This window comes from Primulina tabacum, chromosome 18 (assembly GCF_025594145.1).
Source record: "Primulina tabacum isolate GXHZ01 chromosome 18, ASM2559414v2, whole genome shotgun sequence".
NCBI lineage: Eukaryota > Viridiplantae > Streptophyta > Magnoliopsida > Lamiales > Gesneriaceae > Primulina > Primulina tabacum.
Window position 1 is genome coordinate 22,933,369 of NC_134567.1, and position 111,770 is coordinate 23,045,138.

At 37.7% G+C, this 111,770-nt stretch overlaps 7 protein-coding genes across 12 annotated transcripts; 3 read left to right on the top strand and 4 right to left on the bottom strand.

The window, feature by feature from the left end:
* Positions 1 to 19,948: 19,948 nt before the first annotated feature.
* LOC142533207 (uncharacterized protein At2g02148) lies at positions 19,949 to 24,297 on the top strand. 2 transcript variants are annotated; one of them, XM_075639887.1, is made up of 8 exons: positions 19,949 to 20,319; positions 20,709 to 20,832; positions 20,929 to 21,273; positions 21,710 to 21,872; positions 22,238 to 22,361; positions 22,436 to 22,486; positions 23,333 to 23,584; positions 24,075 to 24,297. In XM_075639887.1, the coding sequence occupies exons 1-8, from the start codon at positions 20,182 to 20,184 to the stop codon at positions 24,174 to 24,176; spliced, it is 1,299 nt and encodes a 432-aa protein (XP_075496002.1). In that variant the 5' UTR covers positions 19,949 to 20,181; the 3' UTR covers positions 24,177 to 24,297. The 2 variants fall into 2 exon arrangements, with proteins under 2 accessions (XP_075496002.1, XP_075496003.1); XM_075639888.1 differs by lacking the exon at positions 22,436 to 22,486 and having other exon boundaries at positions 19,950 to 20,319.
* A 735-nt stretch (positions 24,298 to 25,032) lies between these two features.
* Positions 25,033 to 28,311, bottom strand: LOC142533417 (NADH dehydrogenase [ubiquinone] 1 beta subcomplex subunit 7). The gene is made up of 2 exons (XM_075640167.1): positions 27,930 to 28,311; positions 25,033 to 25,217 (listed from the first exon to the last, which is right to left on the bottom strand). Exon 1 carries the CDS (start codon positions 28,240 to 28,242, stop codon positions 27,949 to 27,951), a length of 294 nt encoding a protein of 97 aa, XP_075496282.1. The 5' UTR covers positions 28,243 to 28,311; the 3' UTR covers positions 25,033 to 25,217; positions 27,930 to 27,948.
* Positions 28,312 to 48,757: 20,446 nt separating this feature from the next.
* Positions 48,758 to 55,379, top strand: LOC142532533 (protein CHROMATIN REMODELING 19). 3 transcript variants are annotated; one of them, XM_075638810.1, is made up of 12 exons: positions 48,758 to 49,432; positions 49,614 to 49,731; positions 50,117 to 50,157; positions 50,255 to 50,505; positions 50,592 to 50,772; positions 51,710 to 51,895; positions 51,986 to 52,159; positions 52,254 to 52,412; positions 53,437 to 53,514; positions 53,641 to 53,777; positions 54,395 to 54,613; positions 54,749 to 55,379. In XM_075638810.1, the coding sequence occupies exons 1-12, from the start codon at positions 48,899 to 48,901 to the stop codon at positions 54,906 to 54,908; spliced, it is 2,238 nt and encodes a 745-aa protein (XP_075494925.1). In that variant the 5' UTR covers positions 48,758 to 48,898; the 3' UTR covers positions 54,909 to 55,379. The 3 variants fall into 3 exon arrangements, with proteins under 3 accessions (XP_075494925.1, XP_075494926.1, XP_075494927.1); XM_075638811.1 differs by having other exon boundaries at positions 50,117 to 50,143; positions 50,325 to 50,505; XM_075638812.1 differs by lacking the exon at positions 54,749 to 55,379 and having other exon boundaries at positions 54,402 to 54,603.
* Positions 55,080 to 56,655, bottom strand: LOC142532534 (protein C2-DOMAIN ABA-RELATED 7-like). Its single transcript, XM_075638813.1, has 3 exons — positions 56,449 to 56,655; positions 55,715 to 55,810; positions 55,080 to 55,553 (listed from the first exon to the last, which is right to left on the bottom strand). The coding sequence occupies exons 1-3, from the start codon at positions 56,554 to 56,556 to the stop codon at positions 55,239 to 55,241; spliced, it is 519 nt and encodes a 172-aa protein (XP_075494928.1). The 5' UTR covers positions 56,557 to 56,655; the 3' UTR covers positions 55,080 to 55,238.
* Positions 56,656 to 59,706: 3,051 nt separating this feature from the next.
* LOC142532616 (thioredoxin X, chloroplastic) lies at positions 59,707 to 62,716 on the top strand. Its single transcript, XM_075638932.1, has 2 exons — positions 59,707 to 60,100; positions 61,169 to 62,716. The coding sequence occupies exons 1-2, from the start codon at positions 59,765 to 59,767 to the stop codon at positions 61,373 to 61,375; spliced, it is 543 nt and encodes a 180-aa protein (XP_075495047.1). The 5' UTR covers positions 59,707 to 59,764; the 3' UTR covers positions 61,376 to 62,716.
* Positions 62,209 to 64,236, bottom strand: LOC142532615 (sugar transport protein 10-like). The gene is made up of 2 exons (XM_075638931.1): positions 63,879 to 64,236; positions 62,209 to 63,759 (listed from the first exon to the last, which is right to left on the bottom strand). The coding sequence occupies exons 1-2, from the start codon at positions 64,006 to 64,008 to the stop codon at positions 62,342 to 62,344; spliced, it is 1,548 nt and encodes a 515-aa protein (XP_075495046.1). The 5' UTR covers positions 64,009 to 64,236; the 3' UTR covers positions 62,209 to 62,341.
* Positions 64,237 to 98,382: 34,146 nt separating this feature from the next.
* On the bottom strand, positions 98,383 to 111,199 carry LOC142533291 (2-succinylbenzoate--CoA ligase, chloroplastic/peroxisomal-like). 3 transcript variants are annotated; one of them, XM_075640007.1, is made up of 10 exons: positions 110,911 to 111,199; positions 101,999 to 102,071; positions 101,759 to 101,927; positions 101,560 to 101,655; positions 100,797 to 100,894; positions 100,392 to 100,585; positions 100,040 to 100,167; positions 99,235 to 99,614; positions 98,901 to 99,115; positions 98,383 to 98,802 (listed from the first exon to the last, which is right to left on the bottom strand). In XM_075640007.1, the coding sequence occupies exons 1-10, from the start codon at positions 111,108 to 111,110 to the stop codon at positions 98,673 to 98,675; spliced, it is 1,683 nt and encodes a 560-aa protein (XP_075496122.1). In that variant the 5' UTR covers positions 111,111 to 111,199; the 3' UTR covers positions 98,383 to 98,672. The 3 variants fall into 3 exon arrangements, with proteins under 3 accessions (XP_075496122.1, XP_075496123.1, XP_075496124.1); XM_075640008.1 differs by having other exon boundaries at positions 101,877 to 102,071; positions 110,911 to 111,099; XM_075640009.1 differs by lacking the exon at positions 110,911 to 111,199 and having other exon boundaries at positions 101,877 to 101,927.
* Positions 111,200 to 111,770: the final 571 nt, after the last annotated feature.

Genomic DNA, 111,770 nt, shown 5'->3' on the forward strand with positions numbered 1-111,770 from the left:
GAGTTCTGACACCTGGGAGCAAGGTATGTGTTGTCATGTTCTTTATTTCTATACATTGAGGACAATGCATACTTTAAGTTTGGGGGGGTAAAAATTGCTTGTTAGATTTTTCTGAATTTATTTTTTAATTATTGCTCAATAGTTAATTTAGTTTCTATTTACTTTTTGAATTCTATATTTGTTAGGAAAAGTCATGGATAAGTAAAATGTGTGGCCGATGATGAAAATTGAATTGTGGCCCTGAGGTTTATATGTGTTCATGAGAACCTAGGAGTCACAAATATTTTGCACTGTCGTGTTTATTGATACAATTGTTGCTTAGAGACAAGTTGTATGCCTGTGATTCTAAATAGATGAGGGAGATCTGATTCTTGGTAATTCTTGCATGACATTGATTGACACTTTTGCAATCATAGGAATGAGCTAGGCAATTTTTCACAATATCTTTGGGCTTATATTCTTTGCTTACTGTCATTTGTAGCCCTTTGAGCTTCAAGTTAATTGAGATGCTTAAATTTTCTTCGTGCACCTATTTCATCTATCATTTTTATTGAAAATTGCATGTGACTGGTTTGTATGAGTTGACTAATGGATTGACGAAAGTCTAGAACTTGTTTGAACACTTTTCGAGGCGAAATACGGATAATATGTGACATATGAATGATTTAGGCGATCTTTAGATCGCCGTTTTGAGCCTTCGAGCCTACCAAACGAAAATGAAATATCCCTAGTACCCCATTTTGAGCCTACTAAAAAATCAAGTGGTGTATGTCAATGACATACAATTAGCTCCCACTTGTATTTATTCTATTTCCCACAACGACTACCTAATGAAGCTTATATACTTACTGTCTTACCTAATTTTGAGAGAAATAAGTTCATGGGTGTTGTAATGATTCAAATACTCCTTGAAAAGAAAAGAAAAAGTTAAATGTGCTAAAAGGAGTTGTTTAAAAAAAATGTGAATCAAAAGTGGTGAAAAAAGAAAATATATGGGAGACGAAGGATATGAATGAGAAGAAATCAATAAAGTGATGGTGAAATGATAGTGAAAATGATGAAAATTTGATTATTTCTCTCAAATTTTGATTTCCATATCCTTTATTGTAGCCGTGAACCGTGGCCTGACGTTACAAGCTTACAAGACCTATTAACCTTGTCACATTTATCCAATATACTAGTGGAGAAAAGTTGTTCAAATCAAGCCTATGGATACCTAAAAAACATTGTCAACGAGTATAGACTTTAATCACTTGCTTGCAAGCATCTCATTTTGTGATTTCATCTTTGGCATACTTGTGATTGACCATCTTTCGAGCCAAATAATCACCGATAAAGTCCTATGTGATCTGTGAATGCAAATTTATATTTTGATGAAGTGTGAGTTGAACTGAACTGAGGATTTCTTGATTCTGTAAGGCGAATGTGCATTACAACTCTATTTGAGCATTCGATGAGGTAAATAAACATTGACATATCACACACGCACGTGACTCTTGGGAAATCATGAATTACATGACATAAGATAAGTCGGAGGCCAATATCATTTTTCGCATATCCATGACTGTAGTAGTTTGCGTTATTTTTTCCCTTCTTTATTAGCTTTTATTTTATTTTGCTCGGGACTAGCAAAAGTTCAAGTTTGGGGGGTTTGATAAGTGCAAGATTTGCACTTAATTTATATTGGAATCCATTTTGAATTATGCTTGTTTCGAACATGATTATGCGTTTTTGGTTTGTTTTGATTGTCTTTTCAGGAATGGAGAAAAAGAGGACACGAAGCCAAGTGAGCCAAGAAAAGAAGTACACAACCAACCATTATCGGACAGAACCTCGCGTGCAGCAGCGCGAGATCACGCGCAGCCGCGCGCAATGATATGCAAGGTGATTGGCAGAGGTGTGCACGCGGCCGTGCCACATCACGCGCTATCGCGCGCACACAGACGAACCTGAAGACACGTGCAGGCGCGCACGCACCAATACAGGCCAATGACCAGATGCTTACGCGCGGCCGCGCGACTTCATGCGCGACCGCGCGCACACATGCACGGGCCAGTGAGCAGAAGCAGCCACGCAGCCGCGCTAGAACTTGCGCAACCGCACGCGCGGCGTCCAGAAAAGTTATAAAATACGCGCCGATAGGTCAGAAAGGAGGGGGCCGTCTTGGGGAAGAAAGATACGAGAGAAGCTAGCCGCCTTGGAGAAAATCACGAGAAATCAGAGCGCATACACGAGACGAGGATTCAGAGTGCGAAGAACTGCCACAAATACGAAGAACAACGGATCCAGGGACGGAGACGACACTTCGGATTTGTTATCTTTTCCTTCGTTTTTTTTATATATTATACTGTGTGGTGATGTCTAGAACTGAAAATATGTCTTGTCTTCGCTTGGATTTCGTGATGAACTAATTTCCCATTCTAGAGAATGATGTAGCTTTGTGGACACGATGATTTGACGTGGTTATTTTATATGATTGAATTCCATTGCATATTTAATTGTGTTTCTTTGTGTTTATTGCACAGCAATTTACTGGCCATAAATTGTTTGTTGTCTGATTAATTCTACTACTCGGGAGAGGACTAGGATCATAGATCATTAGAACACATCGTTAAATGTTTATAGCGTTCGGAAGGCGTATAACTTTAGCGAGGCTTAGTAAGAACATTGTTTGCATTTATCTATGAAACTTAGATTCTAATTAGGGATAATTGAATCGAAGTTGATAGATACAGTTATTCGTCACTTGGGAAAGGGGGAATAACATAACCTAAGTGTTCTTGGCCATTAAATAATTGGAATTCAGGAATATAAATTCAACTGTGAATATTTATCGTGGAAACTTTGTGAAATCTTTTCTCTAGATATTTTCTCTCATTATTATTTCTCAATTCGGTGATTTAATTAATTCATTGTTTTTTATTTGATTTTTCTAAATAAAGTTAAGACTATTTTAATTACGAGCACTGATATACATTTTTATTCACACTCCTCATGGAATCGATATCTGTACTCTAACCAGTACTAAAACTTGACACTGTACACTTGCGGTAATGAAAACACGCAACAAAGAACCAGTCGATTATGATTAGCGTACAGTACGGTCCCTTCATCTCATATATCCCGATCGAATCTGCAACCATTGGTTCATCGAGGGTTGCATATTAATTCGATAACTATGTGACACATCTTTGAGAATAAATAGTGGCATCGCATGTACAACTAGAGAACTCCTTCTCTAATGTACATTTCATACTCTGGCCAGAGATTCCATGCACTCATTATTTCGTCAGATCACATAGGATATCCACACCCGTAGGTGAGCGGTGAATTCCCGACTACAATGCACTGGCTCCTACATGTGTCGCAACTGTACCCATTCTCGCCACCTGATGACTCTCCTGGAGTCGGTAAACGAGTCAAAGCACAGCCCTAGCATATAGAGCCTCAGTGTTGTCCCGGATCGTAAGGACTAATGGTGTACAATCATAACCATGGACTTATCCCCTCGATGAATGATAACCACTTGGAAAGTCCGAGGGAGGGTTGTTCAGTATAATCATCATATGACTACCCATCTGTATGTTTGGACATCTCTATGCCCTTACCAAGAAACGCAGTACACAACATCACAGATGCTAGTCTCGAGCTCAAGCGACCTTTATCCATGTTTTATGCGGCTGAATCGACTAGGGACGAATTTAGAATATGCAGTGCTTACAAATGAGTTTCAACATCGAATTACGATTCATTTGTATTAAAGCATAATCAAGGACTTTATCTATGCTGATTGCATGGGTATACAGATAAAGTAAAACGAAACCATTAAAAAATAAATTATATTAAAATAAAGATTGTTTATTACACTCGAGTCAATAAATTTCCCAGCCAACAGTTGGCTTACAGGGCATATACTCTAACAGATATGTCTGGAGTAAAGTTTGTTTGTTTGTTTTTTTCAATTTCTTGAGCTGATTTTGCACTTGTCACTCATTGTCTTTGAATAGTTCAAATGCAACTTTACAATGATATCCCAATCTGTGATTTATAATGTACTAATCAATCATTTCAACCAGTGAGCTATTTTCAATCATCCTTCATTTAATTTGCTTCTCTTTATCACTATTACATCCTAATTAATGTATGCATGTCACCCATTTTGATACGATGCATTATTATTTGAGCGCATATGAACCAACTTATGGAAATTTGCCTGATTTTTATGTTCTTTACAATTAAATTGATGGAATGGCCGATTCTGTAGGCCTAAGAGCCAAGCTACTAGGTACAATTATTAAATTCTTGTATTTATATTCCTTCATGGACTCTTTTCCTAGTCCTTTCTCATCTATTCAGGACTATGTCATCCATCATCAATCTAATGAAATTCCGGCCATTAGTTGGCTCGTGTCTCCTTCCTGTTCCGTTTCCAAGTTCAAAAGCCGCTGGCCATGTATTTAAATCGAAGAAAGACAAAAATGCAATGCATAGAGATGAAAGGATAATTTTGCCCGACAAGATCATTTAGTTACGAAAAACCATGACACCAAAGAAGAGCTGGCAAAGACATGAACAAACATAGTATGATTGGCGGTATGATGGCAGGAATTGAAGTGCTTGGATTGAGATCAGCGGTTATTTGACAAACAAACTTCACCTTTCCCTTTACCACATCCAAATTAAATTTTATTGTATTTTTGGGGAATTGATGTAATCTATGATTTGTATTGCAATAGTTTTAAACTTATATTTTGTGATATGTTTTTTTTGGAAGATAGATGCGGTTTTTCCAGTTATCCAACTCTGATTCAATCTTCAATTCTTCCTACTATTTCTTAGGCGATTAGTTTGATGTTAAAAACATGAATTTGTTTTATCATTTTTCCTTCATTAACTAATTCATTTAATCTAGAGGACGACGTGGCTTGGTCGATTTATATTTATGAATTGTTGATTTATATATATGTGAATTTCGTCTTGGTTTATTTATATTTTCTGGGATTTTTGATTTGTATTACTTGTTCAATAATTGGAGTGTCATATTTATTTGAGATCTATAACTAGGGAGAGAGGATGTTGAATAGGACCATAGAAAAATATATCATTGGTGTTTGTCAATGATAATTTAATATAGTGAAAACAAAATGAAATCGCACATCTAGATTTTTATTCTCATTGATTCTAAATAGTTTGTGTGTATAAATACCAATCAACACTCAATTAAATTTTCTAAATAATTCTAATTGTGGTAATTAATATGTTATTAAATTGCACTTCATGTGAGATCGATATTTGTGCTTAATCGAGTACTAAAACTTGATACCGTACAATTGCGGTTAGCAAAATATTGCAACAAAACTTCATAGGACCGAGTGCACCATCATAATGTCATACTTCAATTACTCTATAGCTAGATTGAAAGGATATGTGTCCGCCTTTACAATTTCCACATCATCTTTCCAAATCAATAACAATTGATGCATTGCAGATGAGATACAATGATTAACATATATCCAATATGTAACGAACCGTAATATTTAACTACTTTAAATTTGCGAAAAAATAAAAATTTTCTTAAATAAGTAGAAATTATCAAACTTCGTTAATAAATAATTGCTCGTCTAAAATATTTATAATAAAACAACTACCAACAAGTTGCGATAAGTAAACGTTTAAAATATTGAAAACACCACTCCTTAAAATCATAATAATTGAACATGCATAAAATCTTAAAACATGGGCGGTCCTCGGATTTAGCCTCCCGCTCAGTCCAAGCCAGCTCACTGATCCTCACCCCCTCATCTCCTCAAATGCATCCTCACCTGCATCGATCAAGTCTAGTGAGTCTAAAGACTCAACATGTATAAACTGGGAGTAACGAGTAATACGTAATAAAATCACATACAACTTTAAAATAGAGCGTACGTACTTGAAACTTGAACTTGCATAATTAAAGGCCTGAACGTAACATACTTGAAACTTGTGCATACATACATAAACATAGACGTGCCATCATCATAAGACTTTTCTTAACATGCTTGCATACTTGTACATACTTGAACATTTATAAACTTCATCATTTTGCGTAGAGGCATGTTTCAAAGCAAGTGACTCATACATAAATACGCCTGATCAGACTAAACCACAGTACTGGGTTGACAGGGAAGATCCACTGCCACATACATGAGATCCCCATTCATGCTTTAACGGGTGGATTGGTCCCCGTTCATGCTTTAACGCTTCTCAATCCTGATCTAAACCCGTTCATGCTTTAACGGGGTGGAGAGATCCTCGGCCACGTTCACCGACTTCCAAACCTATTCATAATTTGGTCACGAGACATTTAGCATACCTCAAAAATTTAAAATATTTTCTTTTGCACGTCGAACATACTTACTTGGCGTTGAGGGCTTCGTTGGATCTCGCTTGGGGCCACTGCTGCAACATACTAACATAAGTTCAAACACTTATCTTTCATAGCTTAGACGTAGGTACTCGTTCTCACCACCGAAGTAAATAAATGGCTTATGACATTATAAATTTCTCGGAACTTGACCTCATTTAATAATCGTACTAAGCCATTATATAGAACCCCAAAACAAATCCTATATTTTTACATAAATAAATTTTAACCATCGTACTAAACCATGATAAAGAACCCCAAAGCAAATTCTAAAAAAAAAAAATTTTTTTTTTTAAAGATGGGGGTACACGGACCCCGTGTAGGGGTCCGGGTAGGCACGAAAATTTCGTGTTTTTGAAGAAAAACGGACACGGACTCCGTGTCGGGGTCCGGGAAGGGGCCCGTGTAGCCTCTGGATGTGGAAATTCACTAACTTAATGATTCATTCTTCCAACCCAAGCCTAAGGACCATGAACCAACACCTAAAGACTCATCCTAGGATGTTATTACATTGATTCGAACCCGTACAAACACACCAAACATCCCCAAGCATCGTCAAACAACTTCAATACACAATAACCCGTAATTCGACATCGTTTCGCTTCCTACGACTTATATTACATCCCAAGCCAATCCCGACCCAAACGAACCACAAAATAACTCCTAAACACATCTCACAACATATCTAAATGTAGTAGCACAAGCCCGGCGGTACCCAACGAAGCCTGCAACAAATAACTTCAAGAACATGATGAACATCATTTTCATAAGATCAAAGGTTTGAGCAGTCACATGAAAATAACCATAACTCACTCATTTCTTGTCCGAAAATTACGAATTTTATATCAAATCGAAGGTATCAAAAAGTTCTACGTTTTATATGTTGACAATATTTTCAGAAAACGAACCGAAATTACACAGGAACCGAAATGACAGCAAAACGTCTTTTTGAGATCTAAAATACTTCAGAAATCGATTCAATGCATAATCGCTCAAACTTTGCTCATAATAATTAAACTTTTTCGCATAACATACATCAAAATATCTACTATGACGAGATCGATGCATAAAACGAAAGATTATACATGTCTTTGGTCTTGAAACGTAGGAAATCTCGCAAATCTCGACGATCCGGACACGAGGAAGAAATTTGGAGCTTCTTGCTATTTTCTAATGGTAGAATAGATGGAAATGGAGCTCAAAAACACTTGAGGAGAGAAGGGAAATAAATGAGGGGAAATGGAGGAGAATTGATGGGAATGAATTTTCTTCCGGAGAAGACTTGGACAAAGTCTTGCAATTGGAGGCAAGTGGAATGGATTGAGGGTAATTTAGGAATAATTTAAATATATTGATTAGGTTTAAACTAATTAATCAATATATGGTGTAGTCCAAATAAAATTTAGACTACTCGAGGCTTGAAAACAAATACATAAAATATTTCTAAATTTACAAAATTTGCACCACAATTAAGGGAAAATAAAATATTAATTGTCATAGAATAAAATACTCCATAATTTAAAAATTCCTTTTAAACTTAAATAAATATTTTTTAAAAAATTTAAATAAATGCACGTGTTTTACGTGTACTGATTTTGGGTTCTACAGTTTCTCCCCTACTTAAATAAATTTCGTCCTCGAAATTAAATCTTACCAAACAGTTCCGGATAGCGACTTTTCATATCTGCTTCGGTCTCCCAAGTGGCCTCCTCTACTGATTGATTCAGCCACCGGACTTTGACCAACTTGGTCACTTTGTTCCGAAGTCTCCGCTCTTGTCTGTCTAGAATTTGGACAGGTCTTTCCTCATACGACATATCTGGAGCCAATTGCAACGGCTCAAAACTCAAAACATGCGAAGAATTTGCAATATACTTCCTCAACATCGAAACGTGGAACACATTGTGCACTCCGGCCAAATTCGGCGGTAGGACTACACGATAAGCTAGTGTCCCAACTCTGTCAAGAATTTCAAACGGTCCAATAAATCTCGGACTCAGCTTGCCTCTCTTCCCAAAGCTCATAACACCTTTCATAGGTGCTATCTTTATGAATACGTGGTCTCCCACGGCAAACTCAAGATCTCTCCTCTTCTTGTCAGCATAACTCTTTTGACGACTTTGTGCGGTCTTCAACCTATCTCGGATCTTGACCACCACATCTGCAGTCTGCTGAACAATCTCTGGACCAAGTTCTGATCTCTCACCGACTTCATCCCAATGAATCGGCGATCTGCACTTCCTTCCATACAGTGCTTCATAGGGAGCCATACCTATAGAGGATTGAAAACTGATGTTGTAGGTAAACTCCACTAGAGGTAGCTTTGATTCCCAATTCCCATGGAAATCTATCACACAGGCTCGTAATAGATCTTCCAATATCTGAATCACTCGCTCAGACTGGCCATCTGTCTGAGGATGGAATGCAGTACTGAATAGCAACTTCGTCCCCATGGCTGCGTGTAAACTCTTCCAAAAGGACGAGGTGAATCTCGGGTCCCTGTCAGACACAATAGAAACTGGAATCCCATGCAAACGAACTATCTCCCGGATATAGAGCTCTGCATACTGAGTCATGGAGAAAGTTTTCTTTACCGATAAGAAATGTGCTGACTTAGTTAGTCGATCCACTATAACCCAAATGGCATTAGATCCTTTGACTGACCTCGGCAAACCAACCATGAAATCCATGGTGATATTCTCCCATTTCCACTCGGGAATAGGAAGTGGCTTAAGCATCTCTGTTGGCCTCTGATGCTCTGCCTTCACCTGTTGACAAGTGAGACATTCAGACACAAATCGGCGGATGTCTCGCTTCATACCTGGCCACCAATAAAGCATCTGCAAATCCTTGTACATCTTGGTACCTCCTGGATTGATGGAATACGGAGATGTATGTGCCTCTGACAAAATATCTTCTCTGATCGAATCAACACTAGGCACCCACATTCTCCCTCTGTATCTCACAATATCATCAGACACTGTGTAAAGTACACTGCCCTTGGTCTCATCCTTCAGTCTCCATTTCTGTAATTGCTCATCTGAAGACTGTCCTTTACGGATTCGGTCCAGCAAAGAAGATTGGAATGTCAGATTAGACATCTTGAGAGCTCTGTCCTTAAGATAAACTTCTAAGCCAAACCTCTGAATCTCTGACTGAAGAATTCTCTGCACTGACAGCTGTGCTAAGATTGCTACCTTTCTGCTCAAAGCATCTGCCACAACATTAGCTTTCCCTGGATGGTAGCTAATTTCACAATCGTAGTCTTTTACCAATTCCAACCACTGTCTTTGTCTCATATTAAGATCTTTCTGCGTGAAGAAATACTTGAGACTCTTGTGATCAGTGAATATCTGGCATTTCTCGCCGTACAAATAATGTCTCCAAATCTTCAACGCAAAGACCACGGCAGCTAACTCTAGATCTTGAGTCGGATAATTCTTTTCATGCACTTTTAACTGTCTAGAAGCATAAGCTATAACCCGACCATGTTGCATCAAAATTGCGTCTAATCCGAGCTTAGATTCATCGGTGTATAACACAAAATTGCCTTGCCCTGATGGCATGGCTAAAACTGACGCCGAAATAAGAGCTTGCTTCAAGGTATCGAAGCTCTTCTGACACTCTTCACTCCATACGAATTTGGCATTCTTCTTGGTCAATGAGGTGAGTGGCACTGCTATCGAAGAAAAATCCTTGAATAAACTTTCTGTAGTAACCTGCTAAGCCTAGGAAACTGCGGATCTCTGATGCATTTTTCGGCTCAACCCAATCCTTAACGGCTTCCACCTTTGCTGGATCCACCTCAATACCACTGCTAGATACTATATGACCCAAAAATGCTATTTTCTCCAACCAGAATTCACACTTACTGAATTTTGCATACAACTTGTGGGTCTGCAAAACCTGCAACACTGTTCTCAAATGCTGACTGTGCTCCTCATGGCTCTTTGAGTATATAAGAATGTCGTCAATGAACACTATGACGAACTAATCTAAGTAGGGTTGAAATACTCGATTCATGAGGTCCATAAAAATTGCTGGAGCATTCGTCAGTCCGAACGTCATCACTAAGAACTCGTAATGCCCATATCTGGTTCTGAAGGCTATCATATGAACATCTGCATCTTTCACCTTCAGCTGGTGATACCCCGATCGAAGATCTATCTTAGAGAACAATGTAGCTCCCTCCAACTGATCGAACAAGTCCTCGATCCTTGGAAGTGGGTATTTATTCTTGATTGTTACCTTGTTCAGTTCTCGGTAATCGATACACAGCCTCATGCTCTCATCCTTCTTCTTTACGAAGAGTACTGGTGCGCCCCATGGTGAGAAACTAGGGCGGATGAATTTTTTGTCTAGGAGCTCCTGAATCTGCTGCTTGAGCTCTAACATCTCTGCTGGAGCTAAACGATATGGTGCCTTAGAGATTGGCACGGTTCCTGGCAAAAGATCAATGGCGAACTCCACCTCTCTCTCTGGTGAAAGGCCTGTGACGTCATCTGGAAAGACGTCTGGAAATTCTCTGACTACTGGTACATCAGATAATGACGGAGTGGTTACGTCAGGTACAGAAACAATGCTGACCAAGAAAGCCTGACAACCCTTGTGCATAAGTCTTCGCACCTGCATGCAAGAAATCATGCGAGGGAAAGTCTTCCATCTAGCTGGCTCAAAGAGAAACTGCTCCATGCCCAACGGTCTTACCAACACTGACCTCTTCTGGAAATCAATAAGAACTCTGTTCTTCGTCAGCCAATCCATTCCCAAAATAATATCAAACTCTGGCATTGGCAGCACAATCAAATCGACATACACTAGGTGGCCCTGCAGTTCCAGATCGATGTCTCTGACCACGCTAGTAGCTGTTAATTCTTCCCCTGATGGGACTGTCACTGTATAGCTCACATCGAGTCCAATAGACTTGACGTCTAGATGATCAGCGAACGTCTCCGAAATAAAAGAGTGGGTGGCCCCTGAATCTATCAAGGCCTTTGTGGCTACTCTATTTATGAAAATATTTCCTGAGAGACGTTGGTACAACACAAAAACTTATATCCCAAAAATTCTAATCTTAACCTCAAGCACAGTAGAAAATCTATACCCAAGTCAACCAAAATACTACTAGCACACTAATAATCCAAAAAAAATCAAATTCAAAACATGAATGGCAAAACTAATACTGTGCTGAATTAAATAAGATATCAGTCAACAAGGTCGTGTCTGGGTTCGCCTCATGAGCATGCATGGCGAACACCCTTCCCTGAGTCACCCTTCCCTGGGTCGACTGCATCCACTGTGGGCAGTCCTTCAACATGTGGTCACTGGCTCCACATTTAAAGCATTTGCCCGATCCCCACAAACACTGTCCCGGATGTTGGCGATTACACTTCGGGCACACCGGGAAATTACCAGGCCTTTGAGGAGCCTTCTGCTGAGGGATAAGACCCTTGCCCTTCGGAGGTCCCTGAAATGGCCTCTTCCCCTGCTGTCCTTGGAAAGGTCTCTTAAACTGGGGTCGCTGCTGTTGCTGCTATTGAGGTGCCTGATAGGGCCTCTTGCCATGTCTATCATTCTCGATGTCTTTTTGGTCCTGCTCTGCCGCCAAGGCTCTAGATACGGCCGTAGTATAGGAAGGCGGACCAGCAACCCTCACATCACGGCGCAAGATCGGCCGTAACCCATCAATAAAATGCCTCAGCTTCTCATGGGCATCATTTGCAATTAATGGCACGAGTGACACCCCCTCTCGAACTTCCTCACAAACTCTGATACGCTGTTGTCTCCCTGTCGTAGCGTCATGAACTCCCTAGTCAGTCTGGATCGTACTTCATCAGTGAAGTACTTGGAGTAGAAAACTTTTTTGAACCCATTCCACGTCAGTGTTTGCAAGTTCACTGACACTGATGCACTTTCCCACCAAAGTCTGGCGTCTCCTGAAAGAAGAAATGTGGCACACCTAACTCTGTCTGCATCCTGCAGCTCCATGAAATCAAAAATCATCTCGATAGATTTAATCCATCCCTCAGCTACCATCGGGTCAGTAGTCCCCGAGAACTCTTTAGGATCCATCCTCCTAAACCTTTCATAAACTGCCTCTGGTTTGGGCCTCGTCTCTGTGTCCACTGCAGCATTGTTCCCCGCGAACTGTGCGAAGAACTGAGTCATACCTGCAAGAATCTGTGCCTGCATATCTGGCGGTGGGCGAGGAGGAGTGGCCCTCTCCCCATCACAAGCCTCTCTGTCCTCATCCCTTGTTCCACGGGCAACCAAACGTCTAGGAGGCATAGCGTTCTAAAATTTACCCAACACATAACCCAGCATACAATAACCTAATATCAGTATCGTAGGATGCACGAAATTTAAACTTAAAACATGTACATGCTGAAATCGTGACTTGATGCTTACTACATAAAAAAATTTAAAACTTTAAAACTTACAGACTTGAGGTGTGACTTCGTGAGGTTCTCGCAACTGGCAGAAGACATAACCCTTTACAAGAACACCGCTCTGATACCAACTGTAACGAACCGTACTATTTAACTACTTTAAATTTGCAGAAAAATAAAAATTTTCTTAAATAAGTAGAAATTATCAAACTTCGTTAATAAATAATTGCTCGTCTAAAATATTTATAATAAAACAACAACCAACAAGTTGCGATAAATAAACGTTTAAAATATTGAAAACACCACTCCTTAAAATCATAATAATTGAACATGCATAAAATCTTAAAACATGGGCGGTCCTCGGATTTAGCCTCCCGCTCCGTCCAAGCCAGCTCACTGATCCTTATCCCTCGTCTCCTCAAATGCATCCTCACCTGCATCGATCAAGTCTAGTGAGTCTAAAGACTCAACATGTATAAACTGGGAGTAACGAGTAATACGTAATAAAATCACATACAACTTTAAAATAGAGCGTATGTACTTGAAACTTGAACTTGCATACTTAAAAGCCTGAACGTAACATACTTGAAACTTGTGCATACATACATAAACATAGACGTGCCATCATCATAAGACTTTTCTTAACATGCTTGCATACTTGTACATACTTGAACATTTATAAACTTCATCATTTTCCGCAGAGGCATGTTTCAAAGCAAGTGACCCATACATAAATACGTCTGATCAGACTAAACCACAGTACTGGGTTGACAGAGAAGATCCACTGCCATATACATGAGATCCTCGTTCATGCTTTAACGGGTGGATTGGTCCCCGTTCATGCTTTAACGCTTCTCAATCCTGATCTAAACCTGTTCATTCTTTAACGGGGTGGAGAGGTCCTCGGCCACGTTCACCGACTTCCAAACCCATTCATAATTTGGTCACGAGACATTTAGCATACCTCAAAAATTTAAAATATTTTCTTTTGCACATCGAACATACTTACTTGGCGTTGAGGGATTCGTTGGATCTCGCTTGGGGCCACTGCTGCAACATACTAACATGAGTTCAAACACTTATCTTTCATAGCTTAGACGTAGGTACTCGTTCTCACCACCGAAGTAAATAAATGGCTTATGACATTCTAAATTTCTCGGAACTTGACCTCATTTAATAATCGCACTAAGCCATTATATAGAAGCCCAAAACAAATCCTATATTTTTACATAAATAAATTTTAACCATCGTACTAAACCATGATATAGAACCCCGAAGCAAATTCTAAAAAAAAATTTTTTTTTTTTAAAGATGGGGGTACACGGACCCCGTGTAGGGGTCCGGGTAGGCACGAAAATTTCGTGTTTTTGAAGAAAAACGGACACGGACTCCGTGTCGGGGTCCGGGAAGGGGCCCGTGTAGCCTCTGGACGTGGAAATTCACTAACTTAATGATTCATTCTTCCAACCCAAGCCTAAGGACCATGAACCAACACCTCAAGACTCATCCTAGGATGTTATTACATTGATTCGAACCCGTACAAACACACCAAACATCCCCAAGCATCGTCAAACAACTTCAATACACAATAACCCGTAATTCGACATCGTTTCGCTTCCTACGACTTATATTACATCCCAAGCCAATCCCGACCCAAACGAACCACAAAATAACTCCTAAACACATCTCACAACATATCTAAATGTAGTAGCACAAGCCCGGCGGTACCCAACGAAGCCTGCAACAAATAACTTCAAGAACATGATGAACATCATTTTCATAAGATCAAAGGTTTGAGCAGTCACATGAAAATAACCATAACTCACTCATTTCTTTTCCGAAAATTACGAATTTTATATCAAATCGAAGGTATCAAAAAGTTCTACGTTTTATATGTTGACAATATTTTCAGAAAACGAACCGAAATTACACAGGAACCGAAATGACAGCAAAACGTCTTTTTGAGATCTAAAATACTTCAGAAATCGATTCAATGCATAATCGCTCAAACTTTGCTCATAATAATTAAACTTTTTCGCATAACATACATCAAAATATCTACTATGACGAGATCGATGCATAAAACGAAAGATTATACATGTCTTTGGTCTTGAAACGTAGGAAATCTCGCAAATCTCGACGATCCGGACACGAGGAAGAAATTTGGAGCTTCTTGCTATTTTCTAATGGTAGAATAGATGGAAATGGAGCTCAAAAACACTTGAGGAGAGAAGGGAAATAAATGAGGGGAAATGGAGGAGAATTGATGGGAATGAATTTTCTTCCGGAGAAGACTTGGACAAAGTCTTGCAATTGGAGGCAAGTGGAATGGATTGAGGGTAATTTAGGAATAATTTAAATATATTGATTAGGTTTAAACTAATTAATCAATATATGGTGTAGTCCAAATAAAATTTAGACTACTCGAGGCTTGAAAACAAATACATAAAATATCCCTAAATTTACAAAATTTGCACCACAATTAAGGGAAAATAAAATATTAATTGTCATAAAATAAAATACTCCATAATTTAAAAATTTCTTTTAAACTTAAATAAATATTTTTTAAAAAATTTAAATAAATGCACGTGTTTTACGTGTACTGATTTTGGGTTCTACACAATATCTCCTTGAAAACCCGCAAATTAATTCATTATGAAGAATGTCGCCAAAAATGATTTGCTCCCCACCAATATGTTTGCTGGCAGGACGCCCTATGTTATAGTAAACTTTCATGTGAAATCAACTACTAACACTTCGGTACGAATTAAATCTTCCACATTCTTTCAAAGATTCTGTAACATACTCAAAGGCAAAACATTCAATGCGAAACATTTTCAACCAACATTTGAGAAAATGTTTTTCCATTCAAGTGTGCTTTAACATAAAATGACTTGATGTGTTTAGCCATATCTTCCGACGGCTTTCCAACGATGACATTTTTTTTGCCTTGTTTGAGTAATCCTCTGGAATTCTTATTCCAACTCATCTCCAAATTCTTTTTTGTCCCTTACTGGTTGGTCCTTATTAACATGACCATCTATGTTCTTCAAATGATTTGATTTCTTCAACTTCTCATTTTCATTTTTATATTTGGCAAATGTGTTCATCGAGCAACAACAAAGATCTTATGGCACAATCTATTGAAATAACAATTTGTCGTACTTTGGAACTCATTTTTTTGCTTCAAATACCTTTATTTTTGTCTGAAAATCATAGTCATCATCATCTTCACTCTTATCTTAGTAGTTTTTCTACCAAATTTCGTTTTTCTTGTTGAAGCTTCAGTCATCATGCTCTTTCTTTGTCCGGTCTTCTCTCTCAAAAACCTCCTTTTTTGAGTTCTAGTGAGCGTGCTAGAAATTTCTTGTGTTTCAACCCATTGTCATTCCCTCGTGTTGCTGTTTTGGTGGAATCATAAATATAGGTCTTTGTACATGCATCTTATTTTCGGAAGGATCAACAATCTTTTACCAATTTCTCTGAAATCTCGAACGATCCCCATATTCATGTTTCACTGGTACCATTGCCTTGATGAATATGGATGACTCATTGGTTGTACAATGATAGATCCAACACGATATCCATTATTTTTCTGATTATGACTCATATTTCTTGCACAATCCTCTCATTTCATAGCACTTGCTTCTCTCAGGTACTGACCTCTTGCTTCATAAACCTGATCCTTGGGCACCCAATATTTTCTAATGACCATGTTGGGCTTCAAATGTGATACATCTATCATCTTTATCTTTTTTTCAGTAATCAAAGACTGTAATCAGGAGTATTTACATTAATTGATGCCACTTCCGGGAAAAGGATCATCATTAATAGCCATCATTTCTTTTCTTTCTGGAAATTTGAGCATCCGCTTATTTATTCTCTCTTGCAAAATATTCTTGAAAGCCCAACGGCAGTAGCATGATTTAAAGAATTATAATATTTGAAATAATCTTTACCTTTCAATTCATCCTTATTAAACATATGATGTTCACGTGGAAATGTTATGAATTTTTCTTTCACTAAGAAATCAAATATTTCGTCTGTCTTCATTATGTCAGATGTATACCAATCATATGCAAAAAAATTCTTTTAATTTGAATAATCCACTTTATGCTTCAACACAGGACAAGTATATGATCCAGCATTAAGCACTTCTGCCATTGCGTTTTCTTCAACTTTTTGGTAACGAGTTCCTACTGAAACTTTCTTTTTTGTGTTATTCTTTAAACAACTTTTCATGCTCGGCCAATTTGGTAGTGAGTTCATAAAATCTCTAAACTTCATTCCCTGAAATTTTTTCCTCAATTTGAAATCCAATCCTCTTTGTGTAATTCTTACAAACTCACGTTCTGATAAATATAATTTTGATATGTTTCTCATCCCTGAACCTCTCAATATATTTATCAACACTTTCCCTGGGCTTTTGAGCAACCCTAGAAAAATCTTCAATCAGTGTTCTAAAATTCTGCCTAGTAGGTCGCTCTGAAAAAGTGCTAGTCGGTAAACTTAGGCTGGTAAGACGCCTGGGAGGTCTTAGGCATCAACTAATCGACATGTGCGTCGTAGGCGCCGTAGACCTTATGTTTTTTTTTGGGTTTTTTTAAAAAAAAAGTTTTTTTGGGCCGATTAAAAAAATGAAATGTAATTTTTTGTAGGCCCTAAACTAAAGTCCAACAAGAAATGCAATTTGTCGGCATATCCTAACACGCTAAACTTTGTCTTTATCTGTGATCTATAGTTAGAACTTCAAGATGATGATATTAAATTTGTGTCTGATGACGAACAAGTTGTTGAAAATTATGGAGAAGAAGTGAAATAAAATTGTAATATTCTTTTAGTTATGTAATTTTGAAATCCTTTTAAATTTAATGTTATTGTGATGGAGTTATAATATTTGATTTATTATGTTGATATCGTGGAATGCACCTAGCAGTGCCTAGTCCCCTCTGTCATTGGATGATATACAAAAGATTGGATTATCAAGCGGTGTCGCCAAATTGATCATTCTCGTAAGTTTGACCTTATTCAACATAAAAAAACATTTGACTTTTTATTATCGACAGTACGATGATTTTATAAACAATCTTTGACCATTTCTTTCATATTTGCCATCATAATCTTGCTAAAATCCTCAAACTTCTTATTCAACAGTATATCCAACAATGTTGGCTAGAGACTTCACAACAACTCAATATTTTTGCGATCCTCCCTCTCCTACTTTGCCCCATTCTGAACCAATACTCCAACGTTCACTTCACGATCCTCCTGTTCTGGACGTCTTCCTTCTATCTACGAAGGACCTCCTTCGCTTCTTTCAACATTATTTGTTTTCGGTGGCATATTTAGGATCCCACTTGGAGTGCCAAAACTTGTTTCACACGAACTTTTGTAGAATGCGAGAGCATTCCAAGTGCCAAATGACACCAACTTTTAAAGAATAAAAATAAAAATTTGAATTCTAATCTGAATGATGTTAACTCTTGGATTTAGTTCTAGTGTAATGTCCCAAATTCGACGATTGTCCTCACTGTACTGAGACAAATCTTTCAAGCGTGCTTATGTCATCACTCACACGCACACTAGGAAACTTCCCACGCGGTCACTCATCCCAGAATTGTCCCAAGTCAAACACGCTTAACATTGGAGTTTTTATGTGATGGACTATCGAAAAGAATATGCACCTAATGATATGAGTAGTACCTATCAAATCTTTTAAACTCTCCTCAACTGCACAGTCTCATATCTGAACAGTTTAGGAATCTCTCTCTTTCCGGTGTAAGATCGGTTCATTCATATTCCCTTCACCTAGAAGCCTGCCAATAACCGCTCATTGCCCGTGCAACCTCATGGCACCGGCGATCACTTACTGTCCTCTTCGGCCCTGGACCTCACATCTAGCCTCACCAAATTTAGATGCAAAAGAAACACAAGTTTAACGAAAGGCATAATAGGAAACCGATTCACAAACAACATGAGATTTAACTATGTTGTTTCAAACGAATATGAACATCTTTATAGACTACGAATGAACAGACAAAGAGCAAGGATTGTTTCTAAAACGCTATAACTTATAGAAAAAGCTGTTGGAAATTAAAATATGAAAGCAAAGCATACATCTTGCTGAAATTTGAGAGAAATATTGTAGAGAAATTTGTTGTAATTTGTCTGATGATTGGAGTTGATTGTCAACTGTGTCGTTCTCTCTTCATTTTTGTTCGAATTCTTTATAGTAACTGATCCCTACTGGCCACTTCGATTGTGGTCAATTATCAAATATGGGCTAAAATCGCACGTTCAACTTTTCCTGTGGCTGACCTTTTACTCATTTATTTATTTTGAACAAAAAAAAATTAAATTTTATGGCCAACATATTTCGTGAGACCGTCTCACGAGTAAACTTTGTGAAACGAATATATCTGTATACCAACGGAAAGTATTACTCTTTTATCCAAATTATTTATTTCATTGTAAAAATATAATTTTTTGTTGGTTATGTTATGAAGAAATGTACTGTAATATATGCAGATTTGAGTACAAAGTATTCTTTTTATGTCAAAAATATATTGTGTAACATATGTTGATTGAGTAAAAAATATTATTTTTTAATTAAATATATTATTTTTCACTGTAGTTATGAATCAAGTTAACATGTCTATATCTATGACACCGTTGCACATGATACATACTCCTTTTATTATGTGATGACGATAGTAAAGCAGTTGGTAAAAGAACTTTTATATAGTCACATTCACGTAGGCCTAGGCCCGAGAATTGACATTCACAGTGTTATTTATTTATTTTGTAGCGCGGTCGAATTAATTACCTGGTTTTTTATATATATAAAAAAAATCAATCTCGACAACTTGACCAACACAATGAAGAAATAAAATTTGGTATGATACTCAAACCTAGGTCAAACGATCCAAAGTCATTCGGGATGGGTTTTTTCAACGATTTTTCTAGTTTACGTTGTTGTTCTAACTCATTCGTTAATAGTTTTTTCAAAAAAAAAATCAAAATAACGAAAATATCATTCAAATGAAACTCATAAACAACAAATATTAATTATTCTTTATATTACGACAACATCAAACAATTTCAATTTCTGGTGGGTCATGAATATTTCAACTGATTTGTTTGTTTATAGAGAATACATGCTACAAAAACAAAGTTTAGGTCACCTTTGGCCACATCAATTTGACCTACCGGCTTGGAGACTGGTGAGGACATCAGCGATGGCAGGTTCAGACTCCGCTTCGGTATCCAAACCCACAGATACACGCGGTGTCAAGTCTGTATAGCCGTTAAATATCTTCCATCTTCAAATTCCCCTCTCTCCCCCTCTTCCATTTCTCGTAGGTAGATTAGGGTTTTTATCGGTACTGAATGGGGAGCAGGGTTCCGGTGGAGCACTACGATTTGAGATCAGCCGCCCATTCGTTCATCGGAACTACATTGAACGACCTCAATTCTGGCGATGACGTGACCGATGATAACGACGATCGATCCTCGGCTGTTGTCACTGTTTGTTCTTTTTACTGATAATCTTTTAACCTACTGCGGTCCTTTTATCATAAATCACTTGAGATGAGATAATGGTTTGCCGTCGTCTGTTGTAGCTCTGTTTTTTTTTTTCCATTAAGATTTTGAATTGGATGCTCAATTTGTGGAAGAGGGGTTTTGTAATTAGATTTTCTTAGTTCAACCAAATTCTGATTTTGGATTCCTTTTCTATTTAACATGAAAATATTGATTCCTGACACCTAGATATATTATTCTTGTAATTGTAATCACAACTGTATAACTTTGGAAAGCAATTATTTACCGCCCTATATACCATTCAGACTGTCAAGAAAGCATCTCGAGGCTCTGTTATGAAGAATTTGTCTATTTTGATTTATGATGGTTCACAGGACTGCATGGATGGGACTTACCGAGGTGATTTACCACTTCACAGCATCGGTGTAGAGGATGATCGGAGCAGCCTTGAAAATAATGGGTCTTCAAGTGGTCCATACACTCTATTGACTATTGACGGTGACAATTTTTTTCACCTGCATTGCTAGTAAATTATGTATAGTCATCAGTATTTTCCAATTATCTGATGGAATTCGAATTTTATGCCTCAACCAGATGTTACTCCTATTGAAACTGCTAGAGCAAGATTTTTGGACACCATTGTTGATCATTTTATCGAATCACGTGTGGTTGAAATGTCGGACTATGAGGCCGATTACTTGGTGCAGCAGTGTTCTCAAGACAAAGCTGGCAAGAGGAAATCCAGAGAGATTCGATACGAAGGCGATGCTCGCTATGCTTTGCCCTTGATGTATGTTGCAAACCTTTATGAAACACTAGTAAATGAAGCTAATATGAGATTATCATCAATGAATGGCATGCGCGAAAAAACAATCGGTGTGGCTCTTGAAGCAGCCGGTGGACTGTACAGAAAGCTGGCTAAGAAATTTCCTAGGAAAGGTACCACTATCTTATTTTTCTTGCTTTAGAGATATATTGAAGCTTTAAAGTTGCATGCAAGACACATCTAAGACTTTCATTAAAGGTACCACCAATTCTCTCCCTTTAGCTTTATCCATCTCAACTTTTTTCTCTTGAACCTGGATCTCTTTTTTAAAGATATATTTCCCGTGTAAAATGAGTTGAAAGATTTCCACGACTTCATTCCCTTTGGAATTCATTATTTTTTCTGTTTGAATAGAACAAAGATAAATAGTTCAAACAGGGGGAAGATGGACTGCTGTTAAGTGATCTGGATTTTAGTTTGAGAACAAGCAACTGAATAATTCATTTTCAAGATTTTCAAACTGTAATTATGACTATGAGGTTATCTTGCAGACAATATCATGTGCACTTGGTCTTCATGCAACATCCTACATTGATTTTTTACCTGTAGGTTCTTGTATTTTTAAAAGAAGAGAACTGGCAACTTCTTTTGAAACAAGATCAAGATTTCCCGAGTTAGTGATACAGGAGGAGAAGCGTGTTCGGTTTGTGGTGGTAAACGGCTTAGCTATTGTTGGAAAACCAACAAAAATTGGAATTGAAGATGCTGAGTGGTATGTTGGAGCTTGTTGGGATCGTTTAATCTTTACTTGAAAATATTTTTTGATGTATTGGTTCAATTGGTATCTCTAAAATATTGTATAGTCTGAGTTGTTGCCCTTATCTTAGAAAAAAAGGAGAACATACTTATTTAAACAGTGGTGTTATACGAGTTTATACTGATGCCGGTTTGTTCAAAAACACACTCAGAAATCATTTAAGTAAATGTTTGAAATGGTATGTTGCTTATGACTTGTAAAAACCATAGCACTTAGCAGATTCTAATATCCGAACGTTAGGAGTTAAAACTGATTTTCTGTCAGAATTTAAAAGAGTGAAAAACTCATTTTTAAATCACCTATTACACTACATTTCATAGGTTAAAGAGATTGACTGGACGCAGTGAATTAGCTGTATCTGCTACAGACTACAAGTTTTATGCACCAAGACACAAGTATAGGCGTGCTATGTCAAACTCCATTTCCAACATCACCGGTTTGCCGGTAAGTTCTTATGCTGTTCTCTCCACCCACGTTTGAAAAGTCTAGCTGATTAAAATCTTGATAAAATTTTTCAGACATTTCCAAGTCCTGAAAATTCTTCTCAAGGCTATTGTCCGTCCAATGAAGTGAGATATTTTATTCAACAATAAAAACATAATATTTTGGATGTGAATGCTATTTTTTTTTTTGGAAGCAATGTGAATGTTATTTGATTTATTCATTTGGTTGTCCTGGAAGTTTCTGTTATAACTGTTTATAGCTGGAGTATGTTTAAGATTCTGTTACCTTTCTTTTAAGCATAGATTCCTGATACCTAATGCAACAGTTTATGTTCTTAAAATCCTTCAGAGCCTCTCGATTTCTTTTTGTTTTCTTCAAATATTTAATGGACAAGAATGTCTCCTGGAGGTGCTGGACATGACTTCTCTAATTATAATACATTAATGTCAATGAATAAATGAAATCATTGTAAAAGAAAGAAAGGACACGTCTTTTATCCAGAATCACATAATATATCTAACATAATTAGCTGGACAGATTGGGGTTCTAGCATGCACCTAATGCAAAATATGAACCTAAACTTGTTCTATAAACTTATTTGAGTTTGTGCAAAAAGAAATCCATAATTTGATATTCACTGAGGGCCATAATTTCTGTTGGAACTAAACCAAGTGTGGAAAGAGTTTGCTGGACTCAGTGAACAACAATTGACAAACATTAGTATATTTTCCTGTGTCCTTGTGGTTGTTTGCTCTCTTATATCGTCACTTTGAATGAAAATATTCGAAGTTTGGTATGTGCACTTGGCTACATATTTTGGACCATGTGTCTGGATGTTTTTTAATGCAACTAAATTAACAATATAAAAATATGTGTGCATATTACTTATTTCTTGCTGTTTGCCACTCATATGGATTTTTTTGTTTTTTGGTAGTGTTTTATTGTTATATATTCTGTATGTTGAGTCACAGGATGCTGAGCAAACTCCGGCAAAACAACACATTCAACCTATCCCACATCAGGCTCAGTATCACCCCCTACAACAGGTTCAACACCAACATATCGACCAAAATCCACATGCTACTCACTTCATGCACAACCCACAATGTGTCCCTCCATCACAGCTGCAGGAAATTGCTCATAACCAACAGCAATCATCAATCTCACAGCATATTTCCAGCCTCCAGTCGCTTGGTCATATTGCAGGACGTTTGCATGTGATGGTGGGTTATCTAAATTTTCTGTCCCCCTTCCCCTGTGTGTGTGGCATTGAAGTTTATAATTAGCAAGATATATCATAGTTGTTTGCAGTTCACAAAACCCTAAGTTGTGCTTGGATTGATGGATTTGATTTGGAGAAAAAGATTTACTTGGGAAGAATTTGAGGAATGAATTTCATATATTTGAATTGCACCATAATTATTATTAAATTGCTTAACTTGATATAGAGTGAGGTTGAAACACAGTTGAATTTTGTCCATCCAAACAAGTCAGAGAATTTGAAATGCTAGACTTGAAATCCATTAATCCGAGCATGGACTTAGATTTTTGGGCTTTTGTAAATAGCATCACAGAGTCGCCAACTCTTGTTTCAGTTTTTACCTAGTTATGTTGTGATCTGAAGATGATTTATATTGTGGGCATATAAGTAGTGTTATTTCAGCGGGAGATTGATCCCTATATTGAGCATTATTCTCTTTGACTGCCTTTCAGCCAACCAGCCCTGCAAAGTTTTGTGATGAATGTGGAGTTCCTTATCTTAGAGAAACCTCCAAGTTCTGCTCCGAATGTGGCACAAAGAGGTATGGAACCTGACAGAATTTATGATGACATCCCTGTGATATATGTAAAATCTCTGCTGTGTAAAATATGTGAACCGAAAAATAGGTCTCTCCCCGTCCATTTGCCCTGAAATTATATGATACAGTTATCTTTCCGCTCTCTTGTAGACCTTTTCCCCCTTTTTTTAGTTCATTTTAATTTTAAGTCCTCCGGATGAAGGAAATGAGACAAAAATCCAATGGTAAATATTCATTTTCCCAAAAAGTTAATGGTTACTTTTGACCCGTCTTATATAACTTGTTTGGTCACGAAACAAGATCAAAGTAATATGGTTGGATCTGTAGTGTAATAAGATTTTATGGCGATCCAACGTGATCTTGGATTGCGACTACCCGAAAACGAGAGGTTTTGTGACATCCATATGAACTTATTTTTAGTGTGAGCAAAGTGCCCCCGATCTTGCAAGCATGACATCAACATTAAATTTTCTCTGGACATAACAATGGTTTTGCCTAAATAATTGGAGTACGCTGCCCGTATCACTCACAACAATCGAATTTGATTAAAGAATTCGAAGGGAGAATGAACAAGGTCTTTTATTTTCTGCAATTTTGTAAAACAATCGTGTGAGCTCTCTAGACAATTAAAAAATTACCTTTTGCTTGTCAAATAAATAAATAATTTCGAAATCTTAAGTTTATTCGAATCTACTACATCAATTAATTTGATGAAGCAAGTTTCAATTCTTTTCAAGGACAGAAAAGACTCAAAAATCAATAAAATTATAAATGGCCTGCTGACTGAAATCATCGTTCATTTCCTTTTTTCTTTTCTGAAATAGTGCAAAACATTATTTTATGGTATATTCAATGAGAGAGGGAAAGAGAGAAATCAGACAAAACATTGATAGTCTTCCGATGGATAATGGAAAAAGGATGTCAAGCAGAACATAATTATTATGCGTTGAATTATTTCTAGTTAAATCTCATGCCATTGTACAATTTAATTTGAAAAGAAAAAAGAACGACTTTCAAATCAATGGCTGCCACCGGTAACACCTTTCAGCCTTCTCCCCTGGAAATAAAACAAGAGTAAATCGCAAAGAACTAACTTTGTCTAAAACATAGAAAAAAATTAAGATGATCACAGGAAGGATCGACCTAATTTAAAAGAATCAACACTCTATCAAACAAAATCTACCGGAAAAGTGAACCAAATGAAAAGCAAGAGCTAGATGAGATAGGAAAACAATGTGCAGTTTTTGCAATGACAAGTCGATGATAGCCAACAGGTAAAAAGCTCAAAAAAGGGTTGAGTCTAGAATCTCACATGGCAATCAACAAGGAATTACAAATTCTGGGATAATGGAAAACACAAAAGCGATTCAAGAAAAATGTTTAGCACAGTTGGAAATACCCTAAAATGTTCTAGAATAATAATCTCGAGTTATGGACCCTTTGAATTTTTTTTTTTTAAGAGCTTTAACTTCCACGTCATTCGACTTACGGTGAAGGCGATTCATAGAGCATGTGAAGGTAATAAAATAAGAAGTTTGGAGACTTCCACGGTGGTCACAAACCATGGCTACCGCCCTCCATCATTGCCAGATCCCATCAATCCCCATGATCTTTAAAGCCTTGGATAGCAGCTTCACGCAACCATACAATGCTTAAGAAGCCTAACATCCTAGTAAGGAAAGCAGTTCTTCCTATCCATTGTGGCTCAAGGAATTCACTCTTTTCCTATCAAGAAGCATGGTTTTGTGGAGCACGTGACTATGTCCTCACAGTCGATGAGGATCAAGCCCTCACATGCATGCTGTATGAGCAAGTTTTCTCACAAACTGCAGCTCCTGTATTGGATTCCAGTGAATATTGGAAGCATTGAGCCAGGAGGAGTACTACCATAGGAACTAATGGACCACGTGAAACAGCTCACTCATCTTACAAATTATAAACAAGGAGCTTATCAAGATTTTGGATGAGGAAAACACGATATTTGGAAGGCCATCGAATGAGTTTGTTTGAAAGGACTACAGTTTGTCCGGCTTCAACATGTCTACTCGTGTTGGGTAGATCTCAGCTCTTTTCCCAAAAAGCAGCTTCGATCTAGAGATTACATGTCAATTCAAAGACATTAATTATGGGGACTGGCACAACCAATAGGGAACAAGGGGTGAGAAATTTCGGACCAAGATAGTCATGGGCGTGTAACTTTACACATAATATTTAGGACACGGACCTGTAACCAAATTAAACTTCAACCACATCTTAAGGGGCTTTAATATGGTGACATGAAGTGCCAATCTATGTGGACACTGTGAATGCAAAACAATGTTTGACCATATTTTGGTGTTCCATTAGAAGATTGATCTTCTTAGCCAATATTTATATTACATTTTTTGTTAGCCCATGTACCCAAGTAGGGCCCGAAACCAAAAGACTAACCTTCTCTGTGAAACAGATGCCCAAGTCAGCTATTTAACAATTACTAGTGCAGGACATGGGGCATAAGGTTCCCCGCGGCCCCGCCCAATGAGAGCTATCAATATCCAGTATCCACCGTATGCACGTTAAACCAAGGCCCAACCTACAATTGAATACAAATCACATTTATCGACACTCAAGTTCAAGAGTGACCAATGGTAGTCCTTTTCGAAAATCGCCAGTTCCTCTCCACCATTCTTAATAAGAGCAACAATGTTTGGTGCACGAGCTTGAAAATTATGCTGAAACAGAAAAAGACTGTCCTTCTAGGTGGAAAATCGTCCCAATCTTACTCAGAACACCACAATATCTTGTGGAGATATCAACAATAAAAGTTTCTCATATCTACAGGGAAAAAATGCCATAGCAAACTGGCTCGCTAATCAGAAGGTCTACCCAAGTTCACAGGCAAGGAACAGCAACATGACAAGAATATCTGGTGTGACTGTTAGATATCCAAACCTTTTCATAATATATTTACAAAGAAAAACTACTTATCATGTTCCTCGAGATTGCGCTTGGATGGTTGGATGGTTGGATTTAAAGCCATGGATATTAGATCATTTTGATTGCTTTGATAAATTTACGTTGGGCAGATTTCAAATCCATTCCGTATGATGCAATGATAATTATGATGCTCCCCAAATCAAATCTACTCATCCAAGCGTAACCTGCGGGAATTGATAAATTGACATGGATACACAAAATCTTCCACATACATTCACACATCCATGTCTCTTGGTAAGATCTGGTAACAAATAACCCTGTATGGTACTTGGTGGCATGTCCAGGATTTTGAAAGGGCCAACATATCTTTTGGGACAAGCGGTGTATAGCAGAAGTTTATATATTTGACATACATACTAGGTTTGTATTTAAAATGCTGAAACTAGAGTGCATTTCAAGGCAGCTCAACCAAATATCGGTTCCTACTAGCACAACGCACCTCTAAACATATTGTACACCAGGGATGAAAAGGTACATATTTGATTTTCTACTTCGCTGAAATGCAGTCTAAGAACCTGAGACGATCTACACTCTCCAGTGCATTAGAATCGAAGTAATTTGAGGTTATGACAGTGTAGTAATTTAGTGATGCATCTTATCCATGTGAAACTTCTAATCTTTCTCCATCCTTTCCCTAGTAGAAGAAAGTCCCAAGAAAACTAATACCTGTTGTCCTACCGATAGAAAGGAAAAAGCAGAAATGCCCAAGATAATAACGAAAATCAAACTCGGGAAAGAAAGGAGAACACATCTTCACGGAGAATTCCTACAAGTGCCCAGATGGAAAATTCACCTTCAAAAAACACGGAATCTCAAGCACCAGCAGTTTTGGGGGCAAGCGGGATTGAATGGTTCGCCGACTGAACCTCTCGCTCTCGGATCTTCTGCATCTGCAGCATCCTCTCCATAACGAGCTCGTACTCACACTTCTCATAAGTGTGGCGCTCCGTCTCGCACTTCCACGGAAGAAAAAACTCGGCCTGCCGGCATTTGTTGAGCGGGATCAGCAAATGGGCACACTGGTCTCTGTACGGAATCGGGACCTTCGCCTCCGCCATCTCTTCCTGCGTCGCTATCATCTTCTTCGATGAGCCGGGAACCTCCATCAGACGAATTGATCCCTCAATTTGTATTTTCTAGGTTTCGATTGTTGACCATATATTTCGTCCCAATCGAAAACATGCTAAGCCATTGAGACATTGACACCTGTCAGTTTAATTCATTCATTTTATATTTTTTTTACAACCTTGAGTACCAAGCCAACAAGATAGTATAATATCTAAATCAAAATATAAAACTTTTCTTTAATACATCAATTCTAAATCAAAAATAATTTTTTTGGGATCTGAAAAGAGTTTAAAGTGAATAAACTCTTTATGAAATTGATGTTTTTAAAATTTGTTTCAATCATTTTTAGGCGGTTGAAATTTTTCTCGAACAGTCATAAATGTGAACCACTTAAAAAGTGCGGAAGACGGTTCAGAATTTCTAATTACAGCTACAACTGGTTGGCTAGTCTGTTAACAAGAAACAATTCAAAATGTAAATGTTTGCAGGAAGTAAAGACACGGGATTTTATGGATGTTCGGAGATAAAAACACAGGATTTTATCACATTCCTGTATTGGAACTCTTAGTGATCACTTTACACTTCTGGATATTTAAGAACCATCGGTTCACCAGACCACTTAGTAAATCAAATAACCAATGGTTACTAGTATAAAGAAACAATATGATTTGAGTAGCACGAGATCGATCCTTAAATGATCAGATATATTTCTGATGAGTGTGTGCTTGATGAGCGATAATGTGCACCCAAAATCTTCAAGTTAGTTCCGCCCAAAATCTTCAAGAAATGATGTGGCAATGTAGCAGTTGAAGAGCTTGTAATTCGTAGAGTCCAAAATTCCACGATTATTCTATATATTTGCATTCTTTAACTCATCATTTATATAGGACATCAGTCCAACGGTCGACAAAGGATGTGTAACGTAAATTTATAGCATTGAAATGATGTGTCCCTATCAGCTGCTAAAACACTTAATGTTTTCTTTGCTTGTGCAGCTTTGAATCTCGTCCCTCTCAAGAGTTGCTGTTAGATATCCTTTTTGTAGTAACTGTTAGCTTCATCAGAACTTGTAGATATTTGAACGATCTTTCCATTTTGGGATAGTGACATAAATAAAGATCTTTATCGGGACTTGAGTAAGATATGTTTGACTTGTAGCGGTGCAAAACTATTGAATGTCTTGAGTCGCTCAGAGAATTTTCTTCATTAAGTGTTCAATAAATAGCTCCTTTAAATGAAGCGGTTGAAGCCTTTAAGTAGCCGATTGGAAAAACTTCTAACAGTTGAAACTCTTCAAATTGCTGCAAGCGGTTGAAGTGTTCTTGTTATAAATATAGAATGCGATTTTTTCCTGAACTTGTTATTTTGCTTCTCATAAATTTATCTAGCGTGCAGAAAACTAAAACTGATCAGTTCCTGAAGCCAAAACTGAAGCTGTCGAAACGCAAACTGACATTGCCAACGGATTGTCAAAACTGAACCAGTTTAACTTATATATTTAATAATAGTTCAGCTGAATTTCCAGCTAATAGTTGGTTCAACAGTAGATCTTCAGAAGCCCGGTCAGTTGATGAAGACCTCAACTGATTAAGAACCCAGCTGAATAAAAGAACTGATACATTGAAGCCAGTTCAGAGAACCCAGTTCACCAGACAAGTTCAGAGAACCCAGTTCATCAGACTAGTTAAGAGCATCAGTTGTAAATGATATGTTCGCATGTCACGACAAGACTATTTAATGGAATCCATCTAAGCGCGAATATACAAGCTACTTCATCTACGAAGATACAATAATGAACGTTGCAGCAAAGCTAAAAGAGAAAAGCTTCCAGAACATTTGTCAGAATGACAAGACATGTCCTAAGGAAGCACATACAAATGCAACAAACACTATTATTGAGTCTTCATGTACGGTCAGCTAAGCGCCTATAAATACCATATCAAAGACCATTGAAGAAGTAGCGGAATTACAACTAAATACCAGCGTGTGAAGAAAAAGAGTAGGCATGTTCATTTAATATCAGCTTACTAGAAGCAGTTAGCCCAGTCGTGTGAGAACACCTTCTTGTTGTACTGATTAGATCAGTTCTCACCACTACAACAAAAACACAAAACGACAACGGATATTATCCGATGTCATAGCTGCCAGAAAATCGTTGTAACTGACAGTGTTGTTGAAAGTGTGAACCGTTGTCGTTAGCTATCATATTACGACAGTTTTTCAAAACCGTCGCAAAAAAAACCGTCGCTAACTAGCGACGGTTTATGATATATCGTCGCTACTTTTAGTGACGGGTTTTGACTAAGCCGTCGCTCATTAGCGACGGTTTTTCTAAGCCGTCGCTAATTAGCGACGGTTTAGAAAAACATCGTCGCTAATTAATAACAGTTTAGATATAATTCGTCGCTAATTTTATAAGTAAAATATACAAAATTACTTTTATAATTTAATAAATCTACCAATAAAACTTACAATCTGACGAAGCTAATAATATTCATTATCTTAACTAACACTTAGAAATTTATCAAGAATTGAAGAGAAAAAACTTATCCTAAATTGAAATTAAAATCGTCTCAGAGATAAAAATTTATCGTAGATGTGGTTGGTGTAGAGAAAAATGGACCGAAAACGCGAGCATTTATAGACAATTTGCGATGGTTTTTGGTAAATAGCGAAGATTGTTTATTAAACCGTCGCTATTAGTTACGGTTAAGCAAAAACTGTTGTTATTAGCGACGATTTTTGTTTAAACGGTCGCTATTTTTAAAATTGCGACGGTTTTATTCCGTCGCTATTAATGACGGTTAAGCAAAAATCGTTGCTATTAACGACAGTTTTTGTTTAAACTGTCGCTATTTTAAAAATTAAACCGTCGCTAAATATAGCGACAGTTTAAGCAAAATCATCGCTAATTAGCGATCAACTGCGGTTTCCTAACACCGTCGTTGTTTTCCAAAAAAAAAAAAAATGCTAATCGACAGCGGTTTTTCTAAAACAGTTGTCGTTTGTCCAAAAAACACGATAATCCACAACAGTTTTACAAAAAGCGTTGTCGTTGACACAAAAAAAAAAGTTCATAGACAACAGTTTTTAAAACCGTTGTCTGTGGCCTAAATAGTAAGCTAAAAGACAACGGTTTTTTAAAAAACCTTTGTCTTTGCGCGTTTTTTTTAAACAAAGACAACGGTTTTCTAAAAACCGTTGTCTTTGCTTAAAAAAATGCGCAAAGACAACAATTTTCATTAAAACCGTTGTTAAAAAGTAAAAACAACGTTTTTTTTGTAAAATCGCTGTTTTTAAGGTGTTGTGTATTCAATATTTTCTTGTAGTGAACACATTCACAAACAATCATTCACATATACAGAGAGTTGAACTTATGATTTAGCTTAGTGAGTCTTCACAAAAAGATATTAAAGATTGTGTTTGTAGTCTTGGCATAAAGACATTAAACAATATGCAGATTGTAAGGTACTGCTGCAATCTTGAGTACTAGGAGTTCTTGTCCGGTGCTGCTCTTTTGGAGTGGGTTTGTACAAGGTATTGTATAAATCAAAGTCTTCTAATAAATCCTACCCGAGGTGATAGACGGGTGACGTAGGAGCAGTTGAAGTCTCCAAACATCCATAAACATATCTTGTGTCTTTAACTGTTTAATTATTGTTTTAAAAGTGATTTGATCAGTTCAGTTCTTCTCATAACTGAACTGATGCAAGCCCGAACTGATCCCACTTATATTAGTTATTCAGTTTAAACATAAGCTAAAAACTTTAAACTGTTCAGTCTTCTTAATGAATGATTATTTCAAGTATCTTTTGCTTGGTTTGAAAACCAAATTCGATTTAATTTATCGGTGTATTCATTTTTAGAATATAAGCTATTGCAATGAAAAATATTTTGTTTAAAGTTATTCAAAGGTGTCAAAACCGATCTTCATCTTAAAAAATATTATCAGAATAATTTTTATTATTTTATTCACAATAATTAATTTATTCCATATAAAAAATTAAACATAATAATTAAAATATCTATAATATCTAAAATAATTTCTATATTGATATTAGTTAAATCTATTTTAGGAATTACTTTAAAAATTTTAAATATTTAATTTTGTTATTTTAAATACTTAAACTTATAACTTATTGAATGTAATTAATTAACTGCTAAATAAATTACAATCACACAGTAAATAATATGAAAATAAATTGCAAACATACAACAAATATTAAAATGATACTCATATAATAGAAATTAAACACGAGAATCCAATTCTTTATAGAAATTTTTTTTACAAAATATTACAAGTTTATTGAAATAATTTTATGAGATTAGTGAAATTTAAAATCAACACACATTATAATTAACCATTACAACAAATAAATTCTAATTAAAAAATACAAAAAATTAAAATAAATATATAATTTGACGCTTCCACCAACCTACCGCGAATGGAGCAAAGAATCCACCATTTGGGTGTTTATTACGCCCACAATTTCAACTTCGCGCCTTCCATTTTCACCACCTTATGTGGCCTCCGCTACAACCATCCAACCGCCGCCGCTGTTGCAGCCATAACATCGATCATCACTGCTGAAGATAAATTAATAATCATGTTCTTCGTTCTTGTATTTTAATTTTCAGATCAGAAAAATAAGGCCACCACATTTTTACATCTCACCGCTCGATTTTTGTTTAAGCCACTGCTCCATTTTCACAGAGTCACTAACGCCTCTGTCGTCGTCGTTGTTGCCTACGGAACAATCACTACCAACGTCATTGAAGGTAAACATTAATCATATAACTTTATTATTTTTAGTGGAATTTACAGATCTTAAGTCCTTGCATTCAATTTTTCTTGTCCTTTCGATTTTCAATTACCAATTTTATAATTCATGCTCTTGAAAATATTGTCGAAGCAGTCGAAGATGAGAATGTGATTAATCTGGAATAATGTGCAGCAACAATAAGCAGTAAGTCGAGGCAAAGATATGTACTTTATCTGCAAGAAGAAATTGCTCGTATCACATTACTCTATGTTGACGGCAATCGTCTCTAAGATACAACGAATTCGAATCAAGAGAATGAAGCACGACAACTCTTGATAATAGCGAACGAAATATGCAGAACTTTCAAGCACAAAGTGAACGAGAAGGGAGTGCAGCAAAGATGCGAGAGCAAAAAGTGTGAACAATGCAGATGGATGAGATTATTTGTAGTAGTGTACCAGTTGCATCGAAGGAGCAAAAACTTCTGGATACAAACTCAACTTTCTGTGAAAGGCCGAAAGACATACTGTGTTGGAATTTATGAGTTTCATATTTTGATAAAAAAAATCCGCAAGAGAACTGAAGAACCAAACTGATTGGACGTAACCAAGAGATCGTAACTGAAAGAAGACTTATCGGATTTAAATGGATTAAGAACTGAAGCTCTTATAAGTATAAATAACTCTTAAAACTGATGACACGAATCTCAGTAAACAAATTGGAAATTAGAACTCAATATTTCGCTTAACTAAACGGAAAATACCTATATCAACTGAAATCTTCAAAACTAAGAAGACATCAGTTAGAACTGGTGTTGTTCGGCTAAACTGATCTATCGACCAGTTTGACTACTGATTAGTTAGTCACGTCATCGGTTGTATCAGCCGACAAATTGACAGTTTGTACCAAAGTAGAACAGATGAAACAAAACAGAACAGTCTGATACTTCATACCATTGTCACATAAAGTCATCTACATGGACTAAACGACGATTCAATGGATATTAGTCATTAAATGCATTCAATGTGACCGTTGGAATCAGATATTATATATAGTTGAAGAAGGTTGGTGAAAAACACTGAACGAACTTTCTACAATAATCAATCAGTTGCGAAACATTCTCAAGCATTTTTCTCAGTTATAAATTGTACACTGTATCTTTTATTTCATTGTAATTATTTGTAGCATTCAAGCTACTATTTAGAGCTATTCAGTTATCTATTTTAAAGTGTTGGAAAACTAAGAGTTTCAGCTTGGCAGTGTATAAGTCTAACTGAAGTGGATTATTACAATATGTTGTAATACATCAAAGTGTTTTAGTGAAAAACCTATTTTCGAAAAAAAAAGGTGACGTAGGAGTATTTGAAGTCTTCGAACATCCATAAAAACTCGTGTGTTCTATTCTATCATTTATTCAGTTTTTACAGCGCCTCAATCTAAGTATTCAATCTACATTTCAGTCTAATTCCGCAATATCATTAGTTGACTGATTTATATTAACAAACAAGATTTCATGACCAGTTCAATCATAGAACTGATTCATATTCAAAAGATTTCAAAAAGTCAGAGTGTTTATTCAACCCCTCTTCTAAACACTCCAACTACATTAATCGATCCTATCACACTAGATCAGATGTAGCCTTCTGGACGGATGCACGTACTGTTTGGTCTGTGATAGGACACACTGTTTCCGAATGAGTGCAATTTTTATTTCGAAAATAAAAAAAAAATTATTTTTCAAATAAATTTTGTCCAAAAATATTAATACGGTCACCTCGTCCAAAAATATTAATACATCTTCCCCCTTCCAAAAACTTATGATGTCCCTTGGAGCCCAACTTTAGCTCAAACTTGGAGCTAATAAGTAATTTTATTCTTGGCACGTTTTCCAATTTGGGACAATTTCCACTTGCTTTCATCCAGTACTTGTCATTTATCCAACAATCCTCACATGAATAAAATTAATGCATGTATGCATATTCACTTGAGAGCTCTTGTGAATTATTATTGCATCAGGATAAGTAGTTTTTGATTTTGAACATTCCTTAGTAATATATACTATCGGATTTACTAGTTGTGTAGTGAATTGATGTCTTGAACTAGACAACTGTTTATTTCGGATTTCTTATAATGTTCTCATGTTGTGTTCATTTCGGCCATAGACCATATCTTAGAATAATAAGTGTTCTTATTGAAGCAGACACTACTTCTCACTTATATAGGTGATATCCTGTTTAGATTATTTTTGTCATACCCTACTTCTTAGGTATATAAATCATGAAAAGAAAACTTAACTTCACCACATATTGCAGGCCTATAACTTAAAACTATAAAATGTCAAAAAATGTATTTGATTCAACCTAAAAATTTGGATTGACATTTAATTAAGAAATATCTCAAACTCATGTACTCATTTTCATTTCGATTAAAAATAATATCAATACAGATACTAGTTAATTCATTATTTTATCGTCCTTATGTTTTTTCTTTTATTTGATATTTTTTTAATTACTAATAATAGTTTAAATTCAAAATTATTAACATCGTTCATTTCATTTTCGATTTCTGGTAACAAAAACCTAGCGAAATTTTAAATCATATTAATTAAAAAACTAATAAAAAGTTATTACATACACTACATATAAAAAAAATTATAATATTTTATTATTCCATAAACTGAAAAAAAAACAATAATAATAATTTTAACATAAAATTTAGTTTTTTAATTAATTCTTATATAACATTTGATGTTTAATTATTTTTTATAATTTCATAAATAAATAAATATATATATATATATATATATATATATATATATATATATATATATACGGGTATACTCTAACGAGTTTCAGTATTTCAATGATATTTGACAATACAATTATCCAAATGATCAGAGGGGAAAATGGATGAATATAAAACTCAATTTGCAACAAGTCATATTTAGGATCGATTGCGCTAGTTCGAACATTATCTGAGCAAAATTGTAAGGACCGTGTATTGTATTATCGTAAATCCTATGTTGATTATCGATAATTCATGAAATTGTTATGCTATTAAGTGTACAAAGTATATAATTGACAATTAAAGTTAGAAAATAGGTGATGATAATGAAAGATTGTATTAGAAATTGATTTGTGCTTGAATGGCGTGCTGAACCGCAATAGAAAAGTGACACATTTTACGGGTATTAGCATAATTATCCGAGTATTAGTCCAAATGAAATGAGACCAATTGCATTGAAAAGCTAATACATAGTACTAAAATTTTCATGTTTTGAGTTTTTTCCAAATCCATTTGGAAATAGGGGCAAAATCATCCCGAAGTGTAACGTGTGCATTGCAGTTCATGCACTGACACATTTTGGGAGAATGCGCATAACTCTCGCGTCCGATATCCAAATTGAGTGAGGTCATTGGCAAATGGAAGATAAGACATAGAACAACAACTTTTATGTCGACCACTTTTGCATATTTGGAACCTAAAATAGCGTTTCGGACAGAACAAGACGCGCACCTGTGTAGGCCCGCGCGCTGACAAAACAAGGAGCGCACATGCGATGTATGACTCTCGCAGGTATGGTTTATCATGTTTGAAATGCTAGGAACAGAGCAATCTTCGAAAGTGAAAAGCCGTATGTTGCGCCTATAATAAAGAAAATCAAGATTCTCATATTTCGGTGCATCCCAAATGTTGTTACTGTAATAGATATGTAGTTATTAGTCAAGTTAGACTATGACTTTGTTGTTAATGTATTAGTTGTGTTGCAATATGTTTGTTTAGATTTGATGTTGTTTGTTGGATTTTACCTGGTAATGCCTAGTATACTTGTACATGTACTCTATTTTTACCTTATTTAATGGAAGCAATTTCATTTAAAAAAATGATAAGAATGAGTTTTTGTACAGATTTTCATTTCCTTTGCTGAAGCTTCGAGAGAAAAGAAAGAAAACCAAATTCTATCGTTCGAATCTACCTCGAAACTTTGTCCAAACTCGAAACAAATTATATATTTGGAATCCTCGCGTCGAGAGCTTTTTTTTGAGGTAAAATTCTTTTGGTTTCAACAGCTTTAATTATTAAAATGCTGGAATCGCATGTATTTGAAGCCGAGATCTATATATGTGGTAGAATAACCGACAAGAAACTAAGTTTTGAAGTCGGAATTGAATTATGTTCTGATTTTGATTTGATATGAAATTTTAAAATTTCAAAAGATATTTGAAATTTATATTGTCGATTTTGAATGATGTTACTGACTGAAATGAATATGTTATTGATATAGATAGATTTTATACTGATATCTTCAAGCTACATCGACTGGAACGAAGAATTGAGGTATGTTGCGATTGAGTAACATACGACAGGTATCTGTATCATATGATGTATGTTTGATTGATTCGATTGAAAATATATGTCTATATGCCTTATTTATTGAGTTGATGTGGCATACATGACATGCACATTGAGCTATGATCCTTAGATACCTTGATATGATTGGCTTTGATTCTGAGGTTTGTGAACACGATGCTATGCTTGGAATTATGTGGCCCTTAAAACATAGTCATTTGTGGCCCCGATGATTGATTGAGATTTTAGATTTGAGATTTGATAGCGCTTTGTCGACGTTATCATACGAGTATCCCCGATTGAGGTCAGTGTGCAAGCTCAAGCATTGATTTGATAGCGATTCGTTTGATTCTGACATTTGCTTAGTGGATGGGAATTTGACCTGATATCTCCACGACATACATGCATTGCATATCATATATCATTGTTTAGATTCTTGTAGTATATATTTTGGTTGTTTCAGACTGAGCTTTGCTCACCCCATAGGGAGCTGTTGTTGTCTTTGTATGTGGACAATGACAGGTACTCCAGGATATCAGGAGGCCGGAGATGGTGCTTCTGGAGGGAGTCACAGTTTGAGCTGAGGTTTTATGTTTTGTTTCCCAGCATATATATATACCAAGGCATGTCACGAGCATATGAGTTTGTTTGTATGTAGCTGGTTTTGATTATGTGTGGGCATATTTAATGATGTGAGGTGAAATACTATTTTTAGTTTTCAAACAAGATATTTTGGGCCCATTGTAAAGAAAATTTTAAACTCGTTTCCCGCTATAATTAATTAACCCTAATTAAATTGCATTGTAATAACAATTAGGAGTTAAGGTCTCCACACAGCATGGTATCAGAGCATAGCGGAGAATGCTCAATTGAGTCTTGTGTACACTTAAATAGGCACAAATGAATTGTGCGCTTGTGTTTGAATTATTTGTATTACTTGCTCCTACTTGACTTAGTTTGAGTAAGTCGTTGATGAGATTGATGATATGAAATGATGATAATGTGATTGATATTTATTTGTGATATTCATCCTCTGATTTGTAGATGGAACCACGAATGAAACTGCGAGTAGTAGTACTGAGAGGATAGTTGGACAATTCGAATGAATGTCCATGGACTTAGTGATGGCTCGATTCCAGGATTTGAAACCACTGAGGTTCTTTGGCACCGAGAGTGCAGAAAGAGCAGAGGCTTGGTTGAAGGATATCGAGCACTTGTTTAATATTGTTGAATATTTTAAGGCTCGGGGAATGAAACTTGCTCTTCATCAGTTGAAGGACTGAGCAAAATCTTGGTGGGAAGCCGCTGAGATTGGACTGAAAGAGGCCGGGATTGAAGTCACATGAGATGTCTTCAAGGCCCAGTTTTTGGAGCAGTATTCCCCTCCTTCTTACTATACCACCCAAGAGAATGAATTCAATAGCCTGGAGCAGGGAACAATGACTGTTGCAGAATATGCTTTGAAGTTTTCTACGTTGTTAAAATATGCACCCCACGTAGTGAAAAATGCAACATCAAAATATTACATGTTTGTGAATGGATTGCATCTTGCTATATATACTTTTATCATTTCAGGATTGCCTACGAGCTACGCAGAAGCAGTCGAAAGAGCCAAGGCCGTCGAAGCTGAACTAAGGCGAGGAGGTCCTCAGTACGCTCCTTCACCTCCAGTGTCATCTCAGCATCCTACTTTGCGTCCAAGAGGTAAGAAGTTCAAGAAGACTGGTTCTGCTTCTTCATCTTCTTCGAGTTCGAGTGGATCCCAGATAGGGAGTCCCGTGATTGCTCTTTATTGTAGTCATTGTAGAGGCAAACATACTATCGAGCAGTGTCGAGGTATGTTTGGTACTTGTTATCAGTGTGGGCAGGAAGACCATTTTTCTCGAGTATGTCCAAATAGGGGTACGACTTCATCCCAACCCCAGCCAGGATTTAGAGGTGGCTCCAGTATGATGAGACCTGTTGTTCCTGTTTCCTCTTTCAGCAGTCGAATGTTCCACGATATCGAGGACCTAGTCGTCAGACTGTTCAAGGCCCTCCTCAAGTTCGAGTGTATTTCATGACCGAAGATTAGGCGAAGGAAGCTCCTGGTGATGTGATTGCAGGTATTTGCATGCTTTGCGATTATCCTGCACGTGTTTTATTTGATACAAGATCATCCCACTCATTCATATATCATGCATTTATTGCATCCCATGATATTATGTGTACTCCATTGTATGATACGTTGTCAATAGCCATGCCAGCAGGAAAGATTATTCTGTCTGTGCAAGTTGTGCATAATTGTATATTGATCTATGATGATAACGTGATATTCTTGAATTTGATTGTCCTTTCAATGCACGACTTTGATTGTATTGTTGGGATTGATATTTTGACAACCAATCGAGCTATTGTCGATTTTTTTCATGGGGTGGTTCGATTTTGACCTATTGATGAACTCAAGTGGAATTTTTATGGCAAGGGTTCTCAAGCCAAAATTTCTTTGGTATCATCTTTGGAAATGTCCCGACTTTTGTTTAGCGGGGATGAGGGTTATCTTATCTATGCCGTTGATGTCTCTAAAAAAGAGCCCTCTTTATCTGATATTCTTGTTGCGAAAGAGTTTCCAGATGTATCCACCCTGGAGGCCGAAAAATATACTTGACATTGAGACCTCAATTCTGGTGGAGACGTATGAAGAAGAACATTTCTAAATTTATTTCGAAATGTCTTGGCTGTCAGCAAGTGAAAGCCGAGAGAATGAAACCTGGAGGATTAATCCATAGTCTCGAAATCCCGAAATGAAATTGAGAACATATTGCTATGGATTTTGTGACTCATTTGCCTCGTTCGCCCAAGGGCTGTAATGCTATTTGGGTTATTATTGATCGACTTTCGAAATCTGCACATTTCATTCCGTATGAACGGACTTATCCTTATAAGAGAATGGCCCGTTTATACATCGAGAATATTGTGAGACTGCACGGTGTTTCAGTCTCGATTGTATCAGATTGCGATCCCAAATTTGCTTCTAAATTCTGGGGTAGTTTTCAAGAAGTTATGTATACGCGTTTGGCTATGAGTACTGCTTATCATCCTCAAACTGATGGCCAGACTAAGCGTACAATTCAAACATAGAAGATATGTTATGTGCTATCGTGATGGATTTCAGAATGGGATGGCAAGATGCCTTACCATTAGTGAAATTTTCTTACAATAATAGCTTTCAAACGAGTATTGGTATGATACCATTTGAAGCCTTATATGAGAGACGATATAGGTCACCATTATTCTGGGATGAAATTGGTGAAAGACAAATGACTGGACCTGAAATGATATAGGAAATGAATGATAAGGTTCAGTTGATTCGACAGCGAATGAAAGCTGCCTAGGATCGTCAAATGAGTTATGCGAATAAACGAAGACGACCCTTAGAATTCCAGAAAGATGATAAAGTATTTTTGAAAATATCTCCCTTCAGATGCAATGTTCGATTTGGCATGCGAGGGAAATTATCTCCTAGATATGTTGGTCCATATGAGATCCTTGATCGATTTGGGGATCTTGCTTATCGGTTGGCATTGCCACCAGCTTTATTTGTCATTCATGATGTAATTCATGTTTCTATATTGAGGAAATATGAACCAGATCTGTCACATGTGCTCCAACGTAATGAAGTTGAAATTGATCATTCACTTTCCTATGTTGAACAACCTGTTTGCATTATGGATCAGAAGGAAAAGATATTGCGTAACAAATCAATTCCTCAAGTTTGAGTACAACGGACACGTCATGGTGTGGAAGAGTCAACGTGGGAATTTGAGAGCAAGATGCGAGAATCATATCCACATTTATTTGATTTTATTCCACATGTTCCATTGTATTCAATGTATAATGATCTCTTTATTGATTTTAGTTTTGATATGTACTATAATTGGTGACATACTATATTTTTACCAATGTTATGTATATATAAACATTTTAGATTTTGAGGACGGAATCTTTTAAGTGGGGGAGAAATGTAAGGATCGTGTATCGTATTATCGTAAATCCTATGTTGATTATCGATAATTCATGAAATTGTTATTCTATTAAGTGTACGAAGTATATAATTGACGATAAAAGTGAGAAAATAAGTGATGATAATGAAAGATTGTATTAGAAATTGATTTGTGCTTGAATGGCGTGCTGAACCACAATAGAAAAGTGACACATTTTACGGTTTTTATCATATTTATCTGAATATTAGTGATGCAAATGTGGTTGATCAAGCACCAAAGAAAGCATGGGAGTCGTTGGAGTTGCCTGAAGGACCTATAACGAGGGGACGAAGCAAGAAATTTAAAGATGCACTTCAAGGACTCATGATGAGCTTTCAAGGAAGTCCTACAAGTTGGATGTCTAAATTAGAGGAGGTTGGGAATCATGGGAATAATATTGGAGGTTTTTGGAATGTTATTCAAGTGCAATTTGCCGAAGGTGGAGCGCTCCCGCGCCAGTTCAGGGACTGCACTCGCGGTCCATGATAATCAAATTTAAGAGAACATTGCCGAAGCTATACCGCACCCGCGGTCAAGCAAGGATCGCACCCGCGGACGGCAAGCGCACCCGCGCTCCTACAATGACCGCACCCGCGGTCCTTTTATTCGAACTTAGCCGAAGCCACACCGCACCCGCGGTCCAGTATGCAGCGCACCCGGGGTTTATTGTCAACTTCCGTGTCAAAGTTGCTAATTATCTTCTTTAATGCTTTCTACACTACTTTTTATGGGTTTTATTAATTATATAATGCATTGTAATGACCAAAAACGAGATTATTGAAGATTGATATCAAATACATTGAGTTCTCTCAATTTTCAAAGCTTTTAGCTTTGTTCTTCACAAGAAGAAAACCAAATCAAACTTATCAAAGATTTTCATCTTTGTGGCGTTTGTCGATTGTTCTTCGCACGAATTGTCAAAACAAGTTCTTTGAAGGTTCGTTTGAAATTCAATTGTTTTATCGTTGATATTTGTTGCTAAGTTATAATCGCTTAGAGGTGAATATCACAAAATCGTTACTTGTTTCAAAAGATCGGGACAACATAATCGTTCCTTGTTTGTTATTGAATTGAGAGTGCGATTTGTATATTCGTGCTTGCCTTTCATTCGTACGAGGATTCGTATCAATTAGTCCAAATGAAATGAGACCAATTACATTGAAAAACTAATACATAGTACTAAAATTTTCATGTTTTGAGTTTTGTCCAAATCCATTTGGAAATAGGGGAAAAATCATCCCGAAGTGTAACGTGTGCATTGCAGTTCTTACACTGACACGTTTTGGGAGAATATCCAAATTGAGTGAGGTCAGTGGCAAATGAAAGATAAAACATAGAGCAACAACTTTCATGTTGACCACTTTTGCAAATTCAGAACCAAAAATAGTGTTTTGGACAGAACAAGGCGCGCACATGCGCGAGTTCCGGCGCCCATGCGCGCACCGCACTATTGCACACTATTTAAGAATTATAAGGATGAGTTTTGTTACAGATTTTCATTTCCTTTGCTGAAGCTTCGAGAGAAAAGAAATAAAACCGAATTCTAACGTTCGAATCTACCTCGAAACGTTGTCCAAACTAGAAATAAATTATATATTCGGAATCATCGTGTCAAGAGCTTTCTTTTGAGGTAAGATTATTTTGGTTTCAATAGATTTAATTATGAAAATGCTGTAATTGCATGTATTTGAAGCCGAGATCTATATATGTGGTAGAATAACCGAAAAGAAACTAAGTTTTGAAGTCGGAATTGAATTATGTTCTGATTTTGATTTGATATGAAATTTTAAAGTTTCAAAAGATACTTGAAACTTATATTATTGATTTTGAATGATGTTACTGACTGAAATGAATATGTTATTGATATAGATAGATTTTATACTGATATCTTCAAGCTACATCGACTGGAACGAAGAATTGAGGTATGTTGCGATCGAGTAACATACGACAGGTATCTGTATCATATGATATATGTTTGACTGATTTGATTGAAAATATATGTCTATATGCCTTATTTGTTGAGTTGATGTGGCATACATGATATGCACGTTGAGTTATGATCCTTTGATATGAAATTTTAAAGTTTCAAAAGATACTTGAAACTTATATTATTGATTTTGAATGATGTTACTTACTGAAATGAATATGTTATTGATATAGATAGATTTTATACTGATATCTTCAAGCTACATCGACTGGAACGAAGAATTGAGGTATGTTGCGATCGAGTAACATACGATAGGTATCTGTATCATATGATATATATTTGATTGATTTGATTGAAAATATATGTCTATATGCCTTATTTGTTGAGTTGATGTGGCATACATGATATGCACGTTGAGTTATGATCCTTGGATACCTTGATATGATTGGCTTTGATTCTGGGGTTTGTGAACACGGTTCTATGTTTGGCATTATATGGCCCTTAAAGCATAGTCATTAGTGGCCCTGATGATTGATTGAGATTTGAGATTTGATAGCGCTTTGTCGACGTTATCATACAAATATCCCTGATTTGATAGCGATTCGTTTGATTCTGACATGTGCTCAGTGGATGGACATTTGACATGATACCTCCACGACATACATGCATTGCATATCATATATCATTGTTTAGATACTTGTGGTATATATTGTGGTTGTTTCAGACTGAGCTTTGCTCACCCCATAGAGGGCTATTGTTGTCTTTGTATGTGGACAATGACAGGTAATTCAGGATATCAGGAGGCCGGAGATGGTGCTTCTGGAGGGAGTCACAGTTTGAGCTGATGTTTTATGTTTTGTTTCCCAGTTTGAGCTATGTGTGTGTGTGTCTATATACCAAGACATGTCCCGAGGATATGAGTTTGTTTGTATGTAGTTGGTTTTGATTATGTGTGGGCATATTTTATTATGTGAGATGAAATACTATTTTTAGTGTTCAAACAAGATATTTTGGGCTCATTGTAAAGAAAATTTTAGACTCATTTTCTGCTGTAATTAATTAAACATAATCAAATTACATTGTAATAACGATTAGGAGTTAAGAGCCCCACAAAAATAGTGGCTGTAAGATCAAGCTAGAAGTCGTGGATACAACAAACGTCTAAACTTGACCTGCTTTGGTACTTTTCTCATATCTCCTAAACCACTTATTCAAATGACCAAAGGCCAAAATGGTTGGAAATCCAACTCCACTAACTAGAAGTCATATTTCATACTATTCGGGTTAGTGTGGATGTTATTTATGATAATCGAACGCCGAAATGTCCAGCTGGGAGTCGTGTATACAACAAACGTTTATATATGAGCAGTGCTGGTATTTCGAGCATACCATTCTCATATGAACTATAAATTGGGTGATTCTTGATTCTTTGAATAGATAGTGAAATTTCTAAAGTTTTCGTGTTCACCAAATTTACCCGAAATCAAAGAATCAAAAGCTATAATCACAGGATCAGACTACAAAACTTCCAGCCATTTATCATATTGTTTTTCGAGCAGTTCTTATATTTCAAGTATCTCTCTCTCATATTAAGTCTAAATTGTGTGATTCTTAATTTTATGAAATTAAGATAAAGAGCTACAACTTTTATGTTTATCATTTTGTTCTGAAATCGACGAATCAAGAGTTATAACCAAGATAAGAGACCCACTAGACTTGACTCAAAATCAAACAACTCAAATTCAAGCCGCTCAAATCCGATAGGACAGCTCTGAAATTGCAGCCGCTCAAATCCGATCAAACCACTCCAAAATTTAAGCCGCTTAATTCTAACTGGACGGCTTCGAAAGTCTAGCCACTAGCCCGATATCAAAAGGTGAAAATAAAGTAAATATGACAGTTTCAATGTCGGAAACAACACGTAAATTTTTCAAACGGTAATATTCTTCTATCTAATATTCATATCATTCTTGCTTGGAGGCCACAAATATCTCTGCTTGGTAGAGTGATCGAACCGTGGTGTTTGAGCTGCTATGCAAATTAAAAAATTTGAGTTGCACCATTACCACCAGGTATATCTTTTAGTAAAACGATAATCACTCGGTCCTACAACTTATATAAAAGAAAAACAAGCTAGAATAAAAACAAGCCTAAGAAAGGTTACCTAAACAGATATATTAGCTTAAAGAGAGTTTTTTCTTTATGTATGATGATGCTTTTGAGAGTTTATACAATGTAATGAATCAATTTCCTTACATGCACAATCACTCACACAAAAGAGAGTTGAACTTCAAGAATAATTGAGTAATAGTCTTCATACAAAGATATTAAAGATTATGTTTGAAGTCTTGGTAAAAGAGACATTAAAAATTATCTGGATTGTGAGGTTGTGGCATACAATCAAGAGTATGCTAGGAGTTTCGATTAGCCAATTGTTAAGTGCTAGGTTGAAATGTGTTTGTACAAAGGATTGTATAAATCAAAGTCTTCTAGTGAATCCTTTCTAAGTTGAAGAAAGGGTGATGTATGAGTTTATCTCTGAACACCTATAAAAAAATATGTATCTCTTAATTTATTGCATCTCATTATTTATATTATTTTTAAGATTAATTTTTGAAGCATTTTATGTGTCTTTCAATTACCAAAATATTGCATATTAAGTGTTTGATATAATGTTTCGACCGAATCGTTTTTATTATTTCAATTTGCATATTTTTAAATGCTTTACAAAATAGTTAATCAGTTTTTAGATGGATTATTTTGAGTTTTTTTCGCTTGATTTTATAACCAAACTCGATTGAATTTCTCGGTGCTCAGTTCATTTTTGGACATTTCAAATTTCTTAGTGCTCTGTTCATTTCTGAACATTTCAAATTATATTTGAATCACAAAATATTTTAAAGTAGTTATTCCCCCCTATGAACACATTTATGACTCTAACAAGTGGTGTCAGATACGATTGTTCTTGAAAGAGAATTTAAACTGTTTTTTTATCTTTAAAATTCGATTTTTCAGATTTTTTTAACATATATATGTACATGTTGAATTTTCGGACAGCTTGCAGCAACCTTGAGAAAAATGATATAACTCATTGCTTGAGTTTTGAAATGATAAACCAATTTTTGCATTGCAAACTAGACTCGTAGAATATTGCAGCGGTATAAAATTTTCAGCATATTTATTCTTGAGGAAAAACTGTTTATTCGTTAAAATTGGACTATGTGTGTTGCGGCAGAAAATGAACATTGACAAAAGTTGACTTTTTGTCAAGATGTTCAAGGATGTTGTACTAATCAAGGAAAAGACAAGTATATTCAAATTTTAGTCACATTTCATCAAAAAATCTGTCTAAGACATTTATATCATTTATAAAAAGTACTTGATTTTGATGCCGACATAATATTCTACATTGTGCTAGCGTTGATTTATGTGTTAGCATGCTTAGCAATATTCTCTTATATTTATAATTATATGTAGTATTTAATAAAAGAATCTCTTAAACGTCTAATGAATAACAAATATATTTTGATTTTGTGTTACTTGAAATTTTGAATTAATATTTTCTATTCTTGGTGAAGCTTCTTTACTCAACTTAATATATATATGTATCAAACATATTTCAATGTGAGTTGAGATTACATATTTTGTGATATTATTTACACATTACATATTTTGAAAATATTTACATTGGCTAGTCATCTTTTACTTTAATAAATTTCAAAAATATATGGGGAGAGCTAATTCTAATTTTTAGGGAGAAATTGAATTTAAATCTCGAGGGGAGAAGTTTGTGGTTAATTTGTTTTAAAATCATCTTTTTGATTCACACAAAAATGAGGAGAAATATATTAGATCAAATTCTTTTTATCCAAGTTTTGTGATATATTTTTAAGTATCAATAATTGTCTTGTTTATTTTATTTGATAGACATATTGTCAAAAATAAAATTGATATATTTTTCCTTACAAAAATTTACTTAAATGAATAAAATTATTTTAAATTTGATTATTTATTAATATTGAAAATTATTGTTGTGTATATTGAATAATAAAATAAACATGTTTTAAAATAATAAGTAAAAAATATTCATATTTATAGATAAAAACATTTTAAATAAATAACTGTTATTTACGTTAACGGTTAGTTCAAATAAATATTTAAAAAATCACAATCATAAATTACAAAATTCATAGGATTCTATGAAAAAGTTTATAAATGTCAATAAAAGTTCTGTAAAAATTGTTATGCAAAAGAATTCAACAAATCTATGCTAAAAATACACTCTCAATTTTTTTTAATAAATTGTAATCGTACACACCATGAATATAAATGTTTTTCAAAGTAACATATATTTGATATTAATTAATATTTTTATAAAAGATTCAATAATTATATCACGATTTAAAACTTTGAACGTGAATCTTCCAAGATTTTTTCATATTGAATATTTTGTCACTCTTAAAATTCATGTTTCTATAATCGAATTATTATGTTTTCGTCACAAATTATAGTTAGTGATAATTATGTAAATGTAATATTTAAAAGTGTAAAACAATTCAAATGTCATATACCAACCTCTCTCGTAACAATGATAATAATCACACCCTAATAATCCTAACGATAATCACATTTTTTGTAATCAATGAAGATCAAACACATAAATACACATGTACATACCTTGGCTAGGGGTGGGCATCGAGTCGGATTTCACGGGTTCGGGTAGTTCAGGTCGGATACCCAAAAATTTCGGGTAGCACATTTACAACTCGAACCCGAACTTTAATTGGTGCTACCCGATGGTTCGGGTACCCGAAATTTTCAGGTATTGTCAGGTACCCGATTTCGGTTATCCGAAATTTATGTCAAAAATTTTGTTTTTTCAGTTACCCTTGGATCTAAGGTAGCGATGAGGTGTTTGTCCGACTTAATCAAATGTATACTCACTTTTTGAGAAGAGGCGGCTAAGACGCAGCAAAAAGTCAGGTACCCGATTTTTTTTCGGGTAGTAAATTACTATCCGAAACTAACTCGAAAATTGTGTTTCGGGTTCGGGTTTCTAACCGAACATAAATTTATGATAAATACCCGACCCGATCGGGTCAGATCGAGTACCCGATACCAGATCACAAACGCCCACCCCTAACCTTGACCTTGATGCTAATGATATAAACGAGCGCTTGTCGTTAGTTTTTATTTATAGACAATTATAATGATATAATTCAAATATTTTAATTAATAATACAACCTTGAACACATATATTGACCTGACCACTTCAGCTAATAGGATTAATTGTTGCACCAGAAAAATGTTTTTTAGAAATTTTATGATTTTTAAAATAAGTGATTATAGAATTATGATGTGAACAAGTCAATCAATCTAGAAAACCAACTCGTCTTAAATATCGATTAAATAATTTATTTTTTTAAAAAAGTTGAATGATCTTGGTTATATATTTGATTCAACAATTCAAGGGTTATTAATATTTGCCTACCAAACACGGCCTTGTTTTGTCGCAGCCAAAAGAAGAGCTTTATGGCTAAGTAGAGAAATGGCGGTATATTGCCTTCCAGTGTCTTTGGAGTATTCGGCCTGCTTCCCTCTCTTCCCCGTAACTGGGTTTTTGAAGTTGGGATGAAACGAGACCGAGAATTGATCGAAGTGTCGGATGATGAGTGGTCCCTTCACTCCGATTCCTTCAAACCCTCTCGAGTCTTCAAACCCACGCCCAGTTCTGGAAACCCCCCTCCACCCATTGAATCATTCGCTTACAATCCGAAACCCATTCATGTAATCGACAGTTCTTCATCTTCCGAGGAGAACGGAAACGTGGGTTTTAGAAATGGTAACGAATTCGAAGGGCTGGAGGATGAGGATGCCGACATGGAGATTGGTAAGAGTGCGGCAACTAGCAATCGCGGGAATAGGTTTGTGATTTCGGATGATGAGGATGACCCAGTTGAGTTCTCATTTTCTTTTTCGGACGAGGATGATGATGTGGGGGAGGAGGTGGAGGAGGAGGAAGATGTTGTTAAGAAGGCCCTGCGGAAGTGTGAAAAGATTTCTGCTGAGCTGAAGCGGGAGCTGTATGGTACAACCTCGGAAGTTTGTGACCGCTACTCAGAGGTGGAGTTGGGTGCTTCTTCTTCAGTGAGAATTGTCACTCAGGTAATTATACGAAAATGTGCCCGCTTGGACACGTTGGTGTGTTGCAATGATTGATCACAGGCATTTGTGTCTGGAAAAGAGTATGCGTTTTTTGTGTTTCTTCAACTTGAGATATATATATATATATATATATATATATATAAATAACCTTTTTTCAAACGTTGTACAATTTCGTATGTAGAATGATGTCAATGAAGTGTGTGGAAGTGGAGATTCGGATTTTAAGCCAATACTGAAGCCATACCAGCTTGTTGGAGTCAATTTTCTACTACTATTGTACAGAAAGAAAATCGGGGGAGGTATTCTTCATTTATTGTAAGATGCAATCTGCATGTTTGGGATTGGGAGTTGATTTTGATTGCTTTATGAATTTCAAGCATTGAAGTTGTAGCAGTAGGAAGTTTAGAAAGTAGAAATTCGGTTTTTCAAGTTAATTCATTTGTTACCACACTAAACAAGACATTGAATTCTTATTAAGACAATTCAGTTTCGGGAGAGAGAATGGATTACAAGCCACTGTGCCACATCGAATTCTACCTTTAATTATGTATAGGATGGGCCTTCTTATGTGGTGAGATTATCTTATGCTTGCTAGAGTGGGGGCTGCTGGCAGAGGGTCTGGGGTTATATCTTTGTGTAAAATGACTTCTATTTTCGTGCTAAACTAGTGCTTTTGACATGCAGCTATATTGGCTGATGAGATGGGTCTTGGTAAGACTATCCAGGTTGGTTGGTTGTCGTTTATTTTTCATCTGATCATTACTTTCGAGTGTTTTTAATCATTTAAATTGCAACAACTGTAAATTAAATTTTGCATCTCAGGCTATTACATATCTGACCCTTTTGAGGCATTTGGAAGATGACCCTGGTCCACATTTAATTGTTTGTCCAGCCTCTGTGTTGGAGAACTGGGAAAGGGAGCTTAATAAATGGTGCCCATCGTTCACTGTGCTTCAATACCATGGTTCTGCAAGATCTGCTCATTCAAAAGAGTTGAATTCTCTTGGCAAGGCTGGTTTGCCACCACCTTTTGATGTTATTCTTGTGTGCTATTCACTTTTTGAACGCCACAGGTTTTGTCTGCTACAAAAACGGTTTTTTGGTTTATTCCTTGTAATTTGAGTTTATCTTGTTCTTATTCCTGAAAGCTATTGTTCAGTGTGCAGCAGAAAGATGACCGAAAAATACTTAGACACTGGAAATGGGGCTGTGTTTTAATGGATGAAGCTCATGCTTTGAAGGATAAGAACAGCTACAGATGGAAAAATTTAATGTCGGTGGCACGAAATGCAAGACAGCGGCTGATGCTTACTGGGACACCATTACAAAATGATTTACATGTATTTTAGTTGCAACTTGTTCTATTTTATTTGGTTCCAGCGTTATATCATTTACAAAACTTATAAATAATATATCTTGCTTTTTTAGCATGATTATGTGTTATGTCATTTTCTACTAATTTGTTTTTCTATATTTCTTAATTATCATGGGATTAGAGGAAAAAATGTTTTTCCACTTTGTCAGCAATAAAAAATATTGCACGGATTCGTGGGCAGTCAAAAGGAGGAATACAGAGATATTTTTCCTGCGTTCCCTCTTCATTGATTATTGGTTTTATAAATGTGCAGATGATAGGTTTGGAAATTGATATATTTTTATGCCTATATTGGTTTTGAAGTTGTTGAGGTATACATTACTGTAGTTTTAAAAATATATTATTCCCTTTAAGTTTGAGAAATGGGATAATACATGTTCCAAATTGTAAATTCTATCATAGTTTGGAAGTTCCTCAGCATTATCAGCATATCTTGTCAATGGATTCTGGCTCATGTCTTACTTTATGTGTAATTTCCCATGTATGTTACGGTTTTGAACTTTTCTTGATCTGATTGACTCTTTATACTTTATTGTAAATAGGGACATCTATACTGGTTCCTTTTGTTTCTTCAACCTGTATGCCGATGAATAATGAGTCACAAGTTGAATGTTCTTTTTTATGGTACCCATATTTCTGGAAAATATAATTCATGTCCAAACATTGACCTGAACTATAGACTTTTTTAAACTTTGGACCTGTGCTTATAACTTATTTGTGTCATGGTGATGTTTTATCTGTTAGTTTACCTTTCAAAAGGCTACTGTTTTGTTACATTGATAGATCATTAATTTTTTATGGCTACATACCCAGAGGCTGATTGATTTTCTATTATTTTAGAATCTGATACATGGGATCATAGATATCCACTCCAACCTTTTTCTCTCTCTCTGAATTTGCAGGAGCTGTGGTCTATGTTGGAGTTTATGATGCCTGATCTTTTTGAAACGGGAGATGTTGACTTAAAAAAGTTGTTAAATGCAGAAGATATAGATTTAATTTCTAGGATGAAGTCCATTTTGGGCCCATTCATCTTAAGACGGTTAAAATCAGATGTTATGCAGCAGCTAGCTCCAAAAACACAGAAGGTACGTTGTTTATCAGCCTAACCCACTAAAAAAATTCTACAGCTTCTTTGTTTATTTGCAAAATCTAATGGGACCTTGATGTCAGTTTAGATTGAGTATGTTCTCATGGGAAAACAACAAGAAGATGCTTATCAAGAAGCAATTGAGAATTATCGTACTGCATCTCAATCTCGTGTGACGAGGTCTTCAGAAACCTCCCTACACAACATTGCTAGTATTTTACCTCGGCGACAAATTTCTAATTATTTTTTTGAGTTTCGTAAGGTTATGAATGTTTATTTATTTTTAGTTTGTTATATTTGTTTAATGCATAATTGCATACGTTTAATAGATGTGCTTGTGTTTTCCATGTTTTCAGATCGCAAATCATCCTTTATTGGTGCGACGCATTTACACAGATGATGATATTGTTCGTTTTGCTAAAATGTTGCATCCAAAAGGTGTGTTTGGCTTTGAATGTACCTTGGAACGGGTCATTGAGGAGCTCAGAACTTATAACGACTTCTCAGTCCACAGGGTAATACTATTTTTGAAGATTTTGGCCTCATATTCTTTTAAAATAGTTTAACGTATACTAATTATAACACTGTCGCTTGTGTGAAGGTTGTTGGAACCCATCATCGTGCATTTAGTGATACTTTAAATTGTTCTTTCCTGGGAAATTGCATTGATAATTTGTATGGGCCGGTGCTGTTGTACGAAAATATGGTTCTTTTAATGTTATTCTGAAAACTACTCTTCTTGTTCTGTCGTTGGACATCTAATACTTCAATAGGAGGAGTACTCATACTTTTGCTTGCCCTTGAGTTTTTTTGTGTTCGCCAGTGAGATACAATACATGAGTTTCATTTGTAATTTAAAATTGATGAGAAAATACAATGGTTGAGCATCATTCACATCCTATAAAAGTTTTAAATTGATGGAAAAATATTGATGGTGAATTAAACTTCTGCAAAAATGTCGAGGGTTCAATTTGTATGTAGTGTCTATGGTAAGTCAGCCTAAACAAGAATTGGCTAACAAAGTTGATATTCAACCTCATGGCTATTTTGTTTCTATAATCAGGTTTGTAGGATTGCCGTTCAGGCTTAGACAATGAGTGTTTAAAAGATGCTGACTTCTGTTCTTTATAGTCCTCTTGGTGATTTAAAGTCTAACAAATCTATGCATACTCTAAATAATTTTGCTTATGTTATTTAATTCAAAATTTTATGCTCCAGGATTTAGTATCATAAACTCTATTAACATTCCACAATATAATTGTCATCCGCTATTATTGTAAAACTTTATATATTAATAAATTTTAGTTTCGTATCGAAAAGAAAAAAAAACCTGAAAATATTTTTCTCCTACTTCCTTGAACTCCGACTTTAGGTTAGTGATTACATTTTATTCTTAGTACCTGTTATAACTTGTGGATTTGTTAAATGTTTTTGTGTGCATTTCCATATTTCATGTCAGCGTTTAATTATTATTTGAAATATTTTGCTTGAAATGATGCATGTGACTTGCACTGATATTCACTTTACTGTCTTTCACAGCTTTTACTATATTACGGGGATGCCAATGTGAAGGGAATTCTTTCTGAAGAACATGTTATGGTTTCGGGCAAGTGCCGGGTATGCGAAGTGGCTTTCTTTTGAAAGTATTAAATAAACAGAAGCCTTAGCATACATCGGGGATGTTCAGTTTCTTTAGCTTGCGTATCAACTATAAATGGAATAATGGATATTTTTTTGGCTTAGGCATTGGCCGAACTACTCCCTGTACTAAACCAATATGGACATCGTGTTCTTATATTTAGCCAATGGACGTCAATGCTTGACATATTGGAGTGGGCTTTGGACGTGATTGGTGTCACTTACAGGCGCCTTGATGGAAGGTAACGGTTTCCATTGTTAAAAATGCACCTGATTGGTATAGTATGGCATGCCAATACTTTTTCTGATAGATATCATAAAAAATGTTGATAAATTTGACTGCCATGGCTAGAATTACAGAATATTATTTTTTGAGGTTCATTGTGTTTTCATTCGTTAATCGCTGCATTTGATATGAGAAAAGCTACTCCTAATTTGTGCTGTATATCCTAATAACACAAATATCCACTTCACTGAAAGAAAAATCTGACAGAAAAAGGAAAATCTAACCTTAAGCGTCCAATTGGTCTCGATGTCTATGAATTGACAAATGGAAGGGCGGTGCAAATGGCCGTAATATTAGTTCAAAATTAGCTCATCAATGCAGCAAGATTATAATTCAAATTAGTGCATTTCGGCAAACATTCAAACATAATTGCAAGTAGTATTGCCATCGTTGGTGATCAAATGTTTGATCCCAAAACTTGATCTTCGAGGCTTCGTTGTTGCTAGGATTATAGCTGAATGAATGGCATGCATAACGTTGTTTACTATGTTCAAAATTCATACCATTTTATTATTTAAAAAAAGAAATCACATAAGCTATTTGTGGAGCTTGATATGTGTTTCGTATTGTCAGCACACAGGTGACAGAAAGACAGACAATCGTTGATACCTTCAACAAGGACACCTCAATCTTTGCATGCTTGCTGTCCACAAGGGCCGGAGGGCAGGGTTTGAACTTGACTGGAGCTGATACAGTTATAATTCATGACATGGATTTTAATCCTCAGATTGATCGGCAGGCTGAAGATCGCTGCCATCGTATTGGGCAAACCAAGCCAGTCACAGTATACAGGCATTGTTCCCTCTTCCTCCATTTTCTTGAAATCAAAGATTGTGATCTGAACTGTGTCGTGTTGCATGCTCGCTCCATTATATTCTTCTCTAGTTAAATATTTAACAATGATTATTGTTTACTCCATTTTTCAAGGCTCGTGACAAAGAATACAGTTGATGAGAACGTTTACGAGATTGCTAAAAGGAAGCTAACATTGGATGCAGCAGTGCTGGAGTCTGGAATTCAACTTGATAATCAAGGTGATGTGCCTGATAAGACTATGGCTGAGATATTATCATCCATGTTGCGGTGAAGAGGGCTATGCACCATAATCATATGATTATTATGTAACTTGAAATTTTATAAATTTACATTTATGTTCCAAAATTTTGCTCAAGATATTATTTTCTAGATTTGTTAGTTACCATTTTCGTGCGAGATATTATTTATCAAATCGAAAGTACAAAAATCAGAGTAAGGTTCCTTTTCTCTCTCAAACTGAGCTTCATAGCATTTATTAAAGAGTTCATACATAGAAACATGATGATCGAGTACTTCACAGCCCATGTCAATGACACACTACAATGGTTCGATTATTTAGATACGAGATCAGTCGATGTCATCAAGTAATATCGACACTATTTCACATAGAAAGACTGGTGGGTCGATGGAGACCTTTGCAACCATGAACGTCGATCCATTCAATCTGAATCTCGACTTCACCGCATTCTACGTTCCTCAACCTGAGACTCATATCTTGGGTCATCTTACCTTTGTTCCAGACGACACAGCTTTCATGAGCTAGGCAATTCTCTTGGCTTGGCTGGACCCTATCTACTTTAGTGTTTTCTGGGAGATCTTGCAATCCCATTTTCAGGCATTCTATGTATGGTTTAATGTCGATTTGAGCGTCTCCCATGCTGTCGTCTCCGGTGAAGGTATCTTTGTCATACACACACTGAAAAGTAAAGATGTGAGTACATATATATAATTGCTGGTTCACCCGAGGGGCCTGGGTTGGACTCAGGTATCCGGAACTGGAGGTCGAGATGAACGGAAATTTGATAGACGATTGCTCTAGAAGTGGGACGTAAATCAAGATTTGATTATGACACTTACGAGAAAAATAGGAACATCTAGATACTTGATATAAATCGTCAACTCGTCGTCCCATTCGGGGTTGCAGCTGTCCTTGACGGCTTTAGTCTTCACCCGCTGCAAAGTAAATATGCTTTAGACTATATGATACCAGAATCTGCATCAAACTCGAATTCTGTGATAAACTGACCGAAATCGATCCAAACCAAGATTTTAAAAAAGGCACAATGACTTATAAGTATTAATACAAGGGCCCGTGGGAAGATTTGGCTTTCCTATTAGACAAGATAGTAAAGCCACAAATTCTTGAAAGTAATACATTCGCATTAAACAACTTGGAACTACACCAAAACGATGAACAACAGATCATTATCGAGTTCCCATAAACTAATTCCTCCTCAAAATGTGGATCGACTATAAATTTCCCTTGATTAACAGAAAACATAAATTATGGGAGTCAAAATTTAATCAGAAAACCACCTCAAGTATATACGCTGTAAATCGAGTTCCAAGTTAAAGAAACCGGTAAAAAAATATCCTGTTAAGATTGAAATTGGATCTGACTCAGCCCAAAGATGAGCTAAAAAACGAGATGATTGTCCAAGTCTATATATACAACTTTCAGATATTTTATCCAACGACATGGGACAACTAACACACCCATGATTCGACAAAAATATCTCAAACCCTCTAGATGAAAAGGAGTATACATACATATATACATATAATCCAAGAATAACTAAATAGAGACAGACCTGCTCGCCGCATGTGACGACAACGTAAGGATCACTGGTGGCCGTGTCTCGCACAGAAAGATTGATACCTCGTTTGACCCGAATCCTCAGCAGACCCAAAGCATCCATTGGTGAACAATTCTTTTGCGAGTGAGAGAAGAAGTATGTAGATGACGATGAAAAAGAACTTGTGCTGCCTACTTTACTCCACCATTCCAATTATTACAGGTGGACAGGCACAATCAAATAAAACCTGGTGATTTATGACGTATTCTTTGATAAATTAGTTATTTTTCCAGCTTAATTTTAAAATGGCAAAAATTTGTGTGATATGGTTTCACCTATTATATTTTGTGAGATGAATTTTTTATTTGAGTCATCCATGAAAAAGTACTACTTTTTATGCTGAGAATATTAATTTTTATTATGAATATCGGTAAGATTAACCCGTCTCACAGATAAATATTCGTGAGATCGTCTCACAAGAGACCTAGTCTTTCGAAATTAGATTAGGTTTCACTTTTATTTTTCGAGGAAAAAATGGGGGTTTTTTTTTTTATTTTTTTGTTCCTCTTCTTTAATCCTATTGCTTTTAAATTAATATTTATGTGATTTCTATTTTGGTATATTACATGGTGATATAGTTTTGATACATATTGTATCAAAAAAAAAAAAAAAACTACCATGATATTGTCCAACAAATTAAAATTGTGTCGTGAATCAATCTCCGACCATATCTATGAAAACATAACTTTTTTTGTCGAAAATATTATTTAGAACAACAAAAATGTTTTTTTTTTGTTAGTTATGTTTGTTGGAACTATTTTGTCGGATCACGTGAAACCGACTCGTATTTGTTTGGTCTTCTCTTCAACTTTTTTTTAGTTAATTTTTTTCTTTATTATGATTATGTGCTATAATATACGTATGATGGCAACTTTCTCCACGGGTTTGGGGCCCCGCGAGGAAAACCCGAAACGGGGATGTGGATCCCCGATTTTTTCGGGTTTGGGTTTGGGTTCGGGAATTTTTTTAAATCCCCGATGTAATTCGGGGCGGGTATGGGATTACTATCCCTATCCCTATCCCCAAAATCCCCGAACCCGCCCGAAAATAATATCAATAATAAAATAATAGTATTATTAATATTAATAATATAATAATATTATTATTTTTTAAAATATTAATAATCTTATTATTATTGATATTGATATTAATATTAATATTATCTCTAATAATAATAAATAATAATAAGTTTTGGTTTGAAAAAATCTCTGAATTCGTTATCGTCTTGCCATATTAATATTTTTGAAACGGAGATGAGAGCGGGGATGGGAAGTTGATCCCCAAAGTTTCGGGTTTGGGGATTCCCCGAATCCGAAAAAACGGGGATTGGGACGGGTATCGGGTTGGAGATGGGATTCAGGAATGGGGATGGGGATGATAAACTCGCCTCCGCTCTGATCCATTGCCATCCCTACGTATGCACGATCACAGAAGAGTTTCTGCTAGAAGGTGAAATAGGAACTCCATAAATCAATTTTTTATATGTATATAAATATAATAAATCTTAAAAAAGACTTGAAACCCAAATTTGTCGCATGTCCCTACATTGCACCATCATGTTTCACGTGTGGTACTTGCTAACTTCTAATCATGTTTCACGTGGACACATTCGAATATAATTTATTTATCGAGCTTTTTTAAATCGAAAAGACTTGGGTGTTTGAATGCGATAATAATATTAGGCAAAATTTTGTGTGAGATGCTCTCACAAGTCGTATTTTATGATACGAGTTTCTTATCTGTGTCATCCATGAAAAAATATTATTTAATTATGCTAAGAGTATTACTTTTTATTGTGAATATCAGTAAGGTTGACACGTCTCACAGATAAAAATTCGTGAGACCGTCTCACAAAAGATCTACTCATAAAATTGAGTGAAATTCTAAGGAGATTTTAAAGAAAAAGTCCAAAAGTACTTCTATCCAAACATGACATAAAATAGCCTCTTTGTTCCAAGTACGCTCTTAAACATTTGATGAAATCATCACCATGCCGAGGCCTTAGCATTAATGAAATCGATCGAACATATATTTCTAGTGCCGAATAAATCAAAACTTATTTTTAGACCGACCAAACTCCATACCTAAAATCGAACTAGCCGAATTGATGTTCTTCGAAATCGAAATAACCGAATCGTGGGTTTAAAATAAGGGAAAATATCAAATATGATCATATATATTTGTCTATTTACAGTGTTGTTACTATATTATTTGGATCAATCTTTTATCCATTGATAAAAAATTATAGCTGATAACAGAGACGTAACTTTATTTCTTATATTTATTGCAGCTAAGAGTCTCATATTAAGACTGGTGTAATTTGTAAATGAGAGTTTACACCTAATTGGGTGTCAATGGAATGAGTTATCTAGTAGGTATGTGTTTTATTGTTATTGTTGTCTCATATCACATTGGATATCAGTTTTATCATTTTCTTTTAATCGACGTCGTCCCCCAGCAAACCACTCTCACCCATTAAGATTTGGTGACCTTTTTTTTAGGACTCACTCTCCCAATGAGATCATACAACGTAACATCAACAGTTTGACACATAAAAGGTTTAAGATCACTAATATCAATATTTTTCTTAATCATGCATGCTTAACCTAATATTTATGTAGTCAAATTTCAAGTATTTATCCTTTACATTTTTTTTTTTATAATTTTGTTTTGTTTTTTTATGAAGTGACGCCCATTTGTGAATTATCATATCAATACTCTTAATAAAAGTCAAAAAAATATAAAAATGATCAAAATTGAATGATATGAAACTACAATCCAATTTTGATATAATGGATGACCAAAATTGCAAAATAACAGATATAAAAGTCGAAAATTGCAGTTTCCACTTAAAACAACCAAATAAGCGAAGTGGAATGACGAATACATAAAATTGGCCTAAAATGTGTGATATATATATATATATATATATATATATATATATATATAGACACACACACACTAACAAAATTGGGAAAATATTTTTAGATCTTTTTAATAGTTTAAGTTTAATATTTCATAAAAAAAATGGAATTTACGAATATCAAATTATATTACTGGTTCCATGACTCCCATCTTTATATAATGGGCTAGCCTATTTCACGGGCCTCAAGTATTACCGGGCTCCGAGAATCTAATCATTTTTGGGCCTGGTAAAATTTTAACTTCGACCCACCTCAAGTGTCCAATAATAATCTGTAATTTATAATGGCGGAAAATTGAGTGCCACTCAGAGAGATTCAGCAGACCAGTTTCAGTGGAGAAGACGACGATGCCGATTGTATCTTCGGTTCCGATTATTCCGTGCTGTTCGAAGCTGCCTGCGGTTCGTGTAACGGCTGCCGGAAGTGGCTACGGGATTTCTTCTCACTCTTCTTCGGCTTTCAGTAGAGTTTGCTGGAGCTCGCTGCGAAATTGGATGATTACCCCCTTGGCGAGGTCTTCGAAGAAAACCTCGATCAAGTGTGGTGCCGCGGTGCGGGAGATAGACGAGAGTGAGTTCTGCGATGTCGTCTTAAAGTCAGAACGTCCGGTCCTTGTTGAGTTCGTGGCTATTTGGTGCGGTCCCTGCCGTTTGATTGCTCCCGCGCTTGAAACCCTAGCGCAGGTACGGTGGCTATTCAGTTATTGTTTCTTAATCGTATGGCATGATTTCCACTTGTTCGATGGTAATAGATTTTACATGTGGGTGCTTGATTTTAAAAAAAAATTCTCATGATTGACTTAATTTTTTGGTGAAAGTCAAGGTGAGATTGCGGCGTGCATTTCAAAAGCCGACATCAAGTAGTGTTTTCATTATTTACTGGTACTCGATCACAGACATTAATACATTGATGATATAACACTATCCTTATGGCATCACTTTCTTGGGGTCCCCTTCCAATGTATCCATCCCCATTAGCGCATTAATTTTAGGACTAGAAGGGATTACAGAGTCCATCTCACAAAAAACTAGTTTTTAAATGGAGGAGAAAAAGTTTGATATGTCTGTTCATGCATCTCTTCTCATGCAAAATCTACCGCAATTGCAGTCTTTTCACATCTGGTTAGAAGCACACCATTTCAGAGAACGTTGCAAACTATTGTTACCTATGAGTTAATTTTGTGAAATGTTTTTTTATTAATATGACGAAGTTGAAATGATGTTTAACACTGACATGTAATTTAGGCACTCTAGTAATTTTCAAAATATTTGCATGGAAAAACGGTATGATAAAGGACACAGCTTCCATTCATCAAATAGAGAAGAATTTCTTATCGGAATGGTTTCAGGAACAAGGGAATCATAGTTTAGCAAAACTGAGAAATTGATTGTCATTTGCTATTGATACCTTTTCTTTAAAATTGAGAAAGGTTGGTGATCTGGTATTCCTGGAAATGTGTATATTAATGTAACCGTGAATATTACTTTTTACTTAATAGCCTCTTATATTTTTCTTCTTGTAATGATTCTTTTTGAAGGATCGAATGTTTTGCACACATGAAAGGGTGATATACAGATTGTATTCAGGTTGTGTTGCCAATTCTGCATAAAATTACATTTAATGTGTTAAAATAATGTTACATCAATTAACAAATGCCCCTTTTGAGAAACTGAATATGGTAATGAACATATCTGAATGAGACCTTTGTGCATAATATTCTTCTGTAATTTTTCCTTTAACGAAATTCTCAGGAGTATCAAGAAAAACTGATGGTTGTTAAAGTTGATCATGATTCAAATCCACAACTGATTGAGAAATACAAGGTTTATGGATTGCCAACATTGATATTCTTCCAAGATGGCCAGGAAGTTCCAGGAAGCAGGAAGGAGGGTGCAATAACCAAAGCTAAACTTAAAGAGTATGTAGACAAACATCTGAACTCGGTATCCATCTTTTAACCCTCTCTGCATGGGTAAGCAATCCATACCTGCATCTCCTTCATAGAAATGATTACATTTTTATGTTGAGGTGACAAATATTTTAAATGTCCTATACATTTATAAGTCATGTTATTGTACATTAGAGCCATTCCTAGGTAAATATATATGTCCTATGCATGATTGTAATATTCAAATAATAGTAGTCATTACCTTGTATCTTTATATTGATCAACTTTGGGAGAGGAGGCATATAGATCTGTGCTAGAATCAGTTTCAGTATACCAATCCAATTTTAGTGTTAATATTGCGAATGATGAGTTCTGTTATTTGTACATTTGGATCTTGACTTTTGCTGGACAAACACAAAGGAAACATGTTTTACATTGATCAAGAAGAAACGTGCCAAAGAAATAATTTTACAAAAATATTTAGGGATGTATCTTTGATAAGTATACTTGCATTTACTTAACTAACTGAATTTGAAATGTATTATGAATTTGAGGTTAATTTATTCAAAAAAAAAGTTGACTGAAATTATCTCTTTTTTTCTGGGTACTTTCTCAACAAAATTCTGGATAAGATGCGGTAAAGGAAAGTGTGATTATGATTTACAATATTTGTATAAATATGTTGATAGTAATATATTGTTGCTAATCAATCTTCCTTTGTTTTTTCTAATAGCGTTACTTTCAGCCTGGTTAAAAGCCTTTGAAGGGATGCCGATTTTGCTTGACCAAGAAAATGTGATTGAAAGATTTGGGAATGTTTTCTTGATTACTTTTCTAGTATGGAACGAGTCTGAATGCATGATTTGACTGGTAACATGATGTGAGAAAATATACACCAAGGCAAAAACTAAACAAAATATATTTTATTACTTTATAACATTATAAATCTTAAAATGAATGGAACATACACTCAAATAATCCATAAAACCTAATCTGTTAAGTATCAGGTTGTTTATTCAGCGGCAATGCTAATTGTTTAGGCAGTTTGATTGTTATTCTTGTTTGTGTGGTGTTCAAGACCCACTGCATCATCTGGAATGTATTTACCCCAGAACCAGTGAGCCTTCCACACTCTGTTCATCTCTTCAATTGGCATGTTCTTTGTCTCCGGCACGAACAAGAACACGAACACAGTCATCAATAGCACAAATCCAGCGAAGAAGAAGAACAAGCCGAACTTCATGTGGCAGAGCATTGACAAGAACAGTTGCCCGATCACAAATGTGAAGAACATGTTGACGGAAACATTGATGGATTGTCCTGCAGATCTGATTTCCAATGGGAAGATTTCACTGGGAACCAGCCATCCCAAAGGACCCCATGACCAAGCAAAAGCAGCTACATATATGCAGATGAATGCCAGTGCAAGGTTGCCCATTCCTTTGCTGAATGCCCCGTCACCTGAAACTCCGAAAACAGATGCAATGAGACATCCAACACCAATCTGGCAGATGATCATTTGAATGCCTCCCTCCAGGAACAACACCCTTCTCCCAAATTTATCGACCACTAAGATGGAGACTATAGTGGCTAAAACGTTGACAAGGCCAGTCACGACTGCAGACATGAGCGAGGCGTCGTCCCCGAATCCCAAGGTCTTGAACAGAACAGGAGCGTAGAACATGATGACATTAATGCCAGTCAGTTGCTGGAAGAATGGAATCAAGCATGTGATCACCAACTGTGGCCTGTATTTTCTTTCTATAATCTGCTTCCATGGGTGCTCCACCAGCTTGGATGCCTCGCTTGCCTCCACCAAATCTGAGAATTCAGTGTCCACAGATGGCGTACCACGGATCTTTTGCAACATTTCACGTGCTTTCTCTTTCTGTCCTCTCTCGATCAGGGAGTTGGGTGTATCTGGCAAGAAAATAGCACCAACGGTCATGATAACAGCCGGGGCAGCCGCCAAGGCAAGTGAGACCCTCCATCCATTCTCCTGCATCTTTGATGTACCATAGTTGACAAGATTTGCTGCAAAAATACCAATGGTGGTGGCCATTTGGAAGCCAATGTTGAGTGCTCCTCTCAGCTTTGGTGGTGCCATTTCAGATAGGTAAACCGGGACCGACTGGTTGGCGTAACCGATACCCACACCAAGCAAAATACGACCAACGATCAACATCTCAACGTTGACAGCTGCTCCATTGAGCACAGCACCGATGAGGAAGATCAGACCTCCTGTGGTCATGGAGATTTTCCGGCCGAAGGCGCGGGTTGTGATCGAAGCGAAGAAGGAAGCAATGAGTGCCGCCAGGTAAAGGGAGGATGTGAATAGGGTCAACACGTGGTTCTCGAATTTACAGTACTGGTTGTAGTCACCAGGAGCCTTCTCCTTTGCATACACAGAGGGGAAGAATTTCTGCAAGAATTCGTCCATCGATGTAACCCCTCCTGTAAAACACCAGTCACAAAATTGGTTAATGAACATCTGGATGAGAAAATCTTGGATCAGGGATTTTCATTTCTTTTATACAATCATTTTCTTGAAAGGCTGAACAAGAGATCCGAACCTGAGATACCAATGTCGTAACCGAAAATAAGACCACCCGTCGCAGCGACCATGCAGGCCACGACGACGAAGGGGGTGACCCGGGCTTCATAGTTCGCGCCAGTTCCCACGTCAATAGCTCCAACTGCCATCTTTACAACTTATACACAAATCACCAATATACTTAGCTGGAAAACTAATAATAGATAAAATCTTTTAAAAAAGAGAACTTTATACAGATAAAGAGGAGCTCTCAAAACGGAAAAAATAATTACAGTTTTATTGCATTTCTTGCTATATACGATGTTTGAGAGACCTCTGAATCTTTTTATTCTTCTTTTTCGGTTTTTTTTATATATTACTTATTCTCAGCTACAGCTTGAATTTTTCTGAGTTGAGCCAATGGGTATTTGTACTGATGTTTTTGGGGTGAAGAAGCCATGAATTAAGGATCGAAGGAGCTTATTTTTCTCAGCTATTCATTTGGGAAACCAATATTTATTTATTTAAATTAATATCGAGTGGCTCGTTCCTTATTTTATCCCGATTATTAATGCTATCTCGTGTATTATTGCAACAAATCAGGTAATTAGTTCTGACCAATCCACTTTTGTCCTAATTGATCAAATATGGATTATTATTATTATTATTTTTTACTAATTCTAAACCACAAGGTTGCAATTTCTGGCTAAGAATTCACCAATGCCACTGATTTCATAACCTATAAGATCGAAATATATGGTATTTTTTTCTTCTTTTTAGGAAATAAAAGTGAGTAAAGATAGGAGAACTAGCTATAAGAATAAAAAATGTATTTATCTTTAAAAATATATTAATATAAAGGTATAAAAAAATAGCAAACGAGCTGTTAATTTTTCTATATTTTCTTGCTGAAATATCGAATCGGATTGGCACAATCTCTCCAATGATTTGTGTATTTAACGTTACCAAAATGACAAAAACTTGTGTGAGACAGTCTTACGAGTCGTATTTTGTGAGACAAATATCTTATTTGGGTAATCCATTAAAAAATATTATTTTTTATGCTAAAAGTATTACTTTTTATTGTGAATATCTGTATGGTTGACTCGTCTCACACATAAAGATTCGTGAGACCGTTTCACAAGATATATGCTCTACCAAAATATTCATGTAAAAACAAAAGTTCGACTCTGGATTTATTTATTATATTAACAAATAGACGACTTATAGAACAATAACTCGGGGTTATACAAACATCGATATTTTAAGTTCATTCCAAATATTATCAGTTAAATAATTGTAATTATGTTACTAAATTATTTTTTTATTAAGCTCGAATTCTTTTCATTAAATGTATGTATTTCGTGCATTTTATTAATTCAATAAGTACACCAAATTCTGACGAAATTTTAATTGCGTAATTAACTTTATAAATCTTCCAAAACTTGCAATTTAGTTTCAATTCTTCGACGTAATAAATGAAATTTTTACAAAAGGTTGTTTTTACAAAAAATAAAAAAATAAAAAGTTACAATATTTTATCAAATTTATTAAATTATTTTCGTGATGGATTTCATTTTGCCCATTATATTACAACACACTTCCTAAATTAATCAATTTTTAATTGTAAATTATCATTGCTATTGTCGAATTTTTTTTTGGGTTATATAAATTTTTTTTTTCATGATTTCAGGTTATTCTCCGGGGAGGATGTCCAGTCCATCATGGAACACATAACTAGGTTTACCATCAAGTGCAGTGAATTAGCCAACCTGGAGAACTTCAATAATTTAAAGTTGCGGCTATTCCCGAATTCTCTCACAATGACTTTATTTGCTTGGTATGCCTCACTCCCCAAAAATTCAGTGATGAGTTGGCAAGAGATGGAAATGTAATTTCACATCCAATTCTATAGAACATAGCCAGAAGTGTGTATTATTGATTTATCCAGAGTCACCCAAAATAAAAGAGAATCTGTAGAGTCTTTTATTCACATGTTAAAAAAGATGAAAAATAGGTGCAAGGTGTTCTTGCCTGAGACCGAGTTCGTGAAGATGGCACAAAAGGGGCTGGATTTTGAATTAAAGAAGAAATTCCAAGGTATTGAGTCCAGGGACTTCTTTGAGCTGGCTGCCAAAGTTGCTGAATACGAAGAACTGTTACAGGAAGAGTCATACAAAAAAAACTGCTATGGGGTCTTATTATCATGAGGTGGAAGATGTGGTATTGGCAGAAATTCAATCAGCTGGTTCTTGCACAGTTACCCTACTAAAAAAGAAGACGCAAAACCTGAAAAAAAGAACAGCTCCCAACTCCACAAAGATATGCAATATGCATTTGATGTGTCAAAGACCGATGAAGTTTTCAATTTCTTGGTAAAAAAAAATTCATCACCTTTCCACATAATCACTTATGCCACCCAAAGAAGAGCTGAAAGATCAAGAGTATTGTAAGTACCACAACTCGTACAATCATGCTACTAAATCTTGTTGGGCGTTCAAGAACATGTTAAAGGACATAATTAACAAGGAAATCGTGAAGTTCCCTAACAAACAAGAGTCTATGGCGGTGGATGATGATCTTTTTGCCTTAGTAGCTTTGGTTAATGTGAATGTGACAGATTTGAGGGATCTTCTCAATGACAAAAAAAGCCGATCCTTTGCAGTGAAATACCGAATAATCAAGAAATGCTGGACCCCAAAGGGTCAATTGTTTGAAGCTCATAGAAGGCATAGTGCTGATCAAGTAAGAACAGTTCAGCAGCATTTCCCCAGAAATGTTGGTGAATCCGCGGCCTATCGGCCGAGGAACCAACATTACTTTGAGAGACCAGTGCGTGAGAATCAAGGGTTCAGAGGGGAATCATCTCATGAGCAGTACCAGAGATACTCGGACATGAGAAACATATGTAGAGTTGAGTCGCGAAGGGTGGAAAACAGGAAAGTTTCAGCTGAAGAAGGCAGAGAGCGGCGTGCATATGAAATCTCAAAAGAAAAAATGATTGAGAACAGGAGAGTAAAGCTCAGGTACGTTCTTCCAGCTAGAGGTGAGTTCAGTGAGTCTTGAAGAGTGGCCCAACACAAAAAGTTCCCTAGGCCACCGACTAGGACTCAAAAGAGACGGCTGTTGAGAGAAAGAGTTATTGCAAGAAGAGAAGGGTCAGATAAATTGAGAAAGGAACCTAGAATTGATATTCCAATCACCAGGGATCAGGTGGGGAGTAAGTCCAAGTTTGGAAGATCGAATACTGAGGATAAGTTAGTGGACGATGATGATGATCTGTTAAGTGAGGAAGACGATCAAAGAGGAAAAACAATCAATTTTTGTTTTGGAGAGTTTCACATCACTGTGGATTGTGCCACAGGAGTGGTGATACTACCAGAGAGATTTAAAATGATGGAAGAAGATAATGATGATTTGATGCCCAAGGAATCAATGCAAAAGGAATATCATTCAGATAAACTCCCTAAAGAGAGTTCAAGAGTGATTATAAAAGAGGATCACCCAAATAAGCTTAAAAAAGTGATACTTGAGAAGCCTACACCGGCCATGACTAAGCACATAAAACCGTTGTACGTCAAAGCCCACGTGAATGGGAAGCCAATGTCTAAGGTTTTGATTGATAATGGTTCAGCTGTGAATGTTCTTCCATTAAGAATGTTAAAAAGTCTGGGCAAAACTGAAGAGGACTTCATTCCTACAGAAGTTTCGGTTGCTACAATTACAGGGAAACCACCAAGACCATTGGAGTATTCCCCGCTGATGTTACTGTAGGGAGCATGTCATCTTTGTGTGCATTTTTCGTGGTAAACTCGTCCGTCAACTTCCAAGCGTTGTTAGGCAGAGATTGGATCCATGTAAACCAGTGCATCACATCCTCAATGCACCAACTGTTGCTATTTTATAAAGGGAACTTTGTGGAGGTTGTAGAAGAGGGTGGACAGCCCTTTCAAACAAGCACAAGTGCAATTGAGGCTAGATATTACAATGAGGATTTTGGGCCCATCAAAATTCGTAGCAATAATAAGAAAGAAAATTCATTGTACATGCAAACTCCAACTCCAAGCTCGGTGTTGGAAGGAATCCTTAAGCCTATTGTTATCGTGCCGCCTAAGCTGATAATTCAGCAGCTGATTGAGGAGGTTTATGATTTATTTGAACCAAAAAAGAAAAGAGGTAGCTGCAACCTCTACATGGAAGGCGCATGTGCAGCAAGTGCTGAACAAATTAGAAGGGGAGGAAGCATGTGACACCTATGGAACCGAGGTTGTCCAAGAAGAAGAATACGAAGAGGATGAACTCCAAGTTGATGAATTGTTGATGGCGCCATCTCAAATGGAAGATGGCCAACACGAGGTACAAGTTAGAATAGATTAATTTGGGGGAGCTTGAGGATCCAAAAGTTGTGTATGAGAGTAAGTTACTGGAAGAGCAGTTGAAGCAAGATTTGATCAGTAAGTTGAAGGAGTACAAAGATTGTTTTGCATGGAGTTATGATGACATGCCAGGGTTGGACAAGAAATTGGTCGAATACCGACTTCCACTCAAAGATGGTTTCAAGCCATTTCAACATCCATCTCGCCGCATGTCAAAAGAAGTCGAGTTGAAAGTAAAATTGGAAGTCGAGAAATTGTTGAGGGTCAAGTTTATAAAGCCAATCAGATATACCGAATGGTTTTCGAACATTGTGCCAGTCATGAAAAAGAATGGCAAGGTCAGAATATGCATTGACGTCTGAGACTTGAACTGTGCAACTCCCAAATATGTGTATGTAATGTCGATACTTGATATGTTGATTGATTCAGTGGCTTGGAATGAATTGTTATCCTTCATGGATGGATTATCAGGTTACAATCAGATCAAAATAGCAGAGGCAGACACTCACAAAACAACATTCAGATGCCCAGGAGCTGTTGATACGTTTGAGTGGCTTGTCATGCAATTCAGGCTAAAAAACGCAGGAGCCATGTATCAAAGGGCTATGAACTCGATCTTTCATGATATGATAGGGCATCACATTGAAGTGTATATAGACGATATCGTCGTGAAATCTAAACAAGCTGCTGAGCACATCGAACATTTGAGGAAGAGCTTCCAAAGAATGAGGCAACATGAGTTGAAGTTAAATCCATTGAAATGTGCCTTTGCCGTGAAAGTAGAAAATTTTTTGGGATTTCTGGTGCATCAAAGGGGAGTCGAGATGGATAAAAACAAAGCGAAGGCTATCATGGAGGCAAATCCGCCTAGAAACAAGAAAGAGTTACAACGCTTCCTTGGGCAAGTAAATTACTTGAGACGTTTCATTTCTAACCTTGCAGGGAAGACGAAGGAGTTTTCACAGTTGTTGAAGCTCAAAGACAGCGGGGTGTTAAAGTGGGAAGATTCGCATCAGAAAGCTTTTGATGTGATCAAGAGATATTTATCTAACCTGCCTGTTTTGATGCCTCCCAGGTATGAAATGCACCTTAAGTTATACATCTCTGCTGCTCATGAATCAATTGGATGTTTACTAGTTCAAAATAATCACGAAGGAAATGAGCAAGCTATCTATTATTTGAGTAGATTCCTTACTCCAATAGAAGTAAAATACTCTGTGATTGAGAATCACAGAGTTAAGACATTATTTGATTCAATCAAGAGTCACTACAAGAAAAACGCTAAAGAATGAGGGTGTTGTTAAAAGTCTGTTCAACGACAACGGTTTTTATCCGTTGTGGTAGGTAGAACCGTCGCTAATTTTATTAGCGACGGTTTTGAATAAAACCATCGCTGAAATTAGCGACGATTTATTAAACCGTCGCTAAAATTAGCGACGGTAAGCAATCACGACTGTCGTTAATTTTAGCGACGGTCTTAATCAAGATTTCCGTCACTAATTTGTTTCGAAAAATTAAAAAAAATTCTTTCAATAATTTAATAAATCTAAAAGAAACTAACAATCGAAACTAAAATCGTGTAAGAGAGAAAAAATTTAAGTGTTGTGAAGTAGTAAAATCGTGTAAGAGAAAAAATTTTTAAGTGTTGTGAAATAGTAAAATCGTATAAGAGAGAAAAATTTTAAGTGTTGTGAAGTAGTAAAATCGTGTAAGAGAGAAAAATTTTAAGTGTTGTGAAGTGTTGTGGAGGAAAATGGACCGAATATTGGGTTATTTATAGAGAGTCTGCGACGGTTTTTAGTTAAACTGTCGTTAATTTTAAATTAGCGACGGTTTTCGAAAATTTGTCGCTAAATATGGCAACGTTTTCCAAAACCGTTGTTGTTTGTCCAAAAGCCATGCTAATCGACAGCGGTTTTTCAAAAAAATCATTGTCGTATGTGCGTTGTTGTATGCAGAATTTCTTGTAGTGAGTGTTTGTGGTGACTAAAATCGATTTGATTAAATATATGCTTAATAGACCCATCCTTTGGGTGAATTGGCAAATGGTATTTAGCACTGCTGAGTTTACATTGACCTACTACCCCCAAAAATCAGTAAAAGGCCGAGATATAGTCGATTTTTTAGCAGATCATCCTTCACTTGATGATTTTATTGGAGAGCAGGTTGGTTTTCCAGTTTGTGGAGTGGAAGTTCGACCATGGGAGTTGAAGTTCGATGGATCAGGTACAGAAACAGCAGCCAGAGCTGGTATTGTGATCACCTCCCCAAGAGGTGTGAAAATCGCTCTATCTTTTAATTTGGATTTTCCATGCACCAACAATCAGGCGGAATACGAAACACTGGTCATTTGATTAGAAATTCTGAAAGATTTAGGGGCGAAAGAGCAGTTAATATTAGGAGATTCTCAGCTGGTACTCAAACAGCTATTAGAGGAGTTCAAATGCACAAGTTTATCATTGGCTCCATACTATACCACGGCATCCCAAGTTCTAGATGATTATGAAGAAGTGTCCTTAATACACGTCAAAGTCAAGAAAATTGGGAAGCAGATGATTTAGCACAGGTTGCATCGGGATTGAAGATGTCTCCCAAATTTACACACATGCTAGTGTTGATTCAAAAGAGAAATCACCCATCAATTCAACAAAGAGGGATTCAGGTGGACGCTCTTAACTTGGATATAAACTTAGCTGGTTATTGGAGAGATGACATAAAACAGGTGCTAGAATCTCCCGAAAGAGATATTCCACATGGTTTAAAAATGAGAGCTCTTAATTACGTTATAGTGGAGGGAGATTTGTACAGGAAGGGGTTAGACGGTCTGCTCCTCAGATGCATAGGCTTCCCAGAAGCACTGGAGATCATGAAACAAGTTCACGAGGGAGTGTGTGGAGTCCATCAATTTGGAGTGAAGATGAGATGGTTGATAAGGAGATATAACTAATATTGGCCATCTATCCTAAAAGATTGCATCAAATATGCAAAAGAATGCCAGCCATGTCAGAGACACGGGAACATCCAAATAATTCCGACGGATGAGCTCCACAGTCTTGTCAAACCATGGCCATTCAAAGGCTGGGCCATGGATTTAATTGGAAAAAATTACCCAGCATCATCTAAAGGCCACTCGTTTATCCTTGTGGCCACAGATTTTTTCACCAAATGGGTAGAAGCAGTGCCTTTGAAGAAAGCGAAACAAGGGGATGTCATTAACTTTGTGAAGGAGAATATCATTCATAAATTTGGAATTCAAGAGTCACTAACAACGGATCAGGGAACTATGTTCACGGGTTCATATATGAGGGAATTTGCAGAAGACTATGGAATCAAATTGATAAACTCATCCCCTCATTACCCACAATCCAATGGGCAAGCCGAAGTATCAAACAGGCGTTGATAAAGATTTTACAGAAAATGATGGAGGAAAATCTCAGGATTGGCCAAGGCTTCTGTCCGAAACGTTGTGGGCATATAGGACATCTAAAAGGGCTGCAACTGGGGTAAGTCCATTTTCCCTCACCTTTGACCATGATGCAGTGCTGCCTTTAGAGATTATGGTACCATCAATGCGAGTGGCAATGAAAAACGAACTTTCCTTTGAAAACTATAGTGAAGCTATGATTATGGAGCTAGAAGAAGTTGATGAATTGTCAATCCAAGCATAAAATGTTTTGTTGTTACAAAAACATAAAGTAACAAGGATCTACAACAGAAGAATCAACAAGAAAATCTTCCAAGAAGGGGACATTGTATGGAAAACCATATTGCCTATGGGGAAAAAGGACAGAGACTTAGGCAAATGGTCCCCGAATTGGGAAGGACCATTTAAGGTGCACAGGATCCTGGACGGGAATGCATATTGTCTATCAAGTTTATATGGCCAACCACACAAAAGATGCCTAAATGACAAGTATCTCAAGCCGTATTTGCCAAGTATGAGGGAAGAAATAGAAAAAGCGAGCGAGTGAAGCAAACAGAAAGGCTGATATCCAGCAGAGAGTTGGCCTTCGGGGCCACTTTTGTATAGGTTTAGTCCTTTATTTCAAAACGTCATGTGATGTAGACCTTAGGGCCACTGAGGTAAATATTTGTAGTTTATGATTCAACAATGAGATTGATCAGAGAAAGTGGGACAGTAAGCCACTTTCATTATTTTAAAGGCACTTTGTTTCATTAGGGAGTCAGCCTTATGACCACTTATTATATATGCATTGGTCGATATTTCTAATGTTTTTATGGTACGAGAAATCATGATGAAGTAGACCATACCGCCAATATATAAATTGGTTGTTTGAATTTGCAGTGACAGACCCATGAATTAGGCCTTTAGGCCACTTAGAATATGGCAAGAAAGAAACACACCGAGCAGGGAATTGAGCTCACCAAGCGGAACAACGAATAATAAAGGGAGAACAGAAGATTACAAGGGCGCTATGCGAACTCCAAGAGGACCCAGAAGTTGACTTTGGTATAAAAATAGGCTAACCAGCCATTTTTGTACGTTTTAGCTTCATGTTGTAAGATTTTATTTGGAATAGACCTTAGGGTCACCAATGTAAATATTTGTTTGTTATGATTCAAAAAACGAAAACGTTCAATTAAAGTTGGCCAGGAGGCCACTTTTATCATATTGGATTCATTTTGTTTCGATAAAGAATCATAGGAGGAAATAATTGCGAGCGGGGAGTTTTTAAGCCGACATATTGGTTTATTGAAATGAGTGGTATTATCTGGATCAGAGTATAAGAATCAACAGAAAACTTCTCCCCCAACCAACATCCATCATCAAATTCAACTCCTTTTCATCTCACATCCATCATCCAACAACCACAACACCAAACCAACAGTCAACAAATATAAAGCGGAGCTACCGCATGCAAGAACAATAAGTAAACGTGTATGCGGGAAAGGGGTCCGACTGAAGTGCAAATGCATATACGTGTATGCAAGAAGGGATTCGACTGAAGTGCAATGCATAATGCTAGGGACGAGAGAGTCGTCTTAAGTGGATGCAGCATATAAGAGCACATAAAAGCACATAAGAGTTGAAAGGTACATGTGGTTCAGGAAGCTCCAAAAGACATCAAGGCATGAGTATCGAATGTAGCGAAGAACCGAGGCCAACTCATGGCCAATCTTCAACCCATGGTTACCTGCTAGAAATAAACAAATCGATGTATACAAGAAAAACCAGTGAAATATGGTGCAGAAGAGTAGAGAATCAAATCAAAAATAGGAAATACGCCTGTAAATTTTCTACAAAATAAGTCTCCCCCGGACAAAAACATAAACAACTATTCCCAGCTAATGTGTGCCAATCAACTGAACAAAGCAAAATTCATGGAAATAAAGCACAAAGCTGCTCCCACTTGTCCAGACACTTTGACTGAGTATTCTCGGCCTCCTGAAGCCTTCTGGTCCAGAGTTGATAGTCCTCTTTCAAGCTAAGAAGATGCTGAGCGATAGCCCACGAATTTCTGATATTGTCCAACAGAACAGTCTCCAAAGTCTCCGCTTCATCCAGCAAAGCAACCATTCTGGCTCTGTGCCTTTGAATCTCCTCCTCCAGTCTTTTAACTTCAGCCTCTTCCGCATCATAACTGGCCGTTGCTGCAACAATATTCTCACAAAGCACCTTGTCATGCTTGTCTAGATCATCTTTATCCTCACGCCTACTTTGGAAAGATATGCAATGAGATATCATATCGGCACTAGTGTCGAAGGCTGCATCCGACCACGAGAATATGGTCGAAAGACCGTCAAGTATGTCAAGCTCCGAAGCAGCAAACTCTGGAGAAGTCTTGAGAATAGAGATAGATGAAAGCATCGCTAATCGTTGAGACTCCCCAAGCTGGTGCAAACCAAGGTCGAGAAAGTTTAGAACCGCCATCTTGGCATGAGCGAGAGCCTCTGTGGTTGGGGTGCATCTATCAATATCAAAAGTCACAGAGGAAACTTTTCTTGAGAAGCTCAGATCAACCTGGCTCTCCGGCTCACCGATTAGTTTAAGTCGCGCTCTTCGAGATGTGAGATCATGCCGAATAAATGAAGTCAAAATCAGACATGATAAGTACTCAAAACATTCAATACAGAGAAACATGCGAAATGAATTACCATGGACGGAGTAGCCACAACATGTAGGGAACTAGGAGGATTTGAACCAAACCAGGTAGTAGATGAAGACTCCCGCAAGACAAATGCGTCATCATCATCAGAAAAATCGTTTGTTCGTTTCTCTGAAATACCAGGGCCACCTGTAAGTTTAACACCAGAGGTCCCAACGTGAGAAGATCCCTCTCCAGGTATAACAGAGCCGAGATCAGCCTCAAAGGCTTCATCACTGTCAGAGGTTTTGGCACTAGAACCCTTGGGACTCGATTGCTTGGAGACAAGGGGTGAATAATCCTCGACAAGGACATCCGGATCATCAAGAGTGTTGCTGAGGCGAGTGATCAGTCTAGTCGAGCGATGGGTCATGTATCGCCGACCCACTGTCTGAGGCCTAGGAGCAGATTTTCCTGTCAAGGCAACTTTAGGAATAGCCTTTGTCTTCGGAGGATAAGGTTTTGGTGGCACAATGACTGAATCCTATTTAAGTTTTATGCTCTCGTGGGTGTCTACTTTTGCGAGTTTGGCAGTAACAGAAGTGTCCTCATTTGAGATCAGATCCGGCTTGTGATTACCTGCAAGAAGTACAAAAATAACATTGAAATGACAGATACTGATAACAAACAAACTATGCCAATGTTAACGCAAGTGAAAAAAGATGCAAGACAATACCAGGGTGGTGTATCACTGATGGAATCAGGTCGAGATATCGAGCCCTCCACCAGGAAACAAATGGCTTGGTCGTTTTGTGATCTAGCTGCACGATGGAACCAAGAAATCTCTGGGACAGCGTAGAGAGGAGCCACAGCGTGGCCTTGGAAAGTCTCCTAGATGCCACTTCGGAGACGATATGCGTCAAGTCCACCAGGAAAGACAGAGTAGCATGAGGGATCGCCGATGACAACCAAAACTGATATGCAAACAAAGATGGATTGTAAAATTAGAAATACCAGCTTGATGTGTCATTGTATGGCAGACGAGTAGAGGAACAATCCACCACGAACAACCTTTGATGGATGTACTGAGTCAAATGTAAGGCAGCAACGTCTTCGGGAAAGCAATCATGGAAATCGGGAAAAGTTCCAACCCAGAGAGGCTGTATCAGAAAAGAAACATTGGGTTGCGACGGCAGATTGAGTGACTCAAGCTTCCGATGCAGCAGGTAATACATCAAATCAGGGGCAGAGAAGGTCAAACGGCTCCCCATCAATGAAGTGTACGCAACATGGTCGAGGGACCGGCGAGGAAGTCTATCACACCGGGAAAATAGGAGAAAGCCCATATCTGCAGAAACCATGATATTCCCCCCCAGTTTGGAAAGGGGTTCGTGACGCACACATTGATTCAAACCACGGTATACAGACCCTAGAAACATTATTGCCAAGTTATACACTTGGCCGGTGCTGAGGGAACATGTCAAGGGCATGTATTCAAAGGATGGCTTGCCAGATGAAAGGCGGAATATATAATGACAGAGCAACACCCAGAGAAACATGGTGTGTTCAACCACAAAGGGAATACCGATACTCGAAGACCATTCCTTAACCACTGCCCGGTAGGAGGGATTGCAGTAACGAGTATGTGCCAAAGTCTGGGTAGCGGGATCATCAACGAAATAGGGAGAGTCAGGCGCAACCACAGGCAACCCCAGGAATGAGGATATGTTGTACAAAGTTATGGACAATGGACCGAATGGTAAGATGAAGACGTTGCAAGAAAGGGACCAAAACCTAAGAAGACAATCGAATAAAACCGACTGCTTGGTTATTTTCATCTTAGAAATCATGACCAGTGGCCACAAGCCTGTTGGCGCCACTGTCGTCCAAAATGAGGTTCCAAGCGATCTATCCATTCAACCCAATCTTCAGGAACCCGTGGCCAAGATTTAAAGTGAAAGGGAAACAGAGGTCTTGTGAGCAACAAGTCCTTAGAGTGTAATGAAGACAAGGGAAAGAACAATTGATGGACCAGTGGAGGGAATTGATTGTCAGGATATGAAGGATGTTGGATAGGTCCTGATGCGATTCTTCAAACCACAAAAAGAAAACGCGCTCAAAACGGAGTCACGTCCTCGATTCGATGAAATAAAGAAACGATTGTGTTGTCCCGAACTTTTTGACACAAGTAAGGTTGTAATATTCACCTCTAAATTACGAAGAATTTAGCAATAAATATTAACGAAGATAAACAATATAAATTCAAACGAACCTTCAAATAACCCGTCTTTGACAATCCGAGTGAAGAACAATCGACAAACGCCACAAAGTAATAAATTTTGAAAAGTTTGATTTGAGAAACACACGAAGGTGTATACAAAGCAAAGCTTTGAACTTTGAGAGAAAAACTCTATCAAAATGATTAATTCATTCAAAAGTCCTTTACAATGATAAATTTTCGTCCATATATTGTTACAAAATCAGAAAGATATGAAAATCTAATTATCTAAACAATTAGGACTCTAAAATAGGAAAGAAATAATTTCCTCGCAACAGGGCGTGCTCGGGCGGATATTTATGTCCGCCCGGGCGGGAAGTGTTCGGAAATATTTTCCTTGGTTCGCGCTCGGGCGATAACTTTTGTCCGCCCGGGCGCAAGACTTTTTTTTCTTGGACCACAAGTGTTGCGCTCGGGCGATAAGTTTGTTCCGGCCGGGCGCAAGGTGTTCGGCCCTCTGGTTCATTGAACACTTGCACAATGATCTTATGGCCTCCAAGCTCATTTCCATGTATCACGAACCCCTCGACACTTGGAATCTTGCTTGCAAGCTCTTCTCGATTGCTCATTAGTTTATGAAATGTTTCCTTGAACCTCCTCCCACTCATTTGAACACCATACCCGGCCAGATTCATATCAGGTCCGATGGTAGCAAGGGCAAGAAAATTTGTAGCTTTGGTCCCGCAATCCGAACAACAAATAGATAAGAACACTATGATACAGGAAGAAAACAGAAAACCATGCACGAGAAACGGTCCATACCCAACCTTAGCAATTACCACAGACTGGTGAGAGATTCCCCAGAACAAGGAGAAGGTTGATTAATAGCTAGTACACCTACAAGAAATGTGTTGGTATCTCAAACATCTTTATCAAACAGATGAACCACAAGCCAATGACATACCAGATGCCATAGGAGAGTGAATCACAGGAGTGTCCATCACCGAAGTGATAATCGAAGCTGAAATGATAGCAGGCACAGATGGGACAACTTCTCCCGAGGATTGGGCCAGCATATTGAAAGCAATCAGAGACGGGGATGATACTGCAGCCAACAACCTGTAAACCAATAAGGCATAAACAAAGCAATTCCCCACACTTTCTTAGGACAAATATACCACATATCTATCTTCTTCAGCATCGGTGTGACAATAGGGACATACCAGTGTCGATAGGTTGATTGGGGTTAAAAACCACTGCGCAAATGCAAAGAACAATCAGATTGTCAATCGGTACAGATGTAAAAAATGATCTATTTACCCCATCCATAGGACAAAGGCTAATGTATGGCCAAGCATCCCTCGTACCCGTAACTCCTCCAAAAAATTACCGTGAAAATGAGTAAAGGAGGACAACTCAAACAGACCATCAAAATAAGCACAATCTTATTTCCTAAATTTCTCATAAAGGAGCCAACACGAAGTACACCCTTCATTCCCGCTCATCCCTTGCACACTTCAAGACTTCGCATATCTCAAAATTAATCGTGTAAAGCAGAAAGAATGGAATGCAACTCCGACCGAGGTAATAAGCAATTATCAGATAAACCAAGAGACAAGAAACACGGAGTAAAATTCAAGAAAAGAGAAAGGATTACCCATGGCAGTAGAGACTGATGAACTTATTTGGGAGGTCAGTTGTGCCAAAGACTTCTCAAAGGCTGGTGCGACAACTGGTGGGATCAACGTGGAAGCACATCGTGTGGAAGGAATGGATGCAGCCGTAGAAGCACCTGAAATAGCCGTGACTGGCGATGGGTGCTGACCCGAGCCGAGGAGGGAAGTCGCCCTTGCGGAAGAGGGCTGGCCAAAACGCGAAAGTACGCCCGTAGATGACCCAGAGATGATAGAGAACGAATTGAGGCCATTATCAGAGCCGATGAACGCCACGGGCAGCGTGGCAGCAACGATGGCGTGGGTGGAAGAGGCACGCGCAGCTCTTGATTCAGATGCGCGAGCCGGAGGAGAGCCTCGAACCACTATTAAACCCTAGGCAACCACAGCGGGGCCAGTGAACGCGACGGGCGGCGAGATAGAGACGACGGCTGAAACAGAAAGGGCGCATGTAGAGCTCGATTCAGATGGGCGCACTGGAGAAGAGTCTTGAGACATTGTTAAATCTTCGGCAACCATAGCATGGGGAAAACGACGGCAAAGGCGAGGCGAACGGATTCCAAGAAACAACGGTTTTCCGATGGCAGCGGGGAGTGATGAGCAAGAGCACCGAAAAGGAAGAAGAAACAGGGCCAAAATGTTTGAATCTGTAGGAGGGAACTCCAAGAGGCAGTAAAAAATCCAATAAAGAAATGGGCTTGGACGATTGGCCCAACATTACTAGCCTACTTCACAAGAAAAATTCTATCGGCCGCTCCAAATAAATGAATTGGACCTGGCTTACATACAAGCATTTTGGCCCACGGGCCAATGCTTGCGAGGGCAATTGTTTGGGCTAAAACATTAAATTATGAAGCCCATATAAATAATACAAGCCCATAGCAGATCAATTCTTATTAATTCAAACCGATCAGAAGGCGGTGAAAAGGGAGAAGATCGTGGGATGAAAAGCGATGGAGATCGTGAGATGAAAAGCAGAAGAACGTGAATCATGGGAGAGTGGCAGAACAGCTCAGCATTCAGAAGAAAATGATCGGCCAAAGGAACAAAAACACACACAACTCTACGCACAAAAATCTGCAAAAAGCTCTATGCTAATTTTCAGTCTTCAAGCACTAGTTTTCAAACTTACCAGTAGTTGTTGTAGCATTCTAGGTCTTCTCGTTTTAGATTTCAGCAATAATTTATTATATTTTTCTTGTTTTGATGAATTCCTACAGTTTTGTAAATTCAAAATTATGTTAGGGATTTATTTCCATAAATTTGCAATAGTTTTCTTCATTTTGGCATTGCATTTGTTTTAAGAGACTAGAACTGACGGTTGAATTTAGAATTCACGTCGCTTGAATAGTTAGAAGTTAGATTTTATTGTTCTTCACACAAGTTGGTGCAACTTCGTACCTAGCACGCCCGCAAATATCAATATTGTGCAAACAATATCTAACAGTTGCCCAACGAATGTAGTACATACCAACCAGTTTTTGAATTGATGTGACTTTTCTTTCCCTTCACATGAGAATAAATAAATCTAAACCCGATCGGCTGATTCAAAACGGGTAACATATTTTATTAAATTCGTTGATATGTTTATATTTTATATTATATTAAATAATAAATGCATTAATTCAATTAACTTTAATTTAATATAGTCGCCCCTTATTGTTAATTTTATTATTAAATGATATTATGATTTGGATGCAATTTTGATTAATGTATTGATATCTAAACTTTTTCATTTTGTATTTACTAGAATTAAATAAATTAATGGTTAACTGATTTGCGGGTCCAACCCAGATTGAACATATCAGGTTTTGGGACAGGTTCAGATCCGGATACATTCTTAATAGGATGAGTCTTGAATTTGACCAAACTCATTTCGAAGTCGTCCATGTCATCTTTACAAGTAAGGATCTTTGATGCAACCTTAACATCTAATTAACCAATCATATTCTTAATATCCTGTGTGATACTCACGGGAAATTTAGGGTCCGATTCCAGCAAGTGTCACTAGTCCAGACGCGGACTTTGAAATTACCCTGAGCCTGAAATCACAAATAAGATCGTTAGGAGGGGGCCAGGAGGGTGTCCTGGCGTAGCCCTTCCGACGCTCAAGTCAGAGACTGAGGATATATGGGGGGAGCAGCTAAGGGTGCTGCTGAAAAACAATATATTGAATGAATATCATACGCTCAAACCTGGTATTTATAGGAGAATACATGGGCCCTTGGTGGGCTTGTCCTCCATTTGGGATGGGGATGGGCCAAGGGTGGTGGGCCCATCCATGGGCTCATCCATGGGGTATCACCAGTCTCCCCCTCGCGAGTCGAACTGAATCGTAGGTTCAAAGTTCGATTAGCTGTGCTGTCCTCGGGTCACCGGGTATGAGTTGTGCATTTTCTTCCAGCTGTTTGTCAGTCTCCAAAGATTTGGAAACAAATCAAATCGTGATCCTGCTTTCATTCTCACTTCACCCATACAGAATTTTTTCTTCAATTTCATTTATCAGCCTTCTCCAGCCGTGCTAACCCTAACGCAACCGCATCATCAGCCCGTCATCACCGTCGTACACCCCCTAGCCACCGCCTCACTCGAGCCACCGCTCGAGCCTCGCCCAGCCATCGCCCCACACCGCCCGAGACAGCTCCTCGCCCAACAAACAACCACCGCCCAACGTGCAGCCACCGCCCAAGCACACGCCTCGCCCAAACTCGCCCGGCGCGCTCGTATCGCCCGACCCATAGACGCTCGCCCTCGCCGCGTAACACTGTAGTACCCTGCCCATCCACCTACCGAGCTCGCCCCTCACCAGCTCGCCTAGCCTCGCCCCAGCACTTCATACATACACTCGCCGCCTGCCGAGCCCAGACGCTTTCCCTCGCCCAGCGCGCCTCCTGCCCCGCACGCCCCTGCCCAGTGCGCCAGCCTCGCCCCAGCGCACATCGCCCCATCACGAGCTCGCCTAGCACCCCTGGTCGCCTGCTCGCCCAAGCTTGCCTCACGCTCGCCCAACGCCCTCACCCCGCACGAGCGCACGCCTGCCCCTTTACAGCGCTCGTCCAACGCGCGACGCCCTCCCCAGCGCGCCTCGCCTCATCGCGAGCTCGCCCAGCACGGACCTGCCCTCGCCCCCTGCTGAGCTCTCGCTTGACGCTCGCCCCTTTCGTGGCCTCACGCTCGCCCCCGCACTGCATACATACGCTCGCCGCCTGTCGCGAGCTCGCCCAAGCACAGCCAGGCTCGCCCTGCCCCGAGCTCGCCTGCCACGCTCGCCCCTTCCGCGCACACACCAGTGCCCCTTCCGCGCACACACCAGTGCCCCTGCCGCACCCCTGCCCCAAGTTTGCCCGAGCGCCCCGACAGCCACGCTCGCCCGGCGCCAGCCCAAGCTCGCCCCTCGCCAGCCCAAGCTCGCCCCTCGCACACCTAGCCCACACTCTTGCCTAGCCCAGCGCCTCGCACTCTCCCTTTGTCCGGAGCCCTTGGTTTCCGAAGAGCTTTTGGGGGCGTTGCCCCCAAACCCCCATGACCTGACCGGGCAGGTCGATCCCAGCGACCTGATCGGACAGGTCAATCCCCGTAATTTTCGCAGCGGCATACATCATTCGTCATCGACAAACCAAATAAATTTTTCTAACATGGTATGCCCTCGTCGCCCCCATCTTCAAGGTCCTCTACTAAGCTTTTGAAGGAAAATAATTTCTACTTCCCCATGCCCTCGCACTCTCTGCTAAAAATAGTTTTTAGCATGAAAAATAAAATTTCAACATCCTCACCATCTAACTCCTCTGCTAGGCGATGCCTTAGCAGGAAAATAAAACTCTCACCTCATCATCTCGTAACTCCTCTGCTAAGCCGGGCCTTAGCAGAAAAATAAAAATTCGGCACCCCCACCCTCTAACTCCTCTGCTAGGTCGGGCCTTAGCAGGAAAATAAAATTTCAACACATCCACCCTCTAACTCCTCTGATAGGTCGGGCCTTATCAGGAAAATAAAATTCACCACCCGCACCCTCTAACTCCTCTGCTAGGTCGGGCTTTAGCAGGGAAAAAAAAATTCACCACCTTCACCCTCTAACTCCTCTGCTAAGCCGGGCCTTAGCGGGAAAATAAAAATTTACCACCCCCACCCTCTAACTCCTCTACTAGGCAATGCCTTAGCAGGAAAATAAAATTTTTCTCATTCCCAACTCTGCTCCTCTTCTAGGCGATGCCTTAGCAGGAAAATAAAAATTCACCACCTCCACCATCTAACTCTTCTGCTAAGCCGGGCCTTAGCAGAAAAATAAAAATTTACCACCTCCACCATCTAACTCATCTGCTAAGCCGGACCTTAGCAGGATAATAAAATTTTTCTCATCCCCAACTCTGCTCCTCTGCTAGGCGATGCCTTAGCAGGAAAATAAATATTCTCCACCCACACCCTCTAACTCCTCTGCTATGTGACGCCTTAGCAGGAAAATAAAGATTCTCCACCCTCACCCTCTAACTCTTCTGCTAGGTGATGCCTTAACAGGAAAATAAAATTTCTCTCCTCCCCAAATCTGCTCCTCAGCTAGACAGTGCCTTAGAAGAAAAATACAATTTTTCTCATTCCCAACTTTGCTCCTCTGCTAAGCGATGCCTTAACAGGAAAATAAAATTTTCTCACTTTCATAATACACCAACATTCATAAATTGAAAAGAAGAACTTGATTTTATTGAATTCCAACTGATTACATGGGAAAATGCAAAGATGAAATACATCAACGATAAAATCCAGCATGATATTCCCTAAGGTGGTAAGCATTCCCGAGCCTCTTTAGAGCCTCGTCCGGCGCATTCTCCATCTTTCATCTATGCTCCTCTTGTACCTCCACAGGACAAAGTTACCCACTTCGAAGCTTCTTCAAATGACTCTAGAACTGTAAGACTGAGCTCAAGCTTCCATGTGAATGCTCGCGACCTCTCTTTTCTTCTTCCTTCACGATTCTTTCATAACAACGACGTGCGACTTTTTGGTCCCCGCACAAGACTCCGACTCCTTTTCCAACAGGAAACTTAAGCTTCTGATGATAACTGGAAGATACGGCTCTAAAATCCTTCAGGGCTGGTTATCCTAGAATTCCATTATACGCTGACGTGAAATCTACCACGATGAAGGCTATCATTTTTGTTACCCGCCGAGGATAAGTCCCCAAGGATAGGGGAAGCACAATTTGACCCAAAGGCGGGATGACGTGTCTTGCAAACCCATACAGCGGGGTGGAGACCGGCTCAAACTCAAATTCTTCCACCTTGATTTGATCCAACGTGCTCTTGAACAAGACGTTCACGGAGCTTCCATTATCAATAAATATCCTTGCCACATCATAATTGGCAATGGTGGCCGTCACCACCAAGGCATTGTTATGTGGAGTCACAACGCATCAGAGGTCTTTCGGCCCAAAGCTGATGACGGGGTCTTGTGGTAAATCTGCACCCCTAGATATCTCAAAGTTCTCCAATCTTCTCTCATGTGCCTTCCGAGCTCGTCCAGAGTCTCCATCAGTAGCACCGCCCGAGATCATATGAATCATTTCTCTCGTAGGGTGGTTATCCTCATTCGTTCCCCTCCTCGGTTCGACGGGCTCCTGAAGGACATCTTGACCTCGACCTTCCCCTCTCTGCTCCCCAACCCTCCACCCCCTGATTTATCCATGGAGGGCCTTGACCACGTCTAGGGGACGGGCGAGACCTCGGTCGACTCCCGGATGCGGATCCTTCTCGTCTGTCCCGTGAAGGAAATCTAGCACTGCACTCAACCCTTCGTGAGTTCTCCCACCTCCCCGCGGGCTCCCTCACCTTCATCACCTCGTCACGACTCCTATCCAGGGAAACATGTGATGAGAATTGTTCTCTACTTCTAGTTCTGTCCTCCTCTCTTTCCCCCGCACCCCTCTTCCTTCCTCCTTTCTCCACTCCCTCAACTCTACTTCCTCCGGGCCGGTTCTCCATCTTTCTGTACCGTTGGGCATCTTCCAAGTTTACATATTTCTCAGCTCGAGCCAACAGATCATCATAGCTCGACGGAGGCTTCTTGACCAGCGACTTGAAAAACTCCCCTCCCCTCAGTCCTTGTGTGAAGGCACTTATCATGATATTAGGAGTAGCCGCTGGTATTTCCAGCGCTGCACTGTTGAAATGCTGGACAAATTCTCGTAAAGTTTCATTCTCTTGCTGTTTCATCACGAACAGGCTCAAATAATTTTTCTGGTGCCTCTTGCTGCTAGCAAATCGGTGCAAGAAGGCAGCTGAGAAGTCCTCAAAAGAACGTATAGAGTTGGGCTGCAAAGTGTTAAACCATTGCTGGGCTGACCTCACCAACATGCCCAGAAACACCCTGCACCTGACCCCATCTGAATATTGATGTAACAGAGCCGCATTCTCAAACCTCCCCAAGTGTTCCTCAGGGTCAGTATGTCCATCGTACTCTCCCACATTCGACTGTCGAAAATTTGGAGGAAGCCCTTATTCTAAAATGGCTAGTGAAAAAGGAATTCCTCTCTTGGGTGCCGGCGCTCTGCTTCCCAACTGCTGCCTCAACATCTGTATTTCCTTCCACATTTCTCCCATCTCACTAATCTCCCCCCTTTGGTGGGGGTGTGTCTCTTCAACCCTACTATGGTGGCCCTCAGCATTTTCTTCACGCTCCTGACGGGCGGCACGTTCCTCTACAAACACAGACTCTTGATTCCTTTTCATGGACTCATCCACTGTCCGGATGATAAATTGGCCCAACTGCTCCAGGGTCAAGTTCCCCACGTTCTCATTGGGAGAGGGTTGCTCGGCCTCGGTGAGCTGTCTCTTGACGAGGTTGTTCATGTCTTGTCTCAACACGAGATTGTTCGGTTCCCCTCTGAGACGCGATGATGTTGAGGTAGCTCTTCTACTCCCTCTCTTGCCTACCATCTCTACGTCTCAACTCAAAACTTCCCACAGACGGCGCCAAGTGATACTCACGGGAAATTTAGGGTCCGATTCCAGCAAGTGTCACTAGTCCAGACGCGGGCTTTGAAATTACCCTGAGCCTGAAATCACAAATAAGATCGTTAGAAGGGGGCCAGGAGGGTGTTCTGGCGTAGCCCCTCCGATACTCAAGTCAGAGACTGAGTATATATGGGGGAGCAGCTAAGGGTGCTGCTGAAAAACAATATATTGAATGAATATCATACGCTCAAACCTGGTATTTATAGGAAAATACCTGGGCCCTTGATGGGCTTGTCCTCCATTTGGGCTTGGGATGGGCCAAGGGTGGTGGGCCCATCCATGGGCTCATCCATGGGGACAGGTTCAGATCCGGATACATTCTTAATATGACGAGTCTTGAATTTGACCAAACTCATTTCGAAGTCGTCCATGTCATCTTTACAAGTAAGGATCTTTGATGCAACCTTAACATCTAATTAACCAATCATATTCTTAATATCCTGTGGCTATTTATTAACGATATCATTCATGCAAGTAGGGATCGTTTTTAAAACAATAGTTACTTTTGATTCTTCCAGTTTACCGAGTATTTGATTTTTTAGAGTACAACTTTTTTTTTAATCAAATATAAATACATACAGAAAACAAAGGATTAAACACCACATTGTCATTGATGGGAATCCATCTAATTGGGCACAAAATGTTAGATTTTACAGTGCAAAAGCCAGATCGAAATAAATAAAGAAAAAAGAGATGAAGAAGAAGAAAATTATGATACCATATGTAATAATTGATAATGATGACTATCGAAGGGAAATTATATTTTCGAATTTAATTGTCAAAATGTCTTGATTTAAATTATTTTCCTAACAATATCTTTTCCTTGTTGATTGATTGAATCTAATATTTAATATGATTTTGACTTTCTAAGATAATGAGATAATTATGGAAATATATTCTAGATATGATATTTATTATAATGATTTAATGATATATGATATCAATGGTTAAATAGAGTTTATTTCTAATTAAACTCTGACTTTCCTTATGAAATATGTTTCCTTATGGAAAAAGTCTACATCTACAAATAAAAGATCAAGGACCTAATTGCGGGCTCCTTCTCACTCGATCATACATACAGACACACACTTGTGCACGCCGTGAATATCAGAGAAATAATTCGTCAATGATTGTGGTGTGTTGAAGAGTGGTAATCACCGTGTTGTCCTGAATGTTATAAACATCTACATACAACATCCGTAACGGTGTTGGCTGAAGATCGTGTTTAGTTGATCGTGCTTTTCGGGATCACACTTTGCCTTCTTGATTGATGTTTTATTATTGTTGGTTGTTTTTAAAAAGCTTTTAATTTCTCAATATGTTGAGAAAATTGATTTTTTTTTTAAATCACTAGTGATAGATTTTTGTAAACGTTGTGATTTTCTAGTGATTAATTTTTGTCCTGAGGCACCGCACAAGTATTTATACTTGTGCAAATTTTAAGGGCTGATTCTGGTTTTTTGTTTTTGTTTGACAGAACTGTTCAAATGGATCCATCACTCGCAAACACCGGACTTCGGCCACCAGTCTTAGATGGAACCAACTACAGTCTATGGAAGGTCAAAATCCGATTTCATATAAAATCGATAGATGAGAGAGCATGGCAAAGAGTTCTAAGCGGTTGGACTCCACCAAGGAGAATAGACGAAGATGGTGATAGTCTGATAAAACCGGAAAGTGACTGAACTACTAATGAAGCGCAGATTTCAAATTACAACTCAAAGGCACTGAATGCCATTTTTTCTTCAGTTGATACGAACATGTTCGGACTTATTACTAATTGTGTTTCGGCCAAGGATGCATGGGACATTCTCCAAAGACACTGTGAAGGTTCTGAGAGTGTGCGACGAACAAGACCGAGGATGGTTACTTCCAAGTTCGAGATGATGAGGATGGAAGAATCTAAGAACATACTGGAATATGATCGTCGCCTACGGAAAATTGCTAATGTAACGTCTACTCGTTTTAAAAGTACATAAATATTTTTTTTAAAAGCTCGCCATTACAAAATAACATTTAAAATAATCGTCTTTATTTGACAATAAAAATCTCACAGTTTAAAATGACCAACATCAAATGTAAACCTGAAATAGTAAAAATCGTAATATCCTCAGCGTATATAAAATGTTCATCCCCTATCAAATCTCATAAAACATAATGCGGAAAACATGTGGCCCTCGGGTCGTGTCACCGCATCAGGTCTGCCTACTTAGAGTTCGGCACCTCCAGTCTCCTCATCATTTAGCTCACCTGCATCACACACGTCTAGTGAGTCTAAAGACTCAACACACATGTACCAGGAATAACAAGCACATATACATAGCACACATAAGTGAAAAATATCATACTCAACATATATTTCATGAACTTAAAAGCATAACGTTAACGTGTCGTGTAAAATCATCTCGTATCAAATCATGTCATCATAAACGTATACATTTTCCTTTAATTGAATTCAGTTCATTAGTTGTGACTTTCGTATAAGCTCTATCGTATCAACTCGATTCGATGGATCCATCTATAAAACCGTAGTACCCGGCGGCAGGGGACATCAGCGACAGCATTACCCGCTCACTGAGACCGGACCTCAGCTCATCATATCTCATGTCATCGTATACATATACATCGTCAGTTACAACCAATTCACATCCTTCAAAAATATCATCATTTTCATCACTTAACGTATTTATCGTAATTCCATAAAAATCATGAACATGATGCATAAACATTTAAAATGTCATAAATTTGTGCTCAGGGTGCTGTCAGGACCAAAATCTCACCCTGGGTGCAAAATGACCATTTTGCCCCTGGAAAGCAAAAAATTATCGATTCAACACCCTGAACCTCTAAAATTGACCCGAAGCTTACCAAACTCCTTAAAATATTCCAAAACAATATTAAAAGCATTCCTAGATGTAAACTTGAGCCCAAATTCAACTTAATCGATTCGTTTTAAAACTTGGACCGGGATCTCGGTTTTAACCCGAATCACCTCAAAACTCAAACAAATTTTTTCCAACTTTTTACCATATCTTATAAACACTTATAAGTCCTAAAACAATGTAACCAATCCCCTAAACCCACGGTTGAAACTTCCAGGAAATAACAAACTCTCGGCCACCTCCCCTTTGTACAATCATCAAACTACCCATGGCCCTTAACCTTACACCCTTCGGTCCTCCCTTATATCACCACTTGTCCATCCCTTAAGACTCATCATTAGGACCTTAATGACCCACCTAAACTATGCTAAACCCAAGCAAGAAGCCACTGCACAATCACGTGAAGAAAACTAGCACCAAGCTTCCGAGGATCGAGCTCCTTCCTCAACCAAACACACATGACTCCTTCCTAACATCTCACTAGGCTCTACAAGGTCTGAAACATGGCTGGGTTAGAAACCATGCACAACAGAATCCACCATACATCGCCAAACCCATTACCGACCCAAGAAACAAGAACCGTAGTCTACCCTCATACCCGCTGCATGGTCTCTCTTCCAGATCACAAACCCTCTCCATTACGGTGTTGACAGACCCCAAACCACACCCTATGGCAGCCCCTTGCACGATCTGTAGGAAAAAACGTGAGTGACAACAAGAGAATGCAAGAAACACATGGAAAATTGGAAACCATTAAGCTCATGTTCGGATCGGACGTTTCACAAACACAACCATATTACAGCATAATAAATCGTGTATGATGCATAAAGAATGGTACAAATGCGTGCCTTGATGATTGTTTTAGGAAAAACGATCGAGGACCACAGCCGAAGGAGGAAGCTTTTGCTTGAAGTGGAAAAGAAAGGTATCACCGACACTTGCAGCAGCAATTCACGAGAGAAGTTGTGAGTGGGGGAGGTGGGCGGCTAATGAAACGTAAATAGGTTTAGCGGGGAGTTTAGGGAGGTAATTAGGTGCTAAATAAAATGTTTAGGATTAATTAAAGGGGCCCTAAATGCTAATCAAAAGTTTAAAAAAATATTTAAGTCCAATAAGTTTAAAAATAGGCCCTTTAAATCTAAACACACTCTCGAAAAATATTTCGTGTTGAAAAGATTTGAAAATATTAGCCGAACCCTTAAAAAGTCCTCAGAATCGATAAAATTTGCGTACCGTTAAAAATAAAATCATACGGGTAAAAATACCCAATAAAATCTTATTTTTGAAAAATACCCTTAAAAACACCTTATATTAATTAATAAAAATTAATCATGTAATAAAATAATTTGCCTGAAAATTTTCCGGTCTCCGTTCCTCGTTCGGGCGTGAAATGCATATTAAAAATATTAATGCATGAACTTTAAAAATATCATGAAATACATTCTATCATGCAATAATTATGCATAAAATGCATAAAAATAATTAAAACAAATTAATGAGATAAACATGCATTTAATTCTTTAAAACAATTAAATAAAATACCAAAGAAATTTAATAACTTGCATGCATGTGGTTCATGTGGACCTTCAAATTTTCGGGACGTTACAGCTAATGAGGCGTTCAGTCTTGGAGACCCCATATCCAATGAACGATTAGTTAGTAAAGTTCTCTGTTCTTTGCCCGAAAGATTCAAGATAAAAATTTATGCGATAGATGAGGCTAAGGACACAAGGCAAATGGCTTTTAAAGACCTTATCAGTTCTCTTCGCACTTTTGAGATGAACATGGACATGCAGAAAAATGATAAAGGGAAAACAATTGCATTACAAACTTCAAATGACTCCTACAATAACCTTCTTCAAATATCCCAAGAAGTCAATTAATCATACCTTTGTGAGGACTCTATCTCCTTTATCACAAAGAAATTTGGGGATTACTTGAAGAGAATCAGAGATAAGAATAAGGATGCACAACCCTCGAAATTTCCAAGTTTTCCTGCCCTTGAAATACCACAAAGATTTCCTGCCAAACAACAATTTCAACCAAGGAATGAAGACAAAGAACAATTTAACTCAAGGAAATATGATTCAGTGCAGTGTAGAGAGTGCAAGGGGTTCGAACACTATGCAAATGAATGTGCCAACAAATTGCCAAAGAACAAAGGCTACAATACGTCTCTAAGCGATGAAGAAGCTGATGAAGAGGAGAAATCCAATGATGAAGATAATCACACCTCGTTGACTGCATTATTGACAAAAAATCGCAGTCTGCAGGTAAATCCTTTAGGTGTTGCCACTCCTGGCCGCAACATCTGCAAAAAATCAATGTGTTTAAAATCCACAACCTCTGGTAATTCGAGTATAGATGATGAATTGGAAGCTGATGATGAAGAGATGACTCTTGAGAGTGTTCAAAAGCTTTATGAAGAGTTGTTTGAGGATTGGACCAAAAGAAACAAGCTTAACTCAACTCTTGTAAAGGAAAACACTGATCTAAAAGCCGTGGTTGCCAAACTTGAAGTAATTCTGAGCAAAAAAACTTAGAACTGGGTAAGACCAAAGAAGAATTTCAAAAGGCAACTGAAACCTTATCCAAGTTTAATTCGAGCACATCCAAGCTTGAATCCATACTTTCGATGAGAAGAGATAACAAGAAGGGTTTAGGGTTCAAAGACAGTGTATTTGAAATTGGTGAATCTTCAAAATCTACCGTTTTTGTGAAAGAAAAAACTGACCACACCGTCACAATCTACACCTTTAACCAAAAGCTCTCCACCGAAAAGACAACCTGCTGCACCCGTTCCTAAGAAAAGAAAACGCAGGTATGTATGTCATTACTGCTTTAAGCCTGGACATATCAGACCATATTGTTTTAAATTCAGGGATGACAGCATGAACCAAAAGTCAAGCCGGATGTTGCCTCGAATGATGCCCAACACTTCCCGCAACACCTCCAAGAATCGACCTACAGTAAGACAGGTTTGGGTACCAAAGGCAAAAATTCACTGTAATGTTGTTTATAATTCATTAAAAACTAACACTGCAAGTTACTGGTACTTTGATAGTGGAAGCGCACGCCATACGACAGGGTCACGAGAATATCTCATCGATTATGTTGAACAAAAATGTGGCAGAGTAACCTATGGAGGGGGAGCTAAAGGAAAGATTGTTGGAAAGGAAACTTTGAATGTTGAAGGACTACCAAAGCTCCACAATGTACTCCATGTTGAAGGATTAAACTCAAATTTGATAAGCATAAATCAATTATGCGATGATAGTTTGCATGTCAAGTTTAATAAATATGCGTGTGAAGTTTTGATGAATCTAACATATGCGTCATGACAGGTACAAGGTCTTCGGAAAATTGCTACCAAATAGGTGAAGAACTTTCATATAAACATGCACAAATCACTGAACTTGATCTTTGGCATCAGAAACTCAGCCATGTAAATTTCAAAACCTTGAAGAATTTGAGTAAATACGAGGCAGTGCGAGGTATGCCTAATCTTTTATTTGGAATACCTTATGTGTGCGGTGAGTGTCAAAAAGGAAAACGACTCGCGTGTCACATCCGGTGTTGCCAACATCTGGGACAACACGCTGTCTGGAGTTACTACACATGGATCTTATGGGTCCTATGGAAGTCGAAAGCTTTGGAGGTAAGAAATATTCCTTTGTATGTGTCGATGATTTCTCACGGTTTTCATGGGTTAGTTTTATTAGGGATAAATCAGACACCTTCAGTGTGTTCAAACAATTGGTCACAAGAATCACAATCTTCCATAATTTGAAGGTGAGAAGGATCAGGACTGATCATGGTAAGGAATTTGAAAATTCTTCATTCTCATCTTTTTGTGACAGGAAACGAATTTCACATGAGTTTTCGGCACCAAAAACTCCACAGCAGAATGGGATTGCCGAACGCAAGAATAGAACGTTTCAAGAAATGGCAAGGGTGATGTTGACCTCAAAGAATATCTCAAAGCGTTTTTGGGCAGAGGCCCTAAATACGGCTTGTCATATCTCAAACATAGTATATTTGAGAAGTGGCTCAACCATGACATCTTATGAAATAATCATGGGAAAGAAGCCTAATCTCAAATATTTTCATATTTTTGGATGCGTTTGCTACACGTTGAATGACATGGATCAACTTGCTAAGTTTGATTCAAAAAGTGATAAGTGTTTATTTTTGGGATATACCACTAATAGTCGAGCCCATCGCATGTTTAATTTAAGAACTAGGACTATTATGGAATCCATTAATGTTGTTTTTTATGATTGTGCAGATCTCAAGAAGAAAACTGCTGAGGATGACATTGATGACCTTCTGGAAAATCCAATCATACTGGAAAATGCAGGTGTTGTCCCAGATGTTGCAACATCTAGCACAACACGTGACACTGAAGTCACTGAATTTGAGGACGAAGCAAATAGTGATGATGACACAGCAGATGATGGACAGAATATACCGACTAAGATCCAGAAAAATCATCCATCATCTTAAATAATTGGAAGTGTGCAAGGTGAAGTTCAAACTCGAAAGAAAGAGAAAGTCGATTACCGAAAGATGGCTGGACTTATATGCATGAGCTCTACTTACTCACAGGTCAGATTTTCATGTTTTGTATCTCAATTTGAACCTAAAAATGTTGGCGAAGCCTTAAAAGATGAGTTTTGGATCAATGCTATGCATGATGAGCTTGAGGAATTCGTTCGAAATTATGTTTGGGATCTAGTTCCACCTCCTAACCACGTCAATATAATTGGAACAAAGTGGATTTTTAAAAATAAAACTGATGAGTCAGGGAACATCATTCGAAACAAAACAAGGTTGGTTGCTCAAGGGTACACACAGGTTGAGGGGGTTGATTTTGATGAGATCTTCGCTCCTGTTGCCCGCATTGAGTCAGTCCGACTATTGCTAGCTATTGCATGCTACATGAAAATCAAATTGTTTCAAATGGATGTTAAAAGTGCATTTTTGAATGGTACTTTGTGTGAGGAAGCATATGTCAGACAGCCTAAAGGATTTGAAGATCCACAAAATTTGAATCATGTGTACAAATTGTAAAAGGCTCTCTACGGTTTGAAGCAAGCACCACGGGCATGGTATGACAGACTAACAGAATATCTTCTTGAAATTGGCTTCAAACGAGGTGAGGTAGACAATACCCTTTTTATTCAGAAATCCAAAGGTGAAATCCTTATTTGTCAAGTCTATGTTGATGATATAATCTTTGGTTCCTCATCTCAAAAGCATGCTGATAATTTTGTGAGTGCATGTCGTCCATATTCGAAATGAGCATGGTTGGTGAGCTAAGTTTTTTGCTTGGTTTGCAAATCAAACAAATACATGATGATATCTTTTTGTGTCAAAGTAAGTATGAAAAAAACTTGATAAAGAAATTTGCTAATGAGAACACCAAGCACATGAAGACACCTATGGGCTCAAATGAAAAATTATCCAAAGATGATGCTGCCGAAAATGTTGACAACACCTTATACCGCAGCATCATAGAAAGTCTCATGTACTTGACTGCTAGCCGCCATGACTTAATGTTTAGTGTTTGCTTGTGTGCTAGATACCAATCTAATCCTAAGATTTCTCATTTAAAAGCCGTAAAATGTATCCTACGATACATAGCCGGAACCATTGACTTAGGATTATGGTATACTCACGCCACCAACTCGAATTTAGTAGGGTTCTCAGATGCTGATTGGGTAGGGGATTTGGATGATAGAAAAAGCACCTCTGGAGGCTGCTTTTACCTTGGAAATAACTTGATATCATGGCATAGTAGAAAACAGAACTGTGTTTTACTTTCAACTGCTGAATCCGAATATGTGGCAGCAGGAAGTGGTTGCACTCAACTCTTGTGGATGAATCAAATGATAGAAGATTATGGACTTAAGAGTGAACCCTTAGTTGTGTACTATGACAATTCTAGTGCAATAAACATTTCAAAAAACCAGTACAACACTCTCGTACTAAACACATTGACATTCGACACTACTTTATTAGAGATCTAGTAGAGAAAGGATTGATTCGGATGGAATTTGTTTATACAAATAACCAATTGGCTGACATATTCACAAAAGCATTAGACTTTGAGAGATTCTCCAACCTTAGAAAATCTCTCAGCATGTGTTCTGCTTGATCATTCATAGATGTTGTCTCAGATGTTACAACATCTCGGACAACACCTAACATGCATGTGAATTTTTAAGCATTAGACATTCTGCATTTTCATGCATACTGTGATATGATGTGTTGGAATGATGTTACTTAATCTTTTGTTACACTTACCATTCCTTATTCGATCTTGTTTAACACACTTGGACATGAAAAATACTCTAATTGAGTCACTAAGTAGTGAAGGATAATCATGTATATCATGAGTTTGTCCCATGTGAAAGATGATTTGAGTAGACTGAAAATATTTATAACACATGCTCTGTATCAGAAGAAAAGATTGGAAAAAGCTACCTAAAAGAGTCCAAAGAAGACTGTACTTTTAGTGTGGAAGCTACCTCTTCTGAATTTAATACAGAAATCAAAATAGAAGAAAATGGAAAAAGCTACCTAGAGGAGTCCAAAAGAAGACTGTTCTTCTAGTGTGGGAGCTACCACTTCTATGATCAATAAGTTGCTAAAGTCACCATGTGTGGAGAAAAATCAAAATTTTTTGTTGGGAATTGTGCGTGTTGTCGGAATATGTTGCGAACATTTGTGACAACATTTCATCTGTAAACATATCTCATATTTGTTTTCATGTTTCTATTTCTGTTACATTCTGTAATTAGGCATAACTAGATCATGCATAAACATATAATTGTGAATATTGTTGAGTCATAAGGACATGAGTATTTCAACAAAAGAAGAATTCGATGAAAATTCAGACTTTGCTAAAATTCGAATCTCAGTGATCTTTCATGTCTAGTGGAGTGTAAATTCGATGTGGATTTATTTCTGGAATTTTTGAAATAATATTGTGCGAAAATCATCTCAGTAATTGCCTGAAAGGATTAACGGATAGATTTCACCGTTTCATTTTTTTTTACCGTTAGAATACGGCAGCTTCAGATCTCTTTGTTACCGTTGTACTGATTGTGCATGATTATTCTTTAATTCACTTATTTTATTCATAATCCCCAACCTCGGCATTTCTTTCTCATAGCAAACCCTCGAAAATTTCTGTGCAGAATCTGTTCTTTGAAATTTTCATTTGCATATCTCTCTCAGTGAAATTGCTCTTTCTCTACAATCTACTTGACTTTCTTTCTTACTGATAAGCTAACCAATGGCAGGAAAGGGTTTTGATCGTCACGATATTCAAAGCGAGATGGGACACCGCGGAAGTGTTGCCTCTCCCTCATCAACATCTGCAACAACATCTCCTGTAGAGCCCTCCATGGAAATAGTTCTTGTTGCAGAATAACCCACACCACTGGAAGTAATCGCACCGGGCGAACCAAGGAATGCTCTTGATGTTGATAATCCACCAATAATTCAAGTGTTCAGTCCTCCATGTCAGCCAGCTCGTCGCTCCAAAAGACAAGCAGGGTATAACCCTGATTTGACCACGTCAAAGCGTTTCCGTCAAAAGGGTGAGGGGCCGAGCCGCCCTTCACTTGCTGACCCTGATAACACCTCTGGTGATGACTCTGCTGATGGTGACTATGAGTTTGTGGCCCGTAAGAAGACAGTCTCTCCGTCTCCAGGCAGTAGTGCTTCCTCCAGTGACCCCACTGAATCTGATAAGGACACACCGCCTATTTCTCCACCAATGCCCTCACCATCTCGTGACGAGGAAATCACGTTGGCCCAATTTATGGCCAACCTAAAGAGTCAACAAGCTGCAGGTCCATCTGGCTCCATTGCTTCCGAAGAATCCAGTGCCTCTGTTTGTACGAGACATGTTGATGCACCTGCCCCTATGGATGTTGTATCAGATGATGAGAACACCTCGGACAACATCGACCTCAGCGATTATGATCTGTCAAGCAGTTTCAACAACATGTTCTATACAGAGGAGGCGCTCTCCAACTAGTCCCTCTACACCAACCGGGCTTTTATTGAAGAACGAAATGCTGACATGGAAGCCTTCTCCCGAAACAATCTGATCGAGTTTCTCAAATCTCGCGGTCTGTTCTCTACCGAGTCTTCTGTACTCCCCTATTGCCGTATAGTGGTACTTGAATTCTATAACAACCTCTCATCGAGTGTTGGTGATGAAAGATCGGCTAAATTTGGCCGGATTTTTGTGCGCAATAGGGTGTTCAACTTCAACCCTCAGGTCATCAATAATTACTATGGCACTCCTGATATTGACGACGGGATTCAACCTGACCTCCACCAGGTTACATCTGTACTAACAGGAGGAATGATCAACCGATTCCCTTCTCATCCGGAGAAGCTATCTGCAGCAACCTTGACTTCACTATACTATGTCCTTCAAAAAATAGCTATCAAAAATTGGACTCCCTCGACAAATTCAACGATAGTTACCAAGTTTCAGGCACTGACCCTTTTTGCCATTGACAACTGCACCTTGAACTTTGGGCGTCTGGTCTTTACAACTGTTATGCAGTATGCACATGGAGGATTGAATTCATCCAAGCTCCCATTTCCCTTTCTCATTTACGGTATCTTGGAGTCACAGGGGTTTATTAAGGACATCACAGAACACTCCACAGATGCCATTGAACTGTTGAAGATCGTTCCTGCTCTTTTCAAGGGAAATAGGAAGGTTGATCTTCCTTGGTCTGCGCCCCGTAATGCTTTTGCGGCACCTACTGGACCGCCAAGCTCTCATGCTCCTCCACAGACCACTGATTTCATCATGCTCACTGTCCCAGAAGTGCAAGCCCACATTGATCATGCTATGGCAAAGGTTGAGCAAGTCAAGGCTGATATTGCCTACTAAGAAGCTATGGCTGCAAACTTCCGGATACTTTTGGAGGTAGGAGTCTTTTCCGGACAAAAAATGGGAGATGATGATCAAATAGAGGCTGGTCCATCAGGGACCAATGATGATCAAACAGAGGTTGATCCATCAGGGACCAAGGATAATGAGGAGAATATTGATGATTCTGCTGAAGAAGAGGAGATATGTGAAGGGGATGGAGGAGATGATGAAGTTTAAAGCTTTTACTTTATGTTTTTCTTGTTTTACTGCTAATGTTCTTGCTGTCTTATTTTGCTGATGTTTCTGTTTATGTTTTGCGCCTGATGTATTTACTTAGTAGACTGCTAATGAAATGGTGTATGTGTTGTCTCAAGTGTTGCTATCAATTCTAACAACATCCGTGCTAACTTTATTCTATTTATTCTATTCAGGGGGAGAAAAATTCTCTAACTCAGGGGGAGTTAGCTGGAATATAAAGAATTGAGTTTGATCTCATTTGGTCCAAGAAAGGCAAAAAGGGGGAGATCGAAGGAAAATAATATTTTCTAATTTAATTGATAAAATGTCTTGATTTAAATTATTTCTCTAACAATATCTTTTCCTAGTTGATTGATTGAATCTAATATTTAACATGATTTTGTCTTTCTGAGATAATTATGGAAATATATTCTAAATATGATATTTATTATAATGATTTAATGAGATATGATATCAATGGTTAAATAGAGTTTATTTCTAATTAAACTCTGACTTTTCTTATGAAATAGGTTTCCTTGTGGAGAAAAAATCTACATCTACAAATAAGAGATCAGGACCTAATTGCGGACTCCTTCTCACTCGATCATACATACAGACACGCACTTGTGCACGCCGTGAATATTAGAGAAATAATTCGTGAAGGATCGTGGTGTGTTAGAAGAGTGGTGATGACCGTGTTGTCCTGAATGTTGTAAACATCTACAGACAACATCCGTAACGACGTTGGCTGAAGATCGTGTTTAATTGATCGTGCTTTTCGGGATCACGTTTTGCCTTCTTGATTAATGTTTTATTATTGTTGGTTGTTTTTAGAAAGCTTTTATTTTCTCAATATGTTGAGAAAATTGATTTTTGTTTAAATCACTAGTGATAGGTTTTTAAACGTTGTAATTTTTTAGTGATTAATTTTTGTCCTGAGGCACCGCACAAGTATTTATACTTGTGCAAATTTAATCTTATACATCAATTTATTTAAAGTGATTTTGTGTTACAAAATATAATATTACGCTGCATGTTGTCTTAAATGTTGTAACATTTGACACAATATTTAATTCTAATAAGACACAAATTTACAATTTTACACTAATGTTGATATATTTATTCACATATGTCGAACACTATTTCTAACAACTACAACCAAAAAAAAGTTGTTAAACATTTAAAAAAAAGATATTAAATAACAATAGAATGAATGGATCCTGGAACATTCTGTTCGAGTTACACACTTCCCAGCTACAGAGGCTAAAAATTGCAGAAAGATGACACTGATTTTCTAGGCTACAAAAAATGTTTACATTTGTACAATAATGGCTGTGTCATCACAGTATCAAATAAATCACAAATGGCCAAAAACAAAATACTAAGAATGGAAATGTTCTGGTTCTAGAATTGGAACTTTTGCGAGACATGTACATATTCTATGTACTTAGAGTGCAGCTGAAATAAATTATTTGGTGCAGTGTTGTCATAGTTTGCTGGACAAACACCCCGCATGAGAAATAACTTCAGCTCTGATACAATCTCTCCTTAATTTCCCCGTTGTCGTAACTGGAAATGAATTCCCCCATAAGATTATTTTTTTGGGAATTTTATATCTGCAAGGACAAAAAAATTTTACACCACGTCTCTGCATATGAGGTAGAAAGAGAGAACATTATTTAGTTATATATATATGTCATATAAAAGAGCATACCCAGTCAAATTTTTTTCTCTACAAAACTGTTTGAGTATCTCACTGGATACAGATTGAACTTCGTCTTTGGATGAGTGGTTACAGTCAATATCGACCCAGTCCCAATTGTCTTTAAGTTTGATACAAGCGACTACCATCTCAGTCCACCGAGAGTCTGGAACACCTACGACAACAATCTTGGATATTCCCGGATGTTGGGATAGGACAGCCTCTACCTGTGTCACAAAAAAAGTGGAACCATATGCTTCATTAAAGCAATTTCAGAAGTGATGGTTTCAAGCATAAGAGTCATGATTAAGTATGTAACACATAAAAGTCCATTTTGCATTCTAACCTCTTCAGGAAAGATATTCTCCCCTCCACTCTTGATCCTATCCTTTGCACGCCCCATAAGCCACAGATTACCGCGATCATCTATACGTCCTATATCTCCTGTATCAAGCCAAGCTTCATTCACAGGACCCAAATGCTTGGATGGAGTTTGACCCCAATACCGGAGCATTACATGGGGTCCCCTTGTCAAGATTTTCCCCCCACTGGAAGAGTCTTCGAGACTTATTCTTAGTTCAACATGTGGTGCAGGCATCCCTATGCAAATACCCTCTTGACAACTTGAGTGGGATTTCTGAAAATCACATAGTTGCTGGAAATGGTTTTCTTTTGTAGGATCGTGAAGCATCATGAAGGTTAATGAAGAACATGTCTCTGTCATTCCTTGATGAAATAAAAGCATGGAAGATAGAATCAGAGAAAGGATAAAGGTGAATATTTTATTTTATTTTTGTGAAAGGAGATAGAAAAAAGAAACATATTGGAATTTTTCTTACTTATTAGGATATCGACTTAATATAACTAAACTCAATCCAAAGTTCCAAACATAACTTAGTTTGAACAATCCCAAGGAAATAAAATTTGCATACAACAGTTAGTCTGTTAGAACTTAGAAAACAGGAATGTGAAGGAATACATAGTATTTCACCACGGAAAGTTGGGGTCCAATCACATTCAAAATTTTGAGTGCATGTGTGATATGTAGAACAATGAGACCTCCTGTTATTTTCACTATCGTTTCTTCAGCTTCAAAAGCATACATTTTCTTGTGATCATATTGGAATAAAATAAATCGGGATAAAACATACCATAAGCTGTGAGAAGCATGGCTCTCGGAAAAAGTTTGGTGGCATTTACAATGAGCTCAACTGACAGAGTCCCGCTTCCGTTAAGAATCTTCTTCACAGTTTCGAAATTTTCAGATGTTTGCTTCATCCTGTGAAAAGTTTCTACAAACAACTTATGACCATTTGCAAAAAGCAAGCAGCACATGTAGAAAAAAACACAAGCACGTCATATGATAACTTGTAATCAGTAATACAAAACAACAACGCATTATATTCAAAGCATGTCACCAGAACCGTTAGCATGAAAGGATTAAATCTAGATTGCAACACAAAAACTGCCTCATCCAAACTGGACAAAGGAAATGTTATTTACCTAGTAAAGGAGATTAAATCAGCCATCATTGTGGGTACAGTGATAAAAGAAGTAACAAGGTGTTCTCTGATGGCTTCACTGGCTTTGTTAGCCTCGAACTTGGGTATTATAACATGACTACCCCCTGCCATTAACACTGCCATGGCCGACGATATTCCACCAATGTGGCATAATGGAGCAGTGTGCAGATAGACCTGTCAGAGTCGTGTCATTGAGAAGTTAGCTATGGTACTAAGCATCTAACAAGGAAATAGATTTCTTTCTGACTTTTTTGCAAATAGATATAGGGAAACACCCCTGAACACTTTTCCTTGCTTTTAACAAGTCTTTTTATGACTTTGGTTAGAGATATTAAAATTGAATTGTGTGGGAAATAAAACGACAACATCACAAGGAAAAGTATACATCATCTTCATTATAGCGAACAATGGCAATCTTTGCAAGGGATTGCACAACTATAGCTGAATGGTTTATGGTAGCTCCCTTGGGCCTTCCAGTCGTACCTATGATCGTTAAGAAAAACCAAAATGGATATATGTTAGTATAAATTCAAAAATTGTATAGCCATAAGACTTGTCAAGAAAGTTTTTGGATAGAGGGAAATCTTGCTGCTGACACTTTACTCCTGCCAGTAAAATTTAGTAAGATTAGACTTGGTTATCTAATGCTTCAAGAAGATCCACAATTTTATCAAAAACAGAAATACTATTTACATTGACAGCTAGATCTTCTTTGATTATCAAGAGAACAATCAGGAAAGTTGAAACCTGTTTTATCTGAAGTTAAATTATGACTTTGCCTTGTCTAGACCCTGGTAAATGAAAGATTCATTCAGTTTGTAGAGTAGAGAATATGGACACCAAAATATTCAACATCTTTAATCATGAACAGTGGTTTATATAGCCAAAACACAGATTCATGTGGTGATAATATTGTTAAATTATTATGTCTCTTTTGTAGCATAGGTTTTTCTTTAGAAAGCTAAAAAAAATTGACATTAATGGCCACTCTTCCGTGCAAGTACGTTGGTGGCACTCAAAATTGCTTTCATGCGATTATTTATGACATGAATAGAGGCAGAATCAAGCCTTCAAAGTCATCAAACTTTCTTAAAATTCTTTGGATTCAAGCATACGTGGAAGGAAAAAAGAACAAAATTAAATATTACCTGAAGTAAAACATATGATGGCAGCTCTTTCAGGCGCCCAAACATAGTCTAATTTGACCGATCGGGTAGGCTCCTTTAGTAATTCAGCGGCAAAAACTGCATTTCGAAAGCAAACATTACATTAAAATTAAACATCTTCATAAGATGCTACATAAATCTAGCATCTATTATTAATTTAAAGGTTATATCAACATCATACTGGTTGCAGTGTCGTTTGCATCAACAATCATGTTATCTATCAATACGTGCCACAACAAAGATGGCACAGAATCAATGCCAAACTTGGAATGCCAGTATCCTTGGCTTGAGTCAGTTACCAATAATACCGGCTGTGCTACTTCCATTGCAAACAATGCCTCTTCGAGGCTCTGCAGCATTATGAACATTAGCATAGTTGCAACAAGTTGGTAGTAAAGAATTTCCTGTGATAGGGACTGACCCATCTGTAGTTGAAGGGAGCAGCAATGCCACCAACATAAGTAATTGCAAGCACCCATTCCATGTACAAATCACTGGAATCAAATCAAAGCTGGTTTTAAGATTCAGACCCATGAGATCAGCAAATATTTTGTTGGGAAATTACACCGAAGCGATGCCGATCACGATGATAATATAGTACCCAAAAACTTGCGGAATAAAATAACCAACAAGAACACAAAGATTTACGTGGTTCACCTAATATAGGCTACGTCCACGGAGCACTGCAACTTTTATAACTGGAAGAAATATTACAGCAAGTGTATACACCAATACACTCAATATTTCTCACTCTCAAACCCGAGTATACCGAGAAAATAATTTCTCTAACTCACACAAGAGAATTCCCGCACTCAAGAAAAAATACACTCTTTTTTTCTATGCACTCTCTTTTAATCAAAGCTTAAAAGCTTTTGATTTTGGAATATTAAAAACAAACAAGAAAAGCTCAATTTATAACAAATTTCCCTCGTTCATTTTTGTAAACAAACCGATGTGGGATATGTGATTTATATTATTTTATTTAATGTGGGCCCCACCCCATTAAATAAATCTCACCTGACAATTCTCCCAATTGAAGACTTGATTTCAATCATGTCTTCACACCATCAGTGCAGCAGCTCATACCTCCTTTGTTAGTCCAGGAGCTCAACTGAAGTCAAACACAACTTCAGTTTTTCAATGATAACAGCCTTCGTGAGCATATCAGCTGGATTCTTGCTTCCAGGAATCTAAGACTCCATTCATCCGATCTCTAAGGATCCCCATTTTAAGGATTTGTTTTGCAGCAGTCAAATCCTTCAAAGCAAATTCCTTTGATAACTCTTTCTCGAGTTTATCAATCTCCTCCAGACAAGCTCCTGCTATCAACATATCATCTACATATATCAGTAGTATGATATAATAACCATCAAGCTTCACATAACAACAGTGATCAGCCTGATACCTCAGAAAACCATCATTATTCATTACACCATCAAACTTATTGTACCACTGTCTTGGAGCTTGTTTGAGACCATACAAGCTCTTCTGAAGTTTGCACACCATTTTCTCTTTCCCTCGTACTTCAAATCCCTGTGATTGATTCATTTCTTCATCTAGCTTACCATGAAAAAACGTCGTCTTTACATCTAACTGTTCCAGATATAAATCTTCTTTTACCATCAATCCAAGTACAGTCCTAATAGTAGTTAATTTTACCACCAGAGAGAAAATATCAGTGTAACCAATGACTTCCTTTTCACCTTTTACAACAAGTATTTCTTTGTACCGCTTGCTACCGCCGTGTTCTAACCGGTACTCCCACTTGCTATGTAAAATCTTTTTACCTTCAGAAAGTTCTGACAACTCCCATATTTGATTGGATGACAGTGAATCCATCACATCTTCCATGGCTAACTCTCACTGTTTAAAGGTCTCATAAACATCCGATTTATTTTTCACAAAATAAACCCAAAATTTCCTGCTCGAATTGTCAACCGTAGTGCCATAATATCTTGAGTGATCTCCAAGGGATGTCACAGGAGATGGTCCACATACATCAGTATGTACCAGCTCCAAATCCACCGATTTCGGTTCTCTAACCTCTTTTGAAAAACTCACCTTTTTCTGCTTTCCAAAAAATACAGCTTCACACAGCTTGTGTTCTACGATCTTTAATTCTGGTAGCTTTCCGTTTGAAACAAGCATTTTCATTCCCTTCTCACTCGTATCCCCAAGCCTACTATGCCGTAGACTTGAATTAGCTCCAGCATCCACATCCACTAATTTATTTCTCAAACTGGAAGTCATATAAAGTGTTCCAGTTTTCTTTCCTCGAGCAACAATTATGGCTCCCTTTTTCACTTTCCAAGAACCATCACCAAAGGTCACCTTATGACCTTCGTCGTCAAGCTTTCCCACTGAAATCAGATTGTGTGTCAACTTTGGTACATGCCTTACTTTGTTATTTTCCAGACAAATCCATTTGTCATCTTCATCCGGATATCACCCATACCAATTATTTCCAAAGGTTTTCCATCAGCCAGGAAAACTTTTCCGTAATCTCCCGCAATGTAATTATCGAATACATCACTATTACCAGTGGTATGTGAGAAAAATATTGAGAGAAAAACTTGTATCTCTTTATTGAAAAAAATACATGAATTTATAGTTACAAAGGATATATCAAATCCCAACTATTAAGGAGAAACAAATATTAGAAAATATTACCCTACCAAATTTACAAGATTATCATATCCTATCACATCAATACAAACTTATTGATATCAATTTAAATTCTCATCAGATTTATCGTAATCTACACTCCCCCTCAAGCTTGGCTATAGATGTTGATGAGACCAAGCTTGCCAACGAGAAGTTCATGAGTCTGTTCTGAAAGTCCTTTTGTGAGTAGATTAGCTAGCTGATGAGAAGTGAAAACATATTCAACACTTAGAATTCCTTCCTCGAGTTTTTCTTTAATAAATGCCGATCAACTTCAACATGTTTAGTTCTATCATGGTGAACAGGATTTTGAGCAATGCTGATAGTTGATTTATTGTCACAGAATAACCTCATAGGACCTTCAAACTGTATCTTTAGTTCTTTCATTATTCTTTTAATCCAAATGAGTTCACATACTCCATGGGCCATAGCTCTATACTCAGCTTCAGCACTACTTCTTGCAACAACTGACTGTTTCTTGCTGCGCCATGTCACTAGATTTCCCCAGACAAGCGTACAATAACCTGAAGTTGACTTTCTATCAGTGATGGATCCAGCCCAATCAGAATCAGTGAATGCAGTAACCCTTCTATCATTAGTTTTCTCAAGAAATAATCCTCTTCCTGGAGTTTGTTTAAGATATCTCAAAATTCTGTATACTGCGTTAAGATGACCTTGGCAAGGTGAATGCATGTATTGGCTTACTAAGCTCACTGCAAAGGCAATATCAGGGTGAGTATGTGAGATAAATGAGTTTTCCAACAAGACGTTGATAACTCTCTTTATTCACTGGTCCACCCTCAAACATTTTTCCTTTGTTCCCTGGATCAATAGGTGTATGACTTGGTTTACACCCCAACATACATGTTTCCTTCAGAAGATCTAAAATGTATTTTCTTTGAGAGACAGAGATTCCTTTCTTGCTCCTAGCGATTTCCATACCTAAAAAATACTTCACTGTTCCAAGATCTTTGACTTCAAATTGTTTTGCCATCATCAACTTAATCATCTCCATTTCATCATTGTTATCTCCAGTGACAATGATGTCATCAACATACACTATGAGAATGGTGATTTTTCCTTTCTCAGAATGTTTAAAGAAGAGTGTATGATCTGTTTGTCCCTGAACATATCCTAATTTTTTGATTACTTGAGGGAATTTTCAAACCAGGCACGAGGTGACTGCTTCAACCCATAAAGAGATTTGTTAAGTTTGCAAACAGTTTGACTCCCCAACCTTTCTTCAAATCCCGGAGGTTGACTCATGTAAACTTCCTCTTCAAGATCCCCGTTCAGAAATGCATTTTTTATATCTAATTGGTGCAATGGCCAATCAAGATTTGCTGCCAAGGATAACAGAATTCGAATAGTATTGATTTTGGCAACAGGAGCAAACGTTTCAGTATAATCAATGCCATATGTTTGAGTGAAGCCTCTAGCCACAAGTCGGGCCTTGTATCTTTCAATCGAGCCATCTGCCCTATATTTAACAGTAAATACCCATTTGCATCCCACCGTAGTTTTTCCTTGTGGTAATTCGACCAGATTCCAAGTATTATTCATTTTCAAGGCCTTCATTTCCTCAAGGACGGCATTTCTCCATTCAAGCATAACAAGTGCCTCTTGAACAGACCCGGGAATTATTGTACTAGACAATCTTGAGGTAAAGGCATGAAATGATGAAGATAAATTTGAGTAAGATACAAAATTTGAGATAGGATGTTGGGTACAAGATCTCTTACCTTTTCTGACTGCTATAGGTAGATCAAAGTCAAGGGTAGTATTTGACTGAGGATCCACTACCGGTTCATCCTCTTGATTGTTGTTAGGATTCACAATGTCTTTAGTTGTCTGAGGTTTGTTCCGTCTTGAGTAGACTTTTAACTCCTGTGACAGTGTTGATTCTTCCTCTGTTTCCTGTATTGGGATATGTGCCTGAGAATCTGTGTGAGAATTTTGAGGAGAGTTTGTGTTTGGTGTTCGAGGAATCTCATGGAGTGGATCACATATGGGAAGAGATGGAGTATCCCACCAAGATTATGTATCTAGGTTCCGCCCTTGAAGCGAAGGTGGAGGAAAGTAAGGACTGTTTTCAAGGAAGGTGACATCACGAGAGATGTAGGTCTTCTTTGTGTGTGGGCAGTAGCATTTATAACCTTTTTGAGTGGAAGAATAACCAATGAACACAGTCTTCATGGATCGAGGATCAAGTTTACTTCTGTTGTGATTGTGGACATGAACGAAGGCCGTACAACCAAAGGTTTTTACGGGAAGATTATTTGAAGTAGACACATGTGGATATTTTTTAAGAAGAAGGGATAAAGGTGTTTCAAAGTCAAGAGTGCGGCTTGGTAAGCGATTGATGAGATAAGCAGTAGTGAGAATTGCATCCCCCCAAAGATACTTAGGAATATTCATGGTGAGCATTAGGGCACGTGCGACTTCCAACAAATGACGATTCTTTCTTTCGGATACGCCATTTTGTTGAAAAGTATCAACACAAGAGCTTTGATGAAGAATCCCGTTATCCAACAGATAATCACCTAGAATGGTATTGAAATATTCTTTACCATTGTCGGTTCTAAGAGTTTGAATATGGGTATGAAATTGAGTTTGAATCATTCTGTGGAAATCTTTGAAAATTTTGCTTGTGTCAGATTTATTATTGATAAGATACACCCACGTGATTCGAGTATGGTCATCAATGAATGCGAGGAACCATTTTTTGCCATTTGACGTAGCACTTGGTGAAGGACCCCAAAGATCACTATGAATAAGAGAAAATGGAGCGGTTGGTGTATATGTTTTTGGAGGAAAGAAATTACGAGTGTGCTTAGCTAAATGACAAATATCACACTGAAGCAAATCAAGACTTTTATTATTGAATAAAGATGGAAACAATTTTTTGAGATATGTGAAACAAGGATGGCCGAGTCTATGATGCCATAACATTATTGTCCTAATACTATAATCAGAGATAGAAGCAACGTTAGACACTCGAGTTGGAAGAAAGTCTTGAGGAATCTCTAGGTAGTAAAGTCCATTGTGAATCCTAGCACTGCCAATCGTCTTCCCCGATAGTAGGTCCTGAAATTGACATGACAAAGAAACAAATTTAGCAATACAATTATTGTCAAGTGTGAATTTACTCACTGAGATCAGATTGCAAGTTAGGGCAGGAACATGGAAAACTGACTTTAGGATGACATCCTTAGATAAACGTATGCTACCAAAACCAGCAACTGGAGTCATTGAACCATTAGCAATTTTCACAGAAGTATGGGCAGAACAGGGTTTATAAGTGCAAAATAAATTAAAATCGCTAGTCATATGGTCAGAGGCCCCGGAATCAACAATCCAAGAACCAATGGAATAAGATCGGAGGGCCGAGAAAAGATTACCAGATTGAGTCATAGAACAAGAACCAACAGTTTTGTTTTGCGGTGGATTAAGTGAGGCCTGGCAGATGAGTCGACAATATTCTTCAATCTGTGCAATCTGCTCATTGGGGAAAGGAGCAGAATTTTCCGAGTTTCCAGGTTGTTCTTTAACAGATAGGGCTTGATAACCATGCTGTTCATTCTTTTTCTTGGGCTGCCAATTGGCTGGTTTGCCATAAATCGCCCAACACTTGTCTTTGGTATAGCCTGGACGTTTACAATGATCACACCAAGGCTGTTTGTGGAAATGTTGGCCAAGAAATGCAGCTTTTTGTGTGGCTAATGCAGACACATCAAGAGCAGGTGGTGGGGTTGGTGAATCATCAGAAAACATGACTTTTCTTCGCATCTCTTCACGTCGAACTTCCGCAAAGGCATCGTCGGGAGATGAAAATGGGTCTCTAGCAACTACCCGGCCACGAACATCATCAAGATTGTGATTAAGCCCAGTTAGAAAATCAAAGACCCGTTCTTTCTCAAGATTACTCATGATCTTGATGCTGCAATCTGCACAAGACGAGGAATCATCATGAAACAGGTCCAGTTCTTGCCAAATATCTTGGAGGTCTGAAAAATATTTCGTTACAGATTTTTCCCCTTGCTTCATATCCTTCAATTTTGATCGGAGCTCATAGATTTGGGATGCATTTCCAAGGTCGGAGTACATCCGGCGAGCAACATCCCACGCTTCCTTGGCTGTGTGAAACCATAGATAGCGCCGACTGATTTCAGGCTCCATCGAGTTGATTAGCCAAGCAAGAACGATGGAATTTTCAGCCAACCAATTCTTATGTGTTGGGTCAGATTGCGTTGGTGGCTTTAATTCCCCAGTGAGGTAACCAAGTTTCCCACGCCCACAAATAACGATTTTTACCGATTGAGCCCACTGAAGGTAATTACGCCCATTTAATTTGTGGGTAGTGATCTGGATTGAAGAAATGTCACTATCGGAAAAAGTAGTGACAGGCCCAAGAGTTTTTTCTGGCATGGTTTCTTCAGAAGAGACGGATGAAGTTGAAGACATATTAGTGTAGGATGTATTGAAACACTAGTGCTCTGATACCATGAGAAAAATATTGAGAGAAAAATTTGTATCTTTTTATTGAAAAAAATACATGAATTTATAGTTACAAAGGATATATCAAATCCCAACTATTAAGGAGAAACAAATATTAGAAAATATTACCCTACCAAATTTACAAGATTATCATATCCTATCATATTAGAAAATATTAACCTACCAAATTTACAAGATTATCATATCATATCGCATCAATACAAACTTATTGATATCAATATAAATTCTCATCAGATTTATCGTAATCTACAGTATGAAACGAAGCTCCCGAGTCCATAGCCCAAGAATCAACCGGGCTTTCCATGGATAGTAATAGAGCATCATGTACCTCCTCAGTAACAACATTAGCGTCGTTCTTTGTTGATTTGCAATTCTTTTTCAATTGACCAGTCTCACCACAGTTCCAGCACTTCACATTCTTTTCAAAAGTGTTATTGTCCTTTTCATTTCTTGACTTGGATCTACCATGCCATTGGTTAAAACTCTTTTCACCACTCCTGCCCCTTCCTCTGTTCTCGAGATTTAGAGATGATCTCGATGATCCTTCACCCGAATGCATCCTGTGAACTTCTTCAGCAAGAATTTGACCTCTGACATCATTGAATTGTAGCTTTCTTTTTCCAACAGAGTTGCTAACCGCCGCCCGCATTGGTTCCCAATTGTCTGGTAAAGACACCAAAAGAATAAGTGCCCGAATCTCATCATCAAATTTAATTTCAACATATGGTAGCTGTGAGATAATCGTGTTGAATTCATTGATGTGTTTAGCCACCGATGCATCTTCTCTCATCTTCAAGTTAAATAACTTCTTCATGAGATGTACTTTATTATTTGCCGATGGCTTTTCGTACATGTCCGACAAAATGGACATCATCTCCTCCGTTGTTTTTGCCTCCGCCACGTTATGTGTCGCGTTCTTCGTTAGGGTCAATCGTATTACACCTAACACTTGTCGGTCAAGAAGCTTCCAGTCATCATCCTCCATCTTTTCCGGCTTCTTTCTTGATAGAGGTTGATGCAACTTCTTGCTATACAGATAATCTCTAATCTGTAACCGCCAGAACGAAAAATCTGTTCCGTCGAACTTGCTGATTCCCGGTCTCGATCCATCATCTCCGGTCATCACTTCTCTAGCCTTAGCAAAAAATCTAAAATATCTTTTCTGATGTGGAAGATCAGACAAAGCTGCAACCACAGAGCATACTCAGAATTCTTAAGAATTTTCACAACAAGGCTCTGATACCAGTTGTTGGGAAATTACACCGAAGCGATGCCGATCACGATGATAATATAGTACCCAAAAACTTGCGGAATAAAATAACCAACAAGAACACAAAGATTTACATGGTTCACCTAATATAGGCTACGTCAACGGAGTACTGCAACTTTTATAACTGGAAGAAATATTACAACAAGTGTATACACCAATACACTCAATATTTCTCACTCCCAAACCCGAGTATACCGAGAAAATAATTCCTCTAACTCACACAAGAGAATTCCCGCACTCAAGAAAAAAATAATCTTTTTTTCTATGCACTCTCTTTTAATCAAAGCTGAAAAGCTTTTGATTTTAGGATACTAAAAACAAACAAGGAAAGCTCAATTTATTACAAATTTTCCTCGTTCATTTTTGTAAACAAATCGACGTGGGATATGTGATTTATATTATTTTATTTAATGTGGGCCCCACCCATTAAATAAATCTCACCTAACATATTTTAGTAAATAATCGCAATGAACATGAATTGTAGATTTTCTTAAATGTAAATTATAAATTCGTGGGTCCACCAGCAGATGAACCTTACAAATGGCAAAAGAACGTTGGAAAGGGAGATACTGCTTGGAATTACTCCAAAAAAAAGAGTAAAATTCAAGTTAACAACCATTTTCCTAGTCATTCAAGACTTCATTTACACTAGAGACATTGTAAATGGTATAATTTAACAATCTCCATCGACGCACAACTTCAAATCTCTCTCTCTGTTCACAATAAAACCATGGATTCAAAGCACTGAAATGTTTCACATTAATAGAACCACGGCTTAAAAAGGTCATTGATTTGTTTCGCAACATTGCCACCGCTACTTCTTTTCCATGGATTAAAAAAAGACAACGAAAAGTTGAATGTTGCTCAGAACTCAGAGTCACCTGTTGAGAGCAGAAATGGAGACGACGTCACCAGGATTGATACCGAGCAGAAGCAGACCTCGCGCGATGCTCAAAACTCCTTCGACGAACTGCATCCCCGTCTTTTGGCGGTGGCCGTAGACGGTGACGATGGCGTCGCAGCGCGCGGTGGCCAGGCGGCTCAAGCACTGGCAAATGTGAGCCTCCTTGTAGTTAGCCATGGGTGTGGAGTAGTCAGCTTCGTGAGCATGTGATGTAGGTTCAGAGACAGACACGTTGGATAGGGAGGAAGACGCTGAGACACAGAATCGGATTGTGCAATCCACGCTTTTATCATATCACCTTTTATTTATTTATAAAATGTAATGATTTTTTATTCTATAAAATTTCTATTATATATAATGTAATAATTTTTTATTCTATAAAATTTCGATTGAATTAAAATATTAATAATTACAACAATTTTGATTAAAATAATATAAATATTAAAAATTCAAGAATTCAGATAAATTATCAAAGATTTAATGGCTTATAAACCACGATAAATAAATTATGAGATATTACTGAAGATAAATTTGTCGAAGTTGCAAGAAAAACAGGATTTGAGGGTATTTTTGTAAAATTAATTAATATTTTACGAAATTGATTACAAATTAGTAAAATGGTGTAAATTTTTAATTAAATAGTAATATATATGTAAAGTTAATTTTTTAGTGTAAAAATTTTATATAAGGACTTAATATATTGGCATAGCTTTATAAAAAATCATTTATAAGGGAGTGATTGATAAATAATCCTCCTTATCATATGTTTGGTACCTTTTTAAAAAGCCCATGATATTGATAAATAATTTTTTAGAAGGATAAAATGTCCCTTCTATT

Bases quoted from the DNA above. Each gene is read 5' to 3' on its own strand.
- LOC142532534 (XM_075638813.1), bottom strand. From the start codon at position 56,556: ATGGATGCTTTGGGTCTGCTGAGGATTCGGGTCAAACGAGGTATCAAT. The intron at 55,811-56,448 runs GTCTGTCTCTAT...TTTACTTTGCAG, and splicing joins TCGTCACATGCGGCGAGCAG to CGGGTGAAGACTAAAGCCGT. The intron at 55,554-55,714 runs GTAAGTGTCATA...TTTACTTTTCAG, and splicing joins TAGATGTTCCTATTTTTCTC to TGTGTGTATGACAAAGATAC.
- LOC142532616 (XM_075638932.1), top strand. From the start codon at position 59,765: ATGCCGATTGTATCTTCGGTTCCGATTATTCCGTGCTGTTCGAAGCTG. The intron at 60,101-61,168 runs GTACGGTGGCTA...CGAAATTCTCAG, and splicing joins CGCTTGAAACCCTAGCGCAG to GAGTATCAAGAAAAACTGAT.
- LOC142533417 (XM_075640167.1), bottom strand. From the start codon at position 28,242: ATGGAGGTTCCCGGCTCATCGAAGAAGATGATAGCGACGCAGGAAGAG.
- LOC142533291 (XM_075640007.1), bottom strand. From the start codon at position 111,110: ATGGCTAACTACAAGGAGGCTCACATTTGCCAGTGCTTGAGCCGCCTG. The intron at 100,895-101,559 runs GTAATATTTAAT...TAACGATCATAG, and splicing joins CATCATATGTTTTACTTCAG to GTACGACTGGAAGGCCCAAG. The intron at 100,586-100,796 runs GTATACTTTTCC...CGACTCTGACAG, and splicing joins TTCGCTATAATGAAGATGAT to GTCTATCTGCACACTGCTCC.
- LOC142532615 (XM_075638931.1), bottom strand. From the start codon at position 64,008: ATGGCAGTTGGAGCTATTGACGTGGGAACTGGCGCGAACTATGAAGCC. The intron at 63,760-63,878 runs GTTCGGATCTCT...GGTGTTTTACAG, and splicing joins TTACGACATTGGTATCTCAG to GAGGGGTTACATCGATGGAC.
- LOC142533207 (XM_075639887.1), top strand. From the start codon at position 20,182: ATGGGGAGCAGGGTTCCGGTGGAGCACTACGATTTGAGATCAGCCGCC. The intron at 21,274-21,709 runs GTACCACTATCT...TTTTACCTGTAG, and splicing joins TAAGAAATTTCCTAGGAAAG to GTTCTTGTATTTTTAAAAGA. The intron at 22,487-23,332 runs GTGAGATATTTT...GTTGAGTCACAG, and splicing joins GCTATTGTCCGTCCAATGAA to GATGCTGAGCAAACTCCGGC.
- LOC142532533 (XM_075638810.1), top strand. From the start codon at position 48,899: ATGAAACGAGACCGAGAATTGATCGAAGTGTCGGATGATGAGTGGTCC. The intron at 49,732-50,116 runs GTATTCTTCATT...TTTGACATGCAG, and splicing joins CAGAAAGAAAATCGGGGGAG to CTATATTGGCTGATGAGATG. The intron at 50,506-50,591 runs GTTTTGTCTGCT...GCTATTGTTCAG, and splicing joins TCACTTTTTGAACGCCACAG to TGTGCAGCAGAAAGATGACC.